The sequence below is a fragment of the Salmo salar genome, chromosome ssa05 (genome assembly GCF_905237065.1).
Source record: "Salmo salar chromosome ssa05, Ssal_v3.1, whole genome shotgun sequence".
Classification (NCBI taxonomy): domain Eukaryota; kingdom Metazoa; phylum Chordata; class Actinopteri; order Salmoniformes; family Salmonidae; genus Salmo; species Salmo salar.
The window spans coordinates 67,918,510-68,062,688 of record NC_059446.1 but is presented as its reverse complement, the minus strand read 5'-3'; the positions used below and the strand labels follow the sequence as shown (position 1 = coordinate 68,062,688).

At 41.7% G+C, this 144,179-nt stretch overlaps 6 protein-coding genes across 8 annotated transcripts in view; all 6 read left to right on the top strand.

Moving 5' to 3' along the window:
• LOC106605665 (B-cell receptor CD22-like) overlaps nt 1–2,714 on the top strand; it is a 10,592-nt gene extending 7,878 nt beyond the window's left edge. The window contains exons 6-12 of the mRNA XM_045718650.1: nt 1–191; nt 339–599; nt 986–1,267; nt 1,357–1,444; nt 1,549–1,594; nt 1,791–2,152; nt 2,266–2,714. The exon at nt 1–191 is cut by the window's left edge and continues 79 nt beyond it. Of these exons, the coding sequence (XP_045574606.1) occupies nt 1–191; nt 339–599; nt 986–1,267; nt 1,357–1,444; nt 1,549–1,594; nt 1,791–2,152; nt 2,266–2,332 (1,297 nt within the window). The 3' untranslated portion in view covers nt 2,333–2,714. The remainder of the gene's footprint in view (nt 192–338; nt 600–985; nt 1,268–1,356; nt 1,445–1,548; nt 1,595–1,790; nt 2,153–2,265) is intronic.
• A 40,800-nt stretch (nt 2,715–43,514) lies between these two features.
• On the top strand, nt 43,515–68,148 carry LOC106605629 (serine protease hepsin). The gene is made up of 13 exons (XM_014201488.2): nt 43,515–43,926; nt 44,397–44,522; nt 55,830–55,928; nt 56,392–56,433; nt 56,533–56,671; nt 57,309–57,428; nt 57,569–57,609; nt 57,910–58,075; nt 58,241–58,437; nt 65,596–65,691; nt 66,683–66,825; nt 67,116–67,280; nt 67,489–68,148. The coding sequence occupies exons 2-13, from the start codon at nt 44,504–44,506 to the stop codon at nt 67,540–67,542; spliced, it is 1,281 nt and encodes a 426-aa protein (XP_014056963.1). The 5' UTR covers nt 43,515–43,926; nt 44,397–44,503; the 3' UTR covers nt 67,543–68,148.
• Nucleotides 68,149–69,830: 1,682 nt separating this feature from the next.
• LOC123743145 (uncharacterized) lies at nt 69,831–76,108 on the top strand. Its single transcript, XM_045718649.1, has 5 exons — nt 69,831–70,190; nt 72,198–72,370; nt 72,710–72,854; nt 73,037–73,159; nt 73,262–76,108. The coding sequence occupies exons 1-5, from the start codon at nt 70,112–70,114 to the stop codon at nt 73,309–73,311; spliced, it is 570 nt and encodes a 189-aa protein (XP_045574605.1). The 5' UTR covers nt 69,831–70,111; the 3' UTR covers nt 73,312–76,108.
• Nucleotides 76,109–84,331: 8,223 nt separating this feature from the next.
• fxyd11 (FXYD domain containing ion transport regulator 11) lies at nt 84,332–87,769 on the top strand. Its single transcript, NM_001123729.1, is given in 7 exon segments — nt 84,332–84,404; nt 85,961–86,010; nt 86,333–86,365; nt 86,607–86,621; nt 86,821–86,895; nt 87,009–87,033; nt 87,230–87,769. Coding segments are annotated over 6 exon segments (213 nt in total). The 5' UTR covers nt 84,332–84,404; nt 85,961–85,976; the 3' UTR covers nt 87,261–87,769.
• Nucleotides 87,770–87,986: 217 nt separating this feature from the next.
• fxyd9b (FXYD domain containing ion transport regulator 9b) lies at nt 87,987–103,349 on the top strand. 3 transcript variants are annotated; one of them, NM_001123726.1, is given in 8 exon segments: nt 87,987–88,080; nt 96,171–96,222; nt 96,650–96,685; nt 96,907–96,933; nt 97,142–97,216; nt 97,340–97,376; nt 99,143–99,186; nt 102,431–102,927. In NM_001123726.1, coding segments are annotated over 7 exon segments (273 nt in total). In that variant the 5' UTR covers nt 87,987–88,080; nt 96,171–96,188; the 3' UTR covers nt 102,451–102,927.
• Nucleotides 103,350–116,288: 12,939 nt separating this feature from the next.
• LOC106605631 (transmembrane protein 91) lies at nt 116,289–133,078 on the top strand. The gene is made up of 2 exons (XM_014201489.2): nt 116,289–116,863; nt 132,412–133,078. The coding sequence occupies exons 1-2, from the start codon at nt 116,483–116,485 to the stop codon at nt 132,562–132,564; spliced, it is 534 nt and encodes a 177-aa protein (XP_014056964.1). The 5' UTR covers nt 116,289–116,482; the 3' UTR covers nt 132,565–133,078.
• Nucleotides 133,079–144,179: the final 11,101 nt, after the last annotated feature.

The window sequence follows — 144,179 nt, the reverse complement described above, 5'->3', positions numbered from 1 at the left end:
CTGCAGTGCAAACCCCCCTGTGTTGGCCTACACCCTGTATAAGGAGAGTGGACAGCCCCTTGCAACTCTGACACCATCGCAGAGTCACACTATTCGTAGCATCAGTCTCACAGACAGTGGAGGGTACTACTGCCAGGCACAAAATGAAGTCAGTGTTGTCAAGTCTAATGTAACTTCACTCAACGTTCAGTGTGAGTATTCACGGCTTAATTGACTTTCAACACTAATGAACTGGATAACTGTAGGCCAACATTAGTTACTTTGTGTGGTCAGTAGGCTATTTTAAAGAACAGGACCACTCTTCAACTAATGTACTTGAGCTTGTTGTTCACTTTCAGACCCTCCTGAGGACACATCTGTGTCAGTCAGTCCCTCTGGTCCAGTGGTAGAGGGCATCTTTGTGAATCTGACCTGTAGCAGCCATGCTAACCCAGCAGTGAGCTACACCTGGTACAGAGTCAATGGGAGAAGCCCTGTCCAGTCAGGGACTCAGTTGATACTTGAGAAGGTCTCTCCTGCTAACTCAGGGAGGTATTACTGTGAGGCACAGAACAAACATGGAGCCCTCAACTCATCACTCCTGTTGCTTGATGTTCTGTGTAAGTTAACTGTACATGCTATGTGAGTCTGTCAGTTTTATGTGGAAAGTTGTGTTTGCTTTCTTTATAGGGAAGCAGGTTTTTAAAACTGTGTTGTTGCAGTATCTTGGAGTATAATATCCAAGATATTGCAACAGTTTTTCACTACAATGTAAGCATAACAGGTCTGCAGAGTTGGGGTAAATCGCAATTATATTCCTTTCAGTTGAATTGGACATGGAATGTATCCATAGGAAAGCAATGCAATCTCAGTCTCACCTGGCATGAATCTAGATGAACTTGACACCAACCCTGTTGGCCAGGACTGTTTGTGTTTGGATTAATCGTTACTAAATATGGAGCAGATATCAAAAGTTACATTAATTTTTTATTTTTTTTTACTTTAGATCCCCCAAGGAACACCTTGGTATCAGTCAGTTTCTCTGTCCCACTGTTAGAGGGAAGCTCTGTGAACCTGACCTGCAGCAGTCATGCCAACCCAGCAGTGGAGAACTACACCTGGTTTAAGAAGGATGGAACAGACACCTCACAGACAGGGTCAGGAGAGGTGTTGGCATTGACCTCTCTACCCTCCTCTGACAGTGGACAGTACTTCTGTGAGGCCAGGAACAGAGAAGGGGCTCACAACTCTACTGTGGTGTCTCTGACCATACAGGGTGCCAATCAAGGTGAGTGTAGAGGGAAATGTCCTGTTCTCCTGAATCAATATGTTCTAAATGAGTATATTTTTTCATGTATTGTACCGTGTCATTTTCAGCTACAAAGACTTTCCAAATGCCAGTTTACATCAGTTCCGCGGCCACAGTTTTCATGGTGATCATACTTGTTCTGTTCTTATGGATGTGGTAAGTCTAGAAACATTGTGTACTCAGTTCAATATCATAATTCAGAGTATGATGGCCTTGTGGTACCTATTTGTGCCCCCAAAGAAGTTTGTTTTCCTTGACAGGAAAAGCCCAATCAAATTATGTCAAAAGACTGCTGTGGACAAAGAGGTGAGTGGAACACAGCATGTCAGTGCAACAGTGTTATGTGAAGGTTTGAACGCAGTAAGTATTCATGGGTTTTGAACACCGTTAAAGCACAAGCTTCCATTCTTCCCCAGTAACAAGATATTTAGTTTAACCAATAGATGAAGGATGTCAATATATCACACATTTTGTATTGTTTTTGACTGATTCCATCTTTCAGGACGATCAAAACACAGTCTTATCCAGTAGAAGAACCAGTAACGATCCAGCCACACAGGAAACTAGAACGGAGGAACAGGAAAATGCCCTCTATGCCAACGTTCAACTGCCTCCCTCTCACACCCACCACCAAGACAGTTCTCTGTACTCTGTGGTCAAGCCACCAGCTCTGCAGAACCCTCCTGACCCTCATTACGCTACTTTTGACTTCCAGCAGTTCCACAGCTCCATCGACAAGGCCCAACTCTCAGGACTCCATGAGGATGATGTTGTATACTCCACAATGAAACCCAGACAGGTCAACATGACAGACAACCTACAGTATGCCAGCATCCAGTTCCCACTCCCCAGTCCTTCTGCCAGGTAAGAGTGAACTCACTATCCATTTAGTCCTTTTCAATGTAACCTATTTCTGAAAGTCTGTTTATTTGAAATATATGAATATACTCATGTAACAACTCTATTTGCATGTGCAGATCAGAAGAAAGGTTAGAGGTGGACCATTCTGTTATCTACTCCACTATTGCCAAACCTGAAGCCTGAACATATAATTTCATGATGTTGAATAAACGAAGCAGCATTGGAACACATGTTAAGATATGTAAAGTATGCAATTAATAGGTAGTTATGGTAATAAGTCTATATGTCTTGTACTGTACTTGTAATGTATGTGTCTTGGGTGTGACGGTGAGCTTCCATTGCTTGTGCATGCTTCTATTTTGATAATTGAATGATGGATCCTGAAACTTTATTGGCTGACTGTTTCTTTTTTTGTTTGAGGTGCAACCGGCCAGGGGAAGGTGCTGTATTTTTGTTTGTTTAGTTTGTTTGTTTTATTAATTATGTACTGTTATGACCTCCTTTTGACCAGGCTGAGAAAGAGTCTTAGTAATTCAGTTTAACTCATAAACAAGTTAACTTGCAACCTGTTGTTGACTTCTTTATTTTGCCACTCAACCCAAACTTGAAGAACTTGTGTATAATATGTGATTGGCAGAGCTCAACCTGGGCTGGCGTGGTATGGCATTGTGACTAGAGGTCGACCGATTAATCGGAATGGCCGATTAATTAGGGACGATTTCAAGTTTTCATAACAATCAGTAATCGGTATTTTTGGCCGCCGATTTATTTAAATTATTTGTTTTATTTTTTATTATTATTTATTATTATTTTTACACCTTTATTTAACTAGGCAAGTCAGATTAAGAACACATTCTTATTTTCGATGACGGGCTAGGAATGGGGGTTAACTGCTTTGTTCAGGGGGATTCGGGAACGCTCTAACCACCTGCCTTACATTGCACTCCACGAGGAGCCTGCATGGCAGGCTGACTACCTGTTACGCGAGGGCAGCAAGAAGCCAAAGTAAGTTGCTAGCTAGCATTAAACTTATCTTATAAAAAACGATCAATCTTAACATAATCACTAGTTGATGATATTACTAGTTTATCTAACGTGTCCTGTGTTGCACATAATCGATGCGGTGCCTGTTAATTTCTCATCAAATCACAGCCTACTTCGACAAACGGGTGATGATTTAACAAGCGCATTTCTGAAAAAAGCACTGTCGTTGCACCAATGTACCTAACCATAAACATCAATGCCTTTCTTTAAAATCAATGCACAAGTATATATTTTTAAACCTGCATATTTAGTTACTATTGCCTGCTAACATGAAATTGTGTCACATCTCTAGCGTTCATTGCACGCAGAGTCAGGGTATATGCAACAGTTTGGGCCGCCTGGCTCGTTGCGAACTAATTTGCCAGAATTCTACGTAATTATGACATAACATTGAAGGTTGTGCAATGTAACAGGAATATTTAGACTTAGGGATGCCACCCGTTAGATGAAATACGGAACGGTTCTGTATTTCACTGAAAGAAAAAACGTTTTGTTTTCGAGATGATAGTTTCCGTATTCGACCATATTAATGACCTAAGGCTCGTATTTCTGTATTACTATATTATAATTAAGTCTATGATTTGATAGAGCAGTCTGACTGAGCGGTGGTAGGCACCAGGAGGCTCATACACATTCATTCAAACAGCACTTTCGTGCGTTTTGCCAGCAGCTCTTCATTGCGCTGTTTATGACTTCAAGCCTATCAACTCCCAAGATTAGGCTGGTGTAACCGATGTGAAATGGCTAGCTAGTTAGCGGGTGTGCGCTAATAGCGTTTCAAACGTTACTCGTTCTGAGACTTGGAGTAGTTGTTCCCCTTGTTCTGCATGGGTAACGCTGGTTCGAGGGTGGCTGTTGTTGATGTGTTCCTGGTTCAAGCCCAGGTAGGAGCGAGGAGAGGGACGGAAGCTATACTGTTACATTGGCAATACTAAAGTGCCTATAAGAACATCCAATAGTCAAAGGTATATGAAATACAAATCGTATAGAGAGAAATAATCCTATAATTCCTATAATAACTACAACCTAAAACATCTTACCTGGGAATATTGAAGACTCATGTTAAAAGGAACCACCAGCTTTCATATGTTCCCATGTTCTGAGCAAGGCACTTAAACGTTAGCTTTCTTACATGGCACATATTGCACTTTTACTTTCTTCTCCAACACTTTGCTTTTGCATTATTTAAACCAAATTGAACATGTTTCATTATTTATTTGAGGATAAATTGATTTTATTGATGTATTATATTAAGTTAAAATAAGTGTTCATTCAGTATTGTTGTAATTGTCATTATTACAAATACATTTCAAAAATCGGCCGATTAATCGGCACCGACTTTTTTGGCCCTCCAATAATCGGTATCGGTATCGGCGTTGAAAAATCATAATCGGTCGACCTCTAATTGTGACATATGTCATGGTTATGTTATACATACAGTATGTTGATTATTACATGGATTTGTTATGGTAAACTATGATGTTGTATAATTTTTATTTAATTGAAATACAGTGTATATTTACAAGTAAGAAAACTTACTTCTGGTTGTCCTTTCACTTTTAGTCATTCATTGTTCAACAACTCGTCATCATAAGGGAAGTAAATTACAGTAGGCCTAGTACAGTAAAATTACTTATTTAAAGGTAGAGAGCCAGAATGAGGTGTACATACAACTGAAGTGCTACAGATATTACTGTACATTTTGTGAAGAAAATTAGATGTAGGGGTGGATTCCATCCGTATCACCAAAGTTCAGCGGTATAGAGCGCTTAAAATTGAAAGGCAATTTTCGATTGTGCCGACATACTGTATGCAGTGTTTGCAATAAATGCAGTCTCCATGAACGCGGAAACATTGCCTTTAAATTTAAATCACGCTGTAACGGTGATATTCAGCACTACAGTTTGAATCAAGACAGTAAAGCAGGAGCATTCCATGGAGGGCCTAGTTCTTCTTCTTCTTCTAGGATACAATGGTGGTCCGCAAACATAGGTTAAAGGTGCATGTTGCCACCTACTATGCTGGAGTGTGTGGTCGATCACGGTTTACAACATTAGCTCCACATTTCGAAATCCTCCTACCTAACTCAGTACTTCTGGGAAAATAAAAAAGAGCCCTGCTAACTTCTAATACTGTCCCCCACTCCCAAAATCACTTCCAAACCCCCTCATCCCGTCCGCCCTCAATGACCCTACACTTCAATCTTTCCCTCTCTTCATCATACTTACAACAATATAACAACACATGCTCCAGCGTTTCATTGACCATACACTTCAGACACCAACCATTCACATGCTTGCCAACCAGATGTAATGACTAGTTCGATGTACAATGTCATAGGCGCAATCGAGCAAACACCAACTCTTCCTTCCTAATCTGACCTTTGAATCTTGGTCCAACGACCTTTCTTTGGAAGGCATATAAATGCCGTCCCTTGGATCAGAGACATCTCAGAGACATCAGACGCATCTCTTCAGACACACATCTATCAAATTGGCTCTTATCTTATATTCGGCCTCACCTCTACATAGTGGAACATTAATATCAATTATATCTCGTTTTTAAACTCATTTGGCTATCTGGTCTATAATTTCAATCCCTTCCACACCCCAATGGGCTGGCACCCAGCATAATCTCACTACTACACCCAGTCTTTCAATACTCCATAATAACATGAATGTCACAGGCGTCAAAATGAGTAGACCAAGGTGCAGCGTGGAATATGTTCATCTTGTAGTTTAATGCAAAAATGAACACTTTACAAATAAACAAAAATGACAGCCGACAGTTCTGTCAGGTACTTACAACTAAACAGAAAGCAACTACCCACAAAACCCAAAGGAAAAACAGGCTGCCTAAGTATGGTTCCTAATCAGAGACAACGATAGACAGCTGCCTCTGGTTAGGAACCATACTCGGCCCAACACAAAGAAATACAAAACATAGAATGCCCACCCCACACCCTGACCTAACCACATAGAGAAACAAACCCTCTCTCTCAGGTCAGGCAATGAATGCCTTCAATCGTAGGTCAATCGTATTAGATTTGCAAGATAATAAACTATTCAATACAGACATGGAATCTGAGCATACTATAATTCTGACAGGAGGGCCTAGTGTCTGCTGGTTTTGGTTTATCCTTTCAATTAAGACCTAGACAACCAGGTGAGGAGTTCCTTACTAATCAGTCACCTTATTTCATCAATCATTTCATTGCCTAGTAAAATAAATAAATAAATGAATAAAATATTTAAGTGTCCCATTTTTATGGTCTTCCTATGTGTATTATTTTGGTAATGGCTGCTGGATTGTGGTCTCCGTAAGACTGTAACCTTTTTGACTTGATTGATTGAAATGGTTACTTGCATAGTGACGGTCTTTTGTTAAGATGTGTAGCTAGACAGGTAAACAAAAAAACATAATCCAAACTCATGACATTACTACCCTGCATGAATCTGTATGTAGCTAACCAACCAGGTTCAATGTTAGCTAGCTAAAATTAGGCTATAACTAGCAAAGCAAATGGCTCTGAGATACGAATCATTTAACTACACAGATCATACACGTACTGTTAGCTAGGGAGCCAGTCAGCTAACGTTAGCTAGCTAGCTAACAATACACTTTAACTTGAAAGGAAAATGACTTTCTGACAAAATTGGAAATGGGTAATATCTGAAAATGTAGCTAGCTAGACTATCTTACCCGTATACGTGGATGGATGCTTCTCCCTCTCTGTCATGGATGCCATGGTTTCCCTTAGTTTGAAGGTGTAATCCAGAGACAGGTGTTTTCTCCATCTCCTTATCTATCATGCTTTAATTCCACTGATTTCAAAACCCGGTCCTCCAGAAAGTGGAGAGCAACACTTCTGCAGTTCTACTATGCAATATATATATTTTTAAAGCCCTGTTAGACAGAATTACCTACTCATATTGACCAGCTCAAATAGACAGAAGTGTCCTGCATGGAAGGCCAATCTGAACTCATCTTTCGGCATGTCCAGCCCACTCATTATCTCAGCCAATCATGGCTACCTGGAAGGTTGCTGACTTTTTCTGTGGCTAAACCAACTTGGCTCATAATTTAACAATTGTATTCTTATTTACAGATGGCATACAAGTGTATTAAGGCACATTAAACTTCACATGTTCCAGAAAGCAGAAACATTCATGTTCAAATGGCTCTCCTGTGAAGTAGTGACGCACGACATATGCCTAGTTTCCTAAAACGAGTCACATTTGTGCACAACATTTAAGAGAAATACGCTTTTTGTGCATATGGAACATTTCTGGGATCTTTTATTTCAGCTCATGAAACATGGGACCAACACTTTACATCTGCATTTATATTTTTGATCAGTGTATCGCTGGGCCACCCCATCCTGCCCCTAGGAGTCCACAGCCCTGCAGCGCCTCAACCCAACACACCCCATTCAGCTTTAGGATCTTAGAGAAACATTCGTTATTTGTTTCAGGTGTGTTATGCAAAGGCCAGAGTGACAACCAACAGTACCACAGACCACCCAGGGGCAGGACTGAGAGCACAGCAGCTAGGGATTGCCTAAATACAGTAGGTATCTCCCCTGACATGGTACATGTTTTCAATACTGACTCCTTTTGTTGTACAGTATTCCATATAAGTCATTCAAACCTTATGAAAGTTTCACAGTATACCTGTAATCTTGTAATAATAAGTTAAGTAGTCTAGTGATACATAACTTGACATTTCTTCCATCCATTGTGGGACGATAACCAAAGTAACAATTAATGGCAATGAATTTCTTAGGCGCTATAAATGCAAGGTTACACAGTTTCTTCTGATAACAAGATGTCCACCATTGTTCTGGTACCCAAGAAAGCAAAGGTAACTGAACGAAATGACTATCGCCCCGTAGCACTCACTTCTGTCATCATGAAGTGCTTTGAGAGGCTAGTTAAGGATCAAATCACCTTACCTGTCACCCTAGACCCACTTCAATTTGCTTACCGCCCCAATAGATCCACAGGCGATGCAATCGCCATCGCACTGTACACTGCCCTATCACATCTGGACAAGAGGAATACCTACGTCAAAATGCTGTTCATTGACTAGAGCTCAGCCTTCAACACAATAGTACCCTTCAAGCTCATCATTAACCTGTTGGGGATAGGGGGCAGTATTTGCACGTCCGGATAAAAAAACGTACCCGATTTAATCTGGTTATTACTACTGCCCAGAAACTAGAATATGCATATAATTATTGGCTTTGGATAGAAAACACCCGAAAGTTTTTAAAACTGTTTGAATGGTGTCTGTGAGTATAACAGAACTCATATGGCAGGCAAAAATCTGAGAAGATTCCTTACAGGAAGTGGCCTGTCTGACCATTTCTTGGGCTTCTACACTCGCTTTATTGAAAACTGAGGATCTCTGCTGTAACGTGACACTTCCTACGGCTCCCATAGGCTCTCAGAAGGCGGCAAACCGGTGAATGATGTCTTTGGAGCCCCTGGCTGAAAAACATTAGCGCATTTGGATAGTGGTCGATCAGAGGACAATGAGACTGAGGCGCGTGCACGAGGCGACACCATGTTTTTATTTTCTCTGTCTTTGAACGTAAACAGGATTTCCCGGTCGGAATATTATCGCTTTTTTACGAGAAAAATCGCATAAAAATTGATTTTAAACAGCGGTTGACATGCTTCGAAGTACGGTAATGGAATATTTAGAAATGTTTTGTCACGAAACGCGTCGGGCGCGTCACCCTTCGTCACCCTTCGGATAGTGTCTTGAACGCACTAACAAAAAAGAGGATATTTGAACATAAATATGGATTATTTTGAACCAAACCAACATTTGTTATTGAAGTAGAAGTCCTGGGAGTGCATTCTGACGAAGAACAGCAAAGGTAATCCAATTTTTCTTATAGTAAATCTGACTTTGGTGAGGGCTAAACTTGGTGGGTGTCTAAATAGCTAGCCCGTGATGGCTGGGCTATCTACTCAGAATATTGCAAAATGTGCTTTCACCGAAAAGCTATTTTAAAATCGGACATAGCGATTGCATAAAGGAGTTCTGTATCTATAATTCTTAAAATAATTGTTATGTTTTTTGTGAACGTTTATCGTGAGTAATTTAGTAAATTCTACATTGTAAAATAATAGTGAAGACATCAACACTATGAAATAACACATATGGAATCATGTAGTAACCAAAAAAGTGTTAACCTGTTGAGAACAGACGTTCCGCTAGCGGAACCCCGTTCCGCCTGCAGAACCCCTAGCCAACAGCCAATGGCATCGCACGGCGCGAAATACAAAACCAACTAAAATACCACAATTCAATTTTCTCAAACAATCAACTATTTTACACTATTTTAAAGATTAGACTCTCGTTAATCTAACCACATTGTCCGATTTCAAAAAGGCTTTACAGCGAAAGCAAAACATTAGATTATGTTAGGAGAGTACATAGACACAAATAATCACACAGCCATTTTCCAAGCAAGCATATATGTCAAATAAACCCAAACCACAGCTAAATGCAGCACTAACCTTTGATGATCTTCATCAGATGACACTCCTAGGACATTATGTTATACAATACATGCATGTTTTGTTCAATCAAGTTCATATTTATATAGAAAAACTGCTTTGTACATTAGCATGTGATGTTCAGAACTAGCATACCCACCGAAAACTTCAGGTGAATTTACTAAATTACTCATGATAAACGTTCACAAAATACATAATAATCATTTTAAGAATTATAGATACAGAACTCCTTTATGCAATCGCGGTGTCAGATTTTAAAATAGCTTTTCGGTGAAAGCACATTTTGCAATATTCTGAGTACGTAGCTCAGCCATCACGGCTAGCTATTTTGACACCCACCAAGTTTGGGGCTCACTAAACTCAGAATTACTATTAGAAAAATTTGATTACCTTTGCTGTTCTTCGTCAGAATGCACTCCCAGGACTTCTACTTCAACAACAAATGTTGTTTTGGTTCCAAATAATACATAGTTATATTCAAATAGCTCCATTTTGTTCGTGCGTTCAGGTCACTATCTGAAGGGTGACGCGCGAGCGCATTTCGTGACAAAAAAATTCAAAATATTCCTTTACCGTACTTAGAGGCATGTCAAACGCTGTTTAAAATAAATGTTTATGCGTTTTTCTCGTAAAATAGCAATAATATTCCAACCGGGCAACGTTGTATTCATTCAAAGGCTGAAAGAAAAAAATGGAGTAGTCTCGTGCACGCGCATCACAGTCTCACTGTCCCCAGCCTGACCACTTACAAATTCTGCTGCTGTTCTTTGCCCAGAGACAGCAGACACCCCATTCCACTTTCTGGCAGCTTTAGAGAGCCAATGGAAGCCTTAGAAAATGTCACGTTACAGCACAGATGCTGTATTTTCGATAGAGATGCAACAGAAGGACAACAAATTGTCAGACAGGGCACTTCCTGTATGGAATCTTCTCAGGTTTTGGCCTGCCATATGAGTTCTGTTATACTCACAGACACCATTCAAACAGTTTTAGAAACTTTACAGTGTACTCTATCCAAATCTACTAATTATATGCATATTCTCGTTTCTGAGCAGGAGTAGTAACCAGATTAAATTTGGTACGTTTTTTATCCGGCCGTGAAAATACTGCCACCTATCCCAAAGAAGTTAAACAAATCAAAATAAATGTTATATTTGAGATTCTTCAAATAGCCACCCTTTGCCTTGATGACAGCTTTGCACACTCTTGGCATTCTCTCAACCAGCTTCATGAGGTAATCACCTGGAATGCATTTCAATTAAAAACTTATTCGGGATCGGTGTCCCGTCCACAAGACGGTTAAGCTAATGTAGGCTAATGCGATTAGCATGAGGTTGCAAGTAACAAGAACATTTCCATGGACATAGACATATCTGATATTGGCAGAAAGCTTAAGTTATTGTTAATCTACCTGCACTGTCCAATTTACAGTAGCTATTACAGTGAAAGAATACCATGCTATTGTTAGAGGAGAGTTTTGAACATGAAAAGTTATTAACATTTGGATAGTCTTGATACAACATTATGAACAGAAATGTTATGGTTCATTAGATCAGTCTAAAACTTTGCACATACACTGCTGCCATCTAGTGGCCAAAATCTAAATTGCACCTGGACTGGAATAATACATTATGGCCTTTCTCTTGCATATCAAAGATGATGGTACAAAAAATACAAAAGAACGGTTGTTTTTTTCTTTGTATTATCTTTTACTAGATCTATTATGTGTTATATTCTCCTACATTCCTTTCACATTTCAAGAGACTTCAAAGTGTTTCATTTCATATGATACCAAGAATATGCATATCCTTGCAAATCTTGTTAGATTTGGTTATGTCATTTTAGGCGAAAATGTTAAAATAGGGTCGGATCCTTAAGTTAACCGCCCCCTTGAGTAAGGTCAGAAAGTATGTCAGCCTGACAGAACCACCCCTTTTTAACGAACTGTATAAAATTATGGGTTAATGTGATGACTATTATTTATAGAATCAACCTTACTATGTTTAATTGTTACCCGATTCAATTAATAATGTAACAATTAACTCATTATGAATTTAGGGCACCACGTAATAAGTTGTTTATAGAGTTACCATCTCCCGATTTAAACTCTAAAAGATATAAGTTATTTATCGATAACAGTCACTTAATCATCACCTCATATCAGTCTTATTCTGAACATCGCATACTCCTTGGATCCGTAAGAACCCCAGGTTTACTTATAACTCAGCACTACAAAAAATGTGTTAAATTATTTATTTACTAGTTAACTAAATAATTACACAGAATAACATAAACACTTAACACATGAGAAAAAGTCCCTAGCGGACTAACAACAGCATGATTGATTGGTTACCACAAGAGGGAGGGGTAGATAGGGAGAGGAAGAGAAAAAGAGAGTCAAACTTATCGTTGAATAATTTGGAAACTACCCTCAAAGTAATAATTTACTCTGCACAAGAACCACCACCCATTTGGGTAAGAGATCATGAATGTATTTGCACGTAGATGGCTTTGTTCGTCGTCTCTCTGTTGAAACCAATAAATCCTTCAATGGGGAATTTGTAGTGTCCTGCTTCCGTGTAAGGCCCTGATTGTCCACCAGAGGTCACAATGTCCTTCTTCTTAGTTGTCTTGGTCTTGTAGTCGAGGGTTCCAATATAACAGATACTTGGTGATTGTCTGAGATGGGATTTTCTCCTTCCCACCTTATGTCTTTAGTCAAAGTTATAGGACCACTTTTACATGCCCAGCTGCAGACTGGCAATGTTAAGGTCTACATTTTTACATTTTTACATTTTTACATTTTAGTCATTTAGCAGACGCTCTTATCCAGAGCGACTTCTAGTGTTTATCTTCTCCACCTCGTGTGGAGATTTAAAGCTCTAACCATTTTCAGCCGTGTAGCCACAGCTACAAATTTTCTGGTCTAAAGGAATTATTCGGTGTTCAGCTCCCGACCACTTTACACGCCAGTAGCAACCCGGCAATGTTTTGATCTGGTAGCTGAGGTCATCTTCTCATCTAGTGTTGAGAGTTTCCAACCATTGCAACATGTGGACCACTGTCTCACGTCTTCTGGTATGAAGGAAGGTTTCGTTACCAAGGCTTTTTATGCACTCTGATGGCACGATCCTCTGACCTCACTCAGGGCGTGACATTCATATCTTAACAAAAATACTATCATTCTTAATCATATATTTTATACAACATATGGATGTAAACTTGACAGATAGAATGTCTACACTGTCATGATGTTGCCCTGTTGGTTGAGGTGTATGACCCCCCCATAAATACCTTTCTCCCTTTTTTTCTCCACTCTACAGAATGGACTCTTGGAAAGCCCTTTGTTAACATAGGTATGGTAAAATCAAAAAGTTGGGGAATGGAAAAATATTTCCCTTTCTCAACCAGTTGAAAGTGTCCGTTGTTACTTTAAGAATAGGATGTCAGATCAGTTGGTGTCTGGGACAATATATCTGCTGATAGGACAACATAAATTGTGTCTTGGAAAGTCTACACAATCTAGTTATAAGATTCATATGGAGTTGTTGTGCATTTAAATGTTTAAATATGAAGCTATTTGTGAAAAGATTACATGTAATTTTATCCTCCTAAAAAAAGAGAATTGTTTCATAGTAAAATGTAGGCCCAATCAGTGGCCACACCCAAATGAACAGACATTGGTTGAGAACTATGAAACACGCCCTTCTCTCCCCCAGTACAAAAGCCCGTTGACGGAAGTCAACCTCATATCCATGACGTGAGGACCGGTGTCCGTACATTTAAAAGGGCTAATTTCAACTACAACCTAACTAAATTAACAATTAGTTCCAGAAATGTTAGGACTGCTCTCCTAACATTTACAAAGGCGAATTTCAATGTGGAGGTCACGATGGAATGGTGAATTTCGACTAGACCAGCCAGAATACAGCACGAGCTGATTATGGTAACTTGGTATGGACTTTGAACTATTATTCACTAAAGAAGAAGGATGCATCCTACAGCTGCAGCTGTAACCGTACGTGGCCTAGGAAAGGACAGACAATCTCCTAAGAACGACAGGGTACTTTAACGTATCCGCTCTACAATACTACGACCAGAAAGATTCTTCAAATGACAATGGCAGTCTCTGCTGGGCAAACCGGTCTTCGGTCTTCGACCCATCTATTGAAGTGCAGCTCAGAGTAAATATATATCTTGCATTTTCCTTTTCCGAATGGGCGGTTATTAGAATGCATAAGATTCTTATTTACGGTAGCATAGCTTCTCAAGGTCCGATAGAGACCCAGTTCCTTTGTCCCTCAGTCTTCCCGCTCTTTCATTCAAACCCAACCCCCTTCCTTTGTGTAACCAGCCGTCATATCGGGTTAGTCCACTAGGGCTTTTCATGACATGATTAGTAATCGATGTGTGATCTATCCTGTGTATATATATATGTAATTCTGTGTGATTATTTAGGTATTTAGTAAATAAATAATTAAGCCAATTTGTGTATTGCTGATTGAACTTATTAGCTAGGGTTCGTGAAAATAACCAAGTACTTACGACAATAAGAATGAGACCGATCGAGGTGACGATTAATAATTGACTGCTATTGATGTAAAAGATCTTCATGTAACAATCTTCGTCGTCTGAAGAGGAGGAATCATCGGACCAAAACGCAGCATGGTAAGTGTTCATGCTTTATTTAATACACTGAACACTAAAAGAAAAATAACAAAGAGAAGAACCAAAACAGTTCCGTAAGGTGCAAAACACTAAACAGAAATTAACTACCCACAAAAACCCTGTGGGAAAAGGCTACCTAAGAATGGTTCCCAATCAGAGACAACGATAGACAGCTGTCCCTGATTGAGAACCATACCCGGCAACAACAAAGAAATACACAAAACATAGAAAAAAGCACATAGAATGCCCACTCTAGTCACACCCTGGCCTAACCAAAATAGAGAACAAAACCCTCTCTATGGCCAGGGCATGACACTTCAGATCTTTAAGAGAGTGGATTCGGGAGATAACTACTCTATATACAGTGGGGCAAAAAAGTATTTAGTCAGCCACCAATTGTGCAAGTTCTCCCACATAAAAAGATGAGAGAGGCCTGTAATTTTCATCCTAGGTACACGTCAACTATGACAGACAAAATGAGAAGAAAAAAAATCCAGAAAATCACATTGTAGGATTTTTAATGAATTTATTAGCAAATTATGGTGGAAAATAAGTATTTGGTCACCTACAAACAAGCAAGATTTCTGGCTCTCACAGACCTGTAACTTCTTCTTTAAGAGGCTCCTCTGTCCTACACTCGTTACCTGTATTAATGGCACCTGTTGGAACTTGTTATCAGTATAAAAGACACCTGTCCACAACCTCAAACAGTCACACTCCAAACTCCACTATGGCCAAGACCAAAGAGCTGTCAAAGGACACCAGAAACAAAATTGTAGACCTGCACCAGGCTGGGAAGACTGAATCTGCAATAGGTAAGCAGCTTGGTTTGAAGAAATCAACTGTGGAAGCAATTATTAGGAAATGGAAGACATACAAGACCACTGATAATCTCCCTCGATCTGGGGCTCCACGCAAGATCTCACCCCGTGGGGTCAAAATGATCACAAGAACGGTGAGCAAAAATCCCAGAACCACACGGGGGGACCTAGTGAATGACCTGCAGAGAGCTGGGACCAAAGTAACAAAGCCTACCATCAGTAACACACTACGCCGCCAGGGACTCAAATCCTGCAGTGCCAGACGTGTCCCCCTGCTTAAGCCAGTACATGTCCAGGCCCGTCTGAAGTTTGCTAGAGAGCATTTGGATGATCCAGAAGAGGATTGGGAGAATGTCATATAGTCAGAAGAAACCAAAATATACTGCTCAAAAAAATAAAGGGAACACTTAAACAACACAATGTAACTCCAAGTCAATCACACTTCTGTGAAATCAAACTGTCCACTTAGGAAGCAACACTGATTGACAATAAATTTCACATGCTGTTGTGCAAATGGAATAGACAACAGGTGGAAATTATAGGCAATTAGCAAGACACCCCCAATAAAGGAGTGGTTCTGCAGGTGGTAACCACAGACCACTTCTCAGTTCCTATGCTTCCTGGCTGATGTTTTGGTCACTTTTGAATGCTGGCGGTGCTTTCACTCTAGTGGTAGCATGAGACGGAGTCTACAACCCACACAAGTGGCTCAGGGAGTGCAGCTCATCCAGGATGGCACATCAATGCGAGCTGTGGCAAGAAGGTTTGCTGTGTCTGTCAGCGTAGTGTCCAGAGCATGGAGGCGCTACCAGGAGACAGGCCAGTACATCAGGAGACGTGGAGGAGGCCGTAGGAGGGCAACAACCCGGCAGCAGGACCGCTACCTCCGCCTTTGTGCAAGGAAGAGCACTGCCAGAGCCCTGCAAAATGACCTCCAGCAGGCCACAAATGTGCATGTGTCTGCTCAAACGGTTAGAAACAGACTCCATGAGGGTGGTATGAGGGCCTGACGTCCACAGGTGGGGGTTGTGCTTACAGCCCAACACCGTGCAGGACGTTTGGCATTTGCCAGAGAACACCAAGATTGGCAAATTCGCCACTGGCGCCCTGTGCTCTTCACAGATGAAAGCAGGTTCACACTGAGCACATGTGACAGACGTGACAGAGTCTGGAGACGCCGTGGAGAACGTTCTGCTGCCTGCAACATCCTCCAGCATGACCGGTTTGGTGGTGGGTCAGTCATGGTGTGGGGTGGCATTTCTTTGGGGGGACGCACAGCCCTCCATGTGCTCGCCAGAGGTAGCCTGACTGCCATTAGGTACCGAGATGAGATCCTCAGACCCCTTGTGAGACCATATGCTGGTGCGGTTGGCCCTGGGTTCCTCCTAATGCAAGACAATGCTAGACCTCGTGTGGCTGGAGTGTGTCAGCAGTTCCTGCAAGAGGAAGGCATTGATGCTATGGACTGGCCCGCCCGTTCCCCAGACCTGAATCCAATTGAGCACATCTGGGACATCATGTCTCACTCCATCCACCAACGCCACGTTGCACCACAGACTGTCCAGGAGTTGGCGGATGCTTTAGTCCAGGTCTGGGAGGAGATCCCTCAGGAGACCATCCGCCACCTTATCAGGAGCATGCCCAGGCATTGTAGGGAGGTCATACAGGCACGTGGAGGCCACACACACTTCTGAGTCTCATTTTGACTTGTTTTAAGGACATTACATTAAAGTTGGATCAGCCTGTAGTGTGGTTTTCCACTTTAATTTTGAGTGTGACTCCAAATCCAGACCTCCATGGGTTGATAAATTGGATTTCCATTGATTATTTTTGTGTGATTTTGTTGTCAGCACATTCAACTATGTAAAGAAAAAATAATTTAATACGATTATTTCATTCATTCAGATCTAGGATGTGTTATTTTAGTGTTCCCTTTATTTTTTTGAGCAGTGTATAACTTTTTGGTAAAAACTCAACTCGTCGTGTTTGGAAGACAAAGAATGCTGAGTTGCATCCAAAGAACACCATACCTACTGTGAAGCATGGGGGTGGAAACATCATGCTTTGGGGCTGTTTTTCTACAAAGGGACCAGGACGACTGATCCGTGTAAAGGAAAGAATGAATGGGGCCATGTATCGTGAGATTTTGAGTGAAAACCTCCTTCCATCAGCAAGGGCATTGAAGATGAAACGTGGCTGGGTCTTTCAGCATGACAATGATCCCAAACACACCGCCCGGGCAACGAAGGAGTGGCTTCATAAGAAGCATTTCAAGGTCCTGGAGTGGCCTAGCCAGTCTCCAGATCTCAACCCCATAGAAAATCTTTGGAGGGAGTTGAAAGTGTTGCCCAGCAACAGCCCGAAAACATCACTGCTCTAGAGGAGATCTGCATGGAGGAATGGGCCAAAATACCAGCAACAGTGTGTGAAAACCTTGTGAAGACTTACAGAAAACGTTTGACCTGTGTCATTGCCAACAAAGGGTATATAACAAAGTATTGAGATAAACTTTTGTTATTGACCAAATACTTATTTTCCAAAATAATTTGCAAATAAATTCATTAAAAAATCCTACAATGTCATTTTCTGGATTTTTTTTCTCATTTTGTCTGTCATAGTTGAAGTGTACCTATGATGAAAATTACAGGCCTCTCTCATCTTTTTAAGTGGGAGAACTTGCACAATTGGTGGCTGACTATATACTTTTTTGCCCCACTGTAAATTAATGCTTCCGTGGTGCCCCAGGTTATTAATGGTTTAATTGTGGCATGGTTTAATTCATTCACGTAATCGATTAAACGTTAGGTAATTGATTTGATAAAATAGCATTTCATATAATTTAATCATAGTCAGAGACATGACAACACTTTCCGAGTTACAGTATTTTCTTCATACCATTCTTAATGACATCACAAAGTAATAAACAATGTGACATGATTATTCTTTAGATCCCCACTGACCATTCTTAACATTCCTAACGTAGAAATATTGTTCCAATATTGGACGTTATAGTTTTGGCGGCAAAAGTCTTCTGTAGACAAAGGGACATTCCTTTACCTGTACTGAAGAGCAAGAGGGAGATTCCCCTCCTGCCTAATTTCTGATAGAGTGTTAAGGTGACAAAACAAACAAAAGCAGATATCAACTTTTGAATATTTCTCCTTGCTTGAAATGCACCAAGGAACACCTTGGTGTCAATAAGTCCCTCTGGTCCAGTGGTAGAGGGAAGCTCTGTGAACCTGACTTGCAGCAGTCATGCCAACCCAGCAGTGGAGAACTACACTTGGTTTAAGAAGGATGGAGCAGACACCCCACAGACAGGGTCAGGAAAGGTTTTGAGATTGACCTCTCTAACCTCCTCTGACAGTGAACAGTACTTCTGTGAGGCCAGGAACAGAGAAGGGGATCATAACTGTACTGTTCTGTCTCTGATCCTGCAGGGTCAGTATGGAAGCAAATGTTATGTTCTCCTGTCTAGTGAAATCTCCTGTTGTCCTGAACCGATATATTTCAAGTGGGAATTCCCTTGACTTTAATGTTTTGCGTTCATGTATCCTGTGTCATTTTCAGATACAAATACTGTCCAAATGCCAGTTTACATCAGTTCCGCGGCCACAGTTTTCATGGTGATCATACTTTTTGTGTTCTTATGGATGTGGTAAGTCTAGAAACATTGTGTACTCAGTTCAATATCATAATGCAGAGTATGATGGCCTTGTGGTACCTATTTGTGCCCCCAAAGAAGTTTGTTTTCCTTAACAGGAAAAGCCCAATCAAATTATGTCAAAAGACTGCTGTGGACAAAAAGGTCAGTGGAACACATACACTCTAATTCACCATACCAATAGCATATCAGTGCAACAATGTTATCTGGAGGTTCAGGGTATTTGAACAACGTTCAAGCGCAAGCTTCCATTCTTCCCCGGTAACATGTTACTTAGTTTAACCAATGGATGAAGCTACAGTGAGAAGTCAATATATCAAACATTTTCTTTTGTTTTTGACTGATTCCATCTTTCTGGACGATCAAAACCCAGTCTTATCCAGTAGAAGAACCAGTAACGATCCAGCCACACAGTAAACTAGAACATAGGAACAGGAAAATGCCCTCTATGCCAACGTTCAACTGCCTCCCTCTCACACCCACCACCAAGACAGTTCTCTGTACTCTGTGGTCAAGCCACCAGCTCTGCAGAACCCTCCTGACCCTCATTACGCTACTTTTGACTTCCAGCAGTTCCACAGCTCCATCGACAAGGCCCAACTCTCAGGACTCCATGAGGATGATGTTGTATACTCCACAATGAAACCCAGACAGGTCAACATGACAGACAACCTACAGTATGCCAGCATCCAGTTCCCACTCCCCAGTCCTTCTGCCAGGTAAGAGTGAACTCACTATCCATTTAGTCCTTTTCAATGTAACCTATTTCTGAAAGTCTGTTTATTTGAAATATTTGAATATACTCATGTAACAACTCTATTTGCATGTGCAGATCAGAAGAAAGGTTAGAGGTGGACCATTCTGTTATCTACTCCACTATTGCCAAACCTGAAGCCTGAACATATAATTTCATGATGTTGAATAAACGAAGCAGCATTGGAACACATGTTAAGATATGTAAAGTATGCAATTAATAGGTAGTTATGGTAATAAGTCTATATGTCTTGTACTGTACTTGTAATGTATGTGTCTCGGGTGTGACGGTGAGCTTCCATCGCTTGTGCATGCTTCTATCTTGCTAATTGAATGATCAATCCTGAAATTTCATTGGCTGACTGTTTCCTTTTTTGTTTGAGTTGTGACCGCCCAGGGCAAGGTGCTGGTAAGAGGGAAGTGGCCATGTAGCTGGTTTAGTTTGTAACTGTCTGACAAAGTTTGAGAAAATATTGTTGATTTATCTTGAATTTAAGTTTTGTTAGATCTTCCCTCGACTGCACCAGAACTTGTATTTTTGGTTGTTTAGTTAGTTTGTTTTATTAAATATGTACTTTTATGACCTCCTTTTTGACTTGGCTGAGTCTCAGTAATTCAGTTTGTATTCACTAATGGAGGAGATGAGAAAAAGGAAATAACTTGCAACCTTTTGACTTTATTTTGCCACTCAACCCCAACTTGAAGAACCTGTGTATAATATGTAATGGGCAAAGCTTCAGAGTACATGCTACAGATATTACTGTACATGTTTGTAAAAGAAATTCGATTTAGGGCTGGATACAGCTACACAACAGTGCCACTTTGTGGCAGTAAACTGGGCACAATATCTCCCAGCAGAGTTAAATGAGTTCCTTCTCAGTTCATGCTAATGTAAGTGTAATCTATTTGTTACGGTCTTCCTTGATGTGTTATTATGGTAATGACTGCTGGATTGTGGTCTCTGTAAGACTAACCTTGTTGAATTGATGCGGGGAGAGTTTTCCTATAGGGGAGTTATGTGCCAGATCTTATCGTTTAATAAACTAGGTATATTGACTTTATTTTCTACTGCAGATTCTGTTTGGTTGATCACGATTTCTGCTATTACTCCACTAAACGTATCAGATGGAAGACTACAATACAGTTTAGACAATATAAAGTTAGACTGTAGATATCAAATGAAAAGTAAACTCAGGAGTTGTAGAATTATATAGAGCACAAATCAATACATATTTTACATTTAACCTTTATTTAACTAGGCAAGTCAGTTATGAACAAATTCTTATTTACAATGACGGCCTACATCGGGCCAAACCCGTACGACACTGGGCCAATTGTGAGCCGTCCTATGGGACTCCCAAACACAGCCAGTTGTGATACAGCCTGGATTCGAACCAGGGTGTCTGTAGTGACATCTCTAGCACTGCAATGCAGTGCTTTAGACCGCTGCGCCACTTGAAAACAAAAAAGAGATTACAGATTACATCACTTTAATTTTAACGCTTAAACGTATTGTAACTTTTTCACTCACCTCCTAATACAAGCCACTGTTATAATGATGATCAGAGTGAATGTGTCATAGGCGTCGTAAGGATTGGACCAAGGCACAGCGGGTAAAGTGCTCATCTTCTTAATTTATTTTAAAGAAAACACTTAAACAAAATAAACAAATGACGAAAACAGTTCCGTAAGGCAACACAGGCTATACAGGAAAATAACCACCCACCAAAACACAAGTGAAAACAAACCCAACTAAATATGGCCTCCAATTAGAGACAACGACAACCAGCTGCCTCTAATTGGAGGTCATTGCCAAAAACCCAACATAGAAATAGAAAACTAGATATACACATAGAAATAGAAAATATAGAACATAAACCAAAAACACCGAACCACACAAAACAAACACCCCCTGCCACGCCCTGACCAAACTACAATGACAAATAACCCCTTTTACTGGTCAGGACGTGACAGAATGGGGTCCCCACTGTCAGCACCAACCTCCACAGTATGGAGGACTGGCCATTTACTGCAGAGAAGAAACTACTGTGAGCTCTATAGGCCAGGGATAGCTACACACTGGTGTACATACTGTCATTTGTTTCAGAACAGGAAAAGAACAGGAAAAATACTGTATATTTTCAATGCATCCCCTTGCACCTACCTTTCCCCACGGTCATGGTAACAGTAGAGCTCTGTGGTCCATGCTTGTTCACCGCTACACAGCAGTATTGCCCACTGTCCTCATGTTAGTGGTGCTGTAACTCTGCCCTGTCCCTCTCAGTGAAGGTGTGTCCTCTGCTCTACTGCAGGGTTGGCATCACTGCGGCAGGACAGAGTCACAGAGCTGCTCATCACTACCTCCCCAAAAGGATTGACTAACACTGATATGTTCTTTAGAGCATCTGAAGGCAGAGAAAGGTACAAAAAAAGCTACACTATGGTTTCCTATATTTGGGTAACAATGAGAAATGGTACTTACTAACCTGTCAGAGAGGATCCCAAAAAAACTCATGACAAACAGTGTTACTGATTCATTCATTGTGTCTGTGATTGTGATTTTAAAGTACTTACACTGGACATTAATAGACAACGCTGAGGAGTGGAGTGGTCTATTGGTGGTCAGGGCTTCACAGTAGTAGTTTCCACTGTCTGTTGAGCTGATTTTGGTGATGGTCATCATCTGTCCCTTATCACCAGCCGTGTATCCTCCAGTATGGTACCAGGTGTAGCTCTCCGCTGGAGGGTGGGCAGTACTACAGCAGGATAACATCCCTGAGCTGCCATCTACATCACCAGAAGGACTGAGGGACACTGCTACTTCACTGGAATTATCTGAAAGTAGACAATAGATTTGTAAGCATTAAGACATACCAGACAGATAACAGGTAGAGGCGTCATGCCCATTGGGGGCACAGAGGCACGTGCCCCCTCAGATTTGTCCTATTTAAGATAAACTCAGAGGTCAGTTCATTAGGTACACCACCCTGTTCATGAAAATGATTCGCTCCTACAGATAGTGAGTCATGTGGCCGTGGCTTGCTATATAAAGCAGACAGACAGGCATCGAGGCATTAAGTTACTGAACATTATAATGGGCAAAACGAGTGGCATAAGTGACTTTGAGGTGATCGTCACTGTCAAGCGCGCCGGTTCCAGTATCTCAGAAACAAGCGGCCTCCTGGGTTTTTCACACACGACAGTGTCTAGGGTTTACCGAAAATGTTGCGACAAACAAAACACATCCAGTCAGTGGCAGTCCTGTGGGTGAAAACACCTCATTGATGAGAGAGGTTGAAGGAGAATGGCAATTGTGCAATCTAACGGGCGGGCCACAAACAGGCAAATAACGGCGCAGTACAACAGTGGTGTGCAGAACCGCACCTCATAACTCCTAAATCGATTGTCCTTTCCACGGATGGGTCATGCTGATGGCAAAGTCAGGATTTGGTGCAAGCAGCATTAGTCCATGGCTCCATCCTGCCTGGTGTCAACGGTACAGGCCGGGAGCGGTGGTTTAATGGTGTGGGAAATGTTTTCCTGGCACACGTTAGGTCCCTTGATACCAATTGAGCAACATTTCCATTCCCAGAAGAATTCAGGCTGTTCTGGATGCAAATGTGGATCCGATCCGGTACTAGATGGGTGTACCTAATAGACTGGCCGCTGAGAAAGTGTGTGTATATATACAGTAACTAACCTCATGTTCAGTGTGAGTATTGGCAGCATTGACTTACTTTAAGAATAGCTCTTTTTTTTTCCTTTTTGTAGTGTATTTGGCCTGGGCACTGATATAATTCTATACACTCATACTGTCATGTTTGGTGTTTGATACCATTCCATTGACTCTATTGCTGCCATTATTATGAGCCATCCTCCCCAAGAGTGGGTGACAATGCACTTTGGTGATGAAATTTCACTTCCTTATGTTATAAAATTCATTTTACCAAGACAAATATGATTATTGTTGTTGTAAATCATTCAGTGAGGTTTTTCTATAACATATCATTAACATTATAAAAGTCAGATTTCATAACCTAATACATCTGATAATAAGCACCAAGCTCTGTTGTCATTGTGGTGCAGATTTCTCCTCACGACTTTTGAGGATTTTACATTTTGTTGTCGCCGTATTCAAAGTTGTTTCCGCTGGTTGCAAAAAGCCAAATTACCATGACAGGAGTTAAATTAAATGTAATTTGAAAATAAAAGCTTGGTATACACTGTGCATCGTTGACATTTCAAAAAGATACGATTGTTTTTGTGAGAAATATTCTAAAAGGAAAAGGAATTTTGAATTAATATGAAAAGTGTACACTGAAATATGAAGATACTATATGTCATGTCTCAAAATTGATATCTATCTTACCTCTATATTGTTTTATATCCTGCGGGTTCGAGAAGAAAGAGGAAGAGTTCAGCGGGAAAGCGAGCCTGTCAGGTAGCCAGTAGCCTTATTTCTTGCACAGAATCCATTTGGTACGTTATGGCTGGTTTTCGACGGGTGCTGTTTTCACCCGTGCGTAATTGATTACCGTTTATTGTTGGTCAAGTGTATTGTTACATTGTGCCTTTATTTTGAGTAAAGTATGTTGCTCACTCATTCTGCTCTCCTGCGCCTGACTTCATGCACCAGCTATACCCACCTTCTGACACAGTGTATGTCAACTGGCAGACCATTTCTTCCTCAGCAACACAGGAGGCTAGGGTGGAGGAATAGGACTAGCATTTCTATGAACAGACAATTGTTTGGTCAAAAACCAACCTTTCAAATGGACTTTCAATAGTCATAACCTAACATTTACCAAAACATAGCAATAACATCCACACTTCCACCCATAATTGGGCTGAGGGAGGCATTTTACTTTCTTGTTTTGTATAACATCGTATTGTATGTTTTAAATAAAATAAAATAAAGACATTTAATACGTATTTAAAAAAACATAATTAATCAAACTTTTTTATGTAAATCTTTTAGTATCCAATCTAATACTTTTCATTCATTTTTGTGTCACATACTATATTTCAAATTACATTCAAATTATATATATATAAAATGACATACCATGATTACAGATAGTTCTGAATGAATCATGATTAATGATGAGTGTGTCACGTCCTGACCATAGTAAGATGTTATTTTCTATGGTAGAGTAGGTCAGGGCGTGACAGGGGGTGTTTTTCTATGTTTTGTTTTTCTATGTTCATGTTCTAGTTTTGTATTTCTATGTTGGTTTTGTTTGGGATGATCTCCAATTAGAGGCAGCTGGTCCTCGTTGTCTCTAATTAGAGATCATACTTAAGTAGGGGGTTTTTTTCCACCTGGGTTTGTGGGAGATTAGTTTTGAGTAGTGCATGGTTCACCTCTGCGTCAGTTCTTTTTGTCATTCAATTTTATTTATGTATTGCATAGTTTCACAGTATAAATAAAATGTGGAACGACACACGTGCTGCAATTTGGTCCGCTCATTCCTACAACAACCGTGACAGAGTGAGAAAGTTACTTACGCACAAATATCATACCCCCCTAAAAATGCTGAGGTTTGCATGACTTGGGGGTATGATATTTGTGCATCTGTAACTTTCTCACTCATCATTATTCACAATTCATTCAGGACTATCCATAATCATGGTAGCATCCACATTAATGTTGAATTGTTTAGAAAGATATTTTATTCTTATTTACAATAAAAGTGACTCCAAAATGACACAATACATTATTTACCATTACTATCTATTGCGGCACAAAATAATCTGAAACACAACCAAAACAAACAGCAAATGCATCCAACAAATGTGTAGAGTCACAAGCTTGATGTAATCATTGCGTGCTAGTAATATTGGACCAAGTACTAAAATGTTGACTACTTTAAAATCTTTAAGAGTCTATTGACGCATCCGTGAGTCAATCTAAGTAGCATAATGAAAAAATCGAAATCCGTCAATTTAAACTACAGATATCAGGCTGAGCTACAGCGGTGTTTGTCAGAACATGAAACATCCCGAAATTGTTCTTCTCACGAAAACGTCTGTAGCATCCAAACTATTTGGCCAACAAACTATTACGCTCACGAACACGTTTTCCGTTTTGCTCTATGACCCCCACAAGTGTCATAGGTCTCGTCTGAAGGCAACCCATAAATACTAGTGGAAGTATGGAGTTAGTTTTGTGCCAGCAAAAATAAAGGGTTAAATATGTGTCCAAAAAACTTCTTATATCTCCCAGATATTGGACAGACACTTCAAAACCATTTTCCTTATTTTTTTGCCATTTATGAATGTGTTATTCGGTGTGTTATTCAATGTGTTTCTATGGGCTATAGTTGTAAAGGCCAAAGTAAATGTTTTATCAAATCATTTTTGGGGATACCTAAAGGGGTCCTTCAATTCAAAATCAAATAGCTAAATGATCCATGGTATGACCATCTTAAAACAATTCCATATGTTAACAATTAATTTATTCGCTATACCACATACACATCATTCAAATTCAACTGTATGACTCTAAATAAAATATTCAACCCCAAGTAAAGTTTAGTTTTGGAGGAAAAATAATTGTTAAATACAAAAAATGTGTCATTTGAATACCTATCCAGATTGAAGTCAGAAGTACAGTAGTCAGAAATTCACAATTTCCTGTTGCATGGTTAATTCTGCAGTTTGAGTAGAACATATTTAATTGTATTATATTGCACACAAAGTAAAATAAAAGGTGGGTCATTAATTTTGAAAGTTGATAGCTTTTTGTGCAATAGGTTGTTGTCAGTTTTGTGTGAATGTAAGTGCACTGTGTGCATTATAACACATATGTATGCATCACATACAGTGCCTACAGACCTACTGTAGCTTGACAATGTGTTTTGCATGTTGGTTTCTTATGGGAATTTCAGCACCATTTTAGAATGAAACAGAGATAATTGGTACAGTATAATGAGAGGGAAATGCACATTGAAACATGTAAAAATTAATGGAATGCTCTGACAGCACTATATCTACTTGCACCACTAACATTGGGGATGACATTTCAGGATTGTGTTTTGTGAAGGAAGGTAGGTGAATAACACCTTCAGCCAGGTGATGAAGGTAGGAAACAACACCTCCACTTTGCTGATCCTCAACACTGAAGCCCCACATGGATAAGTGCTCAACCCCCTCCTGTACTCCCTGTTCACCCATGACTGTGTGGCCACGCCAGCCTCCAACTCTATCATCAAGTTTGCAGATGACACAACAGTAGTGGGCCTGATTACCAACAATAACGATACAGCCTACAGGGAGGAGGTGAGGGCCTTAGGAGTGCGGTGCCAGGAAAATAACCTCTCACTCATCGTCAACCAAACAAAGGAGGTGATCGTCGGACTTGAGGAAACAGCAGAGGGAGCACTCCCCTATCCACATCGACAGGACCGCAGTGGAGAAGGTGGAAAGCTTCAAGTTCCTCGGTGTACACATCACTGACAAACTGAAATGGTCCACCCACACAGACAGTGTGGTGATGAAGTCTTTTAACAGTGCCTCTTCAACCTCAGGAGGCTGAAGAATTTTGGCTTGTCACCTAAAACACTCACAAACATTTACAGATGCACAATTGAGAGCATCCTGTCGGGCTGTATCACCGCCTGGTACGGCAACTGCACCTCCCACAACCGCAGGGCTCTCCAGAGGGTTATGCGGTCTGCCCAATGCATCATCGGGGGCAAACTACCTGCCCTCCAGGGCACCAACAGCACCCAATGTCACAGGAAGGCCAAAATGATCATCAAGGACAACAACCACCCAAGCCACTGCCTGTTCACCCGGCTATCATCCAGAAGGCGAGGTCAGTACAGGTGCATCAAAGCTGGGACCGAGAGACTGAAAAACAGCTATCTCAAGGCCATCAGACTGTTAAATAGCCATTACTAGCACATTAGAGGCTGCTGCCCTATATGCATAGACTTGAAACCACTGGCCACTTTAATACTTGGAACACTAGTCACTGTAATAATGTTTACATATTTTGCATTACTCATCTCATATGTATATACTGTATTCTGTCCAATTCTACTGTACATTGCTCGTCCAAATATTTATATATTCTTAATTCCATTCCTTTACTTTAGATTGTGTGTATTGTTAGATATTACTTGTTAGATATTACTGCACTGTTGGAGCTAGAAACATAAGCATTTCGCTACACCCGCAATAACATCTGCTAAACACGTGTATGTGACATATTACATTTGATTTGATTTGAAACAGACAACCAGATTAGTGGTGGGTGTTCTGTGTGGCATTAGGTCAATGAGAAATACTGCTTTGAGTATCATGTCTATCTAGACATTATGCACTGAATAATTACACCCTTCTTCTGAGATTGGTTTACTCCTGTAGACCATTGTTGGCCCTAAAATGATTCTGTCCGTAAATCCACAGAAGATTAAAGTACTTACCCACTATTATGTTCATGTTTTAGGTTTATTTGTTTTGTATTACCTGCTAGACATAGTAGACATACCTAAAAAACATGGCACAGCATTTGCACTTTTTTTCCTTCACTTTTAGACTCCCAAGAACACCTCAGTGTCGGTCAGTCCTTCGAGATGGTGACCAAAGACCCCAAAGTTTCTGCCACTAGTGCTGAAACTAAGATAGAGATGCCGATCATGTGTTACTCACTAATGTGTTCTGTTGGGATGCTGTTGACTTTGAAAGAATGTTTCTTTGCATTGTTAGCACCTTTTTATTTAAAAACATTTTGGCAGTTGAGGGCCATATTCAACTGTATGACTCTAAATCACACATTTAATACGCTCTGATACAGAGGTTAACTTCCCTTGCTATGTTAATATCTTTAACCCCCTTAAATACATTATTATATCAAAATTGTGTGATAACAGGAAGGAAAAAGAAAGTCCTACCCAACTTCTACATTTTCTGCTTTAGACACGGTTATTATCACAACTGTTCATGGTATTTACTTGCATGGCCTTGCTGATCAGTCTTATTCTCTCTGGATGTGCTCTGTAGAAGGGTGAGTGGTGCTTTTTCTCTCTTGAGTTGCATATGTTTCCTTTAATTGATGCAATGTTAATTCAGATCATCATTTTTATCAAGACGTGGAAGCATAGTGATGTTCAATGCATCCTTTTAGTGAGGATTTAAATACAATTACTTACATTTACATTTACAATTTAGTAATTTAGCAGACGCTCTTATCCAGAGCGACTTACAGTAGTGAATGCATACATTTCATACATTTTTATTTTGTTTTTTTCCGTACTGGTCCCCCGTGGGATGATGTAGAGCTCTATCCAAGTTGTGAGACAACTCTTTAGAGACAGAGACTGTTGCACTTGCTTTGAGTGCAAACAGTAACACAGTTAGACCGTGTTTGATGATTGACTTTGCTGTTAAGTTAAATAATTAAGTTCTCAAAAGAAGCCTGTGGTATTTTGTATCGAGGTGTTGCAGTTTGATGTGATGTGGCTGTTGAAAACAACCAGTGTGATGCTGGTGATTACTCTCACGTTGCCAGGCGAGTAGATATAATATACTGCTCAAAAAAATAAAGGGAACACTTAAACAACACATCCTAGATCTGAATGAAAGAAATAATCTTATTAAATACTTTTTTCTTTACATAGTTGAATGTGCTGACAACAAAATCACACAAAAATAATCAATGGAAATCCAATTTATCAACCCATGGAGGTCTGGATTTGGAGTCACACTCAAAATTAAAGTGGAAAACCACACTACAGGCTGATCCAACTTTGATGTAATGTCCTTAAAACAAGTCAAAATGAGGCTCAGTAGTGTGTGTGGCCAATCTTGGTGTTCTCTGGCAAATGCGAAACGTCCTGCACGGTGTTGGGCTGTAAGCACAATCCCCACCTGTGGACATCGGGCCCTCATACCACCCTCATGGAGTCTGTTTCTGACCGTTTGAGCAGACACATGCACATTTGTGGCCTGCTGGAGGTCATTTTGCAGGGCTCTGGCAGTGCTCCTCCTACTCCTCCTTGCACAAAGGCGGAGTTAGCGGTCCTGCTGCTGGGTTGTTGCCCTCCTACGACCTCCTCCACATCTCCTGATGTACTGGCCTGTCTCCTGGTAGCGCCTCAATGCTCTGGACACTACGCTGACAGACACAGCAAACCTTCTTGCCACAGCTCACATTGATGTGCCATCCTGGATGAGCTGCACTACCTGAGCCACTTGTGTGGGTTGTAGACTCCGTCTCATGCTACCACTAGAGTGAAAGCACCGCCAGCATTCAAAAGTGACCAAAACATCAGCCAGGAAGCATAGGAACTGAGAAGTGGTCTGTGTTCCCCACCTGCAGAACCACTCCTTTATTGGGGGTGTCTTGCTAATTGCCTATAATTTCCACCTGTTGTCTATTCCATTTGCACAACAGCATGTGAAATGTATTGTCAATCAGTGTTGCTTCCTAAGTGGACAGTTTGATTTCACAGAAGTGTGATTGACTTGGAGTTACATTGTGTTGTTTAAGTGTTCCCTTTATTTTTTTGAGCAGTGTATATCGTTTGATGCTTTATCATGTGGATGTCAGTACTGATTTATGATCAATTATTGAGATATGAACTATGTACTACTACTGTGTATGGCTCATAGGAGATGAAAAGGGAAATACTGCAGAGGTCAGAGGGGATATTTTATATTGTTCTTCCAACAGAATTGTTGTGTTACCTTGATGTTGAAATGTGTATTTATCAAATGATTAACCTCAAATGGAAGGACTTTATCTTATCTGAGATTACAAAATAACTCACTCTTTTCATTAAGTAAAATACAGAAGTGACTGAGTCTGTGCACCAGAATGTGTAGTATTATGTCTTTAATTAACATAGCTGAAGGTAGGCCACATGTGGTCCTCTGTAGCTCAGTTGGTAGAGCATGACGCTTGCACTGCCAGGGTTGTGACTTAGATTCCTATGACCAGCCATACTTGAAATGTATGCACGCATGACTGTAAGTCGCTTTGGCTGAAAGTGTCTACTAAATGTCATATTGCTGCTGTCTGATGAAAACCGTGCAGGAAATGGGAAAAAAATACCATATTTTCTCATTAAAACCCATGAAAGTCTAAGCCGTTCGGGAGGGGTTCTAAGCTGACATATGGAATTGTTTTAAGTTGGTCATACCTTGGATGATTTAGCTATTTGATTTAGAATTTTAGGACTCCTTTAGGTATAAAAACAACATATATAAAAGCCCAGAGAAATGCATTGAGTACACATTTATAAATGGCAAAAAAGACAGTCAAAAAAGTTATCATAAGAAACAAGGTTTTGAAGTGTCTGTTCTATATCTAGGAGATATGAGAAAACTCAGGAAATATATATATACAGTTGAAGTCGGACGTTTACATACACTTAGGTTGGAGTCATTAAAACGTGTTTTTCAACCACTCCATAGTGCAACAGAGGGACTGTTGCACTTCACAAAATAGATGGCATCATGAGGCAGGAAGATTATGTGGATGTATTGAAGCAACATCTCAAGACATCAGTCAGGAAGGTAAAGCTTGGTTGCAAATGGATCTTCCAAATGGACAATAACCCCAAGCATACTTCCAAAGTTGTGGCAAAATGGTTTAAGGACAACAAAGTCAAGGTATTGGAGTGGCCATCACAAAGCCCTGAACTCAATCCTATAGAAAAATTGTGGACAAAACTGATAAAGTGTGTGCGAGCAAGGAGGCCTACAAACCTGACTCAGTTACACCAGCTCTGTCAGGAGGAATGGGCCAAAATTCACCCAACTTATTGTGGGAAGCTTCTGGAAGGCTACCTGAAACATTTGACCCAAGTTAAACAATTTAAAGGCAATGCTACCAAATACTAATTGAGCGTATGTAAACTTCTTACCCATTGGGAATATGATGAAAGAAATAAAAGCTTAAATAAATAATTCTCTCTACTATTATTCTGACATTTCACATTCTTAAAATAAAGTGGTGATCCTAAGTAACATTGACGCATGTAACGGCTGTCGGGAGAGAGAGTAGACCAAGGCGCAGCGGATTTAGTGTTCATCATGATTTTAATGGACGAAAGAACACTATACACAAAAACGAGCAAACTGACAGCCAACCAGTACTGTCAGGTGCAATACGTAACAGAAACAATTACCCACAAAACCCCAACGGAAAAACAGGCACTTATGTGTGACTCCCAATCAGCAACAACCAACAACAGCTGTGCCTGATTGGAAGCCACACGGCCAAAATCAATGAAACAGACAACATAGAAAATGAACATAGAACGCCCACCCAATGTAACACCCTGGCCTAACCAAAATAAAGAACAAAAACCCCTCTATGGCCAGGGCGTTACAACGCACCACTGCATCAATCAACTCTAGGGGGATAAATTATTAATGAACATACAATTATGAAACAGAAGCTATTTTTAAGACATGTTCTTGATTTACTGCTTTCAATAAATGTACAAAAAATGAAAATTGGCCAAAATGGAGTTACAAGATTTTCATCAGACAGTTACGATATACTACACAGAATGCTATATTTTCCTTCCTGTAAATGGCAAATTGGAACTGTATGTATTTCAATTATTGTTTTTTGTTGTTTTTAAAGGTGTTTTGGGGAGTAATTGGAAGGGGACCTTTAACGATACAGTACCCTGTGCCTTAAGAGGGTCATCAGTGGTGTTTGGATGCACTTATGACTACCCCTCAGACCAGACTATTACAAATACCTTCTGGTACTTCTGGAATCCATGGACGAACAATGATATCTTTCTTGCGCATAAATACAGAGGACGTGTAGAATACCTTGGAAATAGAGAACACAAATGCACCTTGAGAATGAATAACCTAATTAGCAGTGATGCAACACAATACCACTTCAGATTTGAGACAGTTAATGAAAAGAATAAAAGAAATGGATGGGAGAGTATAACAAGTGTTTCACTAACTCTGACAGGTAATCTTCATACCAGAAGTAAAGCCCACTTTCATACACTATAAAACATTTCCAATTATATCTCTGTTTCTTTCTCCTCTCTACAAGGGCTGGCAGCCAAAGTCAAACCTGCCACTGTGAGTGAAGGGGAGAAGGTGACACTAACATGTGACACAACCTGTACACTGAGTGACCATCCCACTCTTGTCTGGTTCAGGGATGGACACTCAGTACCCAACACAGAGTTCCAGACCAGCATTCAGGATGCTGGCAGATACCAATGTGCTGTTCAAAGCCAAGAGAATCTCACCTCTGCTCCAGTATCACTTAATGTCCAATGTGAGTAAATACCTGATCTACATAATGGAGCAGCTATCTGCGTTCAAAGATTTGCTGCTTCTGAAGATTGAAGGAGACATCATTGCATTACTGTTTCGAAAGAATAGGAGTGATTATGAAAGAAGGATGTTGATGAAATAGTGCTCTGGCGTAACAGCCTTTGTCAGTTTGGTCTGAATGTGGATGTGCTTGATAACAAATTTGAGTTTGCAATGATAAACTGTGGCCTCTATTTGCTGAGCTTGGCTGTGTGTTTGCATTATGGTTACTTTTAGGGGAAGGTGAGCAGTTTGAGGATGATGTTCATAATGACAGGGTGAGAGGAACTAACAGTGAACTATTTGGCTACTAACTGAATGCAGAACTGTTCTGAGAACACCAATGAAAATATTCTGACCCACTTTATCTACCGGAACCACTAATTGGGATGAAAGTTCAGTCTTTTGGTTTTGTGAAGTGCACAGACAACCAAATGTGTGGTGAGAGGTACTGTAGTAGTGTGGTTCTATACAGAGAAATATGTTCAACATCATATAAACAAGGACTCCGTTGATATTTGAGGTTGTCTCTCCTGCTAACTCAGGGAGGTATTACTGTGAGGCACAGAACAAACATGGAGCCCTCAACTCATCACTCCTGTTGCTTGATGTTCTGTGTAAGTTAACTCTGCTTGCTATGTGGGGATGTCAGTTTGTTGTGTTAAATTGTGTGTGCTTTCTTTATAGGGATGCAGGTTGTTAAAACGTTATGTTGTTTAGCAAGACAGTTTAACGTCACTGCAACAGTTTTCCACTACGGTGTAAACATAACAGGTCAGCAGAGTTGGAGTCTAAACTGTCAGGAAAGTAGATGAAATTGACACCTACCCTGGCCAGGGCCCAATTTCCCCAGATCATCTTAAGGTTAAGTTAATCGTTAGAACCTTCATAGGAGCAACGTTAAATCAGAGCAATTTCGTAAACGCTCGTGATTTATCGCTTTTCTCAGACCACTCGTAGAACAGCTAAGTGCGTCATTAGATGTGTTTTTTCCCCTACCGTGTCACATTATACTCAGAAGATATCTGCTAAACTTAGAATCAAGATGTTTATGTCTCTCTGTGACCGCCAATAACTTCACAATGAAGTTGACAAAAACTTCAAAGTTGCCAATGTCTTTCCAATTGTTTCAAACGCATGAAGGATAAAAATATATTTCAATCGAAAACAGAGATAACTGCATTGAAATGTAGCCTACAGTATAGGCAGGGTTGGAGAGTAACAGATTACATGTTACATGTAACAGATTACGAAAAACTGTAATCTGTTACTTTACCAGCAAAATTATTGTAATCAGATTACAAATACTTTAGAAAAATGTGATGATTACTTCTAGGATTACTTTTACATTCAGAAACAATGTTTGTTCTGCGTGAGTGAGTCTGACTATACAAGTCAGAGACCACTATGATGACACACAAAACGTTTTTGCTGGGTCACTGGAAAAGAGCAGGAATAGGCTTTTGTAGGCTACAGTCCAAGCAAGCTCAAGATCATCCAACCATCCGTACGGGGAATACTTATGTAAATAAGGTATTTATTTTATATAAATATGCAAACATTTCTAAAAACCTGTTTTCGCTTTTTCATTATGGGGTAATATTTAAACCAATTTAGAATAAGGCTGTAACTTAACAAAATGTGGAAAAAGTCAAGGGGAGTGAATACTTTCCGAAGGCACTGTAGGCCTAAATAATTCAAGAATATTGAAGTCTGTAATTTCTTTCTCAATATATTGTATTATGTGTAACATGTGCGCAACTATGTGCCAAATGTTGATTTAGTGCATTATTATGGGATAAGCATTAGATTAAGCCACCTCAATATTTGCAGCCATAGGTAATATCTTTCTAGTAGCTGACCCTTCGTCAGTATTGTGGAATAATTCTAATGTTAAGGTAAGATTTTTATGTAGAAAGCTGATCCGAGTACAGCATTGCCTTTCTTTCAATCCTATCAGAATCGACACATTCCTCAACAACGCACTTAGTAAATGTTTTCTCTGTATGGTGTTTTGGGAAATTAATGACACATCTTTGGCCATTGTAGGAAAGATGCATAACTAAAACACTCTTAAGCCTAAATTCCATCACTATCGGGAAACTGAGCCTAGGACTGTCTATTCATTATTACTTAAAATGGAGCAGTTATCACCTTTCTGCTTGCTTTAGATATCCCAAGAAACACCTTGGTGTCAGTCAGTCCCTCTGGTACAGTGGTAGAGGGAAGCTCTGTGAACCTGACCTGCAGCAGTCATGCCAACCCAGCAGTGGAGAACTACACCTGGTTTAAGAAGGATGGAACCATCCATACGGTGAAGCATGGTAGTGGCAGCAGGGTCAGGAGAGGTGTTGGCATTGACCTCTCTAACCTCCTCTGACAGTGGACAGTACTTCTGTGAGGCCAGGAACAGAGAAGGGGCTCACAAGTCTACTGTGGTGTCTCTGACCATACAGGGTGCCAATCAAGGTGAGTGTAGAGGGAAATGTCCTGTTCTCCTGAATCAATATGTTCTAAATGGGAATTCCCTTTGCTTGAGTGTATTTGTTCATGTATTGTACCCTGCATCATTTTCAGATACAAAGACTTTCCAAATGCCAGTTTACATCAGTTCCGCGGCCACAGTTTTCATAGTGATCATACTTTTTGTGTTCCTATGGATGTGGTAAGTCTAGAAACATTGTGTACTCAGTTCAATATCATAATGCAGAGTATGATGGCCTTGTGGTACCTATTTGTGCCCCCAAAGAAGTTTGTTTTCCTTTACAGGAAAAGCCCAATCAAATTATGTCAAAAGACTGCTGTGGACAAAGAGGTGAGTGGAACACAGCATGTCAGTGCAACAGTGTTATGTGAAGGTTTGAACGCAGTAAGTATTCATGGATTTTGAACACCGTTAAAGCACAAGCTTCCATTCTTCCCCAGTAACAAGATATTTAGTTTAACCAATAGATGAAGGATGTCAATATATCAAACAATTTGTATTGTTTTTGACTGATTCCATCTTTCAGGACGATCAAAACTCAGTCTTATCCAGAAGAAGGACCAGTAATGAGCCAGCCACACAGGAAACTAGAACGGAGGAACAGGAAAATGCCCTCTATGCCAACGTTCAACTGCCTCCCTCTCACACCCACCACCAAGACAGTTCTCTGTACTCTGTGGTCAAGCCACCAGCTCTGCAGAACCCTCCTGACCCTCATTACGCTACTTTTGACTTCCAGCAGTTCCAAGGCTCCATCGACGAGGCCCAATTTTCCAGATGCCATGAAGAGGATGATGTTGTATACACCACGGTGAAAGCAAGACAGGCCAACATGACAGACAACCTCCAGTATGCCAGCATCCCGTTCCCCCTCCCCAGTCCTTCTGCCAGGTAAGAGTGAACTCACTATCAGATCAATCCTTTTCCATAAAACCTATTTCTGGAAGTCTGTTTATTTGAAATGTTTGAATATACTCATACAAAAACTCTATTTGCTTTTTGCAGGCTGGAAGAAAGTTTAGAGGTGGACCATTCTGTTATCTACTCCACTGTTGCCAAACCTGAAGCCTGATCATATCCTTTCATAATGTTGAATAAACTAAGCTGCAGTGGAATGCAAGTTAAGATATTTAAAGTGTGCAATTAACAAGTAGTTATGGTAAAAGATCTACAGTGCCTTCGGAAAGAATTCAGACCCCTTGACTTTTTCTACATTTTGTTACGTAATAGACGTTATTCTAAAATGGACTAAATACATACAAATCCTCAGCAATCTACACACAATACCCCATAATGACAAAGCAAAAACAGGTTTTTAGAATGTTTGCAAGTGTATTAAATATAAAAAACAGAAATACCTTATTTACATAAGTTTTCAGACCCTTTGCTATGAGACTCGAATTTGAGCTTAGGTGCATCCTGTTTCCAAAGATCATCCTTGAGAGGTTTCTACAACTTGATTTCTACAACTTTACCTATGGTAAATTCAATTGATTGTACATAATTTGGAAAGGCACAAGCCTGTCTATACAAAATCCCACAGTTGACAGTGCATGTCAGAGCAAAAACCAAGCCATGAGATCGAAGGAATTGTTTGTAGAACTCCAAGACAGGATTGTGTCGAGGCACCGATCTGGGGAAGGGTACCAAAACGTTTCTGCAGTATTGAAGGTCCCCAAGAGCACAGTGGCCTCCATCATTCTTAAATGGAAGAAGTTTGGAACCACCAAGACTCTTCCTAGAGCTGGCCTCCCAGCCAAACTAAAAAATCGCGGGGAGAAGGGCCTTGGTCAGGGAGGTGACCAACAACCCGATGGTCACTCTGACAGAGATCCAGAGTTCCTCTGTGGCGTATGGAGAACCTTCCAGAAGGACAACCATCTCTGCAGCACTCCACCAATCAGGTCTTTATGGTAGAGGCCAGACGAAAGCCACTCCTCAGTAAAAGGTGCATGACAACCCGCCTGGAGCTTGCCAAAAGCCACCTAAAGGACTCTCAGACAATGAGAAACAAGATTCTCTAGTCTGATGAAACCAAGATTGAACTCTTTGGCCTGAATGCCAAGAGTAAAATCTGGAGGAAACCTGGCACCATCCATACGGTGAAGCATGGTAGTGGCAGCATCATGCTATGGTGATGTTTTTGAGCGCTGAGACTGGGAGACTAGTCAGGGTTGAGGAAAAGTTGAACTGAGCAAAGTACAGAGAGATCCTTGATGAAAACCTGCTCCAGAGTGCTCAGAAACTCAGACTGGGGTGAAGGTTCACATTCCAATAGGATAATGACCCTAAGCACACAGCCAAGACAATGTAGGAGTGGCTTCGGGACAAGTCTCTGAATGTCCTTGAGTGGCCCAGCCCGAGCTCAGACTTGAACCTGATCGATCATCTCTGGAGAGACCTGAAAATAGCTGTGCAGCGATGCTCCCCATCCAACCTGACAGAGCTTGAGAGGATCTGCAGAGAAGAATTGGACAAACTCCCCAAATACAGGTGTGCCAAGCTTGTAGTGTCATACCCAAGAAGACTCGAGGCTGTAATCACTGCCAATGGTGCTTCAACATAGTACTGAGTAAAGGGTCTGAATACTTATGTAAATGTGATATTCCAGTTCTTTATTTTTTATAAATTTGCTAAAAAATATAAACAGTTTTTGCTTTGTCATTATGGTATATTGTATGTAGATTGGAGAGGGAAAAAATGATTTAATCCATTTTAGATTAAGGCTGTAATGTAACAAAATGTGGAAAATATTTTCAGAAGGCACTGTATATGTCTTGTATTGTACTTGTAATGTACAGTATGTGTCTCAGGTGTGTCCATGAGCGTCCATTGCTTGTGCATGCTTCTATCTTGGTAAGACCTCTTAAGGATCAAACCCTTTTTAAATATTTTCATCTGAAATGACATACACAAATCTACCTGCCTGTAGCTCAGGACCTGAAGCAAGGATATGCATATTCTTGATACCATTTGAAAGGAAACACTTTGCAGTTTGTGGAAATGTGAAATTAATGTAGGAGAATATAACACTTTAGAAAGGCCATTTTCTGACTTAGGACTCTAGGCGCAATTAAGATTTTGGCCACTAGATGGCAGAAGTGTATGTGCAAAGTTTTAGACTGATCCAGCAAACTGAACAGAACTGTAAAGTCCTGTTCAAAATGTTCAAATGTCTGCCCAAATATGCCTAATTGGTCAATATATACATTTTATGGTACATAGCTGTGCGCTCTCTTCAAACAATAGCATGGGATGTTTTCACTGTAATAGCTACTGTAAATTGGACAGTGCAGTTAGATTAGCAATAATTTAAGCTTTCTGCCCATATAAGATATGTCTATGTCTGGGAAATGTTCTTTTTACTTACAAAGTCATGCTAATCACATTAGCGCACGTTAGCTCAACGGTCCCGAGGGTGGGACACCGATCTGTAGAGATCTTTAAGAGGTTTTAAATGAATGATTGATCCTGAAATTTCATTGGATGACAGTTTCTTTTTTTTGTTTGAGGTGCAGCCGCTGGGAGAAGGTGCTTGTAAAAGGGAAGTGGCCATGTGACTGGTTAAGTTTGTAACTATCTGACTAAGTTTGAGAGAATATTGTTAATTTATCTTGAATTGTAGTTGAATAAAATATTTTGTTAGATCTTCCCTCGACTGCACCAGAACCTGTAATTTTGGTTGTTTAGTTAGTTGGTTTTATTAATTATGTACTGTTATGACCTCCTTTTTTACCAGGCTGAGAGGGTCTCAGTAATCCAGTTTGTATTCACTAATGAAGGGGAATTATTATTTTTTGAACTTGCAACCTGTTGTTGACTTCTTTATTTTGCTACTCAACCCAAACTTGAAGAACCTGTGTATAATTTGTGATAGGCTTCCGAGTGGCGCAGCCGTCTAAGGCACTGCATCTCAGTGCAAAAGGTGTCACTACAGTCTCTGGTTTGAATCCAGGCTGAATCACATCAGGCTGTGATTGTGAGTCCCATAGGGCGGCGCACAGTTGGCCCAGCATCGTCCGGGTTTGGCTGGGGTAGACTGTCATTGTAAATATGTCATTGTTCCACCACTGGCCTGCTGGCCCCCCTACCTCTGAGGAAGCACAGTTCCCGCTCAGCCCAGTCAAAACTGTTCGCTGCTCTGGCACCCCAATGGTGGAACAAGCTCCCTCACGACGCCAGGACAGCGGAGTCAATCACCACCTTCCGGAGACACCTGAAACCCCACCTCTTTAAGGAATACCTAGGATAGGATAAAGTAATCCTTCTAACCCCCCCCCTTAAAAGATTTAGATGCACTATTGTAAAGTGGTTGTTCCACTGGATATCATAAGGTGAATGCACCATTTTGTAAGTCGCTCTGGATAAGAGCGTCTGCTAAATGACTTAAATGTAAATGTAAATGTAATGTAAATAAGAATTTGTTCTTAACTGACTTGCCTGGTTAAAAAAATTGCTTACACATCTCTTGTCTACTTTCAGATAATTCCAGTGAAGTACCAGTGTCCCTCAGTCCTGCTGGTGATGTTGTTGAGGGCAGCTCAGTGACGTTATACTGCTGTAGTACTGCCCACACTCCAGCGGAAAGCCCAATAAGACATACCAGACAGATAACAGGACAGGGCACATCAGATGATTTCTCTATTCCTGTTTTAAATGGAAATACACTGGAATGTCTATCCATATGTTTTGTTGTGTTTGTAGTGGTGGTTGTCTGGGCATTGATGTCAATCAAAGGACGATTCCATACTGACAGTCAAGACCATGTGGATTTAAAGGATTTAAAGTACAATAACTTCTTAGTACAATAGAGCTCTCAATGTTGTTGTCAACAGCTGGTACTGTACATACAAATATCAATATCACTGTCACTATTACTCAGAGTCTTTCACTAAGTTAACAGTTGATGTTGAGATGTGTCTGTTACTTCAACTCTGTGAAGCATTTATTTGGGCTGCAATTTCTGAGGCTGGTAACTGTAATTAACTTATCCTCTGCAGAAAAAGTAACTCTGGGTCTTCCTTCCCTGTGGCAGTCCTCATGAGAGCCAGTTTCATCATAGAGCTTGATGGTTTTTGCGACTGCACTTGAAGAAACGTTCAAAGTTCTTGAAACTTTCCGGATTGACTGACCTTCCTGTCTTAAAGTAATGATGGACTGTCGTTTCTCTTTGCTTATTTGAACTGTTCTTGCCATAATATGGACTTGGTCTTTTACCAAATAGGGCTATCTTCTGTACCACCCCTACCTTGTCACAACACAACTGATTGACTCCAACACAATAAGAAGGAAATAAATTCCCCAAATTAACTTTTAACAATGCACACCTGTTAATTGAAATGCATTCCAGGTGACTACCTCATGAAGCTGGTTGAGAAAATGCCAAGAGTGTGCAAACCTGTCATCAAGGCTGGCTACTTTGAAGAATCTCAAATATAAAATATATGTTTATGTTTAACATGATTCCATATGTGTTATTTCATAGTTTTGATGTTTTCACTATTATTCTACAATGTAGAAAATGGTAAACATAAAGAAAAACCCTTGAATGAATAGGTGTGTCCAAACTTTTGACTGGTACTGTACATTTAGTGTGTAACTATTTGACCTAAGAGAATAGGAGAGCTGTTGAAGTTGTGGTCAGCTTCCAGCTTGTCTTCACAGAGATCAGGTCTGACCACAAACCTCAGAGGTTCCACTGAAATTAATGTCACCGTAATTTCTGAGTCACTCTGAGAGGAGCCATTGCTTCCTCATTTCAGTATTATCACATGATTCAGAGAGACTCTCATAGTGTTCTTACACTTCCCCAGAAAGTGTGTCAATGTCTCAATAATTACTAATTTTCTCATTAATGAGCGAGCTAGGATGGACGTAGTCAATATAACTATTTGTTCAGCACTTTTGAAATGTACAGCGACAGAATTCAGAACATTGGCAGTATACATATCTCCCTGGCATATTACATCATTTATGCAGCAGCATACAATACATTTCTGAGCTCACCTTGTTGTGCTGTGCTCACTTGAACAGGAAGGTGGCGCGGCGGTCCTTCGTGGGCAAATTTTGTCATCGAACTTTGTCATCAAAGTCTGACATTCTCTGGATTTAAGGTGCTTTCAAGACAACTGTGTATGTAGTTCTGTCCTTGAGCTGTTCTTGTCTATTAATGTTAATGTATTATGTCATGTTTCAGGTTTTTTGTGGACCCCAGGAAGAGTAGCTGCTGCTTTTGCAACAGCTATTGAGATCTTAATAAAATACAGAAAATTCCAACTGGGATCTTAACAACAACAAAAAAGTTGAATCATGATGAGGTCAGTGATCTTCAGGTCGTAGCTCTAGAAAGAGGACCGAGTTCCGGATTTACAAAGCACAGAGCTAGGCCGAAACACCTGCATTTTGGAGCTGCCTTACTCAAGAAACACATGGTGTTTGTATGAGGCTTTTTGTCACGTCCTGACCAGTAGAGGGTGTAGTTGGGTCAGGACGTGGCATGTTTGTGTTGGTTAAATGTTGGGTGGATGATTGGGACTTCCAATTGAAGGCAGGTGTGTATAGTTGCCTTTGATTGGAAGTCCTATATAGGTGTGTGTGTTTTTCTTTGGGGTTGTGGGTGGTTGTTTTTGCACTGCGTTTCTAGCCTGCAGAACTGTAGCTGTTGTCACTTTGTTTGCATTGTTAAGTGGATGCTTTACTTCTTTATTTTAATTAAAGATGAGTATTCACATACCTGCTGCGCCTTGGTCCATTTCTACAGAAGACAGCCGTTACACTTTATTAACTCAATGCGGCTTTATTAACTCGCCACTGGTCAGTTGCTATCTACATATAATCATTGACCACAAGACATATTTACACAAAATACATGTAAAAAAAAACAACATATAATAAGCACTGTGGTCTTACCTGCCACTAGCAGGGTTACTCCAGGCTGTCCAGGAGGCTTCTCCACTGGGTGGTTGGTGATAAAATAGAAGACGTATGTCCCGCTTTCAGACCTCCTCAGATCAGAGATCCTCAGGGAGCAGTTCCTGGTTCCTTCCTTCCCCAGGTACTCCACTCTGCCCTGGGAGGCTGGCTCAGGGAAGATGCCCTGGCTATGGTACACGTACCTGGGGGTGATGCAGTGGCTCTGGTCCCGGCACCACATCTCAGACAACACCCTGGAGGGCTGAGGGTAGTTATAGGAGCAGAGGAGAACCACAGACGAGACGGCCACGGCACACAGGGGAGCGGAGGGGACACGCACAGCCCAGTCACTACATAGGACACCCACACAGCAGCCTGGGATACAAGGAATGCATGAATATGATTTACAATACAATACTTTGTATGTCTATCCACATACCATACTAAAAGTGTGTTCCGTATGATAATGATGAATATGATGTCAGTCTTACCTTGCAGGATAAGTGAGAGCAGCCTCCTCCAGCCAGTCTGGAAGACTCCCAAAGCCATCTCTGACGCTCCCCCACTCCCTATACACCTCGACAGTGTCTGTCTTTCCATCTGTCACTCACTTCTCTTTTTCCTAACTAGGAACTGGTCAAGGATATTGAGAAACAAAAATAGATGTGTAGAAAAGCATTGCCATTATAAGCCTGCAACAAAAAGCCAAGGCTCGATTGCTGGCTTATAATGTCACTAACAAGCCAGAGCCTGTTTTTGGTTCTGTCTATTGAGACCTTGTTTACAATGAGCATCCATTATATGCAGATCTATGCCTTCACCTCTGACCGTTCTGCCTACCGACCTGTCTAGTTCCAATCTTATCCCAACCCCCTGTTTGTACCCTATTGTTTAGACAATAATGTTGCACGGTCCATTAATAACGTTGCAAGGTCCGTTAAGCTCCTGTGGCATGGTTTAAGCCTAGGACTGGCCAACTCATGCCTCAACTTCAATGCACTTTGGTCTATTGCACCTGGAACATTACCTGAACTTAACACATAAATGTAAAACTAGGGAACGGTAAATCAATTGAAGGGGTTGTTAACAGTTACACTTGATTAGCCATGGTCTGAAAAAACAAAAGGGCTTTAAGCCTGTGCTCTGCTCTGCAGGTGCCATTTGAACGATAGCTCATGACGTCACCTGTACACTACCTTGACGGTTTCTAAAAGGCTATGAGCGCAGAACCGAGAGTTGAACAAGTCGAACTGCTGAGCAGTCTTGTTTTTACAGAAAAAAACAACTGTGTAAATACGTTGGTAGCTACACGTTTTATCTATAGGAAATTATATTTTATTTTCAGTTTTGAACGGAAAACTGTTTTCGTTCGCAGAAGGGGAGAAAGTGGGGAACGTTTTCTTTTCGTACTCTTTGTAGCCATCAACCACTTGTCGAAGTATTGGGAATATCCATGGTGGAGTTTACAGCCTATTCATACTGCTACCCCGGAGGGAACTACGAGCCTCGAGAGTAAACGCCGAGATTGTAACTTCATTTTTTTCCAGGCTTGACTTGACAAGCAGTCATACACCTGTTGCAAAAGAGAGGTGAGTGCTCTGAGAATGGTGTGGATTTTGAGTAACCTACTACTCTGTAATTTTAAAGCATTGAGTTGTTTTTGATCATGAACATAGCTATGGAAAAGTAACAGTTACATTCTGTCCAGTGTTCACATCTGAGGGTGATTGTTATGAGTTTCTCGATATAAAAGGTATGTAGGCCTAATCATTCTATGCTGGATGGTAGGCCTATTGGTAGCTAGCTAGTATGCATACTGGGGAGAAACAGCATATCCTAATTATGTGGTAAATTACAATATAGCTACCACTCATCAGTAGAGACATGTTTATTACACATTTATTCCATATAAACATAATTTCCCCTTCAGCCTAGTCTATTAGTCAAATCTGCTAAAAACAACTCACTTTGCCCTTTGGTTTATTTAACTTGTTTAACCCACCTCTCTCCAGCCAAAAAGTGTATTAACGTTTATGTTCTGTGCTGTCTATTTATACAGGCTGGGAATAAGACTGGGTGGCAAGTTGACCATCACAGGAGCTGTGAAGCAGGGCCACTCTGAACTTCAGCTACCTCTTTTCATTTTCTACTTTTGAGCGAGAAAAAATGACTGAGAAAAAGAATGGTGAGTGTTCCGCACACGTCCAGACATTGTGCTTGCCACATTTTTTCCCTCTGTATTTGAAATCAGAAGAACTGTGTTAAAGATTAATAGAACTGGCCACCGCTTGATGTTTGATGGGGTAAACTACCTTTTGTGGTGTCGAGTTTGTGATCTAGATTAGGAACCTTTTAAAAAAAAAATGTTTTTCTTCGTACAGTCTTGCAAAGAATTGAGCTTTTATTAAAGTACACACACACTTAGAAAAAATTGTGCTGTCCCCATAGGAGAACCCTTTGAAAAAAGTGTTCTACTTGGAACCAAAAAGGGTTCTACCTGGAACCAACAGTAGAAGGGTTATCCTATCAGGACAGCCAAAGAACCCTTTAGGAACCCATTTTTCTAAGAGTTCAGTGATACTTTATCCATGCATCTTTGATTCTGTTTAGAATTTTTTTTTGCATTTACAGTTGAAGTCGGACGTTTGCATACACTTAGGTTGGAGTCATTAAAAATAGTTTTTCAACCACTCCACAAATTTCTTGTTAACAAACTATAGTTTTGGCAAGTCAGTTAGGACATCTACTTTGTTCATGACTCAAGTAATTTTTCCAACAATTGTTTACAGACAGATTATTTCACTTATAATTCATTGTGTCACAATTCCAGTGGGTCAGAAGTTTACATACACTTAGTTGACTGTGCCTTCAAACAGCTTGGAAAATTCCAGAAAATGATGTCATGGCTTTAGAAGCTTCTGATAGGCGAATTTACATAATTTGAGTCAATTGGAGGTGTACCTGTGGATGAATTTCAAGGCCTACCTTCAAACTCAGTGCCTCTTTGCTTGACATCATGGGAATATCAAAAGAAATCAGCCAAGACCTCAGAAAAAAAATTGTAGACCTCCACAAGTCTGGTTCATCCTTGGGAGCAATTTCCAAACGCTTGAAGGTACCACATTCATCTGTACAAACAATAGTGAGCAAGTATAAACACCATGGGACCACGCAGCCGTCATACCGTTCAGGAAGGAGATGCGTTCTGTCTCTTAGAGATGAACGTACTTTGGTGCGAAAAGTGCAAATCAATCCTAGAAGAACAGCAAAGGACCTTGTGAAGTTGCTGGAGGAAACGGGTACAAAAATATCAAGATCCACAGTAAAACGAGTCCTATATCGACATAACCTGAAAGGCCGCTCAGCAAGGAAGAAGCCACTGCTCCAAAACCGCCATAAAAAAGCCAGACTACAGTTTGCAACTGCACATGGGGACAAAGATCATACTTTTTGGAGAAATGTCCTTTGGTCTGATGAAACAAAAATAGAACCTTTTGGCCATAATGACCATCATTGTGTTTGGAGGAAAAAGGGGGGAGGCTTGCAAGCCGAAGAACACCATCCCAACCGTGAAGCACAGGGGTGGCAGCATCATGTTGTGGTGGTGCTTTGCTGCAGGAGGGACTGGTGCACTTCACAAAATAGATGGCACCATGAGGAAGGAAAATTATGTGGATATATTGAAGCAACATCTCAAGACATCAGTCAGGAAGTTAAAGCTTGGTCGCAAATTGGTCTTCCAAAGGGACAATGACCCCAAGCATACTTCCAAAGATTAAGGACAACAAAGTCAAGGTATTGGAGTGGCCATCACAAAGCCCTGACCTCAATCCTATAGAAAATGTGTGGGCAGAACTGAAAAAGCATGTGCAACCAAGGAGGCCTACAATCCTGACTCAGTTACAGCAGCTCTGTCAGGAGGAATGGGCTGAAATTCACCCAACTTATTGTGGGAAGCTTGTGGAAGGCTACCCGAAACGTTTGACCCAAGTTAAACAATTTAAAGGCAATGTTACCAAATACTAATTAAGTGTATGTAAACTTCTGACCCACTGGGAATGTGATGAAAGAAATAAAAGCTGAACTAAATCATTCTCTCTGCTATTATTCTGACATTTCACATTCTTCAAATAAAGTGGTGATCCTAACTGATCTAAGACAGAGAATTTTTACTAGGATTAAATGTCAGGAATTGTGAAAAACTGAGTTTAAATGTATTTAGCTAAGGTGTATGAAAATTCCGACTTCAACTGTATTTTATCTTTAACACAAGGAACCTCTTTTATTATCTAATTGGGGCGTCCAGAGTTATTTCTGAACAGAGAACATTACCCTTCATCATTATCACTCATTTAACAATGTTTACTAAATCCATTGTGTTCTTGCATTCACTTCTCAGCTGTCTCTTCTTCAGTTGTAGTGGCAGACCATACACCTTATTTAACTGCTCTCTATTTATCTTTATGACACTGTAATGTCTTGTGTGATTATGTTCATGGAATGACAGATAAGATAAAGGCCCAAGTGTGCCTGGCTTGGAACCTCATCATCCTTGTGAAATGTTTTTTGACTGCTCATATCAGTATTTCTTTGTTATCTAATTATCACTAGTAGTAGGTGGTCCCAATCATGATCTTGACGCAATATTTGGAAAGCTATACCTGTATGTACTGGCAAATAATCAAAACAGTGGTAATAACAAGGGTACAGTAATCTTGAGTTTAACATATTTTTTAGACCACAGTTATACTGTTTGCTTTTTACCAGACATAGCATCATTTATTGGGTGGCTTTTAATTTTGAGAATTAAAAGTACTCCTAAGTTCTCAAGCATGGACACTTCCGTGTGTCTTGTAGAGAGATGCTCACCAGGACTCTCTGACAGATTCTATGTTTCAACGTAAAGCCATTGGCAAACCTGAGTCACAATCCAATGAACAACATCTCAGTCTCCTTCTGAGTTGATCCTGTACAGTGTAGCTGAAACAGTTACAGCATGACTGGTGATTGTTGTGTTGTCTGTTTTTTTTTTTGGTCTGGGTTGAGGTGTACAACACTGTGGTCTCTATCTGTGGTTTAGTTGCTGAAACTGCTGATCTGTGGCATTCCATGACTCATTGATTGTTGTGTGAGACATTTTAGTCACAGTTCTCAAACAGATGTAGCTTTATGAAATGATCTTTCTATTGTGAAATGAGGCAGAATGCAATCTTCCTGAGAGAGACACAAGGTAACTAGGCCTTTCACCTTATAGAAGTATGTATCTCTCTTCAGCAAAGGAGATGTGTATTTCCCACACACCGGGTGTACTCAAGTAGAGGCTAAAACAATAGCAGGGCTTGTTCTCCAGCTCCAGGCCTGTGACTCCAGGATCCACTGGAGTGGGTTTAGGAAATGTGGGGCTGGAATACTGGAAGGGAGACTGGCCTGAGATAAAGTCAGCCCTTAGACAAGATCTGGTTATGTCAATAGGATCTGTGGTCCCTTCCTCAGCCCTGTCATTACAGAGAGTCCTGGGCAGGAACAATAACACATTAATCTACTGATACGGCCTCACAGGACATACTGTAGGTGGATGGGTTAGGGATGGGTGTTGTGGTTGGAGAACGTTTTTGTTCGAAGTAGAATGTCTCCTGAAAGTCAACAAGGTTGAGAATCGCTTTTGTACAGAGAAGGAATGTTCTAATTTAAATCTGTAGTGCAGGGTTCTGCAATGCGACTGGGTATGAAGGGTTCTGCTCTCTAGACCGTACCTGTTTCAAACAATCAACTAATCATGGTCTTCATGCGAGTTAGTGCTGGGTTGGAACAAAAGCCAGCACACCCACGAGACAGAGAATCTTATGGCTCCAAACTGATATCTGGAAAAGCCCTTGTATCAGCAGCCTATAACTTGTGCTGAGTCAGGGTTCTCTGGGGTTGCCATAGGTGACTGCACCAAAACATCTGTTATTGTTTGAAAAGAGTCCATTTTATTATATAATGTACAGTCATCACACTACCAGAGCTTCACTGTATGTTATTACATTTACATTACATTTAAGTCATTTAGCAGACGCTCTTATCCAGAGCGACTTACAAAATGGTGCATTCACCTTATGATATCCAGTGGAACAACCACTTTACAATAGTGCATCTAAATCTTTTAAGGGGGGGGGTTAGAAGGATTACTTTATCCTATCCTAGGTATTCCTTAAAGAGGTGGGGTTTCAGGTGTCTCCGGAAGGTGGTGATTGACTCCGCTGTCCTGGCGTCGTGAGGGAGCTTGTTCCACCATTGGGGTGCCAGAGCAGCGAACAGTTTTGACTGGGCTGAGCGGGAACTGTGCTTCCTCAGAGGTAGGGGGGCCAGCAGGCCAGTGGTGGATGAACGCAGTGCCCTTGTTTGGGTGTAGGGCCTGATCAGAGCCTGAAGGTATGGAGGTGCCGTTCCCTTCACAGCTCCGTAGGCAATCACCATGGTCTTGTAGCGAATGCGAGCTTCAACTGGAAGCCAGTGGAGAGAGCGGAGGAGCGGGGTGACGTGAGAGAACTTGGGAAGGTTGAACACCAGACGGGCTGCGGCGTTCTGGATGAGTTGTAGGGGTATAATGGCACAGGCAGGGAGCCCAGCCAACAGCGAGTTGCAGTAATCCAGATGGGAGATGACAAGTGCCTGGATTAGGACCTGCGCCGCTTCCTGTGTGAGGCAGGGTCGTACTCTGCGAATGTTGTAGAGCATGAACCTACAGGATCGGGTCACCGCCTTGATGTTAGTGGAGAACGACAGGGTGTTGTCCAGGATCACGCCAAGGTTCTTAGCACTCTGGGAGGAGGACACAAGGGAGTTGTCAACCGTGATGGCGAGATCATGGAACGGGCAGTCCTTCCCCGGGAGGAAGAGCAGCTCCGTCTTGCCGAGGTTCAGCTTGAGGTGGTGATCCGTCATCCACACTGATATGTCTGACAGACATGCAGAGATGCGATTCGCCGCCTGGTTATCAGAAGGGGGAAAGGAGAAGATTAATTGTGTGTCGTCTGCATAGCAATGATAGGAGAGACCATGTGAGGATATGACAGAGCCAAGTGACTTGGTGTATAGCGAGAATAGGAGAGGGCCTAGAACAGAGCCCTGGGGGACACCAGTGGTGAGAGCGCATGGTGCGGAGACAGATTCTCGCCACGCCACCTGGTAGGAGCGACCTGTCAGGTAGGACGCAATCCAAGCGTGGGCCGCGCCGGAGATGCCCAACTCGGAGAGGGTGGAGAGGAGGATCTGATGGTTCACAGTATCAAAGGCAGCAGATAGGTCTAGAAGGATGAGAGCAGAGGAGAGAGAGTTAGCTTTAGCAGTGCGGAGAGCCTCCGTGACACAGAGAAGAGCAGTCTCAGTTGAATGCCCAGTCTTGAAACCTGACTGATTAGGATCAAGAAGGTCATTCTGAGAGAGATAGCAGGAGAGCTGGCCAAGGACGGCACGTTCAAGAGTTTTGGAGAGAAAAGAAAGAAGGGATACTGGTCTGTAGTTGTTGACATCGGAGGGATCGAGTGTAGGTTTTTTTCAGAAGGGGTGCAACTCTCGCTCTCTTGAAGACGGAAGGGACGTAGCCAGCGGTCAAGGATGAGTTGATGAGCGAGGTGAGGAAGGGGAGAAGGTCTCCGGAAATGGTCTGGAGAAGAGAGGAGGGGATAGGGTCAAGTGGGCAGGTTGTTGGGCGGCCGGCCGTCACAAGACGCGAGATTTCATCTGGAGAGAGAGGGGAGAAAGAGGTCAAAGCACAGGGTAGGGCAGTGTGAGCAGGACCAGCGGTGTCGTTTGACTTAGCAAACGAGGATCGGATATCGTCAACCTTCTTTTCAAAATGGTTGACGAAGTCATCCGCAGAGAGGGAGGGGGGGAGGGGGAGGAGGATTCAGGAGGGAGGAGAAGGTAGCAAAGAGCTTCCTAGGGTTAGAGGCAGATGCTTGGAATTTAGAGTGGTAGAAAGTGGCTTTAGCAGCAGAGACAGAAGAGGAGAATGTAGAGAGGAGTGAGTGAAAGGATGCCAGGTCCGCAGGGAGGCGAGTTTTCCTCCATTTCCGCTCGGCTGCCCGGAGCCTTGTTCTGTGAGCTCGTAGTGAGTCGTCGAGCCACGGAGCAGGAGGGGAGGACCGAGCCGGCCTGGAGGATAGGGGACAGAGAAAATCAAAGGATGCAGAAAGGGAGGAGAGGAGGGTTGAGGAGGCAGAATCAGGAGATAGGTTGGAGAAGGTTTGAGCAGAGGGAAGAGATGATAGGATGGAAGAGGAGAGAGTAGCGGGAGAGAGAGAGCGAAGGTTGGGACGGCGCAATACCATCCGAGTAGGGGCAGAGTGAGAAGTGTTGGATGAGAGCAAGAGGGAAAAGGATACAAGGTAGTGGTCGGAGATTTGGAGGGGAGTTGCAATGAGATTAGTGGAAGAACAGCATCTAGTAAAGATGAGGTCAAGCGTATTGCCTGCCTTGTGAGTAGGGGGGAAGGTGAGAGGGTGAGGTCAAAAGAGGAGAGGAGTGGAAAGAAGGAGGCAGAGAGGAATGAGTCAAAGGTAGACGTGGGGAGGTTAAAGTCACCCAGAACTGTGAGAGGTGAGCCATCCTCAGGAAAGGAACTTATCAAGGCGTCAAGCTCATTGATGAACTCTCCAAGGGAACCTGGAGGGCGATAAATGATAAGGATGTTAAGCTTGAAAGGGCTGGTAACTGTGACAGCATGGAATTCAAATGAGGAGATAGACAGATGGGTCAGGGGAGAAAGAGAGAATGTCCACTTGGGAGAGATGAGGATTCCAGTGCCACCACCCCGCTGGCTCGATGCTCTAGGGGTATGCGAGAACACGTGGGCAGACGAAGAGAGAGCAGTAGGAGTAGCAGTGTTATCTGTGGTAATCCATGTTATGTAGGTCAACTGTGTGTTTTAAAAACCGCACATTATACAAAAGCCTTCAAATACATTTGTACATCTTAATTTTCACTGTGTTATAGAGCAACAGTATTTGATGTTTTTCTTTTAATGCCCTCTCAGTAGAAACCCATGTATCTTATTGTTGATGCATGGTCCACACTGATTGACAGTGGTGAGTAAGGGAGAAAGAAGTGGAGGATTTCCCCATCACTCTCTGAAGAGCCATCAGCTGCCTGTCAACTGTGCCCATATCCTGAGGTAATGAGTACAGACGGCAGACCCCATGGCCTTACAGGACCCCAGTGTTTTCTCACTGAATTCCAGTCTCCCTCCTTTGTGTGCGATGTTGATTTTCCTCTCTTTTAATTGGCTGAGTATCAGGTTGATGCTCGTTTCCCTGCATAAGGCACAATGGGAAACAGTGTTATGTTGTTGATAATAGACATGCTCATCCGGCAGACTCTACTTGTACAGGCAGCTAGGGTGATCCAGGTAGTGGGTGGCAGGTAGCCTAGCGGTTAAGAGCGTTGGTAACCAAAAGGTCGCTAGTTCGAATCCCCGAGCCGACTAAGTAATACATCTGTCTGTGTCTTTGAGCAAGGCATTTAACCCTAATTGCTCCTGTAAGTTGCTCTGGATAAGAGCGGCTGCTAAATGACTAAAATGTGAAATATAGTGCAACTGTTTGTGTTGTTGGTGTCGAATGGTTGAATGATGTCCTCACTATCGGGCATGTATTGATGCCCAATAGGAGATTGTTCCTAAGTGCCCACATGACCAGATCAGTAAAACGTCATGGCCCTATAGCATACATAAAGACTTGTGAATACCTACACAGTAATAACAGACTTATAGACCTGTCTATTACCTACAGAGCATTCTTATAGACCTGTGTTAGACCTGCGTTGGATCCACACACAGTGTGTTTGTTTGCACTGAGTCAGGAGCTTATCATGCCTTGCAGTCAGTCAGTGTCTCTGCTGGTCTGCTCTGCTGGTTTGGTCTGGTGTGTGGCATGTCTCCACACATGCTGAAGCTGGCTGGCTAGCCTGCAAGGTTAATGATCACTCCAGAGCTCCACTCTCTGCGCCTCAGATTAGAGGTTGACCGATTATGATTTTTTTAATGCCGATACCGATTATTGGAGGACCAAAAAAGCCGATACCGATTAATTGGCCGTTTTTTTTATATATATTTATTTATTTTTAATAATGGCAATTACAACAATACTGAATGAACACTTTTATTTTAACTTAATATAATACATCAATCAAATCAATTTAGCCTCAAATAAATAATGAAACATGTTCAATTTGGATTAAATAATGCAAAAACAAAGTGTTGGAGAAGAAAGTAAAAGTGCAATATGTGCCATGTAAAAAAGCTAACGTTTAAGTTCCTTGCTCAGAACATATGAAAGCTGGTGGTTCCTTTTAACATGAATCTTCAATATTCCCAGGTAAGAAGTTTTAGGTTGAGGTTATTATAGGAATTATAGGACTATTTCTCACTATACCATTTGTATTTCATATACCTTTGACTATTGGATGTTTTTATAGGCACTATAGTATTGCTACCTGGGCTCGAACCAGGAACACATCGAAAACAGCCACCTTTGAAGCATCGTTACTCATCGCTCCACAAAAGCCGCGGCCCTTGCAGAGCAAGGGGAACAACTACTCCAAGTCTCAGAGCGAGTGATGTTTGAAACGCTATTAGCGTGCACCCCGCTAACTAGCTAGCCATTTCACATCGATTACACCAGCCTAATCTCGGGAGTTGATAGGCTTGAAGTCATAAACAGAGCTGTGCTTGAAGCATTGCGAAGAGCTGCTGGCATGAAAGTGCTGTTTGAATGAATGCTTATGAGCCTGCTGCTGCCTACCACCGCTCAGTCAGACTGCTCTATCAAATATCAAATCATAGACTTAATTATAACATAATAACACACAGAAATACGAGCCTTAGGTCATTAATATGGTCAAATCCGGAAACTATCATTTAGAAAATAAAACGTTTATTTTTTCAGTGAAATATCAAACCGTTCCGTATTTTATCTAACGAGTGGCATCCATAAGTCTAAGTATTCCTGTTACATTGCACAACCTTCAATGTTATGTCATAATTACGTAAAATTCTGGCAAATTAGTTCGTAACGAGCCAGGTGGCCCAAACTGTTGCATATACCCGGACTCTGCGTGCAATGAATGCAAGAGAAGTGACACAATTTCCCTAGTTTAATATTGCCTGCTAACATGAATTTCTTTTAACTAAATATGCAGGTTTAAAAAAATATACTTCTGTGTATTGATTTTAAGAAAGGCATTGATGTTTATGGTTAGGTACATTCGTGCAACGATTGTGCTTTTTTTCGCAAATGCGCTTTTGTTAAATCATCCCCCGTTTGGCAAAGTAGGCTGTCTTTGTTAGGAAGAAATAGTCTTCACAGTTCGCAACGAGTCAGGCGGCCCAAACTGCTGCATATACCCTGACTCTGTTGCACAGAACGCAAGAGAAGTGACACAATTTCCCTAGTTAAAATAAATTAATGTTAGCAGGCAATATTAACTAAATATGCAGGTTTAAAAATATATACTTGTGTATTGATTTTAAGAAAGGCGCTTTTTTCGCGAATGCGCTTGTTACATCACCCGTTTGGCGAAGTAGGCTATGATTCAATGATAAATTAACAGGCACCGCATCAATTATATGCAATGCAGAACAAGCTAGATAAACTAGTAATATCATCAACCATGTGTAGTTAACTAGTGATTATGTTAAGATTGATTGTTTTTTATAAGATAAGTTTAATGCTAGCTAGCACCTTACCATGGCTCCTTGCTGCACTTGCATAACAGGTAGTCAGCCTGCCACGCAGTCTCCTCGTGGAGTGCAATGTAATTGGCCATGATCGGTGTCCAAAAATGGCGATCACCGATTGTTATGAAAACTTGAAATCGGCCCTAATTAATCGGCTATTCCGATTAATCGGTCAACCTCTACCTCAGATACCTGTCTGCAAACACAGCAGATATACTCATGCTACCTGTGTGTGTGTGTGTGTGGTTTGGTTTTGCTATCCTTGTGGGGACTAGAAGTCCTCACAAGGATAGTAAAACAAGTGTGTGTTTGTGTGTGTGTGTGCGGCGCGTAAGTGTGTCTCACACGTGTGACTTAAGTTGTAAACAGTGCTTATAATCAAGTGTGGCTTTGTTTTGGTTCAACCAAACTTTAACAGTTAGTGACTGGTCAGTTCATGGACCTTTCATCATCATCAGCAATTCATTTAATGTAATGAAATGACCTCTCATTCTGCCCAACTTTGTGTTCTAGCTAGGGACACAGTGACAATTTTTTGGGGCTTGAGATGGCACTGAAATCAAGCTTGCAGTTTGTTTTAGCTCTATGGAAATGGAGCAGACTTTGGACTATTGATCCTATTCATTTGTACTTTTTCAATGTGCCAGTGTGTTATTATGGCACTCTCTCTTCCTTTTTACCTATCTGATTAAAACACTTTCACTTCTTCAAGATGTTCAAACGTTCATAAATGACCAGCAGGGTCAAATAATAATCACAGTAGTTATAGAGACTGCAACAGGTCAACACATCAAGAGTAAATGTCAATCAATCAATCACATTTATTTATAAAGCCCTTTTTACAACAGCAGTTATAAATTGCTTATACAGAATCCGAGTCTAAAACCCCAGAGAGCAAGCAATGCAGATGTAAAAGCATGGTGGCTGGGAAAAACTCCCTAGAAAGGAAGGAACCTAGGAAGAAACCTAGAAAGGAACTAGGCTGTGAGGGGTGGCCTGTCCTCTTCTCGCTGTGCCTGGTGGAGATTATAAGAGTACATGGCCATTAAGGCCAGATCGTTCTGCAAGATGTTCAAACGTTCATAGATGACCAGCATGGTCAGTTGTCTTTTCATAGCCGAGCATTGTCGAGACAGCAGGTGTGGTAGAGAGAGAGAGAGAGAGAGAGAGAGAGAGAGAGAGAGAGAGAGCAAGAAGGGGGGGAGAGAGAGAGGGAGAACGAGGGTGGAAACAGCAGGTCTGGGACAAGGTAGCACGACCAGTGAACAGATCAGATAACCACAGGCAGAACAGCAGAAACTGGATCAGCAGCACGACCAGGTAGAATGGGGACGGGGAAAGCCAGGAGTCATCAGGACCGGTAGTCCTGAGGCATGGGGCTCAGGTCCTCCGGATGGGGAGAGAGAGAGATTGAAGAATTAGAGGAAGCATACTTAAGATCACACAGGACACTAGATAAGACAGGATAATTACACCAGATAGGACAGACAGACCACTGAAAAAAGCCTGGCACAACGTGATGCACCCCTCCTAGGGACGGAATGGGAGAGCGCGTGCAAGCCAATGACTCAGCCACCGTAATAAGGTCAGAGGTGGTGAATCCCAGTGAAGAGAGGGGAGCCGGCAAGGCAGACAGCAAGGGTGGTTTGTCATTCCTGTGCCTTGCTGTTCACCTTCACACTCCTGGGCCAGACTACCTTCAGTGTGACGTTGAACGTAATGGTATGTTTTTGTTGTGTGTGTTGTTTTTGTTGTGTGTGTTGTCTTTTACAGGAGGCGCGGGGGTGACCTTCCTGACCCCATGTCGCGTGGCGGGCATGTGTCTGACCGTGGTGCTACTTGGGGGGATTGGAGCTGCTGTCTGGGCTGTAGGTGAGAGACCTCTGCATCTGCTCTCACATAGTAGTGATGTGTACCTTTTGGCAATGAGCAGTGCTTTGTGGGCAATGTAGTTTTAGTTTTTTCATAGTACAGACAGAGACGAAAGAGGAAGCGAGACATCCCACTCCCTCATTTTTTTTTTTTTTGGAATGGAAGTCAATTAACTAAGTACACCAGAACCAGTTGCTATCACATTGGTGTCTATGGGAGAGCCACCCCCTTAAGTAGACAGAAACTGACTATTCTTTTCAATGGTAAACGGCCTGAGTGAACTATCTTAATTCATCCTCCCATCTTTGGTACAGATATTACCAACATTGTTTGATTGCAGTCAGTGGATTTGTTTGCCGGCTCTGTGAGGTTTGCTGTTTCATCAACAGAGTGTGTATGCACTTTACAGTTTTATATTACATGTTGTTGACTTTTGTTTGTTTGTTTGTTTTTCAAATCCTAGTAACGTTTTGTATCAGAGAAGAAGACACAGGATTATATGATGGTAAGTGAGAGGGAAACCACTCCACCAAAGCCAACCTCATATAGTATCTGAATTGATAGAATGGTTTGTTTGATCCAGTATTTCATTGCTCCAACCCAGTCCAGGTGAACTCCAATCCAAGCTCGGATCTACGTCTCCGGGTGTTTGACTCGGCCGAGCGACGGTGGAGACACCTCTGTTCCTCAGAGGCCAACCAGCTCCTGGCCAACATCAGCTGTGAGGAGATGGGCTTTGTCAGGTGAGGAGATTGATGGATTGTGATATGAAAGGCTTTAGATTAAATCCAAAAGTGGGAGTCACTATCTACAGCATCATAAAAGGAAAGGGAAAGGGGGATACCTAGTCAGTAGTACAACTTAATGCATTCAACTGAAATGTGTCTTCCGCATTTAACCCAACCCATCTGAATCAGAGAGGTGTGGGGGGCTGATACCACTATGCCTTGCAAGAAGTCTGCACAGAAATTGCTCCACCCTTGTTTGGTTGCTAAAATTCGAATGGTTTGCCTAATTTCAGTTTATGGCCACAAAGCAAGCAATGTATAATTTAGAGAATCTAAACAGCTGTGAAATATATTTTCAAAAACAAAAAATATAGTATTTTCAGCTGGTGTACAAAGCTGAAAATAAAAAGAGGCGAAAACTAAACTTAAGGACAGGAAGCATAAAAATAGTGCATATAGAATGGATCTACCGCTTCTCAGATTTCCTTTCAATGAGAATGACAGATCTTTACCTCACATTGCTATGTGAATTTGGTCGGGTCGCCCAAAAAGTTATACAACTTCATCGTGTTTAGGCCAGGGATCTTTCAACTGATCTGTCAGTGATAGAAGTCTCTGTAATAAAGAGATGCATGCCTTATGTCCCCTCCAGCGTGGTGAATTACTCTGTGTCCAGTATCCCTGAAGGCAGTAACGACCGTGAGGAGTTCTTCTGTGTCAAAGAGAAGGAGCTGACCTATGGCAAGAAGATCAAAGAGTCTCTATATCCCTGGTAAGACATTCTTATAACACTCTTATATCTCCTAGATGAAGGAGGTGTTTATTAAAGCAGCAGTGGGCTGAAAAGTAGAGAAGAGCAGGAATGTAGAGTTCCAGGCTGCTGTGTCTGACTCTTGTTGTTTTGTTTTGCAGTGACTGTGAAACTGGCCAGGTCCTAAGTCTGCTTTGTCAAGGTAGGTTCAGCTGAGAGCTTTGGTTTGGTCCTGACACCGTGATACACTTTTTACACAAAGTGTAAAACACAATGAAAAACAACCTGAGAGTTGTACAGGATGGCTTAACTCTCTCCTGCATCCCCCCTGTTACCTCTCTCTTTTCTCCTCCCTATCTCTCTTTCTCTCCTCCTGTACCTCTCCCTCTCTTACCTCTCTCTTTACTCCTCCCTCCCTATCTCTCTCTGTCTCCTTCTCCCTCCCCATCCATATCTCTTTCTCCTCCCTATCCCTCCCTCCCCTCTCTTTCTGTCTGTCTAGACTGTGGCAGGCGTAGTCTGACAGAGGACCGTATAGTGGGTGGTGTAGATGCTAGGCAGGGTAGCTGGCCCTGGCAGGTCAGTCTGCAGTATGACGGGGTGCACCAGTGTGGAGGATCCATCATCTCAGACCGCTGGATCGTCAGCGCAGCCCACTGCTTCCCAGAGTAAGCCCTGAATCTTTCTCTCTCTCTCTCTCTCTCTCTCTCTCTCTCTCTCTCTCTCTCTCTCTCTCTCTCACACATTGTCTCTCTTGCGCTCTCTCTCTCTCTCTCTCTCTCTCTCTCGCTTACACACACTTCTTCTCATGGATTCTGTTTGTCCTCTCTCAGGAGGAACCGTCAGGTGTCTCGATGGAGGGTGTTACTGGGCTCCATCTACAACAAGCTCACTCATAAGAATGTTCGAGTTCTTGAGGTAAAGACTGTGGTGTACCACAGCAGCTACCTGCCCTTCGTAGACCCCAACATAGACGACAACAGCAGAGACATCGCTGTCCTGGCTCTGGCCCAGCCTCTGCACTTCACAGGTAAACACATTCTGGCCCATATTGTTATATTCTTATTATACTGTGATGATTTGTTGTTCTTTTTCAAGGCACATCAGACGAAGCCACAGTGTGCTTAGAGGTAGAATAGGGAGAGAGAGAGGGAGGGAGAGAGGGAGAGAGAGGGAGGGAGAGAGGGAGAGAGAGAGTGAGAGAGAGAGAGAGAGAAGGGGAATAGAGAGAAGTGATAAAGCGAGATAGAGATGAGGGACGAGTCACTATGGTAATTCCCTTCCTCAGAGTTCAGGTTTCCAGTCAGACTACCAAACAAAGGCCCTCTTTACTGCCTGCCTGCTGTCGCCTGGACAAAAGACAATGATATCAGAACCGGACAGAATAGTTTGCCCTCTGTTTTACTGTATTTTTCCTGGAATCGCTGGACGTACATAGAAAAACATTACATTGTTATAATGTGAGAGAGAAAACTCTAGGACAGCTTTTCCCAATCTTGATCCTCAGGACCCCAAGGGGTGCACGTTTTGGCTTTTGCCTTAACACTATACAGCTGATTCAAATTATGAAAGCTTGATGATTAGTTGATTATTTGAATCAGCTGTGCAGTGCTAGGGCATTAAACAAAACGTGCATCCCCGATTTTGGGAAACTGTTCTAGGATGTAGTTGTTATGCAGTGAACTTCCTGTTGTTTATCAAGGACAGATGTTTTGGGCCTTGTCTGACATCTAATGGTTGGACTCAGAATTGCAGCTATTCTCATGATATAATAACTCACTGGTGGGGAAATTGAGAACATGCAACATCAGCCGACAAGATGAACATTGTCCACAGTGAATACAACACACAAGCCACATTTAAGTACAATTCAATCTCATCTCTCTCTCCCTCCTCTTCACCTTATCTTAACCGCCATCGATAAGAGACAATACTGTGCAGCTGTAATCATCGACCTGCCCAAGGCTTTCGACCCTGTCAATCACCACATTCTTATTGGCAGACTCAACAGCCTTGGTTTCTCAAATAACTGCCTCGCCTGGTTCACCAACTACTGCTCAGACAGAGTTCAGTGTGTCAAATCGGAGGGCCTGTTGTCCGGAACTCTGGCAGTCTCTATGGGGGTGCCTCAGGGTTCATCCTCGGGCCGACTCTTTTCTCTGTATATATCAATGATGTCACTCTTGCTGCTGGTGACTCTCTGATCCACCTCTACGCAGACACCATTCTGTATACTTCTGGCCATTCTTTGGACACTGTGATAACTAACCTCCAGACTAGCTTCAATGCCATACAACTCTCCTTCCATGGCCTCCAACTGCTGTTAAACGCAAGTAAAGCTAAATGCATGCTCTTCAACCGATCGCTGCCCACACCTGCCCGCCCGCCCAGCATCACTACTCTGGACGGTTCTGACTTAGAATAGGTGGACAACTACAAATACCTAGGTGTCTGGTTAGACTGTAAACTCTCCTTCCAGACTCACATTAAGCATCTCCAATCCAAAATTAAATCTAGAATCAGCTTCCTATTTCGCAACAAAGCATCCTTCACTCATGCTGCCAAACATACCCTCGTAAAACTGACTATCCTACCGATCCTTGACTTCGGTTATGTCATTTACAAAATAGCCTCCAACACTCTACTCAGCAAATTGGATGCAGTCTATCACAGTGCCATCCGTTTAGTCACCAAAGCCCCATATACTACCCACCATTGCGACCTGTATGATCTCGTTGGCTGGCCCTCGCTTCATATTCATCGCCAAACCCACTAGCTCCAGGTCACCTATAATTCTTTGCTAGGTAAAGCCCCGCCTTATCTCAGCTCACTGGTCACCATAGCAGCACCCACCCGTAGCACGCGTTCCAGCAGGTATATTTCACTGGTCACCCCCAAAGCCAATTCCTCCTTCGGCCGCCTTTCCTTCCAGTTCTCTGCTGCCAATGACTGGAACGAACTGCAAATATCACTGAAGCTGGAGACTCATATCTCCCTCACTAGCTTTAAGCACCAGCTGTCAGAGCAGCTCATAGATCACTGCACCTGTACATAGCCCATCTGTAAATAGCCCATCCAACTACCTCATCACCATACTGTTATCTATTTTATTTATTTTGCTCCTTTGCACCCCAGTATCTCTACTTGTACACTCATCTTCTGCACATCTATCACTCAAGTGTATATAAAATGGTGCCAGAAGAAATGGCAGCAGTTTTAAGGGAGCCCAAACAATTGTGCTATTATGTGGGGGGTTTTCGCGTTATTTGTAACTTATTTTGTACATAATGTTTCTGCAACCGTATCTTACGGCAAAAAAGAGCTTCTGGATATCAGGACAGCGATCACTCACCTCGGATTAAGACAAAGATTTTTTCTACAACAAAGACGACGCACAAGACATTCTCCAAACACCCCACAGGACCGACATCCCCATTATTTGCAAGAGGAAGCAACGCAGGTGCAGAGCACAAAGAGCCGGATGCCTGGTCAGGACCCGGAGAAGGCGACTGGGAAAGCTGCCGTTACCATCAATACTACTCGCCAACGTGCAATCATTGGACAATAAATTAGACGAGGTACGATCACGAATATCCTACCAACGGGACATAAAAAACTGTAATATCCTATGTTTCACGGCATCGTGACTGAATGACGACATGGATATTCAGCTAGCGGGATATACGCTGCACCGGCAAGATAGAACACCACACTCCGGTAGACGAGGGTGGGCGGTCTGTGCATATTTGTAAACAACAGCTGGTGCACAAAATCTATGGAAGTCTCTAGATTTTGCTTGCCTGAAGTAGAGTATATTGTGATAAATTGCAGGCCACACTACTTGCCTAGAGAGTTTTCAGCTATACTTTTCATGGCTGTTTATTTACCACCACAGACAGATGCTGGCACTAAGACCGCACTCAGTCAGCTGTATAAGGAAATAAGCAAACAGGAAACCACTCACCCAGAGGCAGCGCTCCTAGTGGCTGGAGACTTTAATGCAGGGAAACTTAAATCAGTTCTACCAAATTTCTATCAACATGTTAAATGTGCAACCAGAGGGGAAAAAATTCTAGATCACCTATACTCCACACAAAGAGACGTGTACAAAGCTCTCCCTTGCCCTCCATTTGGTAAATCCAACCACAACTCTATCCTCCTGATTCCTGCTTACAAGCAAAAATGAAAGCAGGAAGCACCAGTGACTCAGTCTATAAAAAAGTGGTCAGATGAAGCAGATGCTAAACTACAGGACTGTTTTGCTATCACAGACTGGAACATGTTCCAGGATTCTTCCGATGGCATTGAGGAGTACACCACATCAGTCACTGGTTTTATCAATAAGTGCATCGAGGACGTCATCCCCACAGTGACTGTACATACATACCCCAACCAGAAGCCATGGATTACAGGCAACATTCGCACTGAGCTAAATCGTAGAGCTGCTGCTTTCAAGGTGCGGTACTCTAACCTGGAAGCTTACAAGAAATCCTGCTATGCCCTGCGACGAACCATCAAACAGGCAAAGCGTCAATACAGGGCTAAGATTGAATCATACTACACCGGCTCCGATGCTTGTTTTCTGTGGCAGGGCTTGCAAACTATTACAGCCTACAAAGGGATGCACAGCTGCGAGCTGCCCAGTGACACAAGCCTACCAGACTAGCTAAATCACTTCTATGCTCGCTTCGAGGCAAGCAACACTGAGGCATGAATGAGAGCATCAGCTGTTCCGGACGACTGTGTAATCACGCTCTCCGTAGCCGATGTCAGTAAGACCTTTAAACAGGTCAACATACACAAGGCTGCGGGGCCAGACGGATTACCAGGACGTGTGCTCCGGGCATGTGCTGACCAACTGGCAGGTGTCTTCCCTGACATTTTCAACATGTCCCTGATTGAGTCTGTAATACCAACATGTTTCAAGCAGACCACCAAAGTCCCTGTGCCCAAGAACACAAAGGCAACCTGTCTAAATCACTACAGACCCGTAGCACTCACGTCCGTAGCCATGAAGTGCTTTGAAATGTTGGTAATGGCTCACATCAACACCATTATCCCAGAAACCCTAGACCCACTCTAATTTGCATACCGCCCAAACAGATCCACAGATGATGCAATCTCTATTGCACTCCACACTGCCCTTTCCCACCAGGACAAAAGGAACACTTATGTGAGAATGCTTTTCATTGATTACAGCTCAGCGTTCAACACCATAGTACCCTCAAAGCTCATCACTAAGCTAAGGATCCTGGAACTAAACACCTCCCTCTGCAACTGGATCCTGGACTTCCTGACGGGCCGCCCCCAGGTGGTGAGGATAGGTAGCAACACATCTGCCACGCTGATCCTCAACACTGGAGCTCCACAGGGGTACGTGCTCAGTCCCCTCCTGTACTCCCTGTTCACCCACGACTGCATGGCCAGGCACGACTCCAACACCATCATTAAGTTTGCAGATGACACAACAGGCCTGATCACAGACAACGACAAGACAGCCTATAGGGAGGAGGTCAGAGACCTTGCCGTGTGGTGCCAGAATAACAACCTATCCCTCAACATAACCAAGACTAAGGAGATGATTGTGGACTACAGGAAAAGGAGGACAGAGCACGCCCCCATTCTCATCGACGGGGCTGTAGTGGAGCAGGTTAAGAGCTTCAAGGTCCTCGGTGTCCACATCAACAACAAACTAGAATGGTCCAAACACACCAAGACAGTCTTGAAGAGGGCACGACAAAGCCTATTCCCCCTCAGGAAACTAAAAAGATTTGGCATGGGTCCTGAGATCCTCAAAAGGTTCTACAGCTGCAACATCGAGAGCATCCTGACTGGTTGTGTCACTGCCTGGTACGGCAATTGCTCAACCTCTGACCGCAAGGCACTACAGAGGGTAGTGCGTATGGCCCAGTACATCACTGGGGCTAAGCTGCCTGCCATCCAGGACCTCTACACTAGGTGGTGTCAGAGGAAGGCCCTAAAAATTGTCAAAGACCCCAGCCACCCCAGTCATAGACTGTTCTCTCTACTACCGCATGGCAAGCGGTACCGGAGTGCCAAGTCTAGGACAAAAAGGCTTCTCAACAGTTTTTACCCCCATGCCATAAGACTCCTGAACAGGTAATCAAATGGCTACCAAGGACTATTTGCATTGTGTGCCCCCCCAACCCCCCCAAACCCTCTTTTTACGCTGCTGCTACTCTCTGTTTAACATATACAGTGAGGGAAAAAAGTATTTGATCCCCTGCTGATTTTGTACGTTTGCACACTGACAAAGAAAGGATCCGTCTATCATTTTAATGGTAGGTTTATTTGAACAGTGAGAGACAGAATAACAACAAAAAAATCCACAAAAAAGCATGTCAAAAATGTTATAAATTGATTTGCATTTTAATGAGGGAAATAAGTATTTGACCCCCTCTCAATCAGAAAGATTTCTGGCTCCCAGGTGTCTTTTATACAGGTAACGAGCTGAGATTAGGAGCACACTCTTAAAGGGAGTGCTCCTAATCTCAGTTTGTTATCTGTATAAAAGACACCTGTCCACAGAAGCAATCAATCAATCAGATTCCAAACTCTCCACCATGGCCAAGAACAAAGAGCTCTCCAAGGATGTCAGGGATAAGATTGTAGACCTACACAAGGCTGGAATGGGCTACAAGACCATCACCAAGCAGCTTGGTGAGAAGGTGACAACAGTTGGAGTGATTATTCGCAAATGGAAGAAACACAAAAGAACTGTCAATCTCCCTCGGCCTGGGGCTCCATACAAGATCTCACCTCGTGGAGTTGCAATGATCATGAGAACGGTGAGGAATCAGCCCAGAACTACACAGGAGGATCTTGTCAATGATCTCAAGGCAGCTGGGACCATAGTCACCAAGAAAACAATTGGTAACACACTACGCCGTGAAGGACTGAAATCCTGCAGCGCCCGCAAGGTCCCCCTGCTCAAGAAAGCACATATACATGCCCGTCTGAAGTTTGCCAATGAACATCTGAATGATTCAGAGGACAACTGGGTGAAAGTGTTGTGGTCAGATGGACCAAAATGGAGCTCTTTGGCATCAACTCAACTCGCCGTGTTTGGAGGAGGAGGAATGCTGCCTATGTCCCCAAGAACACCATCCCCACCGTCAAACATGGAGGTGGAAACATTATGCTTTGGGGGTGTTTTTCTGCTAAGGGGACAGGACAACTTCACCGCATCAAAGGGACGATGGACGGGGCCATGTACCGTCAAATCTTGGGTGAGAACCTCCTTCCCTCAGCCAGGGCATTGAAAATGGGTCGTGGATGGGTATTCCAGCATGACAATGACCCAAAACACACGGCCAAGGCAACAAAGGAGTGGCTCATGAAGAAGCACATTAAGGTCCTGGAGTGGCCTAGCCAGTCTCCAGACCTCAATCCCATAGAAAATCTGTGGAGGGAGCTGAAGGTTCGAGTTGCCAAACGTCAGCCTCAAAACCTTAATGACTTGGAGAAGATCTGCAAAGAGGAGTGGGACAAAATCCCTCCTGAGATGTGTGCAAACCTGGTGGCCAACTACAAGAAACATCTGACCTCTGTGATTGCCAACAAGGGTTTTGCCACCAAGTTCTTAGTCATGTTTTGCAGAGGAGTCAAATACTTATTTCCCTCATTACAATGCAAATCATTTTATAACATTTTTGACATGCGTTTTTCAGAATTTTGTTGTTGTTATTCTGTCTCTCACTGTTCAAATAAACCTACAATTAAATTTATAGACTGATCATTTCTTTGTCAGTGGGCAAACATACAAAATCAGTAGGGGGTCAAATACTTTTTCCCCTTACTGTATGCATAGTCACTTTAACTATACATTCATGTACATACTACCTCAATTGGGCCGACCAACCAGTGCTCCTGCACAGTGGCTAACCGGGCTATCTGCATTGACTGTGGAACTGATCAGCGCACGTGACAAATAAACTTTGATTTGATTTGAGTGTTTAATTGCTATATTGTAATTATTTCGCCACTATGGCCTATTTATTACCTATTGACTGCATGTTTGTTTATTTCATGTGTTGTTGTTTGTGCTGCACTGCTTTGCTATATCTTGGCCAGGTCGCAGTTGTAAATGAGAACTTGTTCTCAACTAGCCTACCTGGTTAAATAAAGCTGAAAAAAATAAAAAAAATAAACCTTCTGTTTTCTGCAGACTACATCCAGCCGGTGTGCTTACCCCACTACGGCCAGCGCCTGATTGACGGCCAGATGGGGACAGTGACAGGCTGGGGAAATGTAGGTTACTATGGTGAGTGACTGTGTAGGCTTCTACATCCTTAAACTTACATCTGGTCCCAGAGCCAGATACTGTAGGAGTTGGGTTTAAAACATCATCTGGTCCCAGAGACAGATACTGTAGGAGCTGGGTTTAAAACATAATCTGGTCCCAGAGACAGATAATGTGGGAGCTGGGTTTAAAACATAATCTGTTCCCAGAGACAGATACTGTAGGAGCTGGGTTTAAAACATCATCTGGTCCCAGAGACAGATACTGTAGGAGCTGGGTTTAAAACATAATCTGGTCCCAGAGACTGATACTGTAGGAGCTGGGTTTAAAACATAATCTGGTCCCAGAGACTGATACTGTAGGAGTTGGGTTTAAAACATAATCTGGTCCCAGAGACAGATACTGTAGGAGTTGGGTTTAAAACATCATCTGGTCCCAGAGACAGATACTGTAGGAGCTGGGTTTAAAACATAATCTGGTCCCAGAGACTGATACTGTAGGAGCTGGGTTTAAAACATCATCTGGTCCCAGAGACAAATACTGTAGGAGCTGGGTTTAAAACATCATCTGGTCCCAGAGACAGATACTGTAGGAGCTGGGTTTAAAACATAATCTGTTCCCAGAGACAGATACTGTAGGAGTTGGGTTTAAAACATAATCTGGTCCCAGAGACAGATAATGTGGGAGCTGGGTTTAAAACATAATCTGGTCCCAGAGACAGATAATGTGGGAGCTGGGTTTAAAACATAATCTGGTCCCAGAGACAGATAATGTGGGAGCTGGGTTAAACCATTATCTGGAACCATGGAGAGACAGAATAGGTGTATCATTGTTGTCATTGGACAAGACAGCCTCTCCCTATCTCTTTCTTTCTCTCCCTCCTCTCTCTCTCTGTATGAGCTTTGAGTATGTAAACAGGGTCAGTGTCATAGTGTGCAGATGTCGCTTTCTCTCTCTTTCTATCCCTCTCTCTCGTTCTCTCTCTATATCTCTCACTCTCTTTCTCTCTTAGGTACTCTTGCTGACGTTCTTCAGGAGGCTAACGTGCCGATCATCAACGACGCTGTCTGTAACGCCCCTGATTACTATGACAACCAGATCACCACCAGCATGTTCTGTGCTGGCTTTGAGAAGGGTGGTACCGATGCCTGTCAGGTAACCAGCTATAGTGACATCTAATTTCCCTGCTCTGGCAGTCAATTAATAAACTTGAACAAAAAATGTCACCTTCCATCCATATTCTGTCTTCCACTTACAGAAATGTGAATTATTTACGTCATCTATTGACATCTGAATGTGCCGGATATGAGCAAGGCTGTACCGTTGCTCTCTATCCAGATTCTAGCTTTTACATGAGAAATTGTTAATATTTATATAATCCATTCACCAAAATGAGACTGATTTTGTAATGTACTGTATGTGAGTGGTTGACTTGTTTATCTCAGGGGGACAGCGGGGGCCCGTTTGTGGCTGAGGACTCCCTGTCCAAGGCCAGCCGCTACCGCCTGCTGGGGGTGGTGAGCTGGGGAACAGGCTGTGCCATGGCCAAGAAGCCTGGCGTCTACACCAGAGTGTCCCGCTTCCTACCCTGGATCTCCTCAGCCATGAGGGTGAGTACAGTACACAGACATACACACATGTACGCATGCACACACGCACACACACACACACACACACACACACACACACACACACACACACACACACACACACACACACACACACACACACACACACACACACACACACACACACACACACGTACACAGATGCACACAGGTGGAAGTATAATCTTCTTTTCCTGTCTTATCTTCACAGACGTATCACAATTCACCAGGAGTGCACAAAATGGCGCGTACATGGGAGCACTAACCATACCTTTAAGGGATCAGAAATGACCAAAATATTATCCATTCAGACTTACTGCACTTCACCTGTCCAAAAACCCCCGTCCTATTAGGGGAACCTTGTGCAAAAATTGGATGTATAGGTAGATTCAGCTAGATTACCTGAGGAAACCCTTGAAGTGGTAGCTTGACCAAATAATAATCAATACGTGTATGGTCTTGTGAAATGAGAAAGCGTCAAATGAAAATACTTATGGGACATGCATGACAAAGTCATAGAAAATCACTCTGCCAGCCAATGTGCAGATTGTACTGTCGTATGGAGATTATTTGTATGTCATTAAAGGGTTAATTTTTGTATTCAGGGTTTTCTTACAGTTTGACTGTTTTCAGGTGCAACCAACTTATGATACACAACAAGTCTGTGTATCAAAACGCTCAAACAGATGTTAAAAAAAACCCATTCTGGCTGGTTTTGCCGTGAAGTTTCTCCTTTATATTATTCCCTTGAACAAATAATGCCAAAGTTACTGAAGAGATTTTAACATAGACAACATGTAGCTGAAGTTCCCTAAGACCTAAAATGTTTGTAACAAATAAAAACATTACTGTCAGATATTCAGCTCTTGAATTGTCTCTCTATCCTTTGTTTGTATCACAGACTGCAGTTCAGAGTGACTGTTAGGTTCTATAATGACACATGATGTTTCTTCGTTTTGTTTTTGGTGGGGACATGAATTTAGGGACAAGTAAACAGGTGCAATGTAAACAATATTTCTATAGCCTTTGTAGATTAGAAATTGAGCTATAGAACGTATGAGATATTCATAGTTAAATCAGTGTTGTATTTGTTTGGCTTTATTGTAAATATTAGTAACAGATTTTTTTTGAAAATGGATGTTTATTTGTAAGTGATCCATGGATTTCAATCTCAAATGTGCAATAACAACCTGAATGAAGTTCTTATTAGCCATTTCAGCTTCACAAGTTACTAAGGAATTGCGGTTAGCAACACCAAGTCATATTACATATTCATCACAGAATGATGCACTACGCTACAGAGATCATACTCAGCTGTGTGTTGTCAGTTAAGGGCCTATTACCTGCTGAGAACCACAACTACCTTATTGGTAGAGAATTAGCTACACAGCAACACGAGAAAAACTCTGTATTGTCTGTTGATCATCATGACTCAATTTGCTGTAGTTTAGTGTGATGTAGTTTATCAAGCTTATTTGATGGTCTTTATGCTTTCATTTCCTCGTTTTATATTATTTGAAGTCTAGTCTCTATGCAGATGACTTCAACAGATGTGAATGTATATATATGTTCTGTGAAGAAATTATGAAATTCTTAGTAAGAATGTTATTGTTACTGATTTAAACTCTGTTCCTTCTGTAAATGTAAATTGTTCTGTTGAGTATTGTATTGAAATAAAGATTTAATTTAACAAACTAGATGATGTATGTCAAATGTCATCTACAGATATATGATCTTAATTTGAGCCAGTTTGCTACAGAAGGACAATAGTCCTGAAGCAACAGGAAATGTGAATTGTTATGTGGATTATAATTAATGGATATTTTTGTAGTAGTAGATACATTTTCTGTAAGGGAAAATCAAGTCTGAAATTTCAAAGTGGAAATTACAAACTCCAGAAGCCTTTTTAAAGTTGTACATTTCCTTCAACAGGGTGATCAAATTAAGATCCTACATCTGTACCAGTATTATATTTTGCGGCTAAAGCCTCAGTAAAAAGCCCGTCATTTCCGCAACACATAGCACTTTGTAACTGGACACAGTTGTGGAACTGGTTTTATGGAATCTATTCAGACATCCTGAAGGTGATACTATAAATGGCTCACTATATGATCAGTTCTACAGTCAATGTGATCTAAAGTATCATTAAATCATTGGATAACTCTGCATGACTGCTCTGCATGACCCCTGCCAGGCAACCCCATTTGCCTGTGTATTTTCCCAGACCCAAATGTGCTATAGACTTATGTCCACTGGCCATGCAAATACATCTGTTGATAGTAAACCTAAAGGGTACCTAAAGTACATAGCAGCTTTTCAACCTAAAGGCTTTAGCATTACTCGAATGTGAACTTTATAGTGTGTGGTATAGAGAGATATAGTCTCTTTTTCCCTTGGAAAAAAAGAGGACAATATTGGGTGTCTGCTTTGGAAGTGAAATGTCTTTACTCAAATCACAGGTGTGCTCTGAGAAGGAATGAGAGAGAGACACAGAGAGAGAAAGAGAGAGAGAAAGGAAAGGAAATAACCTTATCGCTTTCTTTGCTAAATGCGGCGCAGCCCTGCTCAACCTGTTGTCATTATTTTCATTCCCAGGAATCTTTCTTGCAAATCAGTCCAGGGAGTTCCTTCATTTGTTTTTCACCATAGATAAAGTTGTTAGTTCATTTGTTTAGGTCATAGCTCAAGGAGAGTTGTATGTCCTCTCTCTCTCTCTCTGCGTTTTCAGGCTGGAATCATTGGCAGCAGCTAGAGTCTCAGGACATGAATGTCTTCTGAAGCGGATGTCTTGGAGGGGTTGGTAGAAAGTTGTTTTGTTGATAAAGAGAAGAATAATGTCTGTATGTGGGATGACGGGACCAGGGCTTGGTTTGTCTGTGTTCCTGTTGGCTCTGCTTCATCTTCAATGCTCAGGTAGGACTGACTTGGTTGACCTTTGGTTCTGTCTTGCGAATAATACATGTAAAGGTAGCTACTGTAAAGCTACCATATTGTGTTGATTTTAGCCAAGATTGGTTGGGCTCAAGAGCAGCCATCCAGATCTAGAATGTAGACAAAGAGCAATATTTGCAGTGGTGCCTTGGTTTCACTGATGTCCCTTATATCAGGAAAATATACTGCTCAAAAAAATAAAGGGAACACTTATACAACACATCCTAGATCTGAATGAAAGAAAAAATCTTATTAAATATTTTTTTCTTTACATAGTTGAATGTGCTGACAACAAAATCACACACAAATAATCAATGGAAATCCAATTTATCAACCCATGGAGGTCTGGATTTGGAGTCACACTCAAAATTAAAGTGGAAAAACCACACTACAGGCTGATCCAACTTTGATGTAATTGCCTTAAAACAAGTCAAAATGAGGCTCAGTAGTGTGTGTGGCCTCCATGTGCCTGTATGACCTCCCTACAACGCCTGGGCATGCTCCTGATGAGGTGGCGGATGGTCCCCTGAGGGATCTCCTCCCAGACCTGGACTAAAGCATCCGCCAACTTCTGGACAGTCTGTGGTGCAACGTGGCGTTGGTGGATGGAGCGAGACATGATGTCCCAGATGTGCTCAATTGGATTCAGGTCTGGGGAACGGGCGGGCCAGTCCATAGCATCAATGCCTTCCTCTTGCAGGAACTGCTGACACACTCCAGCCACATGAGGTCTAGCATTGTCTTGCATTAGGAGGAACCCAGGGCCAACCGCACCAGCATATGGTCTCATAAGGGGTCTGAGGATCTCATCTCGGTACCTAATGGCAGTCAGGCTACCTCTGGCGAGCACATGGAGGGCTGTGCGGCCCCCCAAAGAATTGCCACCCCACACCATGACTGACCCACCGCCAAACCGGTCATGCTAGAGGATGTTGCAGGCAGCAGAACGTTCTCCACGGCGTCTCCAGACTCTGTCACGTCTGTCACGTGCTCAGTGTGAACCTGCTTTCATCTGTGAAGAGCACAGGGCGCCAGTGGCGAATTTGCCAATCTTGGTGTTCTCTGGCAAATGCCAAACGTCCTGCACGGTGTTGGGCTGTAAGCACAACCCCCACCTGTGGACGTCGGGCCCTCATACCACCCTCATGGAGTCTGTTTCTGACCGTTTGAGCAGACACATGCACATTTGTGGCCTGCTGGAGGTCATTTTGCAGGGCTCTGGCAGTGCTTCTCCTGCTCCTCCTTGCACAAAGGCGGAGGTAGCGGTCCTGCTGCTGGGTTGTTGCCCTCCTACGGCCTCCTCCACGTCTCCTGATATACTGGCCTGTCTCCTGGTAGCGCCTCCATGCTCTGGACACTACGCTGACAGACACAGCAAACCTTCTTGCCACAGCTCGCATTGATGTGCCATCCTGGATGAGCTGCACTACCTGAGCCACTTGTGTGGGTTGTAGACTCCGTCTCTTGCTACCACTAGAGTGAAAGCACCGCCAGCAGTCAAAAGTGACCAAAACATCAGCCAGGAAGCATAGGAACTGAGAAGTGGTCTGTGGTCCCCACCTGCAGAACCACTCCTTTATTGGGGGTGTCTTGCTAATTGCCTATAATTTCCACCTGTTGTCTATTCCATTTGCACAACAGCATGTGAAATGTATTGTCAATCAGTGTTACTTCCTAAGTGGACAGTTTGATTTCACAGAAGTGTGGTTGACTTGGAGTTACATTGTGTTGTTTAAGTGTTCCCTTTATTTTTTTGAGCAGTGTACAATCTCAGACCAATTCACATTGGAATAGTCAAACAGTCAAACAACCCTTTCCATGAGAACTAGTACACTTTGCCTCCTAGGCAAATGAGGATTAGGCTGTGTCACAAGCTATGACTGATTATGTTGCGTTTCTCTCCTTACTGTCTCTTCTCTTCTCCCCTCCCATTTCTCTCATTCACTGTACCCATCTCTTCCTAATACCCCCTCATCATCCATCCTCCAGCCCAGAACAACTACACTACGCTCCCAAATAACGTATCAGTGGCTGTTGGCAAGCCTGCTGCATTCCAGTGTGGTGTGTCCCCTCCTAGACAACTCAACTTCACTCTCTATGGTAGCCATAGAAACATAACCCTCATCTGCCCAGGAGACCACACTGAGTACCTGGCTGCCCAGGTGAGTGGCACAGCCTTCGCTTATATTATACCAACCATCCAGGTTACAGGTATTTGCTCTGTACAGGCCTGGATGACGCAGTTGACCTAATTGGCATGACCATTGGTACGGCTGACATCACTGAGAAATCCATACAGTAGCTCAATTCAGCAGGCCTGTTGGAGTGCAAAACAATTACTTTCATTGCCTCTTTAGCGCTTGCTAATTGGAGTCTTTATGCATCACCAGATGAGATAAGATATAATCTCTCTCTCTCTCTCCCTCTCTCTCTCTCTCTCTCTCTCTCTCTCTCTCTCTCTCTCTCTCTCTCTCTCTCTCTCTCTCTCTCTCTCCTCCCAGTCAATAAAAGGGTACTGTGATAACACAGGTAAGGAGCTCTTTGCAATATGGCTTATCAGCGGGACGTCCCGCTCTGACAACAACACACGTGTAGTATGTGAGAGCTCAGGACGACCACTAGTGGATGGATACCTCTGGGTGTACGGTAAATACATCTCTCTAATATACCTTCCCTGAGCATATGGTATTTGACGTTGTCATCATTAGCTAACCCTAATCTATCTATCTGTCTGTCTGTCTGTCTGTCCTGTCTATCCTGTTTGTCTATCCTGTCTGTCTCTCTATCCTGTTTGTCTGTCTGTCTGTCCTCTTCGGATACATTTTCAGAGGACGGCAGTTACTTTGCCACCCTCATTGGCTGTGTCATTGGTGGTTTCTTTGGTATCCTCATCATCTTTGGTCTGTCATACACTGTGCTCAGGAGATCTGAGAGGCTCCAGCTCTGTTTCAGTAAGTACCTCTCTCCTTCAGCCCTAACAGAGGATGGACCAGAGAATGATGCCCCGCGACGTTCATATGGTTCTCTTCTCTTTTCTGTGTTTGTGTCAACAGGGGGAAAAGATCGTGAGAATGACGTCACCACAATGGTGACAAAGGATTAAACACACACCTTTCAATACTCTTGGATTTACTTATTCAACTTCTTAAAGGTGGCACTTTGTGGGGGGTTTTTGCATATGCAGAATTTTGATTGTAATTTCTATTTTGTTTTACTGTTCTATTATTTGCTTATCTAGCAGTATGCAGTATCTGATACTTGCATCAGTTTCCTGTGTTTTTTATCTTATTAAATGTAGCTAAACATAGGAAGTTAAACTAAATGTTGCATTTTGAAAACTTCTTACCAAAGTCCCATATATCATATTCTCTCCCATAAGCTTTTAGATTTTTTTGGCCTTGGTTTGTTCAGTCGCAGTTCTAGTATTTGACCAACAGAGAGCAGCCATGACAGTACAGAAACTGAACTTCAATGATGCTGGGATACTACTAAAGCATTTGATCATGTACTATAATTGTGTGTCTCTGACTTTTCCTCTACTCCGGAATACTGAAGTTAATGTTCCATTTTTATACTGCGTTTTATAGCTCCATTAATTGTTTTACAGTTATGCTGGTAGCCAGCTAACACCTGTTTTCACTGCATAAACAATAGAGAGCAGGACATCTGAGTAGCTGTCTAAAGTGTTCCAGTGGAGGATCAGTAGAGGTGGTGCGATGTTGACTCAGCTGGCCTGCTATGCTCTGGTATGACTCTGACACAGACACAACTCACATCACTTCAAATCCCACAATATGCATTGGTCATTTGTTTAGAATTACATACATTCTTTGAGATGTATTTATATTTTTTATGCATGCTCCCCATCTTCAGAGTGGCTTGTCAGAGGATATGGTAAAATGCGCAAAGACCCTTAGATGGTTTGTTTAGTGACAAATATGCCTTCTAACAAGTAAGAGTAGTGTATGTTTTGAGTGTTCCAGCATGAGCGTGCTTGTGTCAGTGCATGCAGGCGTGCTTACATACCACTCTTTTATTTAAGTCTAAGCTATGCACCAGAGATGTGTCAGTGATAATGCATTCATATATTATTACAGTGTGTTCCAAATGTATTGGGGCAGTGAAACTTTTTGTTGTTTTGGCTCTGTACTCCAGCACTTTGGATTTGAAATGATTCAATGACTATGATGTTAAAGTGCAGACTGTCAGCTTTAATTTGAGGTTATTTTCATCCATATCAGGTGAACCGTTTAGAAATGACAGCACTTTTTGTACATAGCCCCCCCTCATTTGGACAAATGCACTTATATGTGTGTTAAAGTAGTAGAAAGTTAAGTATTTGGTCCCATATTCATAGCACACAATGACTACACCAAGCTTGTGACTCTACAAATTTGTTGGATGCATTTGTTGTTTGTCTTGGTTGTGTTTCAGATTATGTTGTGCCCAATATAAATGAATGGTAAATAATGTATTGTGTCATTTTGGAGTCACTTTAATTGTAAATAAGAATAAAATATGTTTCTAAACATTTCTGCATTAATGTGGATGCTACCATGATTACGGATAATCCTGAATGAATCGTGAATAATGATGAATGAGAAAGTTACAGACACACAAGTTACAGACACAATCCATTACTTACCATTCCTATGTATTGGGCACAAAATAATCTGAAACACAACCAAAACAAACAGCAAATGCATCCAACAAATTTGTAGAGTCACAAGATTGATGTGGTCATTGCGTGCTATGAATATGGGACCAAATACTTAACTTTTTACTACTTTAATACACATACAAGTAAATATGTCCTAATACTTTTGGTGCCTTAAAATGGGGGAACTATGTACAAAAAGTGCTGTAATTTCTAAATGGTTCACCCGATATGGATAAAAATATCCTCAAATTAAATATGACAGTCTGTACTTCATCCTCACAGTCATGATATCATTTCAAATCCAAAGTGCTGGAGTACAGAGCCAAAACAACAAAAATTGTGTCACTGTCTCAATACTATTTTAAAGAGTTGTTGCAAAGAAGAGAGCAGGGTTTTTGTGGAGGGAATTTCTTATGTTTGTGTTGTACCTGTGTGTCAGCTTTACCCTTTGGATAGCCCATCCTGACTGTCTCTTGTGTGAGCCTTTGACAACCCTTTCACTGTGGCCACTGGTTCTGTAGACTTTGTAGCTGAGTTATGGGTAAAGTACCCAATTGTCATACTTGAGTAAAAGTAAAGATACCTTAATATAAAATGACTCAAGTAAAAGTGAGTCACCCAGTAAAATCCTACTTGAGTAAAAGTCTAAAAGTATTTGGTTTTAAATATACTTAAGTATCAAAAGTCAATGTAATCTCTAAAATGTACTTAAGTATCAAAAGTAAAAGTATAAATAATTTCAAATTCCTTTTATAAAGCAAACCAGACGGCACTCATACTTTTATTATATATATTTTTAACAGATAGCCAGGAGCACCCTCTTACACTCAGACGTCCTTACAAACAAAGCATTTTTGTTTAGTCAGTCTGCCAGATCAGAGGCAGCACATATGACCAGGGATGTTCTCTTGATAAGTGCATGACTTGGACCATTTTCCTGTACTGCTAAGCATTCAAAATGTAATGAGTACTTTTGAGTGTCAGGGAAAATGTATGGAGTAAAAAGTACATGATTTTCTTTAGGAATGTAGTGAAGTAAAAGTATACATTGTCAAAAAATATACATAAATAGTAAAGTACAGCTATAAAAGAAAAAACTATGTAGGTAGTACTTGAAAGTATTTTACATCACTGGGTATGCAGTTATGCAGTCTTCCAATCAATTAGTTTGCACTATATGGTCAGTTTTGAACATTGTGGAAAAGTTGTGTTATCATCAGTAATAAATGTCTTAAAACTATTCTGCTTGCATGGAATGCTGTTATGCTTGAAAGTACAACAATGGAACACACATATGTTGGCCCCAATACACACACAGACTTGGACAGCACAGAATGGACTTTATCTCACAGTGTTATCAGTCCTTCATGGTGGTAATCACCTCAGTCTCATGTCAGGTCTTCATATGTCACTGATGGTCCCTCTAACTAGGATATAGCCACTCACATTATTGTATTATCACTCGTGAAGAACTGGATACATATTCCTCCGCAGATGCCGCGGGGATATAAATAGTGTCAGATAACAGCACGTCACCATGCCGATAATGTGCAGAGGTTCAGTCATGTGTCCCCTCTGAGGAGCCACCATAGAGGTGTGAGATTTAGGTTCTTGACTCTGTGGTTCAGTTCACTGTGTTAGCCTTTTTCAAGGCTTTGTGTTTTCATTTACTTTCCACACTACTCCACATGAGAAGCACAGACAGACAGGCAGGCAGGCAGGCAGGCAGGCAGGCAGGAAGACAAACCTGTTTTTTACGAAGCATGTGACAAATACATTTGTATTTTATTTGTTTTGAGACAGACAGACAGACAGACAGACAGACAGACAGACAGACAGACAGACAGACAGACAGACAGGCAGGCAGGCAGGCAGGCAGGCAGGCAGGCAGGCAGGCAGGCAGGCAGGCAGGCAGGCAGGCAGGCAGGCAGACAGGCAGACAGACAGACAGACAGACAGACAGACAGACAGACAGACAGACAGACAGACAGACAGACAGACAGACAGACAGAGTGCTACTGATATCACCAGTAGTGAGTTCTGATCTCTGAGCTATGATAGCTGTCTCTGTGAGTTGGGAATAGAGGTGGAATATTCCAAAGCATTATATTGTATTTAAGGCACCTCCCTCTCTGTGAGGTGAGCATGATCTCAATCTGATGGTTGTCATGCTTCTCTTCACTCCAAAACTGGCTTGGGAGGGACAGTTTTTTATCTCCACTTATAGATCTGTGTGTGATTTTCTATACAGTTGTCATTTATTTATAACAATAGAGCCATATGGACAAGGTGCACTATATATACTAAAGTACATGGACACCCCTTCAAATTTGTGGATTCGGCTATTTCAGCCACAGGTGTATAAAATCTCCATACACAAACATTGGCAGTAGAATGGTCTTACTGAAGAGCTCAGTGACTTTTAGCATGGCACCATCAAAGGATGCCGCCTTTCCAAAAAGTCAATTTGTCAAATTTCTGCCCTGCTAGAGCTGCCCCGGTCAACTATAAGTGCTGTTATTGTGAAGTGGAAATGTATAGGATAAACAAAGGCTCAGCCTCGAAGTGGTAGGTCACACAAGCTCCCAGAACAAGCCCGCCGAGTGCTGAAGTGTGTAAAAATTGGCTGTCCTTGGTTGCAACACTCATTACTGAGTTCCAAACTGCCTCTCAAAGCAATGTCAGCACAAGAACTCTTCGCTGGGAGCTTCATGAAATGGGTTTCCATGGCCGAGCAGCCACACACAAGCCTAACATCACCGTGTGCAATGCCAAGCGTTAGTTGGAGTGGTGTAAAGCTCGCCGCCATTGGACTCTGGAGCAGTGAAAACACGTCCTCGGCAGAGAATAATCACGCTTCACCATCTGGCAGTCCGACGGACGAATCTGGGCTTGGCGGCTGCCAGGAGAACGCTACCTGCCCCAATGCATAGAGCCAACTGTAAAGTTTGGTGGAGGAGGAATAATGGGCTGTTTTTCATGGTTCGGGCTAGGCCCCTTTGTTCCAGTGAAGGGAAATCTTAACACTACAGCATACAATGACATTCTAGATGATTCTGTGCTTCCAACTTTGTGGCAACAGTTTGAGGAAGGCCCTTTCCTGTTTCACCATGACAATGCCCCTGTGCACAAAGCGAGGTCCTTACAAAAATGGTTTGTCGAGATCGATGTTGAAGAACTTGACTGGCCTGCATAGAGCCCTGACCTCAACCCCATTGAACACCTTTAGGATGAATTGGAATGCCGACTGCGAGCCAGGCCTAATCGCCCAACATCAGTGCTCAACCTCACTAATGCTCTTGTGGCTGAATGGAAGCAAGTCCCCACAGCAATGTTCCAACATCTAGTGGAAAGCCTTCCCAGAAGAGTGGAGGCTGTTATAACAGCAAAGAAGTGTTGCAAGGTATACTGGTACCACGGTAATATTATGAAACTCATAATACCAACACTTTTGAATACTGTAGTACTATTTCATATGATACTACTGACTTTTTAAACCTACCGATATAAAAAACCTGCTGGCACCTGTTATGAAATGTTTATGAAGTCAGTTTTGTTTATAAACTCAGTTGAATTTAAGCAACTAGTCTCTTGTATGTTCAGGTCCAATAATATCCACTTCCCTTTCATGCGCATATCAGCGGGGATGCAGACCCAGACCCCGATGAGTGTTCTCTTGTTAGATGTGTTACATTGGTGCTGCGCACAAAGCGAGCAATATTAATATATTGTATAATTTCATTGCCTGTTATGACCAAGGGCACAGACCAGTCTGAGTAGACTTTGCAAGTTCACTGTCATGCAGCCTCTGAGTGTCAGAGAGGGGAAATTGAGCATGCGACAGGCATGTTTGCAGCGTTACAGCAAAGAAAACGGCTTGTCTCTAGCCGAAACTGTTAAAAGAATATGCCTTTTTTAAATATAATTTAACAAACTAATCCCGGGTCACTAATTATTAGTTTGATAACAAATGACGTTGTTCAGTCATGTTACCTAGCTAGCTAACAACCTGCTAACTTGCCAGTCGGTTTAGGCAAATTTGACTGGCAAAGGAAGAAAGGCAAAGGGTCTGCTACTCATGAGATGTGCTTCAAAAGGTAGGGTTCGTATAGGCCTAACGGAAGCCTAAACTATATACAAAATCACTTTATTTTTGGTGCTCCTTAAATGCTGTTTGGTGCCTAATGTTTTAAAAGTTGAGAGCAGTGTGCCTACAGTGCATTCAGAAAGTATTCAGACCCTTTCACTTTTTCCACATTTTGTTACATTACAGCCTTATTCTAAAATGGATTACATAAAACATTTTCCTAATACATCTACACACAATACACCATAATGCAAATGTATACAAAATAAAACACAGAAATACCTTATTTGCTTAAGTATTCAGACCCTTTGTTATGAGACTCGAAATTGAGCTCAGATACTGTACATCCTGTTTCCGTTGATCATCCTTGAGATGTCTCTACAACTTGATTGGATTCCACCTGTGGTAAGTTCAATTGATTGGACATGATTTGGAAAGGCACCTGTCTATATACAGGTCCCACAGTTGACAGTGCAGTCAGGTCAAAAACTAAGCTATGAGGTGGAAGGAATTGTCCGTAGAGCTCCGAGACAGGATTGTGTTGAGGCACAGATCTGGGGAAGGGTACTAAAACATTTCTGCAGCATTGAAGGTCCCCAAGAACACAGTGGCCCCCATCATTCTTAAATAGAAGAAGTTTGGAAGCGCCAGGATTCTTCTTAGAGCTGGCCATCCAGCCAAACTGAGCAATCGGGGAAGAAGGGCCTTGGTCAGGTAGGTGACCAAGAGCCCGATGGTCACTCTGACAGAGCTCCAGAGTTCCTCTGTGGAGATGGGAGAACCAGAAGGACAACCATCTCTGCAGCACTCCACCAATCAGGTCTTTATGGTAGAGAGGCCAGACAGAAGCCACTCCTCAATAAAATACACATGACAGCCTGCTTGGAGTTTGCCAAAAGGCACCTAAAGGACTCTCAGACCATGAGAAACAAGATTGTCTGGTCCGATGTAACCAAGATTGAACACTTTGGCCTGAATGACAACCGTCACATCTGGAGGAAACCAGGCACCGCTCATCCCCCCGGCCAATATCATCCCTACGGTGAAGCATGGTGGTGGCAGCATCATGCTGTGGGGATATTTTTCAGCGGCAGGGACTGGGAGACTAGTCAGGATTGAGTCAGGATCGAGGGAAAGACAAATGGAGCAAAGTACAGAGAGGTCCTTGATGAAAACCTGCTCCTCAGACTGGGGCGAATGTTCACCTTCCAACATGATAATGACCCTAAGCACAAAGTGCAGACAACGCAGGAGTCGCTTCGGGACAAGTCTCTGAATGTCCTTGAGTGGCCCAGCCAAAGCCCGGACTTGAACCCGATCGAACATCTCTGGAGAGACCTGAAAATAGCTGTGCAGCGATGCTCCCCATCCAACCTGACAGAGCTTGAGAGGATCTGCAGAGAAGAATGGGACAAACTCCCCAAATACAGGTGTGCCAAGCTCGTAGTGTCATACCCAAGAAGACTCGAGAAGGTAATCACTGCCTAAGGTGCTTTAGCAAAGTACTGAGTAAAGGGTCTGAACACTTATGTAAATATGACATTTCAGTTTTTCATTTGTAATACATTTGCACACAAAAAATACCTGTTTTTTCTATGTCATTATGGGGTATTCTGTGTAGATTGATGAGGGGGAAAAAACTATTTAATCAATTTTAGAATATGGCTGTAATATACAGTAACAAAATGTGGAAAAAGTGAAGGGGTCTGAATACTGCGCTGTATGTGTGTTTGTGGGAGAGAGAGTGATGTGTATGTGTGTGTGTTTATGAGAGTGAGGGAGACAGAGTGTGTGAGGAAGGGAGGGAGAGTGTGTGTGTCTGTTAACTGAAGAGTAAAGGTTTCATGTAGTGTTTTCACCTTACTGCCTCTGACATACAGATCATTATGCATGTATATTCCTTCCTCCCTTTCCTGCAGCCAAATCACAGGTAGGGCTTTGTGAATATGAGTAAATGAGCCATTCTATGCAGTATTCTATTATACACTAAAAAGTGTGAAGTTAAATTCAATGTTTTGTATTGAGTAGAAGTGTGAATTTCAGTGACAGGTTTTTGGAGAACGTTTAGAAAACGTGAACAAGTGTCCGGGGGACGGTGCAAAAAGGATGCTAGGCCACAGATTTTATATATATATATATATATATATATATATAAATACCACAGTGGAAAAAAATCTAAGAAGACAATCTAAAAGGACACCGAGAGACATTATGTACCGTCCCAAATTTTAGCTTTGGCTGAAATAGGAGTGAGAAAAATCAAAATATTTTTGTAGTCTCATTGATAAACGGATGTTAAAAAAATGCTATATGGGTAATACAAAAGGCCAACACACAACACAGTATTAACAGGAGTAGCCATTAGCCAGAATGTATTGAATCAATACAGTCGAATAGGTTCCCTCGAAAAGAGATACACTACATGACCAAAAGTATGTGGACACCTGCTTGTTGAACATCTCATTCCAAAATCATGGGCATTAACTTGGAGTTGGTCCCCCCTTTGCTGTAGGCTCGTCACGATACCAACATTTTACAAACGATACGATACCAGGCCAAGTATCACGATGCCACTTGGGCTCCAAGGCCTAGCATCCTTTTTGCACCGTCCCCCGGACATTTGTTCACGTTTTCTAAACGTTCTCCAAAAACCTGTCACTGAAATTCACACTTCTACTCAATACAAAACATTGAATTTAACTTCACACTTTTTAGTGTATAATAGAATACTGCATAGAATGGCTCATTTACTCATATTCACAAAGCCCTACCTGTGATTTGGCTGGAGGAATGGGAGGAAGGAATATACATGCATAATGATCTGCTTGTCAGAGGCAGTAAGGTGAAAACACCATCTTGAATTAACCCTTGTTATTCCTAGCTGAAGAGGGATAATACTGTTTGATTATACTCGTATGATCAATAATGAACTAATGTATATAATAATGAACTATATATATATATACTGCTCAAAAAAATAAAGGGAACACTTAAACAACACAATGTAACTCCAAGTCAATCACACTTCTGTGAAATCAAACTGTCCACTTAGGAAGCAACACTGATTGACAATACAGTTCACATGCTGTTGTGCAAATGGAATAGACAACAGGTGGAAATGATAGGCAATTAGCAAGACACCCCCAATAAAGGAGTGGTTCTGCAGGTGGGGACCACAGACCACTTCTCAGTTCCTATGCTTCCTGGCTGATGTTTTGGTCACTTTTGAATGCTGGCGGTGCTTTCACTCTAGTGGTAGCATGAGACGGAGTCTACAACCCACACAAGTGGCTCAGGTAGTGCAGCTCATCCAGGATGGCACATCAATGCGAGCTGTGGCAAGAAGGTTTGCTGTGTCTGTCAGCGTAGTGTCCAGAGCATGGGGGCGCTACCAGGAGACAGGCCAGTACATGTGGAGGAGGCCGTAGGAGGGCAACAACCCAGCAGCAGGACCGCTACCTCCGCCTTTGTGCAAGGAGGAGCAGGAGGAGCACTGCCAGAGCCCTGCAAAATGACCTCCAGCAGGCCACAAATGTGCATGTGTCTGCTCAAACAGTCAGAAACAGACTCCATGAGGGTGGTATGAGGGCCCGACGTCCACAGGTGGGGGTTGTGCTTACAGCCCAACACCGTGCAGGACGTTTGGCATTTGCCAGAGAACACCAAGATTGGCAAATTCGCCACTGGCGCCTGTGCTCTTCACAGATGAAAGCAGGTTCACACTGAGCACGTGACAGACGTGACAGAGTCTGGAGACGCCGTGGAGAACGTTCTGCTGCCTGCAACATCCTCCAGCATGACCGGTTTGGTGGTGGGTCAGTCATGGTGTGGGGTGGCATTTCTTTGGGGGGCTGCACAGCCCTCCATGTGCTCGCCAGAGCTAGCCTGACTGCCATTAGGTACCGAGATGAGATCCTCAGACCCCTTGTGAGACCATATGCTGGTGCGGTTGGCCCTGGGTTCCTCCTAATGCAAGACAATGCTAGACCTCATGTGGCTGGAGTGTGTCAACAGTTCCTGCAAGAGGAAGGCATTGATGCTATGGACTGGCCCGCCCGTTCCCCAGACCTGAATCCAATTGAGCACATCTGGGACATCATGTCTCGCTCCATCCACCAACGCCACGTTGCACCACAGACTGTCCAGGAGTTGGCGGATGCTTTAGTCCTTTATTTTTTTGAGCAGTGTATATATATATACTAACCTTTATTTAACTAGGCAAGTCAGTTCAGAATAAATTCTTGTTTACAATGACGGCCTACACCGGCCAAACCCGGACTATATTTTTTTTGAACTGACTTGCCTAGTTAAAGAAAGGTTAAATAAAATAAAATAAATAGATTGTGCGCCACTCTATGGGACTCCCAATCACGGACAGTTGTGATAAAGCCTGGATTCCAACCAGGGTGTCTTTATTGATGGCTCTAGCACTGAGATGCTAGGCCTTGGAGCCCGAGTGGCATCGTGATACTTGGCCTGGTATCGTATCGTTTGTAAAATGTTGGTATCGTGACGAGCCTACAGCAAAGGGGGGACCAACTCCAAGTTAATGCCCATGATTTTGGAATGAGATGTTCAACAAGCAGGTGTCCACATACTTTTGGTCATGTAGTGTATCTCTATTCGAGGGAACCTATTCGACTGTATTCATTCAATACATTCTGGCCAATGGCTACTCCTGTTAATACTGTGTTGTGTGTTGGCCTTTTGTATTACCCATATAGCATTTTTTTTAACATCCGTTTATCAATGAGACTACAAAAATATTTTGATTTTTCTCACTCCTATTTCAGCCAAAGCTAAAATTTGGGACGGTACATAATGTCTCTCTGTGTCCTTTTAGATTGTCTTCTTAGAATGTCCTCTTAGAATGTCTCAGAATGACATTGAAAGGTTCTTGGCTGACAGGATGGTTACTGGACTGGAAGGAAACTTCCTGGATTAATGTATCTCACTGTGGCGTAATCATGGAGATTGATTGTAAGGCATTCAAATATTTCAAGGATGCCCCAAATCCATTTCTCTCCAGCTCAAACTATATGCTTCTCTACCATTCATTCTGCTTATCAGTAGGACATGCACAAAGTCTAATATAACTGACCATAAAGCGAATCCACCGAAAGAGATTCAATGAAATAGTGATCAGTATGAGAGCTCAGTAGGTCTTGGTATGGCAACTCAGTACCTCGTCCCACCCAGTGTTTTTAACCCTAAACAGAAGGGCACAGGCCTGTGTTTGGGGCACAACAGTGCACCTAGACGCACCACACACGTTCTGCACACGGGATCTCCATCGTCCTATAGTGTGTTTAAGGTGACAACAAAAAGGAGTGGCTATTCCTCAAGGTAAAAGGAAAGAGAAAAGACCAAGTGTGTGAAGTCAGCAGGACGACCTGAGCTACCCAGCAGACATACCCGGACCCCTTGCCAAGACAGACCTCGTTCTCAGGTAAGAAGAGGTTTCACTGGCTTTCCCAGGCCCTGTTTTACAACCATCTGTGTGGTTATGATCACTTACACATCCATGTTGCTATAACACCATTAGGTTCTGAAGATTGTATGGATGTAATGGTGATTTTTGTATATATTTGGACGGTCAATATAAATTCACTTTGTAAAGTCAATATATTCTTAGTAGGTTGAGCTAGGTTGGTGTGTTCCCTGCGAAAGGCAGTTGTCAGGTAGTAAATATATTGATAGGTATCCTTGACCTTGAGGGATGACATGCTGATCAGCATGGTGACCTTCACTACTATTAGTCTGCAACAGGGAAAATGGCATTCTGGGCATATTGGAATATGATAATACAATGCAATCGGAAATATTCTGTTTCCCTCTATAAGTTCAAATGTATGTGTTATGTTTCAGTGTATGAATGCTCTAAGTGAATGCTCTAAGTTAATGCTCTGATGTGAACTATACACAATATAGTATTTCGATGTAGGACTAATTCCCATCATTGTCAGTTGGAGTTGAGAGATAGAGTCATCTACGACCACATCTTACTGTGTATGAGGGCATTAGAAAACTAGAAAACTCATTCTAAAAAATCTAATAGGAAAAGTTGGATTACTAGCATTGACCTGGTCTTCAAATGGTGGAATTGTCCATTGTAAAACAAACTCGTTTTTACCAGAATGAAGGAGATAGGTGTCGTATTTCTATATTTCCAAAACATTGCAGTGTAAACCCCAGTGAGCGACCAAGGTCGAGCCAAGGGTGTCCTGAGGCCTGTGGCGTCCGCCCCACATTTCCTCCCTCAGCTGTTTTCTGTCCAAACACCCACAATGCCCTCCTGCTGCGTCCCGGTGTCTGTCTCACACCACAAGGACATTTTACCCCTTTATCCTCACTGTGTTTGGGAACAAGGATGGGACTGTGCAGGAGGGCAACATAGACACAATGGTTTTAATGACATTAGTTCATTATTGATCATACAAGTATAATCATACAGTATTATCCCTCTTCAGCTAGGAATAACAAGGGTTAATTCAAGATGGTGTTAAATTCTAGGAATGACCCCAATGGTCAAATCAAATCTTATTTGTCACATGCGTCGATTACAACAGGTGAAATGAAATTACAGTGAAATGCTTACTTACAAGCCCTTAACCAATAATGCAGTTTTAAGAAAAATACCTAAAAAAGTAACAAATAAAAGTAACAAATAATTAAAGAGCAGCAGTAAAACAACAATAGCGAGGCTGTATACAGGGTGTACTGGTACAGAGTTAATGTGCGGGGGCACCGGTTAGTCAAGGTAATTGAGGTAATAGTTACATTTAGGTAGAGTTATTAAAGTGACTGTGCATAGATAATAACAGAGAGTAGTAGCAACATAAAATAGGGGCGGTGAGGGGCAATGCAAATAGTCTGGGTAGCCATTTGATTAGATGTTCAGGAGTCTTATGGCTTGGGGGTAGAAGCTGTTTAGAAGCCTCTTGGACCTAGACTTGTGAGACGTTATGCTGTTATAATAGATGCCTTTTCTCGTCTTGCTCCCAGTCAGGTTGTGTGCAAGATGGGCCAATTCTCAGTTCTGGTTTTGCTGACAGGTAAATCAGACATTTTCATGATAAAGATGTATGGGGTAATGCAACAGATGAATTCTGCAAAATAAAATCATATTTATGAAAGATTTTATGGACATTAGAATGGAAAGCTACAGTGGGAACCACAAATCAGTGATACAACAGACTGCTTAGCCTTAGAAGAATGTTGCAGGATTGTTTTAATGCACTTGACATTGACCTTTTGTGTCCTTACAGGAAATGACAGTTGACCTTGACCCTTAACATGATCAAAACTACATATAAACTTAGATCCATCCACCAAATGACAAATGTTTTAAAAACGTTTCTTCTTGTTCTCTCCTAGTTCTCTGTGCATTCTTCGAGGAAACTGAAGCAAGTAAGACACATCTGATTTAGTGTTGTCTCCAGTTGTCTGACGGGTTGCGCTTTGTCAGACTCATCTGTTTTTCATGAGGTTCTTGTTTTCATGTGACTGTGAATGAGAACTAACTATTGTCAGCAGATTTGATCACTGTCACTTAAACCAGAGTCACACACTGTGCAGGCAGTCAGAGCAACATGTGTTTTATTTGCTTGAGGTTCATTTTCTGTTCTCCCTTTCTCTCCCCCCTCTGCAGATCCATTTGTTTACAGTAAGTAGCTCATTCCTCTACACTCGTTCAAATGGAACTGATAAATCACCACCACCAAACAAAATGAACATAGTGGTATGTAAGTGACCATATTCTTATTGGATATGAAATGACATGAGCACATCAGAAATATGCTTCTGACGTTGGATGAATCATTGCAGCTGTGTGATTCTTAGCTGTTGAATGTTGAATTTCCCAGACTATGAGAGACTACGAATTGGAGGCCTGATCATTGCAGGCTTGCTTGTAGCAGGTGGATTGTTTGTCCTACTTAGTAAGTACACATAGTCCAATTACTAATGAGTTCTTACATTATGAATGTAACTCAAGAGGATAGGCCCAGACTTTGTCAGTGTTTGTCGTAACATCTCGTTATTCTCTCTTCAGATCCCAAATGCACTAGAAAGAACAAGTAAGAGCCTATTTTATATCCATGTGTTTATAAACCCTTTACTAGGCCTACATAAATGTTTCGCAAATAATGTATACTGTAAAAGAAATGTCCTTTCATATGATTGTTACATTGTACTGTTGTACTGTGTGTGTAAACATTTTTTTTAATCTTGTTTCAATCTCCATGTTTTATTTTCTTTCTCCAACAACAAAAGAAAATCTGAAGATGACACAAGTGAACTCTAAGCGTCTCTAAAGGATGGAATCTGACTAACTGGTCGCTGTTGTTCTAATGATGAAGATTCGGGGGTGGGAATGGGGCAGGGCTCTGGCCATGACAATGTAATGACACCTGAATGGATGTGAGAGCGGATGGAGGGTGGGTGGACCACAATACATCTATTTATTGTTTTGCTTCTTTATTGGCTCAAATATATGAGTTTATTTTCAGGTGTTTTACGGTGGTAGTGAGATGTATGATCGAACAACTGAAATACATTTAATTTAGCTATAGGCCCTAGGCATTATGGTCAAACAGAGTTGTATTGAGCTAAAACGATTAGCCTTCAATTGTTTGTGCAAATTCTTATTAATGAAAAGCCAAATAAATACCATTGAACACCATTGTTAGAAGTAAACAACATGCAAAACTGTTTGTATTCAGAGATGTGCACTGTGCATGCTCTCAATATAGAATATGTAACCAAAACAGGTACTGTACACAACTATTTTGAATATATTGATGTGATAATGTTCGATTTGGTACCTTCCATATCACAGATTTTACATGTTGTTGCTATATGTGTTATAGCAACAACAGGTCATTGAAAGCAACCAATGACAAACAAATAATAAAATCCTCCTCCTCTCCAACGCCTGCAACTTCAATTTAAACTCAGCCTATTTTCAAGCTGAGCAAACCTGTTGAGCGTCAGTGAAAAAGGGTGTTGGCGTCTGTCTGACTCAACTCAAGAGTACGTTCGTCTATTGTGTGTCGCTCTATGCCCGACATTTCCTGTTTTTTCCCCCTACACACATCTCCATTTGGGTTTAACGCGTGTCGGAGGTAAGTTTGAATTTTCTAACAATTCGAGTTCGAGTGAATGCTCAGCTGTAGTTTCATCAAAAGTATGAGTATGTTAACCGTTATGTATTCTATTAATTTCAAGACAACAATAGGCGAATCTTGTTTCAAGTAATTTCGAAAATGTTTGCTTAGCGCATCTTTGACCAAGACAAACTTATCACTCTATATGTTCTAGTAGTAGTAGCCTATCCGTAGTAAGAAGGAATATCCTTTTCTTTATAGGCATATCCTTTTCTTTCCTGGCAAGAGTTGTTCAGATTTGGGAAAAAGTTGAGTAGCCTAACTAAAATACTCCAAAGGGTACAATCTTTATTAGGCTATTAAGTATGTTTATAGAACAGAGATCGAACCTGCATGTAATGTAGTTTCAGTTTGTAGCCTAGAGTATAGGCCTATGCGAGACAGACAGAACGAGCGCATATGAGCTAGAGCCATGTGCCAGTATTATAAATATTAATGTTTCTGCATCACGCAGACGTATTTGTTAACCTGCTTTTATGAATTCAGTTATTTACTCGGGTTGTTCTACAACAGTGTTCTGGATGTTGTTTGTAATATCCAAACAAAAAGTCCATAACCTATAGGCCTAAAGCAACATTTTGATCATCGGCAACTTTTATTCTCCTTTCTATTCCGTTTAGCACTGGTGTCCAGGCAGTCTTCTAAAAGAGGGTGGTCCAGCCATGCTTTGATGGGTGGAGGGGTGGCCAGGCTTAATGATGCTATACTAATGTTACATGTCCTCTCCCATTAGCAAATATATATTTTTTACTGGATCAGAATATTCAGTATTTGATCAAATTAATGTCGCAAGATAATACGTTTGGGACTGGTAGGCTAGTTGGTGTGCTGTCCTTTTGTAATGGAAAATGCATCAGTGTACATGCCGCTGTGTGTGGGGAATTACATTTGAATGACCAATTCTGTTCAACAGCTTGGTGGTACCCTTCACACATTATTGTGCCAACCCAAACCATAGGCTACCGTGCTGGCTTGGATATTTTATTTGCACATGGTCCTTTTCAGCATGGCTCCTGCAACTATGGTGATGCGTAACCATGCCAACACAGTACAACATGGCTCAGTTATGTTCTGCTCACTAGTGTGACATGGGTAAGCTAATAGACATTTTGAAATGGAATGAATGATTGATTAGTGGACAGACATGTTATTATGAAATTGCTGTTCTATTCCAAGTCTCCTGTAGGCTATGCTTATGGGTCAGTGATAACAGGGATTTGGGATTCTGGTACAGTGCTAACAGCTCAGCTGATAAGAAGCCTGATAAAGCTGTTATCCTGGACTGATCTTTATTCACTGTGGTTACTCCAGCACAGGGCTGTTGCTAAGGTGATTGATACTGACAGACGGACTTAAAACGGACATATAAATGTTATCTCACACGCAAAAGCTAAACGTGTTCTACTGCCTTCAGTGGGTCGCCTACTGCTGGCTCTAATCATTCACAATGTTTGCCTAGACCTCAAATACGGATGAGCAACGTTCAAAAGTGAGGACCTCGGAGAGACTGCCTCATTAAAAATGAGAGATTCAGTGTGATCACAGAGTGTGATGCTTATTTATTCTGTGAGACATTACAAAACACAAGAGATGATAGGTAAGCCATGGTTCTATTTTTCCTCACTTTAAGGCTCATTTGACTCAGATTCAGATAATTAGGGTTCATCACACATTCACCATAGCAACACCATCACTCTTTACTTCAGATATATGAAAAGCTTATTTCAAGGCCTCACTGCCTCAGAAGCACAGCAAAGCAACAGCAAGGTCTTTCCCTTGAAGGGAAGGCCGCATGGCTTCTTTAACCAGTGGAATTGCTGTTGCTGCTATTGTTGACCTTGTGGCAGTGGGTAGGAGGGATGAGTCATGGCAATAGTATGCCACATCCCCCCTCTCCATTGAGCAGCCAGAGGAACACATTGCCCTGCTTTGCTCCTGCAGCTACTTCTTCATCAGACACTAACAACAAGGAGTGGCTTCAATAGCCATCTATGGCTGACTAACAGAAATACAACACTGTATGAGCAAATATCGACTACAGTTTACCCAGCTAACTTAAAACGTTCACGGAAATGTCTGGTACTCGTTTCTGTCTGGTTCGGTTTTGGTTGAGACAGCGTGGAAGAATGGACCCATAACATTTTTTATCAACAATTCTGTCAGCATGAAAGAAATAGGTTAAATATCAGATGATCTTTATTCCAGATGTAATATGAATACATAAATGCAATACTGTATTGCTCTATCACAGTCCCTTACCACATTAGAATGGTTTCCCAGTGTGTGTGTGTTCCTATTATACCTCAAAGGGTGCTGCCTATTCTCAGCGGCATGTTTTGTTCCTAAATTAGCTGTACGCTAGATTCCTGTGTCCAGGCACCACATCCTTTATGAGCCAGCCCATGGCCAGATCCCAGATCCTCTCTATGGGGGAGCAAAGAGTGAACCTGTATGAGTATGGAGAGGTGCCTGGGTCATAGTGGGAGTTGTACACACATAGACAAACAGACATACACATCTAGACTCACACACACACACACACACACACACACACACACACACACACACACACACACACACACACACACACACACACACACACACACACAGCTGTCATTGAAGCTTTGCTCCTCATCCTGACAATCTTTCAGTGGTATTTTTATATTTATTTAACTAGGCAAGTCAGTTAAGAACAAATTCTTATTTACAATGAGGGCCTACCCCAGCCAAACCCTAACCCGGATGATGCTGGGCCAATTGTGCGCCACCCTATGGGAATCCCAATCACGGCCGGTTGTGATACAGCCTGGAATCGAACCAGGGTCTGTAATGACGCCTCTAGCACTGAGATGCAGTGCCTTAGACCGCTGCACCACTCGGGAGCCCGTATTGTGTGATTTGAAAAGACAAACTTGCCTGTTCCGAGGCCTCATGGAACTCTTAGATTAGTCATATGGCAGTGGACACTGCTGTTACTCAAACCTTTACCCAACTGGCATTACGTCTCTCTGCCTCTGTAGTGGGGGAAACTTGATCTCCAGTCCTTGGTCTCCAATCCTCCTCATGTTGGTAGGCAGAGTGAATAGAGGGAGAAGAGAGTAATAGAAGAGACTTCACAAACACAAAGAAAACCAAAAAATCCTAGATTTGATCCATTTCACAAGTACCTTTATAAGTAACTTTACACAAGTAATTTCCCCCTTATGTGATTATTCTTACTCCTAATAAACGTAGCTAGTCCTAGGACGACCTTTTGAATAATTTGTTATAAAACCACACATTACAGAAGGGAGAATCTCATTTGAAAGCTTCCAGTGATCCACCATTACAATGAGAACTACAACATGGTAATGTGTTTACCTTATAAATGAATGGCCTTTTCAGGCAGGGCCAGGAGTCTATGAGTAGCTGCATCGTTAGCTCCTTTTATCCCTGTGGGTGATTTGAAGAAAAATGACCACAGGTTCTTTGAAGCCCTCAGATCTAACGTTTTAGGCATCTAGGCTTCCTCAGAAATAACTGTGAATTCAGGCTGTACCAATGTGACAGACATTCTGGAATATATCTCCTGGGATTCTTAATGATACTGCAGATGGCGGGATCTGGACCCGCTGTAGAGTAATGGGTGTGTCGTGACTGACTGAGATGGCCAGATGGAATGACAGGGAGTTAGGAAAAAAGAAAGGGAGTGAGTGTGAATAAGGGAGTAAGCACAGGTGTAGTGAGTGAATGTGGGGGGGACTGGTGTGGGTGGGTACTCATCGTAAGTTTAGACAAGACCCTATTGAGAATGAGCAGGTTAGTGAGTGAAGTGGGATAAGGAGGGCAGTTCAAGGCGAAGAGAGAGGGGTGAACCGAGTCGTACTGTTACCACACAAACGGACGATTCTTCCTTTGCTTCAGGCATTCAGTGGCAGGGAGGCCAGCGTGACCCATGTTAGAACACTAATCCCATTATGACCAGGCCTGGTCTCCAGGGTGAATCTGCCTGGTGGGGAACTGAGGGGATGGCTAAGCACGATCCGCAGCGCTGCCTAGAATTGTCTTGAACAGACAACCAACAACCCTAAACGTTGCTACATGAATCTCACAAGGTCGGCCGCCTCCACCCTTTGCTAACATTTACTCTGTAATATGATTCCCAACTTGAAAACGTGGAAAGAAAGAACCCCGGGAGAGTCTACCTCTCTCTCTCCCTGTATTGAATCGTAAACCATCCACGACCGATTTTTGGAGGGCTTCCCGCTTCTTGCATTCCCTCTCCCTCACCAACATTGCTGGGGAGAGGGAGGGTGCGCATGGAAAGAAACCAGGGAGGGATTTTTCCCCTGCTTGCTGCCAAATGCTAAATAGTATGAGTCGCCATACACTGCTATAAGATAGAGGGAGGATCTCTGTTTTAGCTGTGTGTTATCGTAAAAGCTGTAGTGTTGTTATATGAGCTGTAGTGTTGTTGTAGGAGCTGTAGTGTTGTTATAGGAGCTGTAGTGTTGTTATAGGAGCTGTAGTGTTGTTATAGGATCTGTAGTGTTGTTATAAAAGCTGTAGTGTTGTTATAGGAGCTGTAGTGTTGTTATAGGAGCTGTAGTGTTGTTATGGGAGCTGTAGTGTTGTTATGGGAGCTGTAGTGTTGTTATAGGAGCTGTAGTGTTGTTATATGAGCTGTAGTGTTGTTATAAAAGCTGTAGTGTTGTTATAGGAGCTGTAGTGTTGTTATAGGAGCTGTAGTGTTGTTATAGGAGCTGTAGTGTTGTTATAGGATCTGTAGTGTTGTTATATGAGCTGTAGTGTTGTTATAAAAGCTGTAGTGTTGTTATAGGAGCTGTAGTGTTGTTATAGGAGCTGTAGTGTTGTTATAGGAGCTGTAGTGTTGTTATAGGATCTGTAGTGTTGTTATATGAGCTGTAGTGTTGTTATAAAAGCTGTAGTGTTGTTATAGGAGCTGTAGTGTTGTTATAGGAGCTGTAGTGTTGTTATGGGAGCTGTAGTGTTGTTATATGAGCTGTAGTGTTGTTATAGGAGCTGTAGTGTTGTTATAGGATCTGTAGTGTTGTTATAGGAGCTGTAGTATTGTTAAAGGATCTGTAGTGTTATATGAGCTGTAGTGTTGTTATAAAAGCTGTAGTGTTGTTATATGAGCTGTAGTGTTGTTATAGGAGCTGTAGTGTTGTTATATGAGCTGTAGTGTTGTTATATGAGCTGTAGTGTTGTTATAGGAGCTGTAGTGTTGTTATGGGAGCTGTAGTGTTATAGGAGCTGTAGTGTTGTTATATGAGCTGTAGTGTTGTTATATGAGCTGTAGTGTTGTTATAGGAGCTGTAGTGTTGTTAAAGGATCTGTAGTGTTATAAAAGCTGTAGTGTTGTTATATGAGCTGTAGTGTTGTTATAGGATCTGTAGTGTTGTTATAGGAGCTGTAGTGTTGTTATAAAAGCTGTAGTGTTGTTATATGAGCTGTAGTGTTGTTATAAAAGCTGTAGTGTTGTTATATGAGCTGTAGTGTTGTTATAGGAGCTGTAGTGTTATGGGAGCTGTAGTGTTATATGAGCTGTAGTGTTGTTATAAAAGCTGTAGTGTTGTTATATGAGCTGTAGTGTTGTTATAAAAGCTGTAGTGTTGTTATATGAGCTGTAGTGTTGTTATAGGAGCTGTAGTGTTGTTATAGGATCTGTAGTGTTGTTATAGGAGCTGTAGTGTTATAGGAGCTGTAGTGTTGTTATATGAGCTGTAGTGTTGTTATAGGAGCTGTAGTATTGTTAAAGGATCTGTAGTGTTATAAAAGCTGTAGTGTTGTTATATGAGCTGTAGTGTTGTTATAAAAGCTGTAGTGTTGTTATATGAGCTGTAGTGTTGTTATAGGAGCTGTAGTGTTGTTATAGGAGCTGTAGTGTTGTTATAGGAGCTGTAGTGTTGTTATGGGAGCTGTAGTGTTGTTATAAAAGCTGTAGTGTTGTTATATGAGCTGTAGTGTTGTTATAGGATCTGTAGTGTTGTTACAGGAGCTGTAGTTTTGTTATAGGAGTTATAGTGTTGCTATAGGAGTTATAGTGTTGTTATAGGAGCTGTAGTGTTGTTATACAAGCTGTAGTGTTATACAAGCTGTAGGGTTGTAGGGTCCCATAACAACACTGTAGGAGCTGTAGTGTTGTTATGGGATGTCCTGTGTTGTTATAGGAACTGGGCATGACAGTTGTTATATAAGCTGTAGTATTGTTATAGGATATGTAGTGTTGTTACAGAAGCTGTAGTGTTGTTATAGCATCTGTAGTGTAGTTATGGGAGCTGTAGTGTTGTTATAGGATATGTAGTGTTGTTATAGGAGTTGTAGTGTTGTTATAGGAGCTGTAGTGTTGTTATAGCATCTGTAGTGTAGTTATGGGAGCTGTAGTGTTATAGGAGCTGTAGTGTTGTTATAGGAGCTGTAGTGTTGTTACAGAAGCTGTAGTGTTGTTATAGGAGCTGTAGTGTAGTTATGGGAGCTGTAGTGTTGTTACAGAAGCTGTAGTGTTGTTATAGCATCTGTAGTGTAGTTATGGGAGCTGTAGTGTTGTTATAGCATCTGTAGTGTAGTTATGGGAGCTGTAGTGTTGTTATAGGAGCTGTAGTGTTGTTATAGGAGCTGTAGTGTTGTTATTGGAGCTGTAGTGTTGTTATAGGAGCTGTAGTGTTGTAATAGGAGCTGCCTTTTACAAAACTTTACCATGGTATACAATGAAAAAATTGTATTTGTAGTTTTTTCATTATACTACCATGGCAGGAAAATACCAAGTGACCAAAAACATAGTAATTTATGGTACTCACGTAATGTAACATTTACTACTCGCTATCCAATGACAAAGTGTAGGCCTATTACACTCTTAAACCCCTTTTAGCTCCTAGTGAAAAACCACAACACACATGGTCTAGTAGTGTAGTGTACCCTCTTAAACGTTGGAACCTGGATAGGATATAGTGAGAAAGAAAAAAGGGAGTCTTAATCCTTGAAGATTGTATCTGGTGCTTGTCCAGTATGTGGCTGGTGGCGTACACCACATGACGGAAAATAAATGTAGCCTTATCATGAGCAGAAACAAAAGGGGAGCGTGAGACAGTTGTGACATAAGGGATTTAGCTACCAAATCTCCTCGAGACTCCATTCCTGTCCAAATCAGTACCCAGCCCTTCCAGAAGCATCATGTTAGGCAGAGTATGATCAAAGAAGGCCAAACCTTGGAACTCTGTTCAAGCCCCAGCATGTTTGTTATGTGGTTCCCATTGTCTCTCTTTCCCTCATGGATACTTTAGAAACCTGAGGGTGGGTGGTTGTAACTGTGTGGTTGCTGATGGGTGAGGTGATTTCCTCTCTTTGTCTTTTATTCATAAGGTGTGATGGAAAATCACTGGAGTCTAGTTACTTTACGTTTTGGCGCTGGAGCCATGCTCAATAATCCAGCATTTTTTCCCTTGTGGATTTTCTACTCCTTTATGTCATTTGACAGTTATATGATTATAAAGACATTATAACCCAAAATATATATTGAACAAGGAATAGCTGAAACATAATTGGGTTTGAATGTTTGGCATGAGATGAAGCAAAGCACTCTGGGCAACATTCAAGATCACATGGTTTACGCTGCTCAGAAGCCATTTTGTACAAATCTAAATCAAATATGGGACTCCAGGGGAAAGCTAAACGTTGTGTCAGGTTTCTGTTGACATTGGAACTGGTGTGAGCCAGTTTTGGGCACTGTATGAGCTGCCATTAGCTTCCCGGGTTTGAAAAGGTATAATCAAGTCAAATAGGTAATGGGACAAGGGTAATTTAATTCTAACAAGTGGAGCCTTGATCAGACAATCAAGCGGGTACATTGTTTTTCTTCATTTTGAGCAGCAGAGCTCTTGCTTATGTGGGTGTGAAAAGGGCAGGGAGGTTGAGTGCCAATTTGCTAGGGTGCACTGCAGTCATAATGGTCAGCTACTTTATCATATAAAGTCAGCCTAATATTATATGATCATATTATTATGCCATTACTTTGTTTCACTCAATTGTTTATGTTCTGTCTTCTCCAGGTGAAAGAGAGTTTGAAGATGGCAAATATCTCTGCTTTGCTTTTATTGACATGTGAGTGGCAGGTCTTAAAGACCAATCATACACAGCTATTAATACCACTTCCTCCTTAGGTTTCCCCAAAGCTACCATCTCTGTTCATCTTGTTTTGCCCAGTCTTCACTCACAACTCTGGCTCAATATTCAGCACAGTAGATACTACTGTATGTTTTGAGTGAGAGAGAGAATATGTTTATGTAATGTTATGAAATACATAGGGTTATGGATATGAATAGTATACCAATCTAGAACTAAATAGAGGAAGGATAGATTCATTGACCTTTTCCAGTGCTATTCAAGGTGAAAGCCATTGAGAGACCACTAAAGTTACAAGTGCACTTGTCACAGGGACGGAAAGCTGACTTGTTTGGGACATTGTTGGGATGCCATGTTGTCAACGCATTATGCGGTGTGCTTACCATTGTGTCTCTTCTGTTAGCAGTTACGTCCCTTGTGTTCGCAGAGGAGCAGAAAGAAAGTATGTAACTGGCAATTGTTTATCATAATAGCGTTCCATAGTTTTATTACTCTAAATCTTTTGACATGCAATAATATGGTCTCCAGATAAATCATTGATTCATAAACTAAAGTAGGCTATTTGCCCATTTTGAGGTTGGGTGCATTCCAGTTCTTTGTATTATTTTTGAAGGTGTCTAGATGCTGTATAAACTGACCGTTGTCATGTTTTTCCCCCTACAGTGGAGGAGGAGGATCCATTTACCTTTGGTGAGCAGAGAGATACATCTTTTAGAACACTCAACAACTCTCAACATTCCTGGCTTACTGTGTATGATTAATGCTTTTTTCCTTTCACTCTATCTCTCCCATTCTTCTCTCTCCTGCACTCTCTCCTGCTCTCTCTCTTGCTCTCTCCTGCACTCTCTCCTGCTCTCTCCCCGGCTCTCTCTCGCTCTCTCTCTCTCTCTCTGTTCAGATTATCACAGGCTACGTGTTGGGGGGTTGATCCTGGCAGCAGTTCTCTGTCTGATCGGCATCACCATCCTCTTCAGTAAGACTCCATCACATAAACACATACATACTCACACACAATGACCCAGTCATAGCATGTATTTACACATGCTCATATTAACATAGGACACAGATTAACTTGTGACCCTTCTTCTTATAACAGGCGGACACTGCAGATGCAAGTTCAACCAGGACAAAAGGTAAATTATCTATCATATCAGTGCATGCTCAGTTCAGTCCAGATCAGGGCACACTCTTTGTGTGAAACTGTACGTTTCAGGTAGGTGTATGTGTGTGTGTTATGTAGCTACAGTGGGGGAAAAAAGTATTTGATCCCCTGCTGATTTTGTACGTTTGCCCACTGACAAAGAAAGGATCAGTCTATAATTTTAATGGTAGATTTATTTGAACAGTGAGAGACAGAAAAACAACAAAAATATCCAGAAAAACACATGCCAGAAATGTTATAAATTGATTTGCGTTTTAATGAGGGAAATAAGTATTTGACCCCTCTCAATCAGAAAGATTTTTGGCTCCCAGGTGTCTTTTATACAGGTAACGAGCTGAGATTAGGAGCACACTCTTAAAGGGAGTGCTCCTAACCGCAGCTTGTTACCTATAAAAAAGACACCTGTACACAGAAGCAATCAATCAATCAGATTCCAAACTCTCCACCATGGCCAAGACCAAAGAGCTCTCCAAGGATGTCAGGGACAAGATTGTAGACCTACATAAGGCTGGAATGGGCTACAAGACCATCGCCAAGCAGCTTGGTGAGAAGGTGACAACATTTGGTGCGATTATTCGCAAATGGAAGAAACACAAAAGAACTGTCAATATCCCTCGGCCTGGGGCTCCATGCAAGATCTCACCTCGTGGAGTTGCAATGATCATGAGAACGGTGAGGAATCAGCCCAGAACTACACGGGATGATCTTGTCAATGATCTCAAGGCAGCTGGGACCATAGTCACCAAGAAAACAATTGGTAACACACTACGCCGTGAAGGACTGAAATCCTGCAGCGCCCGCAAGGTCCCCCTGCTCAAGAATACATATACATGCCCGTCTGAAGTTTGCCAATGAACATCTGAATGACTCAGAGGACAACTGGTGAAAGTGTTGTGGTCAGATGAGACCAAAATGGAGCTCTTTGACATCAACTCAACTCGCCGTGTTTGGAGGAGGAGGAATGCTGCCTATGACCCCAAGAACACCATCTCCACCGTCAAACATGGAGGTGGAAACATTATGCTTTGGGGGTGTTTTTCTGCTAAGGGGACAGGACAACTTCACCGCATCAAAGGGACAATGGACGGGCCATGTACCGTCAAATCTTGGGTGAGAACCTCCTTCCCTCAGCCAGGGCATTGAAAATGGGTCGTGGATGGGTATTCCAGCATGACAATGACCCAAAACACACGGCCAAGGCAACAAAGGAGTGGCTCAAGAAGAAGCACATTAAGGTCCTGGAGTGGCCTAGCCAGTCTCCAGACCTTAATCCCATAGAAAATCTGTGGATTTCGTTCGAGTTGCCAAACGTCAGCCTTGAAACCTTAATGACTTGGAGAAGATTTGCAAAGAGGAGTGGGACAAAATCCCTCCTGAGATGTGTGCAAACCTGGTGGCCAACTACAAGAAACGTCTGACCTCTGTGATTGCCAACAAGGGTTTTGCCACCAAGTTCTAAGTCATGTTTTGCAGAGGGGTCAAATAGTTATTTCCCTCATTAAAATGTAAATCATTTTATAACATTTTTGACATGCGTTTTTCTGGATTTTTTTTTTGTTATTCTGTTTCTCACTGTTCAAATAAACCTACTATTAAAATGATAGACTGATAATTTCTTTGTAAGTGGGCAAACGTACAAAATCAGCAGGGGATCAAATACTTTTTTCCCCCCACTGTCGGTGTCGTAATGTATAGTGGAATGTAGTGTGAGTTGACACGCTGGTTTTCTCTCTGCAGGAGGAGGTCAGGAAGCAATGCCGCCCAGCCACTCAACGACCAAGGTCTGTTCCCCTGACCTCTCAATCTCCTCTCTGATTGGCCCACACTTTACACTGGATGATTCCTAGCCATCTGGATGCTTAAGTCTTGGCTAGGAATATAATGAACATATATTACTGACTGGCATGTTTGAGTGATCATTACAAAATATCCTCTTCAGGAAAAAGGATTAGAAATCCGTTAACCTATTCAGCGTCTCACAAAGACACGTAGTTGGAACCAAAAATGTCATATTTGGACTCATCAGACCAAAGGACAGATTTCCACCAGTCTAATGTCCATTGCTCATGTTTCTTGGCCCAAGCAATAGTATTTTTCTTATTGGTGTCCTTTAGTAGTGGTTTCTTTGCAGTAATTCGACCATGAAGGCCTGATTCACGCAGTCTCCTCTGAACATTTGATGTTGATGTTACTTGAACTCTGTGAAGCATTTATTTGGGCTGGAATTTCTGAGGCTGGTAATTCTAATGAACTTATGGGTCTTCCTTTCCTGTGGCGGTCCTCATGAGAGCCAGTTTCATCATAGCTCTTGATGGTTTTTGCGACTGCACTTGAAGAAACTTTCAAAGTTCTTGAAATGTTCCGTATTGACAGACACATACAAGCTCAGAGAGAGCGAGAGAGTAGCACAATCACCAGATGGTGCTGCATGGTTTTGACAAAATAGTATTGGTTGCACCTTCATCACTCAGTCACGTCATTGCCATTGTTATCAGTGTTCCACAGATGCCGGAGCCACATTGGTGTCCAAAAGTAGAACGGGGGCAAATGACTTTGAACGGGAGCTAATGACTGTTTTGCTCAGTGATGTAGTCGAGTCACTAAACCTTGAGTCCGAATCGAGTCCCCTGTGCTCGCTTCCGAGTCCAAGTCTGAGTCACCAATGGTCGAGTCACGAGTCCCTATGGCTGAAGTCCTAGTCCCAGTGCTCGAGTCCTAGTCCAAGTGCTCAAGTGAGTCACTGGGTCCACATTAACTCAAAATTAAGTAATTTACCCAGTCAAATATAGTGTAGTGGGAAGAGGAATTTGTCAATAAATTGTTTTCTATTCCTTTACCTTTCTTTCTGTGTCACCAAATGTCTGCATATACTGTAGGCTAATTGTAATGTTACCAGTGCCACGTTCAGTTGCAAAACGTTCTCGAATGTTGCAGATAGAAATTTCATGAATAGAGCCAACGTTATTCCTTATTCAACATGTCAGAGGCATGTTTGTTCTACATAGCATATTTCTATCTGAAAATTCCAAAATGTTGCCTTCTGCTGAATGCGCCCCAGATTGTCCATCAATGCATGACAGAAAGAAAAAACCGTAGCGCCGGGATTATGGGTCATATCTTTTGAACGATAAGGGCTAGAATCAAGCCGTTTCTCTGAGGTAAAAAGGGAGATTTGGCTTCGTTGGCTACAGAACCTGGCTATGAAATGCAGTGGGGAAAGTGGGAGACTACAAATTCAAAGACAGCCTACTTTTCTATACTCAAGGGAGAGAATAACATAGCTGTTGTTTTACTATTAAAACATAGCTAGACTGTTGTTTTACTATTAAAACATAGCTAGACTGTTGTTTTACTATTAAAACATAGCTAGACTGTTGTTTTACTATTAAAACATAGCTACACTGTTGTTTTACTATTAAAACATAGCTAGACTGTTGTTTTACTATTAAAACATAGCTAGACTGTTGTTTTACTATTAAAACATAGCTAGACTGTTGTTTTACTATTAAAACATAGCTAGACTGTTGTTTTACTATTAAAACATAGCTAGACTGTTGTTTTACTATTAAAACATAGCTACACTGTTGTTTTACTATTAAAACATAGCTAGACTGTTGTTTTACTATTAAAACATAGCTACACTGTTGTTTTACTATTAAAACATAGCTACACTGTTGTTTTACTATTAAATTCAACGCTGCTATTGTTTTTAATTTTGCAAAGCAGCTTGTGTTTCTTACCAGGCAAAGGGTAGCTAACTATAAGTGGTGGTGACTGGCTAGCTACGGGGAAGCAAGAGAGTCGCCTGTAGGGTTGAGCGCTATCCAGATTTTCATATCGTCAATCCGTCCTTCTTTCATCCCGGGATTTACGGTATTACCGGCTTAGTAAACAAGGGGCCATTAAAACGCAACAACAACAAAAAATACACAAGTAATAGTAATTTCCATGGAGGTTGATATGCTAGATATGCTAATGAGTGCAAGCAAAAATAAACTAAAAGCAAAGACAGGCAACCCAGTTCATGAATTTATACATATATAGGTAGTAGCTACTGAATGTCCTTTTTGGTGAGTTTGGACATTTACAAGCAAATGTCAACAAGAGAAATTGTGCAAATGAATTCAGTTTTGCCACTTTCTCAAGAGCAGCATATGTACACGCTGTGTCTGTGTGGAGTCGTTAGGGCAACGGCCTGTCTGCCTGCTTTGCTCAGAGAAAAGGGCAGAGGAGCAGACTGAGGCTGCTGAGAACAGAGAGGAGAACACATGCAAGGAAATCAAGATAGCAGTGACAGCTGTATAGATAACTCATCCAAAGCGCTTTGACTTCTCAAACACAGTAGAAAGCTAGCACTATATGATGCCCCGTCTCCTTGTTAATTCAGCCAGTTACTTAGCTAACTAGCAAGTTAAACCAAATACACAGCTGGACTCACCTGCTCCCGCTTTCTCCCGTTGTGCTATTTACAAACAAACACGTGACTGGCTCATCTGTTCTGGTGGACTACGGTAAGCTTCATAATGTAAAATAATATGACACGTGAAATGAAGAACGCGATCTGCTTTATCTCCTAATGTATTTCACAAGTTGACTGCAGGTATTTACTTAAAAAGTAGCTACAAATATTACAATTCATTGAAAAACTTGTTTAGGCAGAGCCGGAGCGGAGCATGTCCGCTTATCTGCCCACACTCATCGCTTGCTCCCCTGTAGCTCACCAGCTGATGTAGGCTGGGTGTGGCACATCCTTCCCACTGCTGAACAGAACTGCACTGTGCATCTGTGCTGCTAATATTAATTGTGCTTATCATCAAAAAAACTCTTAATCTCTCAAAAAACTCTTGTCCAGTCCAGAACTATAGCCATGGCTGTCACTGTTTTGCCTGTGATCTGGGGACATGGAGGACATGATCATTATGGCTGCCCAACAGAAAGCTGTATGTCGGTGTTATCTCACATGGCTTGGTAATGAATGGCTTTTAATGATTACAGATATAAAGTCATCTTTCTTTCTGTCCACAGCTCGGGCCAGTGAGTGCTAGGAACCAAACGCCCACCTAGCAGCAGGTCAAATCGACTTCATGGTTCTGCATCAATCAAGAGATAAAAATTGATGGGTGGAGTTGGCCTGTTTTCTGTCAAATGGAGGTTGTTTTTTTAGAGAGTGGTGCTGTCTTCCCAAGAGGGAGGTGGTACTGTGCCATTGGAGATCAGAGGTGTGCTGCTTTTACCTGTCTTGCTGTTCTCCCTTCCGCCCATTACTCCTGTTTCTGCTCCGCCCAATACTCACACTGTAACTCGCCACCAGCGAGCACACACAGACAGACAAAGCAGGACACAATTTTCCCCCATGTTCTTTGTATTTAAACAGATAACCAAAAGATGCTGTGTGTCGACTCACTCATTATTTCATTGCAATGTTTTTTACCTTTAGTGACTCCACCTGTATGTGGAAAATATGCGGTAGATTTGACTGTTTGTGTGTGTTTTGAATTGCCATACTGTCCCCTAATAATCTTACATGCATATACATTACTGTAAAATAGGTACCGGTAGCCATAAACTATTATAATGTCAATAACTATTCACACACCTTTATCTTGATTATTCCTATATTAACTTTTTAGTTGAATGTAGAAAAGTGCACTGGTCTATGCAGTAGAATCTGTTGTATGATAAATGCAATGTTTTTTTAATAGTACAGAATGTTAAAATTATTTCAATAAGAGGATGATATAGTTTTGATTGAGAGTGTTTTTTCCACCAAAACAACATTAATGTTATTTTAGTTTGTTAGATACCACACAAACAATTACAGTCCCTGAAGAGGGTTTTCTCCCCAATTGGCTTATAGTGAGTCACGGTCTACATTGAGATGTTTCTTGGCAAATGAGTAGATGGTGTCTATGTTTGTAATTCAAATTAAAAGAGTTACCTTTTATGACTGTGTCCAATGTTACATTACATTATACTAACAGATGCTGAATCTCTAAATAAAATAAGTCTCTGATAGGCTTCTCAAATGTAAATACTGCAAATACTTTTCTCTTTTTGATGTAAGGCCCATGTCCTGAGTGGTTCTAAATTATTTCTACATCGCCATCTACTGGATTACATGAGACATTGCAAAAAGACTGGTACAGTGTTTCTCAAACGCATACAAGCATTTTTAAAAATATATATTTTTCAAAACAGTGTTCACAAGACACTAAACTCGGTGTCCTTTGCAAAACAGTAAAATCATTTTTAAAATGTAGTTGCCTTCTCAAAACATTAATACATTCATCAAAACTACACTGACTGTACAAAACATTAGGAATACCTGCTCTTTCCATGAAATAGACTGACCAGGTGAAAGCTATGATCCCTTATTGATGTCGCTTGTTAAATCCACCTCAATCAGGGGAGGATACAGGTTAAATAACCATTTTTAAGCCTTGAGACAATTGAGACATGGATTGTGTATGTTTTCCATTCAGAGGGTGAATGAGCCAGACATAATATGTAAGTGCTTTTGAACGGGGTATGGTAGTAAGTGCCAGGTACACCGGCTTGTATCAAGGACTGCAACGTTGCTGGGTTTTTCATGTTCAACCGTTTCCCATGTGTATCAAGAATGATTCACCACCCAAAGGACACCCAGCCAACTTGACACAACTGTCGGAAGCATTGGAGTCAACATGGGCCAACATCCTTGTGGAATGCTTTCGACACCTTTTAGAGTCCATGCCCCCAATGAGTTGAGCCTGTACTGAGGGCAAAAGGGAGTGGGAGGTGAAACTCAATATTAGGAAAGTATTGTTAATGTTTTGTACACTCAGTGTAGATACATTTCAACACAGATCCCAAAATTGCTTTTATGCAATTGTGAAAAACTAAGATGATCTGGACTGCATGTGGAAACAGTCCTTTACAGTATGAACCATACGGTCTATGGTATGAACACCATCTTATGTCATTATTTTAAAAGTGAAAGTGTGTCAAGGTCATAAATATCCTCCAGCATAATTAAGTATGTCCTTGCCAGTTTCCGAGCTACAGTCCAAATCCAAAACTCTACTCAGGCATTCTACCTTGAATAGAGTATGGCAATGATAACAAAATCACCTTATCATGGGTTACAGTGTATTCAAAAGTGGTCATGGCAGGTCATGAGTTGCCATGGTAACTGAGATATGAGAGTCAGCTGATACGGGCTGTGGAATCAAATTTGTGGAGAGTGTATCATTGTATGATACAACCAGAAGGTCACAGAGGGTTTGTGAGTTAGACAAGAAGAAACAAGCTGAAGAAGAGCATTAGACCTTCAAATTTTTGTGCAAGAGTAGTTTACCCGGACCCATATTGAGCATTCTCCTGGACTGAATACGCACTTTGGAAACTCAGTTGACCATGCTGTTTAGTCCAGAAGTAGACTTAATTTGGGTCCGGGAGACAGGCCCTGCATGTATTATTTGTATTTCCAATGCTCAATTCCATTTCTTCAAACAATGTGATAAGAATGAGTCAATACAGTCACATACACTATATTTACAAAAGTATGTGGACACCCCTTTAAATTAGTTGATTTGGCTATTTTAGCCACACCCTTTGCTGACCGGTGTATAAAATCGAGCACACAGCCATGCAATCTCCATACACAAACATTGGCAGTCGAATGACCTTTCTGAAGAGCTCAGTGACTTTCAACATGGCACCGTTACAGGATTCACCTTTCCAACAAGTCAGTTCATCAAATTTTGGCCCTGCTAGAGCTGCCCCGGTCAACTGTAAGTGCTGTTATTGTGAAGTGGAAATGTCTAGGAGAAACAATGGCTCAGCTGTGAAGTGATAGGCCACACAAGCTCACAGAACAGGATGCCGAGTGCTGAACCTCGAAGCGCGTAAAAATGTCCTTGCTTGCATCACTCACTACCGAGTTCAAAACTGCCTCTGGAAGCAACGTCTGCACAATAACTGTTTGTCGGGAACTTCATGAAATGCGTCGGCTGGAGTGGTGTGAAGCTCGCCGCCATTGGACTCTGGAGCAGTGGAAACGTGTTCTCTGGAGTGATGAATCACGCTTCACCATCTGGCAGTCTGACGGACAAATCTGGGCTTGGCGGATGCCAGGAGAACGCTACCTGCCTCAATGAATAGTGCCAACTGTAAAGTTTGGTGATGGAGGAATAATGGTCTGGGGCTGTTTTTCATGGTCCGGGCTAGGCCCCTTAGTTCCAGTGAGGGGAAATCTTAACGCTACAGCATACAATGACATTCTAGACGATTCTGTGCTTCCAACTTTGTGGCAACAGTTTGGGGAAGGCCCTTTCCTGTTTCATCATGAGAATGGCCCTGTGCACAAAGAAATGGTTTGTCGAGATCAGCATGGAAGAACTTGACTGGCCTGCACAGAGCCCTTACCTCAACCCCATCGAACACCTTTGGGAAGGATTGGAACGCCGACTGTGAGCCTGGCCTAATCCCCCAACATCAGTGCCCAACCTCATTAATGCTCTTGTGGCTGAATGGAAGCAAGTCCCAGCAGCAATGTTCCAACATCTAGTGGAAAGCCTGTTACAGAAGCAAAGGCTGTTATAGCAGCAAAGGGGGGACCAACTCCAAATTAATGCCCATGATTTGGAATGAGATGTTTGACAATTAGGCGTCCACATACTTTTGGTCATGTAGTGTATTTCTGACTTATTATTATCATTTGTTAGAGCGCTACTGCTCAAACTGTTTACAATAGAAACGTAATCCGAACTTTAAAAAATGAAACAGGGCCACACTTGAGTAAAGCTAGATGGACACCTTAATCAAGCACACAGTTTTCTTCAGGTAAATTACCCTTTCTAGTTCTTCTATTGTCATCGTGACAAACCAAATAAAGCAGACGACTTACCACCTAAGTCGTTATCTGATCAAGACTTTATCTGATCACGACTGCTTTCAACATCTGAATTAAAGCATTAAGATGTTGAAAGCAGTCGTGATCAGATAAAGTCTTGATCAGATGACGACTAAGGTGGTAAGTCGTCTGCTCTATTTGGTTTGTCACGATGACAATGGCAGTACGCCCAGAGCTTACAGAGCAAGGGGAACAACTACTTCAAGGTCTCAGAGCGAGTGACGCCACCGATTGAAACGCTGTTAGCGCGCACCCCGCTAACTAGCTAGCCATTTCACACCGGTTACATAAACAGGTACAGTATGTGTAGTGTCATACCGTTGCAACATGCATTATCATCATGAAAGCATAATATGCTGCCCTTGAAAGAAATTAAATGATGAATTTCAGAAAATAATGTATTGCTCTGTGTAGGTATTTAAGGCTGTAGGTATGGGTGTGCTCGGAGGCGTGGGCCTAGCCACAGGTGCCATTTGTCTGCAAGCCTATTTTGAGAGAGCTGGCATTGTTTTGCTGTGTGCCAGAGGGATGTTAGTCCTCTTTTCTCACCCAAACAACTGTTTGGTGGTATAATAGACACTGAACAGTTCAGAGACATCCTTTTTACTTGGACCTTTACCTTTTTCAGTTGGATTGTGACTTTGCATCCAGATTCCATTGGGATTTACTTTTAGTTAGATTTTTAGGGTTCTTTCCATTGGATTACAAATATTTATATGGATTTGGATTTGGACTTCCATTCAAGGACTGAAAGAATCAACCAGAGGTTCTGGTAGGAGTAAGGTTTTCTTATGCTTACTGTTGGCTCTGACAGGTCTATTCATGTGTTGCTGATTATTGTACTTTGCTTTTGTTGTTTATGTTGAAACCCATATTATTCCTATCGATACACCATTGCACTGAATAGCTTTCCTAATATTTATTTCTGACCAGGTTGTGTGGTTTATGCAAGTCTGTTACAGAAAATGGCAACCACGAAGGGACAGTGAGAGATATAATTCTCTGTGTTGTTGACAGGATAATTGCTTATCCATGTGGCTGCTTTTACAACTCTTGTGGATATCCATCATGAGAGGGAGGATTCTCCCCTTGAGCAGGAAGAGGGGCTTCTTTTAGATTTCACGGCTGGTCCCTTTGTGATCAGACAAAGCCCAGTACGCAATCTAACAGCAACTAAATGCACTCACTGTATGTGGGAGATTCTCAGGATGAAGAAGGGATTACTGATGGACCACCTCTTGGCCCAGGCCTGAGGCAACTGATCCATAATGATGATGAGGAAGATGATGAATACAATTGTTTGACTTCACACTTAAAAGCTGTGGAAAGAGATATTCAGGCGTTCCATTACAATGCTGTAAGGCAAGATGTTCTCCGGTACTATATTGACCATAAATAACAACGCTTGCAAAATGCTTTTCATGCTCTATGACAGAAATCAGGCAGTCAATGGTTGATTGTTTGGCGTGGAGAGACAGACAGTTGGATACATTACTCAAGGACCTTTCTAGGAAAGTGGCAGCTCCATGCATGATGAAGCTCCGTCTGTCCATTTCTCAGTGTCTGGGACAAGGAGAGCTACTGGGTCTGCAGCAAGAAGAGATGCTGGGTTTGTACAGAGAAGAGACACGGTGTGGTTGAGGACAGGAAGGGAGCCTACTGGGGCAACAGAGAATACAATTGGAGGCCGATGCTGGGAAGAGAGTGGCGTTGCTGTTCACAGATACAAACTACCAGTGAAGGTCAAGTTTCCCAGCTTTGGAGGACGGTAGGATGATGAAGATCCTTTGACCTATCGGGAGAAATGTGAAGAATTTCTGGCTCTTCATCCTTTAACACATGAGGGGGTGTTGGTAACTATAAATACTGTTCTACAGGGCACATCCAAAGACTGGTGGCACAGGTTGATACCTAGTTGATACCTTCGTCAGGGAATTTCTCTCTGAAGACTGAGGCAGAGAAGAGACTTCGAGACAGGATTCAAGGCCAAAAAGAGAGCATCCGAGACTTCGTTTTTCAGTACAGAACTCTTTCTATGCTATGGAAGCCTGGTCACACTGAAAAAGAAATGATCAATCTGATACTCGGAAATTGTAAGCTGAAATTGTCCAGCAGTCTCAAAGGGACAGCCCACACAGTTGACGAGCTGGTGTGGATTGGAACCCTCATAGAACGTGACTGGTCAGGCCAGACCACCTACTGGAAACGGGTGAATGCTATCGCAGGCAAAGAGCAGTTCAAAGGCCCAGCAAGGACCAGGAGAAGTGGCCACCAGATGGAGGCAAAGGAGCAAGATCCAAAGTCCATCGGAATGCAGTTTTGCCTGAATGCTCTAGTAACCAGGGAAGACAACCCCTGGCCAAGATCATAATACCCGTGATGGTGCGGGGGTTGAAGTGTAAACCATTGTTGGACACAGGGTGTTCATTCACTCTGTTGCAGGAATCCTTTTGGAACAAAGAAACCCCATACCCCATGCTCTGAGCAAGCATTTGTCTTGGCAGATGGACAAAGCCATTCTGCCTGTGGACATGCCAAGCTACTCTACACTTTCCATGAGGAGTTATGGTTGGTGGACACCTTTACGATGCACAAGTCCCACCTGGCCTTCCCCATTGTGCTGAGTCTGGACTTCCTGTGCAAGACTGGCACATTACTCAACTTATGGACATGCATGTATAGAGTGAGACATGAAGGACGGCATGAGAATCATCCTTTTCTCCAGGGCTAGGTCAGATGGGACGAGCCCAGCTGTGAAGAATCATCAGTGTTAGGGCTATATGTTGCATCGCCCATCTGAGGGACAACCACATCAAGGCTGTTGTGGACACATCCACCAAGGAAGGCTTATATAATCTCCTGCACTAATAGCAAAAGGTATGTACAGACAGACTGGGGCTAACACAGGTGGTAAGTATGTTTGTCCATGTTAAGAAGGATAGCAGCATCCGATTCTGTGTCGACTACTGATGTCCAAATTCAAAAACACCTGGATTCCTATCCCATGCCCAACCTCCAGGAAATCCTTGAGTCACTGCATCGAGCAAAGGTCTTCAGCTCCTGGGATCTTGAAAGTGGCTACTGGCAGGTGAAGATGGATCCTGCTAGCCAGCAGAAGACAGCCTTTGTGACACCTTCAGGCCTATTCAAATTCAAGTACATAAAGTACCAGTCAAAAGTTTGGACACACCTACTCATTCAAAGGTTTTTCTTTATTTTTACTATTTTCTACATTGTAGAGAATAATAGTGACGACATCATATTTATGAAATAACGCATGGAATCATGTAGTAACCAAAACAGTTTTCAACAAATCAAAAAATATATTTGAGATTCTTCAAAGTAGCCACCCTTTGCCTTGATGACAGCTTTGCACACTCTTGGCATTCTCTCAACCAGCTTCACCTGGAATGATTTTCCAACAGTCTTGAAGGAGTTCCCACATATGCTGAGCACTTGTTGGCTGCATTTCTTTCACTCTGCTGTCCAACTCATCCCAAACCATCTCAATTGGGTTGAGGTCGGGTTGTTCTTGGGGACCTTCAATCCTGCAGACATTTTTTGGTACCCTTCCCCAGATCTATGCCTCAACACAATCCTGTCTCGGAGCTCCCAGGACAATTCCTTTGACCTCATGGCTTGGTTGTTGCTCTGACATGCACTGTCAACTGTGGGACATTATATAGACAGGTGTGTGCCTTTCCAAATCATGTCAAATCAATTGAATCTACCACAGGTGGACTCTAATCAAGTTGTAGAAACAACTCAGGGATGATCAATGGAAACAGGTTGCACCTGAGCTCAATTTCCAGTCTCAAATCAAATCAAATTTATTGGTCACATACACATGGTTTGCGGATGTTATTGCGAATGTAGCGAAATGCTTGTGCTTCTAGTTGCGACAGTGCAGCCATATCCAACAAGTACTATCTAACAATTCCACAACGGATACCTAAGCAAATCTAAGTAAAGGATGTGAATAAGAATATATAAATATACTGCTCAAAAAAATAAAGGGAACACTTAAACAACACAGCCTAGATCTGAATGAAAGAAATAATCTTATTAAATACTTTTTTCTTTACATAGTTGAATGTGTTGACAACAAAATCACACAAAAATAATCAATGGAAATCCAATTTATCAACCCATGGAGGTCTGGACTTGGAGTCACACTCAAAATTAAAGTGGAAAACCACACTACAGGCTGATCCAACTTTGATGTAATGTCCTTAAAACAAGTCAAAATGAGGCTCAGTAGTGTGTGTGGCCTCCACGTGCCTGTATGACGTCCCTACAACGCCTGGGCATGCTCCTGATGAGGTGGCGGATGGTCTCCTGAGAGATCTCCTCCCAGACCTGGACTAAAGCATCCGCCAACTCCTGGACAGTCTGTGGTGCAACGTGGCATTGGTGGATGGAGCGAGACATGATGTCCCAGATGTGCTCAATTGGATTCAGGTCTGGGGAACGGGCGGGCCAGTCCATAGCATCAATGCCTTCCTCTTGCAGGAACTGCTGACACACTCCAGCCACATGAGGTCTAGCATTGTCTTGCATTAGGAGGAACCCAGGGCCAACCGCACCAGCATATGGTCTCACAAGGGGTCTGAGGATCTCATCTCGGTACCTAATGGAAGTCAGGCTACCTCTGGCGAGCACATGGAAAGCTGTGCGGCCCCCCAAAGAAATGCCACCCCACACCATGACTGACCCACCACCAAACCGGTCATGCTGGAGGATGTTGCAGGCAGCAGAACGTTCTCCACGGTGTCTCCAGACTCTGTCACGTCTGTCACGTGCTCAGTGTGAACCTGCTTTCATCTGTGAAGAGCACAGGACGCCAGTGGCGAATTTGCCAATCTTGGTGTTCTCTGGCAAATGCCAAACGTCCTGCACGGTGTTGGGCTGTAAGCACAACCCCCACCTGTGGACGTCGGGCCCTCATACCACCCTCATGGAGTCTGTTTCTGACCGTTTGAGCAGACACATGCACATTTGTGGCCTGCTGGAGGTCATTTTGCAGGGCTCTGGCAGTGCTTCTCCTGCTCTTCCTTGCACAAAGGCGGAGGTAGCGGTCCTGCTGCTGGGTTGTTGCCCTCCTACGGCCTCCTCCACGTCTCCTGATGTACTGGCCTGTCTCCTGTTAGCGCCTCCATGCTCTGGACAATACGCTGACAGACAGCAAACCTTCTTGCCACAGATCTCATTGATGTGCCATCCTGGATGAGCTGCACTACCTGAGCCACTTGTGTGGGTTGTAGACTCCGTCTCATGTTACCACTAGAGTGAAAGCACCGCCAGCATTCAAAAGTGACCAAAACATCAGCCAGGAAGCATAGGAACTGAGAAGTGGTCTGTGGTCCCCACCTGCAGAACCACTCCTTTATTGGGGGTGTCTTGCTAATTGCCTATAATTTCCACCTGTTGTCTATTCCATTTGCACAACAACGTGAAATTTATTGTCAATCAGTGTTGCTTCCTAAGTGGACAGTTTGATTTCACAGAAGTGTGATTAACTTGGAGTTACATTGTGTTGTTTAAGTGTTCCCTTTATTTTTTTGAGCAGTGTATAAATATATGGATGAGCAATGTCAGAGCGCATAGGCTAAGATGCAATAGTATAGAATACATTATATACGTACAGTATCAGATGAGTAATGCAAGATATGTAAACATTATTAAAGTTGCATTATTAAAGTGACTAGTGTTCCGTTTATTAAAGTGGCCAATGATTTCAGGTCTGTATGTAAGCAGCAGCCTCTCGGTGCTAGTGATGGCTGTTTAACAGTCTGATGGCCTTGAGATAGAAGCCGTTTTTCAGTCTCTCTGTCCCAGCTTTGATGCACCTGTACTGACCTCGCCTTCTGGATGATAGCGGGGTGAACTGGCAGTGGCTCGGGTGGTTGTTGTCCTTGATGATCTTTTTGGCCTTCCTGTGACATCGGGTGCTGTAGGTGTCCTGGAGGGCAGGTAGTTTGCCGCCGGTGATGTGTTGTGCAGACCGCACCACCCTCTGGAGAGCCCTGCGGTTGTGGGCGGTGCAGTTGCCATACCAGGGGTGATACAGCCCGACAGAATGCTCTCAATTGTGCATCTGTAAAAGTTTGAGGGTTTTAGTTGACAAGCCAAATTTCTTCAGCCTCCTCAGGTTGAAGAGGCGCTGTTGCGCCTTCTTCACCACACTGTCTTTGTGGGTGGACCATTTCAGTTTGTCAGTGATGTGTACAGTACACAGAGGAACTTAAAACTTTCCACCTTTTCCACTGCTGTGCCCTCGATGTGGATAGTGGGGTGCTCCCTCTGCTATTTCCTGAAGTCCACATTCATCTCCTTAGCTTTGTTGACATTGAGTGAGAGTTTTTTTCCCAGACACCACACTCTGAGAGCCCTCACCTCCTCCCTGTAGGCTGTCTCGTCATTGTTGGTAATCAAGCCTACTACTGTTGTGTCGTTGATGATTGAGTTGGAGGCGTGCATGACCACTCAGTCATGGGTGAACAGGGAGTACAGGAGGGGGCTGAGCACGCACCCTTGTGGGGGAGTGTTGAGGATTAGCGGAGGGGAGGTGCTGTTTCCTACATTCACCACCTGGGGGTGTCCCGTCAGGAAGTCCAGGGCCCAATTGCACAGGGCGGGGTTGAGACCCAGGGCCTGGGTGTTGAATGCTGAGCTATAGTCAGTGAACAGCATTCTTACATAGGTATTCCTTTTGTCCAGATGGGATAGGGTAATGTACAGTGTAATGTTAAATGTGTTAATGGTTTGATGGCTGAACGACAGGAATAGGCCTACAGTATACTCTATACTATTTAGTTAAAATGACAGGGAAAAGGCTTTATCATTATGCAGAAAGATGGGGTGGGGAAAAGGTAGAGAAAGGGTTGTATGTTTCTATTTCTTTCTTCTATAGGGTGGAGCTACATGAATCTGTTTTATTGAATACTTTTCATCTATTCCATCTGTTCTGCAGAGATGTTTAATTTCCCCCTGCTTTGACAATGGCAAAAGTAATGTTCTGACAGCCTGAGTGACGGTTTAGCAGTTGAAGTTTAATCACATTTCTCAGGTTTGCACCCCAAATGGAACTCTATTCCCTATATAGTGCACTACTTTTGACCAGCAATTGGAAATTGCAAAATGTTGATTTTGATGTGTGCTTGGGGTTATTGCCTTGCTGGAAGTTCCACTTGCGGCCGAGTTTCAGCTTCCTGGTGTGACAGAAGGGATACAAACCCTGAGTTTACCGCAGAAGAAACCAACGTCTTACCGTTAGACCAATAGGAAATTCCCTCTTGGGCCGAGGGCAGACACTGATTTTGAAGTTGCAGGCGGAGCTACTCCTTCACGTGACCATCCATTCTTTGGCTCATGTCCGCTATACTGGCAAAGGCAAACACGTTTTGGCTAAATATTGTAAATTAGAAATGTGTTATAAACATTATGCTGACCATGCCATCACGAGACAGCCTTCTAAGCAATTTGATATGTTGTCTTGGTGTTCGAGTAAGGACTCCTAAGGGTTCCTTATTTCTATGTGTTAGAAAGACATGTTTGATCTATGGTACGGCGTAATTCTATATCAAATCAAACGTTATTTATAGAGCACAAGTTAATGCATTTGGAAGTTCTTTAAAAAAAAAAGTAAAATAAATATATAAAAATGACAAAGATATGATAGATGACCTAGACAAATTGAAATGGTAAAATGAAAGTGAATAGGGCAAAAAAACAGGTATGATATGTTACGTTTTGTATGGTTACATAAGAAAGAGATGGTGATGTAGTGGAAAATCTTACACAGGGACAAAGTCAATCATTGTTTATTTGTCAGCGCACTGGAGAGGTTCCAACCAACTCAATGTACCATAGTACACATGTCAATCAGGAGCTCTGCTGGGGTAGTCCCAGCAGTTATCTTATATATGGCTATACACAGACAAGTTACATTTGCATGATTTAGCATAATTCTTACTCATTACCGTTTTGTTTCATTCATGTGACTGACCAATACTGCTTCATAACACGTGACAGGCCAATACCTCACGAGGCTTCTTCTCTCTAAGCTGAGACCTTGAAACTGAGATATATTTCAAAACAAGCTCTGGGCGTATTGCCAAATTGCAGCTACTGATAGTGAGGATGTGTACAGTCAACCACCTGCATGAACACAAATTGGTTTATAGAACAGCCCGTGAATAGAACACAGAAATTAGTTATAAGAAAAGCACAAACATAAACATTTCCATTACAGTTACTTAAAGCAAAAACGAAAGTAGGGTGGATGTATAAGTTTGCGAGTTTGAATCTCGTCAGCAACAACTTCAGCATTTCAGCAACTTCTCAACTACGTTTTAACTACTTTGTAACTACTTAGCATGTTAGTTAACCATTCCCCTAACCTTAACTCTTTAACCTAACTCCTAAACTTAACCCTAACCCCTAATCCTAACCCCTAGTTTAGCTAATGTTGGCCAGCTAGCTAACGCAAATTCGTAAGATAAAATTTGAATTGTAATTCGTAAACATATGAAATGAGTGATGGACATCCACAAATTAATACATACCATACAAAACGTAACATATCATACGGAGTGTTTCGGATTTACTTGCAGAATAATAGGAAATGCTCTGAGACCAGGTTGGTTTCAAAGGCCTGGACCATAATGACTGAACACAGCCACACCACATTTTTTCAAACCTGGCAGGCCGGACCTACCTTAATGGCCGGCTTGACCTATCTTTCTGGCCGGACTAACCTACCTAGCCAGCGGGCCAGACCTACCTACTTGGCCGGTTGACCGGACCTACCTACCTGGCCAGCCGACTGGTCCCATTTGGCTGGATGACCGACTGGTCTCATTTGGCCATTCGTCCTGTCCCATCTGGCCAGCAGGCCGACTCGACCTATTTGGCCGGCCGACTGGACCCATCTATTTATATTACATTATCTTATTGCATTATCGCCTATGTTACATTATTTTTGCCGCATTATCATAATGTTACAATGTCTTGTTGCATTGTCATTTAACATTATAATTTGTTACATTGTCTTGCTATTTCATCATATTACATTATCTTGTTACATTATCGATGCTACATTATCTTGTTGTATTATTGTTTGTTACATTATCTTGTTATATTATGATACGTCATCTTGTTACATTATCATGTATGTTACATTATCTTATTGCCTTGTCGTTTGTTAAATTATCTTTGTTAATTTTTCTTATTATTCTTCAATCAACAGTCTTTGCTGTTTTTTTCCTGTGTTCACTTACTGTCACGTTCACTGTCCTCAAACTCCCTGTCATAGATCAGCCAAGGCTCAGCGTGCCGGTAATTCCACATACTTTATGAGTGAAACCGAATAAACCACGAAACAGGTAAACCAGAAACAACCGTGGCGCACACAAAACACTCACAGAAAGAATATAATTACCCACAACTGAAGGAGGGTAAAAAGGCTGCCTAAGTATGATTCCCAATCAGAGACAATGAATGACAGCTGCCTCTGATTGGAAACCATACTCGGCCAATCAAAGAAAAAAAAAAACACATAGACATACAACACATAGAATGCCCACCCCATGTCACACCCTGACCTAACCAAACAGAGAAACGACTCTCTCAGGTCAGGACGTGACACTTACCATAAACAAATACTTTAAGCATCACTTTTGTTATAGTTTTACCTTATTACAGTATCAAATATACAGTTTTATATCAAAACCAAGAAAAATAAGTATTTCAATATCTTGCACTGAAAAGTCATCAATAAGTACAATAATTCAATGTGACTGTTACTGGTGTAGTTCAAAATATCACCATGGGGTTGTGCCCAACTCCTATCTAGGCTACGGTATCTCTGCATTAGATGGACAGCATTTCTGCCTGACTGCTGGACTTGTTATTTGACTCCAGTCAGCTACTCAGTCTTTCCCCACCCCTAACCCTTCCCTGTCAGCTCACCCACACAGGCCTCCTCTAAACATAATGAGCTGCCAGGGACAGACAGGGGAGGGGGAGAGAGAACATAATTGCTTGCTTTACACAGCTTGTAGGCAGGCAGACAGTTTAGGCAGAGATACACAGAAGAACACTTAGAGAGATTGAGAGGAGGCACAAAATAAAGAAAAAGAGAAGCAAGACAAAAGGGAAACAAATCACCAACAGCACAAAAAATGGATCCCAACAAGATGCCAAACGCCCCACCACCAGGCTGGAACCCAGATGAGAAGTCTGGGATGGGACAACCAGCTCCTCCACCCTACCAGGACCACCCCCAGTACCCCAACACAGGATACCCTGTACCAGCAGGCTACCCCGCCAATCCCCAGGGCTACGCACCACCGCCCCAGTATGGAGGAGCTCCTGGGGCCCCTTACGGACAGCCATACCCCCAGGGAGAGTACCCCCAGTCCACCGTCACAGTCCAGCCTACGGTGTTTGTGACCCATGGAGCTCTGCCTTACCCTCTGCCAGACTACCTGGGCTACTCCATTTTCACCATGCTGTGCTGCTGCCTGCCACTTGGCATCGCTGCACTTATCTACTCCATCTCGGTGAGTGGGACTTTTATTTCTGTTTTAAGAGTATTTAAATGTAATGTAGACTAATGTGTTTCCAGTAGATATGTATCCCAAATAATTCACAAAACATAACTTTTTTCATTTTGTAGAGTAGTCAGTAGTGTATTTCTCACTCTAGTCTCTTTTTAGCGTTATCCAAGAAACCCAGTTACCGGGCTGCATAGCTGGGGAGAGGGACATGTTTGTGATAGTTTTGGCCTTACATTGTGGGTGTCTCACAGTCTTGAGTTCTGTTTGAATAATATCCTCAGGATATAGTGGTTTGAGGGGATCGGGGGAGGGGAGATGGGGTACGAAGTGGGAATTGGGGAGAGTGTGTGTAAGAAAGAGAGGGACCCTTCCCGGAATATGGGTGGTTAAAAATGGGTGGTTAAATATGGGTGGTTAAACATGCGGGTGACTTGACTGTGTGAGTGACGTAAGAGGAGGTGGTATTCAAAATGTAAAAGGTATTCTGGGCTTATCAAATCGCAAAAGACAAAACGAGAACTCCAACAACCCTCCCACATGTCCTTTGCCAAACCTCACCCACGAATGGACAGCCACACTGAGAAGAGGGGTAGGTTGTATTTACAATGGTGTTTGTTTTTCACTGGTTGCCCTTTTCTTTTGGCAAAAGGTCACAAATCTTGCCTCTGTGATTGAACACTGTGGTATATCACAGATTGCACACTGGATTTGTTTTGGAATTCTTTGTGGATCTGTGTAATCTGAGGGAAATATGTGTCTCTAATATGGTCATACATTTGGCAGGAGGTTAGGACGTGCAGCTCAGTTTCCACCTCATTTTGTGGGCAGTGTGCACATAGCAAGTCTCTTTACTTACTTACTGGGATTACAAACGCATATCAGAATGGACAGCTAATTGTTGACCGGGCATGACTCATAGATCAATGTGGGTAATGGTGGAAACAGCCGGGTCAAAGCCTGGTAAAGAGGGAAAGGAGGTTGAAGACCTCTAAGATGTTATAATAGGCATCTTTATTTCACAATGAGACTAATGTAATAACAACATCAACTGAGGTTGAACAATGTGCTGGTGAATTGACTTCATCCACATCCATCATAGACATAATCGCTCAGTAAAGTTCCTCCTCTCCTGAGCAAGTCAAGGGCTATTATATACTGTAAAATATTTCATATTTGTACTTCATATCAGCAACTATTTTTACCAGAAAGATGAGATGTTAACATTTCATTGAGTATGTAGGATTACTAGTTATTGTTTATGGCCCTCTCATGATAAATCATTACTTTTGTGGATGATGTAGATTACATTTTCGATTACATTTAACTGGTTTTAATAAAGGCCACATGGAATTTTCAATAAATCTGATTTTATATATAAATAAAGACTTGCTAAAGTGCAAATATTCTGCATTTTGACACATTTTGAGACGTCCCTCTGTGCATTTTAACCCACTTAACGCCAACTTTCCACCCTTATCACCATTAATTATTTTGTTACTTTCACAACGTCATTTCAACAACCTGTTTGTGATTTAAAGGTCAACCCTGTTACGTGAACTGAACTCTTGTTTTAATATGGTGAAACTATTCCTTTTTAAATATTATTTTCAATAGAAACACTGAACATCTAATAGTCAAATAATAGTGTAAAACAGGTGAGCTGGTTCTACTCTTTTGGCCATTTTCTGGTGTTTCGTGGTAGAAAACTGAGTGGGTTGAGCATAACAGGTCAACCCCGTTACACATAGATAGACAGGCTAGACATGTTTTCACAATAATAAGAATAAACATTGTGAAGCTTGCATTCAATTGCCTTGACTCACTGCCATAAAGTTATGTTCCATTTTCTCCTAAACTGAAGCCACCAGAGTGGATTCGTATCTGTGCAACACCCTAAAGTCATTGGAAAAACAAATTCATGCCTCCTTATGTTTTGGGTATCAACACAAACAACAGATTGTTGTTTCCACAATTTCTTTCCAGGTTTACACAACTGAAAAGGCTATTTGGGGACAGATCGCATGAAAGCTTCCAGAAGATACTCTGGAATCAATCTGTCAGACCTACAGTGGGGGGGGGAAAGTATTTGATCCCCTGCTGATTTTGTACGTTTGCCCACTTACAAAGAAATGATCAGTCTATAATTTTAATGGTAGGTTTATTTAAACAGTGAGAGACAGAATAACAACCAAAAAATCCTGAAAAACGCATGTAAAAAATGTTATAAAATGATTTGCATTTTAATGAGGGAAATAAGTATTTGACCCCTCTGCAAAACATGACGTAGTACTTGGTTGCAAAACCCTTTTTTCGCAATCACAGAGGTCAGACGTTTCTTGTAGTTGGCCACCAGGTTTGCACACATCTCAGGAGGGATTTTGTCCCACTCCTCTTTGCAGATCTTCTCCAAGTCATTAAGGTTTCGAGGCTGATGTTTGGCAGCTCGAACCTTCAGCTCCCTCCACAGATTTTCTATGGGATTAAGGTCTGGAGACTGGCTAGGCCACTCCAGGACCTTAATGTGCTTCTTCTTGAGCCACTCCTTTGTTGCCTTGGCCGTGTGTTTTGGGTCATTGTCATGCTGGAATACCCATCCACGACCCATTTTCAATGCCCTGGCTGAGGGAAGGAGGTTCTCACCCAAGATTTGACGGTACATGGCCCCGTCCATCGTCCCTTTGATGCGGTGAAGTTGTCCTGTCCCCTTAGCAGAAAACCACCCCCAAAGCATAATGTTTCCACCTCCATGTTTGACGGTGGAGATGGTGTTCTTGGGGTCATAGGCAGCATTCCTCCTCCTCCAAACAAGGCGAGTTGAGTTGATGCCAAAGAGCTCCATTTTGGTCTCATCTGACCACAACACTTTCACCCAGTTGTCCTCTGAATCATTCAGATGTTTATTGGCAAACTTCAGACGGGCATGTATATGTATTCTTGAGCAGGGGGACCTTGCGGGCGCTGCAGGATTTCAGTCCTTCACGGCGTAGTGTGTTACCAATTGTTTTCTTGGTGACTATGGTCCCAGCTGCCTTGAGATCATTGACAAGATCCTCCCGTGTAGTTCTGGGCTGATTCCTCACCGTTCTCATGATCATTGCAACCCCACGAGGTGAGATCTTGCATGGAGCCCCAGGCCAAGGGAGATTGACAGTTCTTTTGTGTTTCTTCCATTTACGAATAATCGCACCAAATGTTGTCACCTTCTCACCAAGCTGCTTGGCGATGGTCTTGTAGCCCATTCCAGCCTTGTGTAGGTCTACAATCTTGTCCCTGACATCCTTGGAGAGCTCTTTGGTCTTGGCCATGGTGGAGAGTTTGGAATCTGATTGATTGATTGCTTCTGTGGACAGGTGTCTTTTTTACAGGTAACAAGCTGCGGTTAGGAGCACTCCCTTTAAGAGTGTGCTCCTAATCTCAGCTCATTACCTGTATAAAAGACACCTGGGAGCCAGAAATCTTTCTGATTGAGAGGGGGTCAAATACTTATTTCCCTCATTAAAATGCAAATCAATTTATAACATTTTTGACATGCGTTTTTCTGGATATTTTTGTTGTTATTCTGTCTCTCACTGTTCAAATAAACCTACCATAAAAATTATAGACTGATCCTTTCTTTATCAGTGGGCAAACGTACAAAATCAGCAGGGGATCAAATACTTTTCCCCCCCACTGTAGGTTTGATCTGATGCTTTAAACCTCTTAAGGATTGTATCCTTTTTTTCTATTTTCGCCTAAAATGACATACCCAAATCTAACTGCCTGTAGCTCAGGACCTGAAGCAAGGATATACATTTTCTTGGTACCATTTAAAAGGAAACACTTTGAAGTTTGTTGAAATGTGAAATTAATGTAGGAGATAACACATTAGATCTTGTAAAAGATAATACAAAGAAAAAAACATGCATTTTTTTAATGTATTTTTTCGTCATCTTTGAAATGCAAAGAATGGCCATAATGTACTATTCCAGGTTAGGCATAATTTAGATTTTGAACACTAGATGACAGCAGTGTATGTGGAACATTTTAGACTGATTCAATGAACCATTGTATTTCTGTTCAAAATGTTGTATCAAGACTGCCCAACTGTGCCTAATTGGTTTATTAATACATTTTCAAGTTCATAACTGTGCACTCTCCTCAAACAATAGCATGGTATTCTTTCACTGTAATAGATACTGTAAATTGGACAGTGCAGTTCAATTAACAAGAATTTAAGCTTTCTGCCTATATCAGATATGTCTAGGAAATGTTCTTGTTACTTACAACCTCATGCTAATCACAGTCTTTTTTCTTTATTTAACTAGGCATGTCAGTTAAGAACACATTCTTATTTCCAATGACAGCCTAGGAACAGTAACTGCCTTGTTCAGGGGCAGAATGACAGATTTTTACCCTGTCAGATCAGGGATTCAATCTTGCAACCTTTCGGTTACTAGTCCAATACTCTAACCACTAGGCTACCTGCCACCCACATTAGCCTAAGTTAGCTTAACCATCCCGTACTAATATAGTAGACTGAGTCAGACACGGAGATGGAGTGTTCTCCAAGCATAAACACCACTGCAGGTGTCCTGTTTATGCTTTTTACAGCATGGATACAGATTTATTGGAGGTGTGCTGTTTTCAGGTCTTTAACCCAGAAAGCTTACATTGAAATGACTGATCATACAGACTATCCATTATCTAGTGGGCAATTCACCGGAGGCTGCTGAAGTGAGGATGGCTCACAATAATGGCTGGAATGGAGTAAGTGGTGAGCATGCCCTAAAACAGAACTTGACATCACCTGTGAGAATGTTAGCTTGCCACGAGGACATTAAGGCCATAATTTAGCATCTTCTTCACACTTTACAGTAACACTATCACTCTTTTTGATGAGGTAACCCCGGGCTAACATAAACAGAGTTGAGTAGAGTTAGGGAGACAGACAACAATGCAGGTTGTATGACATGTTCACTTAGCTAGTTAACACACACACACACACACACACACACATATATATATATATATATATATATGGGTCATTTTAATGTTTTTGTCCCATGCAGCATAATCGTGAGCAAACGACCTGAAATGTATCTGGTTAATTTCTTTGTGGTTACATGTAGGGAACAAACAAACATTTCAAGTGGGTCTTTAATCCGTTATGGAATCCCTCATTCCTTACAAATAGGAGCAGTTTACCTGGACATGCTATTCGGTAATCTGTTATGGTCATTTGTACTTTTCTGGAGAGTTTTTCACTTTTATTTTACCAGCTTTCCTTTTCCATACTGAAAATTCTATAGTGCCATGAAAAATATGACTGCAACCAGATGCTTCTTGTAGTTGTTGATCAGTCCCTCACATCTCTGTGGAGGAATTTTTCTTGCTCGCAGAACTACTTTAACTCAGTGATATTTGTGGGTTTTCAAGCATGAACTGCTCGTTTCAAGTCCTGCCACAGCATCTCAATTGGGATTTGGTTTGGACTTTGACTAGGCCATACCAAAACTTACGTTTTGCAGCTTTTTAACCATTTTCATGTAGACTTGATTGTGTGTTTTGGATCATTGTCTTGCTGCATGACCCAGCTGCACTTCAGCTTCAGCTCACAGACGGATGGCCTGACATTCTCCTGTAGAATTCTCTGATACAGAGCAGAATTCATGGTTCTTTCTACTAAGGAAAGTCGTCCAGGTCCTGAAGCAACAAAGCATCCCCAAACCGTCACACTACCACCACCATGCTTGACCGTTGGTATGAGGTTCTTACTGTGGAATGCATAGTTTGGTTTTCGCCAGAGATCATGGGAACCCATCTCATCCAAAAATGTGACTCTCAAGTTTGCCAAAAAGCATCTGGAAGCATCTGGAAGCACCTGGATGATCATCAAGACTCTTGGAAGAATGTTCTATGGACAGATGCGTCAAAAGTATAACTTAGATGTTTACTGTCATGAACTGTAAGTATTGTGTACCATGGACTGTAATTTGGGCATCTTTTATCAACACAACACTGAAGGAAACCTGTGTTAAACTAACTAGAATAGAAATCATGATAAATATAATGGGATAATGGCCTCCCTATAGCTCAACTGTAAACAGTTGAGCACTAGTCATGTATGTGCCGGGAGTCAGGAATCAGGTGCAGAAGGTGAGTTTAATAATGAAGAATGCAGATCGACAAAACATGAGAAGCGTACAGACCGTGAATGAAAACAAACCAATACTGCCTGATGACAGAGGCTACAGAGGGCTAAATAAAGGGGAAGTAATCAAGGTACTGATGAAGTCCAGGTGTGCTTGACAATGGGAGAGGGAGACCAGGAGAAGGCGTGACTGCACCCAGTTCAGGCCTGGAGGAGACATACGGTAATGGGTGAGTGGTGTATTATCTCGCTAAGAGGCTACTTGACGCTCTGCCAGGAAGCTTGGGCATGACTATCCCACACCGAGCCCTTCCCACCCTGCCTCAGTTGCGGCAAGCTGCTAGTTGCCAATGTCTGGCTTGGCACTGCGTACAGAGGTGACAAGCCAGACTGCGAACACAGTTTTCTCTTCTGTGTCTCCCACTCAGCAGCACTGTCTGACTGGCACATAAACTTAATGCCCACTCACATAGAGTACACCACCAGCTAATCTTGGGGTGGCAGGTAGCCTAGTGGTTAGAGCATTGGACTAGTAACTGAAAGGTTGCAAGATCGATTCCCTGAGCTGACAAAGTAAAAGTCTATTGTTCTGCCCCTGAGCAAGGCAGTTAACCCACTGTTCCTAGGCCATCATTGAAAATAAGAATTTGTTCTTAGTTGACTTACCTAGTTAAATAAAGGTTAAAATAAAATCTTAAAACTATTCCCAGACAGGGAGAGATACAAAGGAGTTATCTATCTAGGAAAATGTATGTTTTAAAAAATGTGTTACAGTACATTGTTTCTTCCTCAAAAATAAATGTAGAAAGAAATGGTGCATTTGGAAAGTATTCAGACCCCTTAACTTTTTCCACATTTTGTTACATTATAGCGTCATTCTAAAATTGATTAAAAAAACTCCCCATCAATCTACACACAATAACCCACAATGACAAAGGAAAAACAGTTTTTTAGATTTTTTTGCAAATGTATTACAAATAAAAAACTGAAATATCACATTTATATAAGTATTCAGAACCTTTGTTGAAACACTGTTGGCAGCGCTTACAGCCTCGAGTCTTCTTGGGTATGACGCTACAAGCTTGGCACAACTGCATTTGGGGAGTTTCTCCCATTCTTCTCTGCAGATCCTCTCAAGCTCTGTCAGGTTGGATGGGGAGCGTTGCTGCACAGCTATTTTCAGGTCTCTCCAGAGATGTTCGATCGGGTTCAAGTCAGGGCTCTGGCTGGGCCACTCAAGGACATTCAGAGACTTGTTCCAAAGCTACTCCTGCATTGTCTTGGCTGTGTGCTCACGGTCGTTGTCCTGTTGGAAGGTGAACCTTCACCCCAGTCTGAGGTCTTGAGCCCTCTGGAGCAGGTTTTCATCAAGGATCTCTCTGTACTTTGCTCCATTCATCTTTCCTTCGATCCTGACTAGTCTCCCAGTCCCTGCCACTGAAAAAAACACCCCACAGCATGATGCTACCGACACCATGCTTCAGCGTAGGGATTGTGATAGCTTTCCTCAAGATGTGACGCTTGGCATTCAGGCCAAAGAGTTCAATCTTGGTTTCATCAAACCAGAGAATCTTGTTTCTTATGGTCAGAGTCCTTTAGGTGCCTTTTGGCAAACTCCAAGCAGGCTGTCATGTGCCTTTTACTGGCCACTCTACCATAAAGGCCTGATTGGTGGAGTGCTGCAGAGATGGTTGTCCTTCTGGAAGGTTCTCCCATCTCCACAGAGGAACTCTAGAGCTCTGTCAGAGTGACCATCGGGTTCTTGGTCACCTCCCTGACCAAGGCCCTTCTCCCCCGATTGTTCAGTTTGGCCGGGCAGCCAGTTCGAGGAAGAGTCTTGGTGGTTCCAAACTTCTTCCATTTAAGAATGATGGAGGCCACTGTGTTCTCAGGGCCCTCAGTGCTGCAGTAATGTTTTGGTACCCTTCCCCAGATCTGTGCCATGACACAATCTTGTCTTAGAACTCTACATACAATTAATTTGACCTCGTGGCTTGGTTTTTGCTCTGACATGCACTGTCAACTGTGGGAAGTGACTATGCATAGATATTAAAAGAGATTTGCAGCAGCGTACGGGGGGGGGGCAGTGCAAATAGTCTGGATAGCCATTTGATTAGATGTTCAGGATTCTTATGGCTTGGGGGTCGAAGCTGTTTAGATGCCTCTTGGACCTAGACTTGGCGCTCCGGTACCGCTTGCCATGCGGTAGCAGAGAGAACAGTCTATGACTGGTGTGGCTGGAGTCTTTGACACTTTTTAGGGCCTTCCTCTGACACCACCTGGTATAGAGGTCCTGGATGGCAGGAAGCTTGGCCCCAGTGATGTACTGGGCCATATGCGCTACCCTCTGTAGTGCTTTGCGGTCGGAGGCCGAGCAGTTGCCTTACCAGCCGGTGATGCAACCAGTCAGGATGCTCTCGATGGTGCAGCTGTAGAACCTTTGAGGATCTCAGGACCCATGCCAAATCTTTTCAGTCTCCTGAGGGGGAATAGGTTTTGTTGTGTCCCCTTCACGTCTTGGTGTGCTTGGACCATGTTAGTTTATTGTTGATGTGGAAACCAAGGCACTTAAGCTCTCAACCTGCTCCACTACAGCCCGTCGATGAGAATGGGGGCGTGCTCTGTCCTCCTTTTCCTGTAGTCCACAGTCATCTCCTTATTTAATCCATTTTAGAATAAGGCTGTACTGTAACTAAATGTGGAAAAAGTGAAGGGGTCTGAATATTTGCCGAATGCACTGTAAGTTAGTTGTATTCCGTATTTTATTGAGTTTGGATTGTTTTAGGTTAGTTCGAGATCTATACAGGATATTGTTATGTTGTGATTTATAGGACTTTCCACATTTCAGCATGTTTTTCCTGGCCTAACACACGAGAGGGGGAGTCGCATTGTGTTTGGGATCTGTTGTGTTTGGGATTTGCGCCAGGTTGTCTGGGAGGGGTAGGAGGAAAGGAAAAGGCCTGTGGGAGGGTCAATAGGGGTAAAGGCCGGGGGAGGAGAGGGCAACAGGAATCTCTGCCTCTTGGCAATTCAACATTCACACTGTGGGGCCTTTCTAACATGGCAGACAAGAGGGCATAATCAGAGAGCAGAAAGAAGCTATTGTGCTCGTGTGTGTGTGTGTGTGTGTGTGTGTGTGTGTGTGTGTGTGTGTGTGTGTGTGTGTGTGTGTGTATATATGTGTGTGTGTGTGGTTGCGTGTCTGTGGCTGGAAGTGTTTATAGATTTGTGTCTGTGTGTCGCAGGCTGTGTGTTTTCCAGTCAGTATGTTTTGAAATGTTTTAGAGTGATTTGCCATGAAATACGGACAGGACGATGAACATAGCCTTTTTGGAGATTGCACACAATTTCCTGGAAATTGTCTTCAAAAGGAGTGGCTTGTCTATTGTTTCCCTTGTCAAGTTTCAAGTTCATTTAGTAATCCATTACACCTATTTTCCTGTCTTCTTAACATTCTGAAGAAAACGGTGCTTACACAGTTATTATTTGAATATTAATTACACTGTACTCTGGCAATAACAGAAAATGATTACACACGCTAACTCTATTAACACCAGTTGCTAGGATACCCTAGCCTCCTTTTATGAAGCGGCCCCTGTCTGGGCCCCATGGGTTGTTGGGAATGAATAGGGTCATTACCACTGGTCCAAATAGGATGTTGCTTACGCTGTTGGTATTTGCTCATTGTGAACGTTATTTTGATTTTGACTGTCACGATATGTTGAGAATAGTACTTCAATATTTGGCTGTTTTCTTTATCTCAGACATCCATTTATGACATATTATTTATTATCTATTATCTTTTAGGCTCTGTTTTTTTGTGTTTAATGTCACAGGGTGCACTTTGAGTAAACAGAGATGCTGAAAATAAGTTATAGTGGCCATGCCTTAGACTAGAAAAACATAAACAATCAAGGACCCAACAACTAACAAATCTATGAATCTATGAAACATTGTCGAACACAGCTCCTTTGTAAGCAGGACCGTTAGTGGCATGAATCCGGCATGTGTTAAGCTGAACCTATAAGCAACATGCATGTGGCTCAATTGGTAGAGCAAGGTGTTTGCAACGCCAGGGGTGTGGGTTCGTTTCCGATGGGGAACCAGTACAGACAAAAAATGTATGAAATGTATGCATTCACTACTGTAAGTCACTCTGGATAAGAGCGTCTGCTAAATGACTGAAATGTAAAGGTAATGCAGTGAAAAGGGAAAGTGGCTGAAAATTAGGTCATTTAAGGGATAATCATTTAATGGAGAGCCCAGATGCACCAAACACCTCAACTCCCAGTAATTACACAATTAATACAGTCCACACCTCAAATTTTTCTGTCAAATTTTAGGTGAAGTGTAGAGACATAGCTGTCAATGAAAATAGCAACAGCATTGTTTCAGTTAACCCTTTGATAGCCCCTTTATCTATCCACATATTGCTTATACACACTCATCCCTCTTATCCCCATTACTGACAGTACCCTACTCTACCCTCATGTACGTACTGTATATTAGGTAGAATATGGTAGAGTTTGTTTTTGGTCTACTCTTGTAAATATTGCTTCATTGATTATATCTTAGTGGAATAAGAAAGGATGTAGTTACTAATCTAACGCACTTCTGTACATCGCACTGTAATGTACAATTTACCTTATTTTAGCACCCCAAAAACATAATACTTCCAGGTCAACTGTAATATGAATACCATTCTAAGCACAATTTCTCCCGTTTCCGGCAAAATCAATGACGAGACATTCATGTTGCCCGTCTCTGCATGATTGAAGAAGGCAATGAGCTCTGTCGGGTCTTTTTAAAAATGACGGGTGGGGAAGCGAAACCTACTGCGAGATAGGAAAAGGGGGAGATAAGCTGTGTGCGGAAACAAATTTCTTCACCCGATCTGTCCAACTTATCACCTCTAAAATGTAAATGAAACACTATAAAGAATTTATATAATGTGTCATTACATACAGTACAGTTGAAGTCGGAAGTTTACATACACTTACGTTGGAATCATTAAAACAGTTGAAGTCGGAAGTTTACATACACTTACGTTGGAATCATTAAAACTCGTTTTTCAACCACTCCACAAATTTCTTGTTAACAAACTATAGTTTTGGCAAGTCGGTTAGGACATCTACTTGGTGCATGAAACAAGTAATTTTTCCAACAATTGTTTACATACAGATTATTTCACTTATAATTCACTGTATCACAATTCCAGTGGGTCAGAAGTTTACATACACTAAGTTGACTGTGCCTTTAAACAGCTTGGAAAATTCCAGAAAATTATGTCATGGCTTTAGAAGCTTCTGATATGCTAATTGACGTCATATGAGACAATTGGAGGTGTACCTGTGGATTTATTTCAAGGCCGACCTTCAAACTCAGTGACTCTTTGCTCGATATCATGGGAACATCAAAAGAAATCAGCCAAGACCTCAGAAAAAAATTGTAGACCTCCACAAGTATAGTTCATGATTGGGAGCAATATCCAAACGCCTGAAGGTAGCACGTTCATCTGTACAAAAAATAGTACGCAAGTATAAACACCATGGGACCGCGCAGCCGTCATACCGCTCAGGAAGGAGACGCGTTCTGTCTCCTAGAGATGAACGTACTTTGGTGCGAAAAGTGCAAATCAATCCCAGAACAACTGCAAAGGACCTTGTGAAGATGCTGGAGGAAATAGGTACAAAAGTATCTATATCCACAGTAGAACCAGTCTTATATCGACACAACCTGAAAGGCCGCTCAGCAAAGAAGAATCCACTTTCCCAAAACCGCCAAAAAAAGCCAGAGTATGGTTTGCAACTGCACATGAAGACAAAGATGGTACTTTTTGGAGAAATGTCCTCTGGTCTGATGAAACAAAAATAGAACTGTTTGGCCATAATGACCATCGTTATGTTTGGAGGAAAAAGGGGGAGGCTTGCAAGCCGAAGAACATCATCCCAACCGTGAAGCACGGGGGTGGCAGCATCATGTTGTGGGGGTGCTTTGCTGCAGGAGGGACTGGTGCACTTCACAAAATAGATGGCATCATGAGGAAGGAAAATTCTGTGGATATATCAAATCAAATGTATTTATATATTGAAGCAACATCTCAAGACATCAGTCAGGAAGGTAAAGCTTGGTCGCAAATGGATCTTCCAAATGGACAATGACCCCAAGCATACTTCCAAAGTTGTGGCAACGTGGCTTAAGCACAACAAAGTCAAGGTATTGGAGTGTCCATCACAAAGCCCTGACCTCAGTCCTATAGAAACTTTGTGGGCAGAACTGAAAAAGTGTGTGTGTGAGCAAGGAGGCCTACAAACCTGACTCAGTTACACCAACTCTGTCAGGAGGAATGGGCCAAAATTCACCCAACTTATTGTGGGAAGCTTGTGGAAGGCTACCCAAAACGTTTGACCCAAGTTAAATCATTTAAAGGCAATGCTGCCAAATACTAATTGAGTGTATGTAAACTTCTTACCCACTGGGAATTTGATGAAAGAAATAAAAGCTGAAATAAATCATTCTCTCCACTATTATTCTGACATTTCACATTCTTAAAATAAAGTGGTGATCCTAAATGACCTAAGACAGGGCATTTTTACTAGGACTAAATGTCAGGAATTGTGACAAACTGAGTTTAAATGTATTTGGCTAAGGTGTATGTAAACTTCTGACTTAAACTGTACCTATTTGAAGGTTTGTGTTGAATTTGAATCTGGTTTTTAGGGCGGCGCTAAAGTTATCCTCAGAACTTAACAGCGGCTGTTGCGGCTTTTAAGAGGCATGATGACTTGCAGTGATGACGCAAAAAATGCATGCATTTCGTTGTACAATTGACTTGGTATTCCCGTTAACCTGTCCCTGTCCCTTTCTTATTTTTAAACTGGAGAGAAGCTGTAAGACACAGAATGAGTTGCTTTATGCGTGCTGTACATTATGTCATGACACGTCACAATTTAACGTACAGCGTCGGAGAGGTCAGTTTTTTTCAACTTTACTCCAATACCTGGCCATTACCAGGTCAATCAACACTTTAATAGAAACATAGTTCACACCCCAGATTTTGATGCCAACACAGTCACTATAGTCCCATTAGTTTTCATTGCAGCCTCGTTTGAATGCCGCTGTTGCGCAAATTTGTACGGAATGGGGTTAGTCAACAGTACCATCCAGGAAACCAGATTAGCTCTATTCAACAAGCTCTGTTTAGCTTAGCATTTTAACTGTCCATAACTGTCAAAAAAATTTGCATTTCAACTTAACATTTCAACAAAACAAATGTTAGCTGACTTAGTTGTATGTCTATTAATTCAACATAAGTAGCTAAGAGGTTGCTAAATGCTTATCTAGCTAGCTTGCTCTGATTAGCTTAGCATGTTGCTGCTAGTTTGCTACATTTTACTCTTTGCTTCAAGTCAGGAGACTAGTTGTATCTAAGAGATGTTGTCACATTTGTCTGACTACTGTATCACAAATATTTCAAAACGTTACAACTTTTAACTCAAACTTTTATTTACAAGATGCTCAGTTCAAACCTCCATGTTTTCAAGATATGCACCTGTTAAACTCCGCCCATTGACCTTTTAGAAACCAATCGGATTTGTTCTTCCCTAAACCAATCAGATTCTTTCTGCCTTTAGAACAAAGTTGACTACACTTTGACAACCTTCTCTTCAGTCACAGAGAAGAGCAGAAATCTGTTGACAGTGTAAATCAATAGTGGTCCCGTGTGGCTAAGTTGGTAGAGCATGGCACTTGCAATGCCAGGGTTCTGGGTTTGATTCCCACAGGGAACCAGTACGAATCGCTCTAGAGTGTCTGCTAAATGACCCCAAAAAATATAATTGCTCACTGGGTCGCTCAATGAATGGCCCATTCACCAGTATTTCTGTACTGTCACTGAGAAGGCCCTTCATGTCGCAGAGATTAGAAAGAGAGACTATTAATGATCTGATTCTGTTCGATCTTGGGATTTTCTCACATATCAAGCATCTCACATCCTGCCCTTCATATTCCATACAACAAATGACCACGTACATCTCTCATGTAATTGGACATAGTAGCCTAGTAAATGGATAGGCTATATGTATTTCAAGTTTTGCAATATCACGACAAACAGAGCATACAGACAGACAGATGGGATGGAGGAAATATTGTGAACCTCAAGGAAATGGAAGAAAAGCATTTGGTGGAGTGCCCAGATAATTATTCAAGACATGCAAGTACACAGACCCTCAGAAACACAACAACTGTCTACTGTTAAGAGATCCAAGGAGCCCTTCTCCTCTAGCTAGCCGTGTAGAAACAATTATGAACCAGCTGTCAGTAATCAGGAGGAGGGTTTACAATAGCAGGCAGGCCTTCTCACGCCACACTACCCTAAATCAACACAGACCCTCTCTGCCTAAACCTTAAGTCAACCCTCGCCCTGCTGTGGAAGCCAACTCACATATTTCACCAGACAGAAACAGATGGAGGCTATGTTAACAACATCATGTGACTAGGGGGAGGTTGATTCAATTGAGACTTGAGTAAGTCACTGTTGAGTGGGAGCGATCTTATAGGGGGGTGTGAGGGCATGTTGTTATTTTTTAAACATGGACTAAAGAGTGGGTATTTTGGTGCCTGTTGTTTGTGTTTTACAGGCACTTCCTGTTTGTCACAAGACTCTTCCTAATTTGGAGCCAGAGAGTAATCCAAGACCGCATGTGACACACACATACTGTTCAAAATTTGCTGAGAGCTTTACTGTTGCTTAGTGTGTGACTCATACTGACTGGTAGTCAGCTACTCCGAGATGTCTATAGTGTAAAGTCCATGGCAAGGAGTGATGAGTCAAAGACACTGAGACTTCAGTTAGTTGACTGAAAGATTAGCATTGCCTGTCAAACCTTGTTCTTCCCCCAAGAGGAAACATAACAAAATGTGTCTCATAATATGTGTTTCACAATGTGTCAAAATGTGTCTCACAATATAGCACCATTCCTAAAACTGTAGCTAGGGGAGAGAGCTACAAGAGTGAATTTGGCACACAGGTACAGTTGGTGCTTCATCCACAGCTGTTTCAACTTAGTGCTGCTTGGGGTGTGGCCACAGGAACTTAGCGTTCAAGTTGTTATATCATCACTAGTATGGTGTTAATATGATCTATTATAGATGCTCTACAGTGAGATAGAAAAATGTCCCTCTTTGGTTTTTATTTTCTGACTTAGTTGGCATGTTGGCTAAGCATAGTGTTTGTGAATGAATACGGCTTCTCCTGAAATAACTCAAATCAAATAAGAGCATGGCACTAAATCATCTTGAACTCTCTCCGTTGAAGTCTCTCTCTCATTCTCTCTTTTCTGAATGATGATTACAACAATTACAACTTTCCCTCCCTCCCTCCTTCCCTTTCTTCCTTCCTTCGTCCTCCCTCTGCTCTCAGACTCGAGACGCCAACAACCAGGGTCACCAGCAGGTTGCTGAGAGGAGTTCTCGTCTAGCACGGATACTGAACCACTCCGCCCTGGGTATCGGCATCACCGTCATCATCCTGTACATTGTCTACGTCGTCATCCTGGCCAAAAATATCCACTGATCTGACACCTAAACACCGGCTTGCACCACAGCCACCGCTTCTCTCAACCCCAGCCCCCAAAATCATCCTGATCTTGACCACATAAAGTCGGTGCCAGTTACAGGCACTTTCCAAAGAGATACATAATGCTGTTTATTCATCAACATTTATGACATGCTTTTTTAAAAACTATATATCTAATGACTTACTTTTTTAAATACCTGCAGACAAGATAGTTTAAATTGTTAATTCATTTGCCTGTTTAATTTTAAGTTTAATATACATAAATAAACAACAAATGATGGATACTGATAGTTTTTTGGAATATTTCTAATAAATGTCTAAAGGATAGTGTATGTGTATTCACTGTGTATGGATAAGTCATATCAGAGTTTAGAGACAGATTTGACAATGTTATGAGAATGCAGCAGAAAGAGACTATTCTTAAAGTCTGAAAGGACATGTATTACTGGTTGTCATTACACAGAGTGCCAGTAAGGTTACCACTCACAAGAATAAACATTTTGCAACTCAATGTCAAATCTTTACTTCTTGTTGTACAAATGTATCAATTTGCTCAATTCAGTGTTCTGTGCTGTCAGCAATGGCACAAGCAATACTCAACTCAACTTATTTTGGACAACCGTGGAGACTAAGGCCTAGATTCAAACTGTAGCGCAGAAGATCAGCTGTATAGCACTATTTAAATGTAAAGGTAATTTACGATTTAGTAAACATATGCAGCGTTTACCGTGAATGCAGTCTCCGCAAACGCAAGAACATGGCCTTCCACAGTCAAAAGAAATTGCAGCGCTGTTCCAGTTTGGCCTTACAGTTGATTCATTTGGTGAAATGTTCACACTATTCCATGTCATTTATAGTCACATATTGCCAGATTATGTATAACACTCTTTAAGTTAGATATATATTTTATTTTAGTATATATTCAGTGACGCTCACCTCTTCTATTTACCAAGGGGTTCAACTTTATCCTTCTCTAAAGTGTGTAGTTGTTGGAAAAAGTGTTTACCTTGTATCATGTATTTTTGTTTGTGAAAACACAAAAGAGACCATTATAAGAATGCAGATATGTAAACCAAATTTGTTTTAAAATAAAGTTCAACAGGTAAATAAATCACACACTGATTTCAGACACATAGATCAAAAGCCTTTTGACTGGCGGCAGGCTACAGCTAATAATCAACTTCCAAGTCCAATTGATCAACAACAAAAAAGCATGATTAATCTTAACACTTAACATTTCTCTCTTTACCCTCTGATTTATGTATATTAACATTTGTATTATATGCAGTACCAGTCAAGAGTTTCTTTATTTTTACAATTTTCTACATTGTAGAATAATAGTGAAGACACAAAAACTATGAAATAACACATATAAAACCATGTAGTAACCAAAAAGGTGTTAAACAAATCAAAATATATTTTAGATTTTAGATTCTTCAAAGTAGCCACCCTTTGCCTTGATGGCAGCTTTGCACACTCTTGGCATTCGCTCAACCAGCTTCATCTGGAATAATTTTCCAACAGTCTTGAAGGAGTTCCCACATATGCTGAGCACTTGTTGGTTTATTTTCCTTCACTCTGCGGTCCAACTCATCCCAAACCATCTCAATTGGGTTGAGATCAGGTGATTGTCGAGGCCAGGTCATCTGAAGCAGCACTCCATCACTCTCCTTCTTAGTCAAATAGCCCTTACACAGCCTGGAGGTGTGTTGGGTCACTGTCCTGTTGAAAAACGTATGATTGTCCCGCTAAGGGCAAACCAGATGGGATGGCGTATCGCTGCAGAATGCAGTGGTATTATACTGCAAAAAAAAAAAAAACACATCACACCTCTTCCATGCTTCACGGTGGGAACTACACATGCAGATATCATCTGATTAATGATGGTCTTGTCCTCTCTTGGAGCTCGCATTCCATAGAATGAGTTGGTGTTTCTGTACTATGAAGTACCAGGGACGAGATCAGAGCCTTGTCTTAGGGGACAAACTCTGTACAACAAGAACAGTCTTCATAGCAAATACTATCTGGCTGGGTGATACTCCTTTCTCATTTATCAAGTCTCACCTTGTGACCCATTCCACACATCTGTTGTTTGTCATGTAGACTAAGGGGATGCATCTTTGCTATAAAAGGTGTTTGTATTCTTTGTCTCAGGGATCTCAACAAAGCATCTAAGAGTGGTTCGTCGACCAGCCATCGTTATTGCAGAGTACTCACATCATTCATTTGAGTGTGGCGTATGACATGCTTTCCTTATTAATAAGTTAATAAAGATTTAGATTAAGTTTAACTCTGACTTGTTTGTCTCTCCTCATTTGATAATACAGAAATTAACCTCTACACTCATCAGACCAAAGGACAGATTTCCACTGGTCTAATGTCCATTGCTAGTGTTTCTTGGCCCAAGCAAGTTTCTTCTTCTTATTGGTGTCCTTTAGTAGTGGTTTCTTTGCAGCAATTCGACCATGAAGGCCTGATTCACGCACTCTCCTCTGAACAGTTGATGTTGAGATGTGTCTGTTACTTGAACTCCGTGAAGCTTTTATTTGGGCTGCAATTTCAGAGGCTGGTAACTCTGCTGAACTTATCCTCTGCAGCAGAGGTAACTCTGGGTCTTCCTTTACTGTGGCGGTCCTCATGACAGCCAGTTTCATCATAGCGCTTAATGGTTTTTGTGACTGCACTTGAATGAACTTTCAAAGTTCTTGAAATGTTCCGCATTGACTGACCTTCATGTCTTAAAGTAACGATGAACTGTCATTTCTCTTTGCTTATTTGAGCCGTTCTTGCCATAATATTGACTTGGTATTTTACCAAATAGGGCCATCTTCTGTGTACAACCCCTAACTTGTCACAACACAACTGATTGGCTCAAATTCATAAAGAAGGAACGAAATTCCACAAATTAACTTTCAACAAGGCACACTCGTTAACTGAAATGCATTCCAGGTGACTACCTCATGATTCTGGTTGAGAGAATGCCAAGAGAGTGCAAAGCCGTCATCAATGCAAAATGTGGCTACTTTGAAGAATCTCAAATATATTTTGATTTGTTTAACACTTTTTTCGTTACTACATGATTCAATATGTGTTATTTTGTATTTTTTTGTCTTCATTATTATTCTACAATGTAGAAAATAGTAAAAATAAAGAAAAACATTGAATGAGTAGTTGTGTCCAAACTTTTGACTGGTACTGTATATCAAGCAAGTATTTGTATATTATCAGATTAACTGTTTTGTACAGATAATTATTAAACTCAAGTTACAAACACACTTAGTTTAAATGTTTTCAAAAAATTGTGCACTGGGCCTTCACTAGTCTTGTATTAGCAGACAAATACAGACATCTTCAGTGCGGGCAATTTACCTTTATTGGAGGTTACATGTAATTGGATCTTTGAGGTAGTCTATTAGCCTACATTGTTTTGTTGTTCATTTCAAGGACACTTGTTAGGTCAAGACACTTTAGCAATTGTATAGCCTACTGATGTAACATGAGAGACTGAAAGTAAGGCTGACATAAGAACACATCAGCTGTTGACTCATCTATTACAACCTATACAATCATGTTATTTCTTTGTAGGTACCTGCCGGTGTATTCTCTTAATCATCTTTTACCCAAACATTTTAGAGTGGACCAGATTTTGATAGTGGCTTGACATTTAGCTCTTAGTAGTCTGTTATTGTATCTTAGTGAAGTGACATGGAAACAACATTGATTCAACCAGATTTTGCCTAGTGGGTTGCCAGTTGACAATGTGGAAGCAGTTTACTCTGAGAGAGGTGTGGTAAGAACAACCAAAAAGTGGAACTTGTCCTCTAAACCAATAAAGGAAGGTAAGATTGCACTTATTTGATGGAATGAGGAAATGAGAGTGCGTCTGTGGTTCCTTTGTGAATAATTAACAACATTGCCCACATTCATGATTCCTCTTCCTCCCAACAGTTCAATGTATGCCACTATTTTCTTTCCTATTTGGTAAGGTGCATTATTTGTATTGAACAGTTCATCTTAGTAGAATGTAAATGTACATTTTTAGAAGAATGGGTTCCAAAAGGGTTCATTGGCTGTCCCCAACAGCATAACCCTTTTTGGTTCCAGGTAGAACTATTTTGGGTTTCATGTAGAACCGTCTGTGGAAAGGGTTCTACATAGAACACAAAAGGATTCTACCTGGAACAAAAGGGTTCAACCTGCAAACATAGGGTTTTTTCAAGTAAATAATTTAAGAGTGTTCTATGCATCAGTTGGGTCTCTATAAGCTTCAATATGAGGTCCTAAACCTAGCATGAAAGTGCATCCTTGTAGCTGTGTGGGCTAATATATTTAAAATGTTTGCCTTTGAGTATGTTTAGCCAATGGCCAAGTGGTAAGTTGAGCCAATGTTTGAGCCAATGGCAAATGTAAGTGTTTTCTTCCCAGGCATAAGGCATTATTGTTGAAATATGATGTAACAACAGGGCCTGGTCTATGTTAAAAGTAATTTTTTTAAAGTGTTATTTTGTAGTTAAACCTATGTTAAAATATGCTTAATTAGAATGATTAAAAGACAAAAAAAGTGATTGTGATGAATTGTTTTAAAGCTATGGTTTTAAAAAGGTATTGGTAATATTTCACTGAGTACAGAAATTTGTACGTGCAAATTAACGTACCCCATACCCGGGGTAAATTGTGCCAAGAGACAACTTTTTTGGACAAACTATATTTTCTAAACTGTAATGTTTACATGAATTCTGATTATTTCCAGGGATACACAACATCCTAAAATATATTTAAATATCTGTTAGAAAGAATACTATATTTCCCTTGATGGAGTGATGCTGAATGTAAAAAAAATGCTCAACTTACCCCACTCTTCCCTACAAACCCAACCTCTGCAACCTTTGAACCTCATGAAACCCAAAGTGCAATACCCTGTTTTTATAATGGTCGTCGTACGTAATGGACCAAGGCACAGCGGGTTGAGTGCTCATCTTAACTTTATTTGAACAGTGTTGCATGCTAACACACAATAGTACAACAACAACTTCCCACAAAGGGACAGGTGAAACAGGGCTACCTAAGTATGACTCTCAATCAGCAACAACGATGTACAGCTGTTCCTGATTGAGAGCCATACCAGGCCAAGACAAAGAAATACACAACATAGAAAACCATAGAAATACAAAACAAGAACATTACCCAAAAACCTCGGAACACATAAATCAAACACCCCTCTTACATAAATACATATCCCATAAACCCCGAACCACATAAAACAAATACCCCCTGCCACGTCCTGACCAAACTACCATAACCAATAACCCCTTATACTGGTCAGGACGTGACAGTTTTTATATTTGAATCCTTACATATAGGCTGATAATGTTTTTATATATATAACGATTGAACAGAGTCAATAAGTTGATGCAATGTAATTACCCTGTTTATATTTCCCTATCGATGAGCTTTTTGAGGAATCAATGTCCAAAAAACATCAGTGTTTATCAGCAGTTTGAATAAGGATGAATTTTTGAAAAGCTTACGATAAGTAACACTGGCCCTCGCTCTTCTTTTAATATGAACCATCTGCGTTATAACACCGACATGTTTATTGCACAGACAGGTTATACATGGCTGCTTATTGTACTTGAAGCAGTGTGACAGCATGCAGGTTTCGCAATCTCGTTAATGGTCCTCTAAACGTTTACTCTGAGTGGCTAGCAGGAAATGCAGCATTTTACTATTTCACTTGTTACTGTGAGCAGACTTCCCGGCATTCACTGAGAATGACCGTTAAAAGCAATAATTGTAAAACAATAACAGTACACAGTAAGTGCTGCTGTATCTATTCTTGGCTACTGATTTACCTAGTTTATTGACTAGCATAGATGTTGCTTACCAGAAATTACATGTTTATATTTTAGGCCTACTGAAAATCCCTCAATTTAGTATACTAGGTCTCCCGAGTGACGCAGCGGTCTAAGGCACTGCATCTCAGTGCAAGAGTCGACACTACAGTCCCTGGTTCGATTCCAGGCTGTATTACATTCGGCCGTGATTGGGAGTCCCGCACAATTGGGCCAACGTCGTCCGGGTTTGGCCGGGATAGGCCATCATTGTAAATAAGAATTTGTTCTTAACTGACTTACCAAGTTAAATAAAGGTTAAATAAAATAAATAAAACAAATGAAAGGTCAGGGATCACAGTCCGGCTCCAGAACAAACGCTATTTGTGAAGGTTCGGTCACACAAATTTCAAACATTACAACAAAATCAAAAGTAAGTTGAGTTTATTATTATTTTAAAAAATTGTACCTGCAGTCTGTATTGACCCCATTCTGAATCACAGTCCGGCTATTGAGTATGGCTGGCCTAGGTCAAAATCTAAATATCTAAATGGGTTATGTTACAGATATTTGTATTATCTCTTGAAAATAACATACTGCCTGAGAAATCAGTACTATATGAACCACTGTTTTGAGACAGTGCCACATGACTTGCAAAATGGCGTCGATAGAGATGGCAGCTTCGCTTCAAGTCCTTAGGAAACTGTGCAGTATTTAGTTTTTTATGTATTATTTCTTACATTGTTAGCCCAGAAAACAACCGGGAATAACTATTGGATATCAGAGAGACGTCAACTTACCAGCACAACCAGCGTGACCAGGAATATGACTTTCCCAAAGCGGATCCATTGTCTGCACCTCCCAGGGCATTTGAACTGATTCCAGAGGCCGACCCAAAACAACGCCGCCGGAGGAGAGGATGCCGGAGCGGTCGTCAAGTGAGGCTTCGGATGCACGCACACCACCCACCGCTTCCCAGTATATTACTTGCTAATGTCCAGTCCCTAGATAAAAAAGCATACGAGATTAGGGCAAGGGTTGCTTTCCAGATAGACATCAGGGATTGTAATATACTGTGTTTCACGGAAACATGGCTCTATTGAGATATACTGTCGGAGTCCGTATGTTATTTGAATTGACAAAAAATGTGATTTTCTTTCAAAAACAAGGACATTTTTTAGTGACCCCAAACGTTTGAACGGTAGTGTATATATTCTTATCCCATTCCTTTACACGATTGTATGTATTTTGTGTTGTTGTGGAATTTGTTAGATATTAGGTTTTGTTGTGGAATTGTTAGATATTACCTTTAGATACTGCTGCACTGTCGGCTCTAGAAGCATGAGCATTTCGCTACACTCACAATAACATCTGCTAACCATGTGTATGTGACCAATACAATTTGATTTGATTTGAACCAAAAAGGAGAACCAACACTTGATTTATTAACTTGACTCCCTCCAGGATTTCCAGAGTTTCATAATTATCCACAACACAATTTATGATACACAGCATCAATGCCAGTAAGTCTGCTCACATGAAAGTCCATTGGCCTGCTTTGGATGGGGGTGTGTCCTGGTTTATCAGTGTTGCCTTCTGTTGGTTAGTGTAGGCAACTGTATAGCTTAGTTTGCCAGGCTTACAGTATATAGAAGACATATGGATAGGAGCAGTACTTAGTGCAATAATACTAATTACATTAACAAGGTGTGAAAGAGTATTTGGGAGTAATAAAGACTTACATTTTTTAATACCTGCAGACGGGCTGGTTTAAGCCATTGATTCTCTTACCCGTTTAATTGTACATTTAATAGAAATAAATAAACACCAAATTATGGACACTAATTGTATTTTGGAATATTTCTAATCATTGTCTTAATAAGGATAGTGTATGTGTATTCAGTGTGTGTGGATAAGTCATATCAGAATTTAGAGACAGACAGTGCTGGAAAAGGTACCAAATTGTCATACTTGAGTAAAAGTAAAGGTACCTTAATAGAAAATGACTCAAGTAAAAATGAAAGTCACCCAGTAAAATTCTACTTGAGTAAAAGTCTGAACGTATTTGCTTTTAAATCATGTTCTTGTTTTTTAAATTACAGATAACCAGGGCCACACTTCAACACACAGAAATAATTTACAAACGAAGCATTTGCGTTTAGTGAGTCCGCCAAATCAGACCCAGTAAGGATGACCAGGGATGTTCTCTTGATAAGTGCGTGAATTGGACCATGTTCCTGCTAAGCATTCAAAATGTAACAAGCACTTTTGAGTGTCAGGGAAAATGTATGGAGTAAAATGTACATCATTTATTTTAGGAATGTGGAGGAGTAAAAGTAGAAGTTGTACAATACCCCAAAAAACTACTTAAGTAGTACTTTAAAGCATTTTTACTTAAGTACTTTACACAGATTTGACAATGTTATGAGAATGCAGGCGAAAGAGACTATTCTTAAAGTCTTAGAAGACATGTATTCCTGGATGTCAATACACAGAGTGCCAGTAAGGCTACCACTCACAAGAATAAACAATTTACAACTCAATGTCTAATATTTACTTTTTGTTACACAAATGTCTCAATATCCTCAATTCAGTGTTCTGTGCTGTCAGCAATGGCACAAGCAATACTCAACTCAACTTATTTTGGACAACCGTGGAGACTAAGGCCTACATTGAATCTGTAGCATGGAAGATCCATTGTATAGCACGATATGCAATAGGAACATTTCTTTTTTCCTTTTGGTACAGATTGAATCTAGCTCTTGAAGTAAAAAGCAATTGCAGCACTGTTCCAGTTTGTCCTTAAATTGATTCATAGGGTAAAAATGTCCACACTATCAATGTAATTTATAGTCACATATTGCCAGATTATGTATAACACTGTATATGATAGATATCTATTTTATTTTACTATGTATTCAGTGTTGCTCACCTCTTCTATTTATCAAGGAGATGTACTTTATCTTTCTCTAAAGTGCATAACTGTTGAAAAAAGTTTTGCTTTGTATTATGTATGTTTGTTTGTGAAAACACAAAAAGAAGAGGCCATTATGTCACACCCTAATCTGTTTCACCTGTCTTTGTGCTTGTCTCCACCCCCCTCCAGGTGTCACCCATCTAACCCATTATCCCCTGTGTATTTATACCTGTGTTCTCTGTTTATCTGTTGCCAGTTCATCTTGTCTCGTCAAGCCTACCAGCGGTTTTCCCCATACTCCTGTTTTTGCTCTAGTCCCTGTTTTCTAAGTTTTGACCATTCTGCCTGCCCTGAACATGAGCCTGCCTGCCATTCTGTACCTTCCGGACTCTGCTCTGGATAACTGACCTGCCCTTGACATGTCGTTTTTCTGCATAATGTTTTTGTAATAAACTTTTGTTACTTCGAACTGTCTGCATCTGGGTTTTATCCTGAGGCCTGATACATTTTAAGAATACAGATATGTAAAGCAAATTTGTTTTTAAATAAAGTTCAAAGGGTAAAAAAATCACACACTCTAATTTCAGACACATTTAGATCAAAAGCCTTTTTACTGGTGGCAGGGTACAATTAATAATCCACCTCCAAGTCCAACTGATCAACTAAAAAAGCATGATTAATCTTAAAACGGAACATTTCTCTCTTTACCCTCTGATTTATGTGTCACGTTCTGACCAGTAAATGGGTTATTTGTTATTGTAGTTTGGTCAGGACGTGGCAGGGGGGTATTTGTTTTATGTGGTTCGGGGTTTGTTAGTATATGTGTTTATGTAGAGGGGTGTTTGGTTAGAGTATTCCGGGGTTTTTGGGTTATGTTCTTTATTTCGTATTTCTATGTTCTGTCTATGCTGTGTATTCCTTTGTTGGCCTGGTATGGCTCTCAATCAGGAACAGCTGTACATCGTTGTTGCTGATTGAGAGTCATACTTAGGTAGCCTGTTTTCACCTGTCCCTTTGTGGGAAGTTGTGGTTGCATAGCTGTGTGGTTTAGCCTGCAATCATGTTCGTTCGATCGTTTTTCTTGTTTTGGTTGTGTTCAATAAAAGTCATTATGAGCACTCAACCCGCTACGCCTTGGTCCACTACGTACGACAACCGTTACATGTATGTATATTAGCAATTGTATTAAATATACAGTACCAGTCAAAAGTTTGGACACACATGCTCATTCAAGGGTTTTTCTTTATTTTTGCTACTTTCTACATTGTTGAATAACAGTGAATACATCACAACTATGAAATAAAACATATGGAATCATTTAACAAACAAAAAAGTGTTAAAGAAATCAAAATATATTTTTGAGATTCTTCAAAATAGCCATCCTTTGCCTTGATGACAGCTTTGTACACTCTTGGCATTCTCTCAACCAGCTTCATGACGCAGTCACCTGGAATGCTCTCCAACAGTCTTAAAGGAGTTCCCACATATGCTGGGCACTTGTTGGCTGCTTTTCCTTCACTGCGGTCCAACTCATCCCAAACCATCTCAATTAAGTTGAGGTCGGGTGATTGTGGAGGCCAGGTCATCTGAAGCAGCACTCCATTACTCTCCTTCTTGGTCAAATAACCCTTACACAGCCTGGAGGTGTGTTTTGGGTCATTGTCCTGTCAAAAAACTAATAATAGTCCCTCTAAGCACAAACCAGATAGAATGGCGTATCGCTGCAGAATGCTGTGGTAGCCATGCTGACTTAAGTTTGCCTTGAATTCTAAATAAATCACGGACAGTGTCACCAGCAAAGCAGCCCCACACCATCACACCTCCTCCTCCATGCTTCACGGTGGGAACCACACATGCGGAGATCATCCGTTCACCTACTCGACATCTCACAAAGACACGCCGGTTAGAACCCAAAATCTCAAATTTGGACTCATAAGACCAAAGGACAGATTTTGACCGGTCTAATGTCCATTGCTCGTGTTTATTGGCCCAAGCAAGTCTCTTCTTCTCATTGGTGTTCTTTAGTAGTGGTTTCTCTGCAGCAATTTGACCATGAAGGCCTGATTCACGCAGTCTCCTCTGAACAGATGTTGAGATGTGTCTGTTACTTGAACTCTGTGAAGCATTTATTTAGGCTGCAGACTGAGGTGCAGTTTACTCTAATGAATTCATCTTCTGCAGCAGAGGTAACTCTGGGTCTTCCTTTCCTGTGACGGTCCTCATGAGAGCTAGTTTCATCATAGCGCTTGATTGTTTTTGCGACTTGAAGAAATGTTCAAAGTTCTTGTAATTTTCCGCATTGACTGACCTTCATATCTTAAAGTAATGACGGGGTGTCATTTCTCTTTGCTTATTTCAGCTGTTCTTGCCATAATATGGACTTCGTCTTTTACCAAATAGGGCTATCTTCTGTATACCACCCCTACAATGTCACAACACAACTGACTGGCTCAAACGCATTAAGAAGGAACGAAATTCCACATATTAACTTTTAACAAGGCACACCTGTTAATTGAAATGTATTCCAGGTGACTACCTCATGAAGCTGGTTGAGAGAAAGCCAATAAAATATATTTAGATTTGTTTAACACTTTTTTGGTTACTACATGACTTCATATGTGTTATTTCATAGTTTTGACGTCTTCTATATTATTCTACAATGGAGAAAATAGTCCAAATAAAGAAAAACCCTGGAATGAGTAGGTGTTCTAAAACTTTTGTCCGGTAGTGTAATCATTCCAGGGTTTTTCTTGTACTATTATCTACATTGTAGAATAATTTAGAAGACATCATAACTATGGAAAAGCATTCCTCATGAAGTTCGTTGAGAGAATGTCTAGAGTGCAAAGCTGTCCTTAAGGCAA

What these genes read in the sequence shown, in the direction of transcription:
- LOC106605629 (XM_014201488.2), top strand. An exon ending in GAGGAGATGGGCTTTGTCAG is followed by an intron (nt 56,672 to 57,308) that starts GTGAGGAGATTG and finishes TGTCCCCTCCAG; the next exon opens with CGTGGTGAATTACTCTGTGT. An exon ending in GGATCTCCTCAGCCATGAGG is followed by an intron (nt 67,281 to 67,488) that starts GTGAGTACAGTA and finishes TTATCTTCACAG; the next exon opens with ACGTATCACAATTCACCAGG.
- LOC123743145 (XM_045718649.1), top strand. Translation starts at nt 70,112, where the DNA reads ATGTCTGTATGTGGGATGACGGGACCAGGGCTTGGTTTGTCTGTGTTC. An exon ending in CTGAGTACCTGGCTGCCCAG is followed by an intron (nt 72,371 to 72,709) that starts GTGAGTGGCACA and finishes CTCTCCTCCCAG; the next exon opens with TCAATAAAAGGGTACTGTGA. An exon ending in TGGATACCTCTGGGTGTACG is followed by an intron (nt 72,855 to 73,036) that starts GTAAATACATCT and finishes ATACATTTTCAG; the next exon opens with AGGACGGCAGTTACTTTGCC.
- fxyd9b (XM_014201372.2), top strand. Translation starts at nt 96,189, where the DNA reads ATGGCAAATATCTCTGCTTTGCTTTTATTGACAT. An exon ending in TGCTTTGCTTTTATTGACAT is followed by an intron (nt 96,223 to 96,646) that starts GTGAGTGGCAGG and finishes CTCTTCTGTTAG; the next exon opens with CAGTTACGTCCCTTGTGTTC. An exon ending in GGAGGATCCATTTACCTTTG is followed by an intron (nt 96,934 to 97,141) that starts GTGAGCAGAGAG and finishes CTCTCTGTTCAG; the next exon opens with ATTATCACAGGCTACGTGTT.
- LOC106605631 (XM_014201489.2), top strand. Translation starts at nt 116,483, where the DNA reads ATGGATCCCAACAAGATGCCAAACGCCCCACCACCAGGCTGGAACCCA. An exon ending in CACTTATCTACTCCATCTCG is followed by an intron (nt 116,864 to 132,411) that starts GTGAGTGGGACT and finishes CTCTGCTCTCAG; the next exon opens with ACTCGAGACGCCAACAACCA.